The following is a 128,789-nucleotide window of genomic DNA, read 5'->3' as shown; positions in this document are numbered from 1 at the left end:
CTGAAGAAAGATGTATAGATACACAAATAGCTCCGTGGGGAGAAAAGGCAGGTACCCACGAGCTGTGTATGCCAGAAAGAGGAGACAGCCCAAACCCACAGCTGCAGGCTGAAGCCAGACTAATTGAAATGAGAAAATAGGCATTAATTTTTTAAAGAATGAAGTTGATTAGCTGCTGGAACAAATTACTGAGGAAAATGAAAGTCTTCCCATGTGATAGTGTTTTCTATTCAAGATAAGATGCCTTTCGCCAAGCTGGCTTCAGCCAAGCACATGTTCCTGTGCTCAGAAGAGCAAGGACGGGGTGAAATGTGGTGGTCTCTGCTCTGAGAAGGTGAAGAGCTGACTTTGTGGCCCCACTTTGATTTTAGGAAATGAATTGAAAGCTGTGCTGTTGGCATGGATTTCTAAATCTCCCCTGGATGGTGCTCCTAATTTCAGTTTGTGCTGCTACTACAAACCATAAATCCACACAAGCAAACCTTCTGAATGTTTGGACCTTAGCAGCAGCCCAGAGAGAGCAGAGAGGGTTCAGCTCATGTTGTCTCTGCTGGTCAGTCACAAAACCCTGACCTATATTTGGGCAGCACTGTAGAACTATCAGCAGCTACTTTGATGTTGGTCCTAAAGCAATTGCAGCCACACCTGTCTCGCCTTCAGACTGTGTTGTGCACAAGGAGGAGAATTAGGGAATGCCCACAGAGAAAAAGTGAGAATCTAATCTCATGTTGCTGCTTCTATGGAAATAAGTACAAAATTTCCTGGGAGGAGCAGGCTCAAAATCAAAGGGTGAAATCTCCTACACGTTAATGGTGATGGAAGGGAGGAGAAACGGGACTGACAGGTTTGCACAGGAGATTGAGAGTTCCCATCCTGGGAGGTACTGGGAGGATGCAGCACTGACCTGTCTGGGCTCAGGTTCTTTCCCTTTGCCAGCTGAAGTTCTGGTGGTGTGGTTCTGGTAGAGGGTCTGAGGCAGGAGAGAGGAGTTATTAAAGCAGGATTTCACCTTGAGCTGGGGAGTCTGAGGGACCTCATCTGACAAGACTACAGGAGGTTTTTGCTTCCTCACTAAAATCAGTTGATTTGGCTCCAACCAGAGGATGTGGAAGGGGGATGAAATGTTCCTTGTCTCCTCCACTGATACCATGAAAAAGCAGTGCATTGTGCTGGTGCTGAGGAAGGCCCCTCCTTTGCCCAGCTGCTGCCCTGCATTGGGTGGTGCTGTCCCCATCGTGTGCTGGGACATGCCCTGTGATGATGCCTCCTGCTCCATCCATCACCCTTCCCCAAAAACCCCTACGGACAAACCCCCTGGAGGCGTGGATGAGCAGCAATGAGTGTGGTACTCCTGGATTTCCATGATTCCCTTCAGAAACCCGAGGGATTGGCAGCAGTGAAGTAGCAGGATTTTGAGAGACAGGACCACTTAAAGACTCAAAGCACGATTTATTGTTTTTCTTCTACAGTCTCACGAAGGAGCAAGTGCATCCTCACCTTATTCTCTGAATATTCATGGTCAGTGGTCACAAGACTACAGGTTACAGGGTCTTTTAAAAGTTATTTAGCCAGTTAACTTCTGGCACAAAAGAATGTTTCTGCTTTCACACCAATAACTAATTACTTTGTTTTATACATGTTTGCTGCAGCGTGGACTTTTTTAACCAATTATATAATGACACACAAAACTACTTGTTATACCTTAAACTTCTTATTACCTTTATAAATACTTCTATATCTTACTTTTAAAACCTTAAAACTTCTCACAACTTAACCTACTGTCTTTCTATTTAAACTCACATTCTTACCTATGATTCTAAGTCTGGAAACTCTCTCCAAGGTATCTGGTCAAACTCTGTGTCCATGTCTATATCTAAACTTGAGTTTACAAGATCTTGAGAGCTTTCTGTGTTTGGGATTCCCACAGTGAAGGACAGCTTCCTCCCCTCTGCAGGAGGTGGCAGGAGAGAGGCAGAGAGCAGCAGGCACCTTCTGGTAGGTGATGGAGTGGGGGCATCAGTGTCCCTAAGGCAGAGCCAGACCAGCAAAATTGTCCCTCTCTGCTGTGTCCTGGCACAGTCCAGGCTCTGTTGGCAGCTCAGGGAGGAGCTTTAATGAAAACAAATGTTTGGCTGGTATTACTGTAGTGCCACAGACTTCAAGGAGCAAACAGAGAGAGCCCAGCCCCTCTTTGATTAGTGAGTGCAATCTGCTGCCACAGCTGATGCTGGAGGAGAAGATAAGAGACAGAAAAAGAGAACAGCTCTGGAGTGAAGATGAAAACTCTGGGCAGAAGATCTGTGGGAGGATGAAAGGGAGCCATTTATTTGCAAATAAGTTGCTAGATCAGGCTTCATGTGCATCTGGGCAGCTTCTAATACTATGGGCTTATTCAGGGCTGAGAGTTTTGACTGGAGTTGGAGGCTCTTGATACATCAGCCCACACGTGGAGGCACCAGCTGGTCCAAATCTGTCTTGTGCCAATCTAAAGGCTCTTCTTTAGGGGTCTTCTGCACTTTTTACCATTGATTTTGTGTCTCTCTACAGGAAATCAGTGTGGCTGCTCCATGATTCATTCCCATGAGGAAGCCTGATTTCAGGTCTCCAGATGGTTGCAGAGGCAGAAGAGGGGGCAGATATGTATTTTTACAGCCAGGAGAATGCAACTTCAGTGTACAAATTTGGCCTGGCTTAGAAGATCTGGGGAATATACAGAATGATTATTTACTTATCTATTTTCACAATTGTGTTCCTTTCAGCTCCTGGTTAGGCTTTAAGAACACTGAGAAAGGAGGAGGCTGCTGCCTGAGCAATCCATCCCAGGATTTAAACTCAGCCTGGTATCTGGTCTGTGTGTTCCCTGGGATTCAGCAGAGTCCACTTATTGAGTCCAGCAGAAACAGCTTTTTGCTTCCTGGTTTCAGAGGAGGTGTTAAGTAGGACATGGATAAATTTGGGAATATTAGTAAGGGAAGAAGGGCAGCTATTTCTTTTGAAATAAATCTTTGATAATAGATCTTTGGGCATAGAACTGTGAAGAGCTGCCCTTTGTAGAGAGGTAGAGGCTGAGACATTTGCAGATTTGCAAGAAAGGAAACTTTCTGATTCCAATAAATCATTGGGCAGAAATGGATGTTTGGGAGCATTTCAAGTTTCTGTATAGGCAGCCCTGTCTGGCACTGAGTCCTGCAGCGTTTCAGCTCAGGGAGTGTCTTGCTGATGTCAACAGTTCAGGGCTGGGTCATGTCCTGCATTGGCATCTCAGTCTAGAGGAATTTGGGAACCGCTGTGTGACAGTGCAGGTGGAGAGGTTTTTGGTGGCACCCCAGTTTTAAGGCTTATCAGAGTTTTCCCTGAGTCTTCCCTGAGATGCAGAGACACCAAGTTTCACATGGTCAGTAATCTGAAACAGGCTCTCTGCACAGAAGGAGGGAGGTCTGTGACTGAGAGACAGAGTCCTGCAATGCTCTGTGTAATTAAAACACTGCAGTGAGATGAAACACGAGATGGAGAGCAGAGATAGTTGGAGGCACTGAGAAACAGAAGCGTTTTCAAGTATTTTGCTGCAGAGGTGACTGGAGAATTTGCCTGATTTTCCCCTTCCTGCCTTTTGCCAGGTGACTCGTGCTGGGCAGCTGTGTGGACACATCACTGACCCAGAAACCTCCGGGTGCCAGGACAGGAGTGGGCACTAAACTGAGCTGGGGCACGAGGCAGAGGAGAACCACAGGGCTGCAGAGCCTTGAGTCAGAGCTCATCTCTGTCTCGCTGGGCTGATGCATGGCTGTGATTTTTGGCTCAGGAACTGACCACAGCCCAGCTTGCTCTGGGCTGGGCGAGGATCCGCTTGCGCCTGGTGACGCTACAAAGGCGGCTAAAGGCCAAGTGCTGTCACTGGAAAACAACTGTGAATTAATACACAGGGTGTGATTAATGTGCTTTTTAAATGCATTCATGTCCTGTCGCACTGGCTGTGGCTCTTGTGTCACATTTGGTGTTCTCAGAACATTTATTAGCCTTACAGATCCCTTGATTATGGCTTTCTCTTTTATAATTAAGCCATGAAACTCAGCATGGTGCAGCTTATGCAGTATTAATTCATGGCTGGCGTATTCTGCCTGTGCCCTAGGATAAGGCTAAATGCTGGCAGCTGGATTGCTCTCTGCACAGTTGCTATTCTGAAATTTTTTAATATGATTATAAAAATCACATTCTGCCTGCATATGGGCAACTTGGGGCTCTGCAGTGCCACGAGCAGTGAGTGAAGCCTGACTTCCTCAAGAGCAGAATCTGTGCCCCTGGCAGCGCTGGGAGAAGGGGTTTCCTCCTGCCCCAGGTGCTGGCTGATGCTCTCCAGGTGGATGCTCTTAGCTCTGCTCCAGTGCAAATGCAGTCCCACGTGCTCCCCACTCCCTGCCCACCCTTCTTAGGACATGCCTGTGTAAATGTGAGTCTTGTAAATGAGTTCTGTTTCACTCCTTTTTGTCCTCCTTTTCTTCATGTGAGAGTTAAGTCAAATTCAGGATTTCCTGCGAGGCTGCAGCTCCACGGCCCCTTTCTGTCAGCAGCAGCTGCCGTGGATGTCTGAATAGTTTTCCTCCTGGCTGGTTGCTCCTGCCCTCAGAACAACAGTTTAACAGTTTGTCTGGCCATGTGGTGAGCTGAAAAGGGAACAAAAATAGCACAAAACATGTCTGTTTTATTTAATTTTTTTTATTTTCCCTCTCCTGGGAGCTAGTTGTAGGAGTGACTGTGCTGGAGGAATTGGAGCTCAGAGCTACTGGGAGGGAAATCACTGGAATGACACAGACTCTGTGCCCCAGCCACTGCTGGTCCAGAGGTGGCAGTTTGAATGCAGAATTCGTGAGGTCTTTGCTGGGCCACTCGCTGTTTGCTTTGGGTAAATCCAAGCAGCTTTGCAGCCGCCTCCTCTGAGGGTGAGCTGCAGCACAGGGTGATGGGCTCCAGCAGCTCTGCCCACAGGGCTCTGGTCTCCTGGGAGTCCTACCAAATATCAAATATGGGGACAAAGTGCCAGTTACTGGAGAGCAGTCCTGTCAGTGTCCCTCCTGTGCTCTTCACAGATTCCACAGTGGAATGGGTCTCACTCTGCTGTGTGTGTTAGTGACACACGTACCCACACTGCTCGGGTTATTGATTACTGCTCATCAAACCATTTCTGGAGAGACCTGACTGCTGATCATCTCAAAGCTTCTGTTTCAAAAAAAAACAGTGCCAAACCCTACGTGCAGGATGCAAAGCTGTAGTGCAGAAACTCTTTGAGCTCAGACGTTTCCATGGAGATGAATCTTTGATCTCGCTGAAATAAATAAAGGGCGGAGAAGATGCTCCCAAACTAGGGAGGAAGGCAAGGCTGATCCCTACGGGGCAGAAGCTCTCAACAGGAATTAGGGTGACAGGAGGCTTCTCTTTTTATCCCCTCCCAATGCCATGTCTGTGGTAGCAGGGAGGGTGAGCTCCAGCACACGCGGAGAACGTGCCTTTCACGCAGCCAGCCAGACACTGTGCACCTTGGAGTTGCCTGATTTAGTGCTGCTGGAGAGGCAGACCTTTGTCTGCGCTGCAATTTTCACCCTGTGCTGCAGGATTTGGAGAACAGAGACACAGGGGTTTAACACCAGTGCGAGGCACGCTTGTTTTTCTTGACCGTGGTGAAGCAATCTGAGCAATGAGAACTGCCAGGAAAAGTGCTCGGATAAAATATAGAGGGGGGAAAATAAATCACATTTTACTCTGGTGTAATGTGCAAACTAGAAGTGTTTACTGTGCTGACATGGAGACAGCAACCCAAGGCAGCAGTCGAGTTGGCTTTATCCACACGGGTGAGCTTTGACCGCAACTCGTGCGTTCCTCGAGCTGTCGGCAGGATCTGTTACTGCTGGCACTGGAAATTGAGGCTGCCGTGGATGGAGCAGAAGAGAATTCATTAGGGAAGGGTATAATTAGCAGAGTAGTCTGTGGGAGCTGCTGCTTGGTTGGCTGTGGCTGGGAGCTCGGGCAGGAGCGGGGCTGGAGCGGCCGGAGCCACGCTCGGCTCCCCCGGCCACGAGTGCGGCCTTCTCGCTCCGCTGGGCACCCGGCTGGTGGCTTGTCCTGGTCACTTCAGATCTGCTCACAGGACAGTGATGGATCTGTCCCTTTGTCTCAGCTGCCAGCACAACCCCAAACAGGTTTTACTGTGGCGTGTACGAGCATGCAGGGTGAGCAAACTGCTGCGTACAGCTGGTGCAGCACTGGTTCTCCTCCTTCTTTTCCTAAATAATCTTCCTCACTGCACTGAGCTGCCACTTGTGCTAATTAGGGTCTCTGCTCTGCTCTAGGGGTTTTCACCCAGGCTAAATGGTGCTTAAATACCTTGCTCCCAGCACTGCTTTCCCTGGAGCAAGTGACGCCTTTGTGCCTTGCTGGATCTCAGGCTCCTGAACGACTCAACAGTCATTTCATGTAATTTTAAATGTATAGTTTAAATACTTTATTTATGAGGATAAATGTTGTTTACAGGTGTGAAATCTTACTGGTTTTTTTTCCAAATAGTGCAGAAAGCTTCAGTGTTGAACAAAGCCCACAGGTTCCCTTTAGAAGCCGACAAGTGGGGTTTTGTGTTGATTTTGTTGTTATTTCACACGATCCTCACTGAAAATACTGTCATTGCTCTCTGTTTCCAGAAATGGGCCATTTAACTGAGAAAACCATATTGTCTTATGCACTGCTTCACTGTGAAGAAAATATGTTGAAAGACCATGCAATATTAAAGGTATTTTGAATCAAATTCACTTCAGCTTGTTTCAGTGGAAGATTTAGCCTTGTTTTCACAGGGCTCTTTATCAGAACCTAGAGCACAAAATACTCTGTTGGGTCAAAGTTAAGGTTACTAGACAGTAATGAAAACAGCATTTTTACCCACAGTTACATGGACAAGGCAGGATTGCTGTGCAGCCACAGCTGTTTGTCACAGGGCTGTGATGGATGTTGTCACTTAGCAACCGCTGCCATTTGTGTTTTAACTGCAGCTTTTTTGTTGTTGGCACGTAATGAGAGTTGTAATGATGAGATCAGTCCTATCGAGGGTGTTTGTTATCGAGAGTGATGGGCTTTAGGACTCACCTGTGCCCAGCCTACAAGGGCTAAATTGGAAGATTTCATGTGTGATGGCTAATGCAGCTTAATAAAGGTTTGTTCAGGAGCTGGCTTGGCTGGGCCAAGTCATGCTTCAAGATGTACAGCCTGCATTCACCATCTGCCAGGCCTGGCTCTCCAGCTTCTTCATCCTCCCAGCCCTGCTCAGAAGCTGGTTTGAGGCCAAAGCTCTGAGTGCAGAAAGGAGGGACCAGCCTGGGCAAGCCTGGATGTCTCTGTCCACAGCAGCACCAGATCCCTGCTCCCTCCTGCTGACCCAGCCTGAGAGCTCAGGGAGTATGGGGGCAGTGGGGACTGGAAATGTGAGGAGTGGAAGATAATGAGATGGGAGAACTGAGGATTGAAGGTTTCTGTCTCCTGAGGGTGATTCCCACCTGCATTGACAATGAGGGAAAAGGGTCAAACCTATGGGAGTTCAAGCTCTGACCCTCTACAGGGACTGGTTAAGGTCGTGTTTTAACACCTGGTCTGATCTGATCTGACCAAGAAATGTGTCTCAAAGACCTGGGTGCACCCCCTGTGCCAGACATTGGGCTCCTGCCTGGCATGGAGGTTACCAACCAAGCAACCAGGGAATAACTTGGTTTGGATGGGTTTGTTTTGGAGGCAAAGATGCTAAAGGTATCTTTGCAGCCCTGTTATATGTTCATTATTATGTAAATAAACACTTCCAGCTGGTGTGCTCTGAGCAGAGAGTGAGTATTGGTACCACGGGTAGAAACACTGTTTAATTTCATTTTGCTTTAACTGAAGCTGTTGTGTAATTGCACCTGTACCTCTGCAGGGACCCTTGGTGAGGGCTGCTCATCCCCCTTCCATCACGGGGATTTAGGAGAGCCCCCAGGCTGTGTTTCCTTACAGTTGCACATCCTCAGCTCTGCTCTGCCTTGTCCACATGAACACATTGCTCCTTCAAATCCCATTTCTCTGTGTGCTGGCCCCAAGGTTAAAGGCAGGACCTGTCCTGCCTCTGGAGCAGCACGGCTGACACAGGCCTGGCCCTGCTGAAGTGGGGCTTTATTTCTCAGCAGAAGACAAAACCCACTGCTCGGAGGGGAAATGACACAGACCACAGAGCTGCTGCTACTGGTAAGTTTTTCCACTGGAAATTGCTGAGATCTTCTGCAGTGAAGCTGTTTGATGAGTTCCTCTCTAATGCACACCGTTTTTTAGAAGCCTTGATGAATATGTATTGAAAGGTAGAGCAAATTTTATCAGAGGAGGATAGAAGGAATTGCATAGGTGTGCACAAATTCATCTGTAATCACAGATCACGTATATCTAAGCTGAAGCAACAGCCCTAGACATTTATGACCCATTTTTGACTAAGTTGTGCAATTAGTGTAATTAGGCAAAGAATATTCTTTGTATTGTAAATGTCTAGTGTATTAAACCAGAAAATTAACAGCCATTTCTTTGGCAGCTTTCATAAAGCCATTGCTAGTGTAGGGCTGAGCCAAAGATGCTTATTCTCTCTAGTGTCTGAGTTGGAGCAGTTAAAGGATAAATCCTTTCTTCAGAGCTTTGTTGAAATGTGTTGAAAGCAACTCTAGGAATTTCCCACCTGTGTACAGATCAGACAGCACAACATTGCTCCTGTGCAGATAAAGAGCTGAAATAAGCTTTGAAATTTTCTTCTGTCACAGCACCAGCCACCAGAGATGCAATTCTTTTTTTAAGCTGTGATTTTTTTTCTCAATACCACCTGTATTTCTCCTGCTGGCTATTCACAGCCTACTTAAAAACCAAGGACAGTCCTGAGCCTGGTATCCTCTTGCATTGAGGCCCATGTCTGGGCACAGCCTCTGCCAGCATCAGCTCTGTGGGTGTTGGAAAAGCTCTCAGTGGTGCCTGCCTCCTGCAGGAATTGAACACAGCTACAGCTCTGACGGGATGAACCCTGGAGTTTCCAGAGAAATCCATCCCAAAATGTCCATAAGAGCAGGTCAGGCAACCAGGTCAGCTGGAAGATAGAGCAGTATCTTCTTCTTCCTCCTCTATGCTGTGTGCCAGAGTGAGCTGGTGGTAGTTTCTGGAGGGACAACTGTTGCTGTGCTGTGATTAAATAACAATGGCACTTGCTGAAGTGAACGCTCAGGATGCACCTGGGGGCAGCCAGAGCTGCTCAGGGCTGTCTCCTTGGGAGCCAAGCCTCCTCCCCAGGTGAAGAGTGACCACAGCTCCTTGGCAAGACTGCACAGAGTGCAATTCTTAACCCAGCAGGAAGCTCTGCGGCTAGGATAAGGATCTTGTGGAAGTGCAAAAAAAAGCCTCGGTAGGTAAGAAGTGGGTTTAAAGTAAGTTGTGAGTGTAACCAAGTAGGGTAGGGCTTGTATGAGTCCTCAAGTGTGTGCAGATGGGCATCCTAGAGAGAATATCCCGGCATGAGGGAAGATCCACATCAGTAGCTGTTTTGGTGTGTGTTCATAAACTTGGTAGCTAAATTTCCAGCTCAAAAATCCCACCCCATTGTTTTCTGTAGAAAGAATTGTGTTTTTAGTTTGCTTTCATGTCCCTTAATCTCTCTAGCCTTGGGCACTTGTTCCACACACTGCCCAGATGTCCATGACCCTTCCTGTTTCTCCCAGCTATCAGGTGCAGGATGGCAGTGCCAGCACCTTGGTGTCTGTGGGACTCCACTGTCACTGCAGCAGCAGAGAAAACAAAAGGCAGAGCAGGGAGCTCAGACAGGACAGAGATACAGAGTCAGCACTGTGACAGAGTTGCTGGAGACCTGTTTCTAATGAAAGAGGAAACAAGTTCTTAATACCCCTTCTAAAGATAAGGAGCCCCCCCCAAGCTTGTTGTACATTTGGTTTTTAGTGTACAAGTGTATAAGCATGATTTTGGACTGCAATTAGGCAAATGCTACAAACATAATGTCACCCTCACCCCAGCTGATTAAAAAGAAAAAAGAGCTCCATGAAAAATTAATAGGTCTGGGAGTTGAGAGACCTTGGTAATAAGCAGTGAATTTTTCTTCTGTAACAACTCACTTTTTCAATTTGCTGATATCTGAATAACTCCTTGGAGTCTCCTAAAGTGCACAGCTCTGAAATGACAAGAATTCCAGTGTTGAACAGGAGGGAGGGGTTCACCCAACAACCTGCTGCCTCCTCTCCTGGAGCACAGCTGAGCTACTGTCAACACAGAATGCTGCTTTTGGAACCGTAGTGCCTTCACTGGACAGGACTGCTGGAACTCCACAAACACCCCACACTTCTTTAAAAGCACATCCCTGCTCTCTCACTAACCCTTTCCATTTCTGAGATGAACACACTGGCAGGAAAAGGCCTGAATTTTACTATCTTCTGTCTTTTGCCAGGTGCAGACCCATCTCAGGTAGAATTGTGTGTCAGAAGCAGAGCTATTCTCTCCTAAAAACAGCTGCTGGTACAAAACCCAAGGGCTCTGTCACACACAAAGCTGTGCACAGAGCAATAGGCAAGAGTGCTCTTTCCTCAAAAGGCACAGAGCAAACCTTCAGCCTCAGCAGCAAGAGATCCAAACTACATCTCAGTCCATTGTACTGCTGCAGGGAGCAGATTGCACAAGTCCTTTCACCGCTTTGGATGCGCCAGCCTCCACTGCCCCAAAATCAGCGTCATGTTCTGCCTCTCCACAGGCTGCAGGAGGACACAGGATGCTCAGAAACTCCTCAGTGCTGGAAAAGAGCCCACCATGGTTTGAACTACTGCTAAAGATACTGTTTGGTTTGGGGTTTTTTCTAGGCTGCAGAAAGCTTCTTATCACATGGCAAGACACTGGAGCAAGCTGCAAACTGCACCCTTCCCCAGGTTTTTTAAAAAAACAGCAATTTTTTCTCAAAAAATCATGTTGCCATTCACACTATGTCTACTGGTTTCTAATTGTTACCAAAGCTAATCACAGATCAAACTTATCTTGAAAAAGCTTTAAGTGTAAGTTTCTCTCAAAAGTTAGAAACTATCTGAGTACTTCAGGAATGGAAAATAGGAGCACTTGAAAAAAAATATCAGAAAATGGACTTGCTTCTGGCTTCAATTAAAACCAAAGTCAGCATGTTGGTGTCACTGCTGAGATCAAACAAGTCTGTGATCTATAGGAGAAAATTTGTAATGCTAAGGATGATCAGCTTTTGACTCCTTAAATGCCACCTTCTGCTCTAGACCTCAAAATGCACAAGGGAAGCTGAGAGCTCCATTTTTAGAATAAATACAGAAAGGTCAAGACAAGTGTCCCTTAAAACCAGCCTCCATCAGTTTTAGCTACTCTGGCTCTAAAAGGAGCCTGCAACAGCTTGTTTTCAGTCACTCCTTTGTTTTTTTTAAATGCTTCCTTATGTAGGCATGGTCTGGTGCTTTCTTAAAAAATTTTTAAAAAACCAACAAATGCCATTCTCAATGTTTTTTACTTTGAAAAAGAAACAACAGTTTATTGGAAATGACACTTTTTAACAAAAAAAAAAATTCACCAGTATTAAAGCAAAGGTTTTCTAACCCATTTAACAGCTAACAAAACCATCCTTCTCCTCCAGAAGAAAACTGCTTAAGCACAGCTCCCTCAGAGCAAAACCTGTTCAGTAACAGTCAACTTCATTATCCTCTATGGTCCTTACAGCAGCAAGGATGTCCTGTAAGAGGGACTGAGGGCTTTCCTCCACATGGTCACTACTTTTATTTAGCTCATCATGCAGCTCCAGTAAGTCAATTGCACCCAGAGCTAACATCATGCTCTCTGGATCTTGGAAATCCACCCCATCACCACCATCCGTGGGGAAGTTCTGAGCCAGAGAACCCTGTCTTAGTGTCCTCTGTAACCAGGCAATGCCACATCCTGCAGGTGAATCTTCAATCTCTTGTGGATTCTCCAAAGTACTCATGGGGTAGAAATGACCTCTCAAGCCAACCAGCACATCACAGGCTCTCTGCCCCACGGGTTTGTCACAGTCACACAAAGATCCAAACAAAAACCCAAACAGCTTTGCTCGACAGAACACCTGCAGCAGCTCGTTCTGAGGGGTGGAACTTGTGACTGCAGAGGAGACAGGAGCATAGGGACACTGGGACAGCTGGCAAATGGTCTGACTACAGAAAACTTCAACCAGCTCCAAACCACCAAGTCTGACTTCCCAGTCTAGGTCATGCTCCACAGTCTGGATGACTCTAGAGACAAACTGTTCTGTATCTTCCAGCTGACCTGTGCAGCCTTCTCTCAGCCACTTGGTGAACATGCTGATCACAGCCCTTCGAGGAAAACCCTCTGAGTCTGTTGACAAGATTTCCTGAAGCTTTGCTACAATGCCCTAGATGCAAAAAGACAAAGCACAGTGAGGGGAGGAACGCGGAAAGAAGAACAGCAGAGGTGAAAAATCTTGTCATTACTGGTTGTGCAATCTGCCTGCATGAACAGGTAACTTGTGAATAAAGTTATAAACAGTACAGCAGTAAACTGATGGGTAATTCTGCCCATGCAGAAAAGGTTTTCCTACCTCTTTGTTATATTGATTGCCTATGGCAGGTGACTCTGGAGCAAAGCAAGTAACGAGGGCCAGGTGTCCCACCGCAGTCACGGCACTCGCTCGCACATAGCTCTCCGGGTCCTCCAGCAGGTTTTCTGTGAGCCTCAGCACCTCTGAGGACAGGAGACACTGCCTGAACTCCTTCTGGTCTGTGAACAAGACAGCAATACAAAGAAGTGGGACTTTATTTCCTCTGAGCATGAAGCTGTTTCCAATGCAAAGAGTCCTTTGCCTCATACAAGGATGGCCACTGCCTGCAGGGACAGCTGCCAGGGAGAGGAGCTGCTGCAGGGACCAGGAACATCTCTGTGTCAGGCTCCCCCTCTCCCAGCAGCTTTTAGTCAAGCCCTGACACTGGAACCTGGAAAATGTCACTTAGAGTTGTTTTAGCAGCAAGAAAGAACTTTCTGTGGGCAAACGAGGACATGGTTCCAGCCTCATCAAATTCATGCCTTTGCTTCAAGGAGGAAAAAATACTCCTCCTTTCCTGTTGTCAAGCATATGACAGAGAAAACAAAGTAACTGCAGCACTGAGAGGGGCTGCAGGTAAACTGCTAATGCAGCTGAGCATGCTGGATGCTTCCTTTGTGACCTAGGGACAACAGCAGTTGACAACATTCCCCTCCCAACATTGCAGAGCTACCTTAAGAAAATTAGCATTGCCTCAGTGCTACCTGCTGCCATGCCTGAGCTATCAGTAAAGTAGAAAATCAGTAATTATTCCCAAGCATATAAAGCAGGTCTAGGCTTTTAGCCTCTTAAAGCCCAGCCCCCAGCCTGCTGAAAGAAACCAGACTCGAGTGCAGAGCAAACTAAGAACCAGAAAGTATTATCTGCCATTAAGCACTGTCACCTGCCTTGACAGACATGTCTCAACACCCCTCAGTTTAACTCACCAAAACTGCCATTAAGGCAGGCACAGCAATCTGAGTTCAACAGAAAAAGCAGGGTAAGTTTATTAACATTTTTGTCAGATTTTTATCATGATCAGAGTAAAAATTTTGACACTTCTTTCTTTTCTCAGCCCTCCAGTTACAGGTCAAAAGATGCTTCACCAGCCTGACTGACTTTCAGCATTAAAAGAAATACTCCTCAAATCTGTACTGGTAAATCTTTGCACCTACCTCTCAAGCACTTAACCATGGCAGTGAGGAATTCCAGGGAAGAATCTCTTACTTCCCAGCAAGGACTGCACAAACGTTTCTGGAGCACCACAAACACATCTGTAAAAGGCAAGTGACAAACCTGAACAGACATGAAATGCAACAAGCCTTACTGAAGCACTCAATGTACAACCTCTACATCATTTCATCTGATACAATCCCTTTTGCTGCTGCTGTGTGCTTCTCCCAGAGTTCTGCAAAGCACTCTTTGGGCAGCTAAACTTGAATTCAACATAACTGTGAACAAGTGAATCCAGTGCTTTGAGCAGGAAAGGCAGGCAGGAGCAGATTTCATGTGTGCCACTAGCTGCTGTTTGTTCCAGCTGGAACAGCTTCATTACCTTCCAAAATCTTCTCAGTTTGTTGCCACTGACTGTTGGAGCAGGACAGTTCCTGCAAGTGCACCAACCACTTGGATGTAGCTTGAAAGGTTTTCTTTAGAACCTGAAGCAATGTAAAGCAGATTGACTTTACTACAGGAGGAGGCAGTGTTGCCTTTATGCCTTTAAAGGTAAAATTCATTTTAGCCTCAAACTTACAGAGAAATTCTCAGAGTAAACAAATGCATATGCCTCCTTACTAAGAAGCCAGCCACAAATAAATGGTGCTTAAATATAATTTCTAACAAACACCTAGAAAATCCCTGTGTTCAGTTTAGTATTATGAAGTTCTAGTACCTCCAGCTTTGTATTTTCAGCTGCCATCAGAGTCATTCAAACAAATGAAAGCAAAAAAACCAAATCCCCCTCATAAAAAGAATTCAATACTTCATGACCACGTCAAGTTGGGCATGTCAGTGCTACTCTTAGACATGATGGCTCCATTCTTCTGAGGAAGTCTCAATGTACTGGTGAGTTACTCACTCATTACAATTTTAGCTGTTTTCTGCAAGCCACCCAGGACAAGTGTTCTACATATTCTAACACAAAGTGTGTTAAGAAAAAAGTGCAGTCAAACCCTTTCTCAGAATTATACCCCACTAGGGCAAGCTAATAGACTTGGATCTCTCCCTAGTTCTATACTCACGGTAGGGCTGGTGTTTGGACTCTGCAGATATGCCAGAAGGACATCAAACAGACTTCCTATGAGCGTGTCACAGTCTGAAACAGAGAAAACAAACCCAAAGGACCGATACTGAGAGATGGAGCAGCCAAATCCCTGATGAAATACAGAAAGGCACAGAATTGTACAACTGTTTTGGATAAGAAAGCAAAGATTAACTCACCTTTTTTCTCTGAGAGTGCTGCAAGGACATCAAGAGCTGACTTCTGCACTCTGAAGCAATTGATCAAATTCCGGCTTATTTTGCTTCCTAGAGGAGAAGTTGGGCTCAGGAAGCCATTGCAGAATTGCAATATTGTCATGAGAGAGCGCAGCAAAGACACACAGGGTAAATCCACTCTTAAATGTTTCTAATGGGTGAGAAAGAAAAGAGTTTCCAGCAACAGTCTCAAGTACAGAGCAGTTTTAAGTCAGAAGGCAGCAAAAATTGCAAATTCTAGTGAGTTCTTCAGGTACCACAGTGTCAATAACTGCAAATAAATTATCTTCCTCTCTTCCAAGAACTATTGCACAGATAGAAGGAGACTCTTCACATTGCTTGGGAAAGCAGTTCAATTTGTGTTTCTTCTCAGGATCAATAACTGCAATACAAGTAAGGTATGCTAACAAAGCTCATCAAGACAAATTTAAAACTTAAGCCCAGTCCCTCTTTAAGAGTCTCAGTATCCCTCTGTTTTCCTATTTAGAGCCTGCTGTGCTAAATTTCCTTTAACTATGGAAACCCTCACTGCCAACTCCTCTCCACATTGTTATGCTCTACTGCAAAAGTTTGCAACCATCTTAATGCTGTCTTTCAAGGACCAGTCTGATTCCCAGGCTGTTTTTTTCTCTCTCTGAATGTTACCAGAGACAGCAGCTTCTCCAGGTGAGCCAGGGTCTGACACAAGAGACCAGCACAAGATGCCTTGGAGGACAGAAGACTTTCAACAGTGACAGGATCACTGACAGACTCATCCAGCAAACCTAGAGGACCAAAGAAGGGAAGAGCTCAAGTCATCAATGAATAGAAAAGGCTGTGAATACCAAGATATTCTGGCAATGTAGTATGAATATCCCTTCAAATGCAACTGGCAGTAGGATTTACCACAAACACTGCTACTGTCATTGACTCCTCCTACTATTTTTCCTCCAATTTGGTCTGCACTAGGCACTTAAAATACTGGCAAGAACACTGGCCTCTAACTTTTCTGTCACAACTGTACCTGCACATTCCAGAGGCTGGGAGGCTGCTCTCAAAATACAGTCCATTGGCTGAAGCAGAACAGTCAGTGCCTGAATTCTGACATCTTGTGGGCTTCAAGGAGGAAACAGCAGTTACCAACACAAGTACACTTCAATTCCTTCCCAAATACCTGCTCCCTAATGCTGAGCAGGACAATGCTTTTCATGCAGGCTTTTAAACAAGCCAGCAATGACAGAGCAACAAGAACAGTAGGGGACCTTCAGATAGCAGAAGAGAACCTTTTTCTAAGGTCCCCTTGCTAACTGAAAGCAGAGGATAAATTGCTCTGGAATTTAGAAGTTGCTTTATCAAGTTAAGCAACTAGAGAGTGAGATCCTGTGTAAGGAGGCTGGGAGAGAGGCATATCTTGTCAACAAAAGAGTGTCCTATCTTAGAATATGAGTGTTACTTAGCCTGTAAATCAGTATCTGTGTGCGCTGTATCCATCTGATGATTTCCTGCTGCTTTTTCACTATCTAAAGGGGAATCATGGAGCAGAAACACCTGCATAGTGCAGAAATTTCATTGCAGTAAGTCCTACCATTTGCAGAGCTTCAAAAGTCCCACTGCCAGAGGACCTGCTTGTACTGGGGTTAAGTGTTCCAGAGCAGAAGTTACTAATGCCCAAAAGCTGCCTTCAGTGCCACAAAACACAGGGGACCTGAGAAGACAGAAGTGTAAGTGTAACCTATTCCATGGTGGCAAACAGATCTATGTCAGCACAGGCTCCAAGGTGCCAGAAGATCTTTACCGTGCCACATTAAGCAAAAGATCCGATAGCACAGGCTGTGCTTGAACAGTCTCTTCCAGCAGAAAGGATTCTATTTGCTTTGCTATGTCTAACCAAAGGACTTCAGTCCATGAAGCATAACAACTGCCAAAACAACTGCCAAACAAACTGCTCAACAGTTTCAGGGACTGCTCAATGTGAGAGGCAGAGCTGGACTGAAGTGACTCTTCTATGTGCTTGACAATCATCTGGGCACACGCTGGCCACTCACAGTCCTTTGTACTGAGAGCTTTCGATGTTTCAGACTCCAGGGAGAAGGTGAACATGTGCACCAGGAGCTGGCTGGCAGCTGAAGCCACAAACAGGCTGGGATCACCTTGCAGAGTGAAGATCACATCCATGCCTCCTGTGGGAAAACAAAACAAGTCACTGGAGGAACAACCAACCATTTATGACTCTAATTCAGGTACCACACAGCGTTAAATGGTGATGGTGGGATTTCCTTACACTTTATTTTGTAATCTCTACTCAAAGTCAGCCAGTCCTTAGGAACAAGCAAATGGAAGAAGAAGATAAAATTGTTTTCAGATCCTCAGGGGTTTAATAACTCAGGATCAGATTTCAATATAACATCAGTAACATTAAGAGAGTTGACAGCACACTCAATGTGTATTTATGGACAGAGCCTGTACCATCTCTGGCCATAACCACTAGGAAAAACCTGAACAGCAGTATCAGTACCACTTTCCCATCACATGGACAGCAGTTTGTGCTGCTCTTTAATACCAATACAGTCTTTTAGACCCCTCTGTACATGGGATCTAAAGTTGGTGTTAACAGCACAATTTACATACTTCCATAACAACAACAGGATTGCAAATTTGTGCAAGCACAAAGATATGAATGAGCCTCTGCTTAGTTTTTCTGCACTAAAATCATGCTGAAATGTGCCCTTTAGTAGCAGTTATAAATAGGAATACAGATAGCTCTTAATTTTGTAAGGGTAATTTTGTAAGATTCTTTCCTCTCTTAAAAGAGCACCACCTTCAGTGTTTGGAGAAAAAAAACAAACGCATAACTAACTTAACAAAGGTTAACTTAATGTTCAGCTAATTTAACCAACATCTTTCAACGACTTTGGTGTTCTGACAAATGGCTTATTTTAATCTTAAATAAACAAACACTCCCATCTTGCTCATTTGACATGTGAGCAACAGCCTGGAATGGCAGGGACACAGCAGATGTGGGGGGATGGCAGCCCCAGCAGCACTCACCCGTGGAGCAGAGGAAGTGCAGGGCAGGTTGGTGGTGCAGCATGCTGTGCACACCCTTCAGCCAGGCGCTGCGCACCGACGCGTCCTCCCACGCCGCGCCGCCCCGCGGCCCCTCCTGGCCAAAGAGCCTCCCCAGCAGCTTCTCTTGCTGAGGCAGGGCAGAACACAGAGAAAACACTGAGCAAAAGGGCTGCTCTGTCCAAGTCAAGAGTACCAATACTCTAGTGAAACCTCCTCTTGCTAGAAGTTTCATTAAAATGGGCAATTTTCAGAATCTCATGCTTAAACGCAACATATGGATAAACTGGACTGTTCAAAACCAAAACTGCTTTGTTTTCATGTGCTAAGGGACAACTTATGTGTATCAGTTCCACCAGACTGCTTTATACACCTGTACACATCTCTTCCCCAAAGGAAGCCTTTTGGGTTTTGTACTAACATGTATCCTGTTGCAGAAAGCAAGGCTTTAAAAAGCTCCCTCTATTTTGCAGGGAATCAAAAATTTCCTGTCACCCTTCTATGGAGGGAAAATGGCAGTTGTTAGTGCAGTTTAAATCTACAGGATGTGTCCTGGGACACACTACTGTGTAGTGACTGCTGTGAAGTAGTGTTACCCCATACATTCTTTTAAACTAAAAATGGGAAGCACCACACATCAGCATTCACAGTCCTGCTGCGGTGAGACAGCTGCGAGAAGCAGCTTTACATGGGAATTGAACAGGAACGCTGATTGTAGGCCTCTGTTGTCATATCACTTCTGCTGAGTTGTTCCATGCCAGCCATAAATTTACTAAGCAGAACATGCACGCTTTCAGGGGTCATGCATACAGGAGGAGGCAGACACACAGCAGCAGGTACCTGGGTGGCCGACTCACCTGCAGGTGCTGGAAGCGGCTCTCGGAAGAGGCGAGGATCCCGGCTAGCTGCAGGGTGAAGGCCAGGATGCTGGGGCTGGGATCTGCCAGGGCCAGCATGGAGCTGATGAGCTCTGTCAGACACGGGTTATCCTGCACCAGCTCCACAGTCGCATCTGCCCAGGAGAGACCAGAAAACAGCAGGTCACTGCCAGGACTCTCCTGTCTCATTAAAGTGGCCCCCTGAAACTGAGGGAAGCCCTGCCAACTGTTAGAACTGATGAATTCGGGTTCACCCACAGCATTTTCAGGTGTCACAGCACCTCGGATAGTTGTGGAGACACGCAAATTCCACCTGGACCTGTTCCCGTCTAGGGGACCCTGCATTGGCAGGATGCTGGATGATCTCCAGAGGTCCCTTCCAACCCGAACTATTCTGGGATTCCGTGATGGACCTCCGCTCCCCTCGGACCAGCCCCCGGCACTCACCGAACCACGTCAGGCTGCGGAACCAGTCCAGCAGCTTCTCCAGGCAGGTGTCGTCGAGGCCGGGCTGCCGCGGGTCGGCCAGGGCGGCGCAGACACCGGGCAGCAGCACGGCGCACTCGCGGGTCATGGCGAAGCGGCGGCGGGCCCGGGCCACGAACCGGGATTGGGGGTCGCACATGGCCGGGGACACCGGGCCCGGCACCGACACCGGCACGGACCCCGGGCCGGCACGGCCGCACGGCGAGTGTCGCAAAGGGGGCGTGGCCTGTGGCAGCAGGGGCGTGGTCACCGCGCGGTCAAGGGGCGTGACCCGGGCGCTCCCGGGACAGGCGGTGGGCGCGGGACGCCGCCCGTGGTGCACGGGGTGGGGTCGCGCCCTGCCCGGGGTTGTCCGAGCGCTCTCGGGCAGAAGCTCTTGGCCTGGCAGTGGAGCGGAGCCCTCGCAGGAGCCGCTCCGCCGCCCGCTGGGGTTTCGCTCGCTGCGGGGCCGCTTGGTGTCACCCGCGCTCCGCGGCCAGGCCTAGCGCCCCCCTTGGCACCGCGGCTCTGCGCATGCGCCACTACCCCGGGGCGCTGGGGGGCGCTGGCACTGCGCGACGATTGCCATGGTTACCGCGACCCGGAAGTGCCGCTGGTAGCCATGGCCGCCCCCAGCCCTGAGCCGGCAGCCACGGCCCGAGGGGGCCCTCGCGGCCCCGCCGCCCCGTGAGGCCTTCCCGCCACTCTCCCACCATGGCCCGGGGGGCCGGCGAGGCGGCCGCGGAGGGGGAGCTGGTAAGGAGTGAGCGGCGGGGAGGAGGAGAAGGCCCCGGGTGTAGGCCTGTTTCGGCCCGGGCTCGGCTCAGGAAACGCTCCCGCAAGGTCGGAGCAAAACCGCGGAGCGCCCCCGGGCTTGCCAGGCCGGCGAGACGACGGCTCGGGTGGGGAGTGGGATGGCTTCTGCCGTCTGCAGCCCGCGGGACCCCGGGCTCTGCCTGTGTCTCCTTCACTGCCCCGCAGCACGGCACACAAGCGACGAACTCTCAAGCTGCGCTAAGGAAGGTTTAGGTTGGACCTTAGGAAGAATTTCTTCACAGAGAGGATGATTAGATATTGGAATGGGCTGCCCAGGGAAGTGGTGGATTTGCTGTCCCTGGAGGTGCTTAAAGGAAGCCTGGACATGGCACTCAGTGCCCTGGTCTGGTTGGTAAGGTGATATTGGTTCATAGGTTGGATTCCATGATCTTTTCCAACCTAATAATTCTGTGATTCTGTGTTGGTGTTTGTTTCCCACCCTGTCAGCAGCCAGATGGAGGTTTTGAGCCCCTTTGGGAGCCCCCATGTTCTGTTGTTGCCTGCTGTAGGTGGCTCAGGTTGGGGCTGTTTTGTAGGAGCAAAGGGGCTGTGAAGGTTACCAAGCAATAGTGGTGGGGCTGTTATTGCACGTTTGTATCTTGGTGAATGTTCTCATATTACCATTTATCAAGTCTGAGCACCCTCCACATTCTCTGATTCCAAATATGATAGCTGCAGTTAGGGAGAGAGATATTTCAGAATGAGGCGCCTTAAAATAACAAAATTAATCAGTGTGCTGCAAGGAGCATTGCCTCAGGAAATGAAAAACTCTATGGCCTGGTGTGTGAGGACACATCCCTGCTCGCTCTCAGCCAGCATGGCAGGCTCTTTAACCTGCTCTGTTGTCAATCCTTGCTCCTGTTCTTCCAGGGTTTCAAAAAACACTTCATCCTTTGCATCTTACAGGTACAGATCAGTCTCTTTGTGTCCAAAGATTGGTGCTGAGTGCCACAGAGTGAGCAGTAAGTGGGAAAGGTCTTTCTGTGAGGGCAGCATCCGCATAATTTGAAAGCTAAGTGGAAATTTTCCTTCAGCTGTGGATGTGCCTGCATTTGAGAGGGAGGGAAGCTTGTCTTCCTTGCGTTTGAGGATTTTTCCCTGGGCCTGAGCTCTTCTTCATTTCAATATGGAAACTGAGCTTTCCCATAGCATAGCAGGGGTAGGACAGGTGAGTGAGGAAGAGCTGAGTGAGTTGCAGCTTAGATGGTGGAGAAATTCATGCAAAGCCAGCTGAAGGTTCAGCTGGTGTAATGCTGTGCACTGCAGTGCCAAATCTCTGTGACTCAAGTGCAAAGTGTCCCTGCTCATGGCACAGAAATTGAAACTGGATGATCTTTAAGGTCCCTTCCAACCCAAAGCATTCTATGATGGTTCATTTCTGAAGTGACTTTCACAATATCCCGAAACTATTTGTACTAGAGCAACTGATGCTGGCTTTTGCAGCAAGAGCCCCACCATCTTTCAGTGACTTTAGTGTTTTTGAAAAATGGCTCATTTTTATCTTGAACAGTTTACATTTTAGCAATGCAGTGGAAGAGAAACAGAGGTCACAGTGCTTGCTGTTTGAATTTATTGTGCTCCAACTTTGTTGAAGTGTAGAAGTTTTCTGGATGTGTATTACAAGCAGGTGGTCAATAGCAAATGTCCTGTCTGTGTTTCCCAGGGAGATGACAGCCTGTCTGTGATAACCTGCGAGTCAGACACAGCAATGGTGAGTTTTGATTAATGCTCCAGAAAGCATCTGCATGCCTGCTGCATCTGTGTGGTGCTTCCTGCTCACCAAGCACCCCTCAGAGAGGAGAGTGAACAGTTGTGCTGCAATGGGCTTGAATCACAAACCTCTGATTTCTGATGTAATTCTGGCTTCCAGATTCTCAGCACTGGGGCTGCAAATGATGTTTGGCTTTATTTTGCTGTTCTATCAAGCTGTGGGCTTATGTAATCCTTTTAGAGAGTTTTAATAGAATTGAATAACTCCTTTAGCTAAAGGGTTCTACAGATCAGCCTCTGATCATCTTGAATTTGCTGCCACTCATATTTAATATTGATGGGAAAGGTCTTATGTTCTGAGCAAGAATTGATAATTTATCTGTATAATCAGACTTCAGTTGGCACAACCTTGATCCTGGTGACCATTACTGTGTCCAAATCTATGTATGCTTGATGCTACTATTTTTCTTTTCTATAGAAAATGTTTTGTCTTATTAGAACAAAAGATCTTCATAGAAAATGGAGATTGAAGGCAGTTTTGAGATTATATGATAAAGTCTTAAGAGTTGCGTATTTTCAATACATAAAAAAACCTATTTCTCTTTCAGAAGTTAAAGAAAAAGATTCTTCACAAGCCTCCAAAATCACCAAGTAAGTGTTCCAAAACTTCTTATTCTGCAATTGCAAAACCAGATATGTTTGTGGGATACAGGAACTGGGAGCTTTACTTGAGAAAACGTCTTGTTATTCTCTTCAGAATTATTCACTGCTGTGTGCAGAGCACATCTATTTGAGGTCTGTTCTGTAACCTGTGAAATGCAACTTAGACTAAAATATTGACATTAATGGATTGGTTGAATTCTGGACTCTCCAGCACAGATGACTTTTTTCTCATGTTATGCCTTCTGATGGCAAGCATTTTGAATTTTTTGTTCTTATCTTTTTGGAGAAATGCTGATACTTGTTGTGCAGAGAGACTGTAGAATTAGTGGAGCTCTCTACCATCCAGTCATAGATATCTGTGTAGATTTAGTCATTCTCTGTTTTATTTGTTGTGATGGGTTGGGTTTTTTTTTCACAGTACAATGTTGTTATTTTTAATATTAGATCTGCAGCTTTAATATTGTTTGTCCCTTTTTTCTGGGGTTTATGTTTTTTGCTATACTCTTCCATTTACATCCCTTCATAGGCTTCTAGTGAATGTTTCAAAGAAGGCTTTATCCCCCAGTGTCATTAATAACAACATTTGGATGTGCAGGTATTATAGGGATGCCTATCCAAACTGTACACATAAATATTTCCACGTGTGTTGAGTTATACTGCTGTCACTCTGCGTTTTTCTAAGCCTCTTCATTTTTTGGAATTGTATTTTTTTCTTTCTAGTGGAGTTTTTTGAGTTTTGGAGGATTTCTTTATGTGACTGTCCCATTACTCCATATAAGCCAGTATGGAATATGCTGTTAAATTCTATTTTTACAAGTAATAGGATTGAGTCTGGAAACTTTGAAGGACAAGACAAGAATTTTAGTGATCTTGAGCTTTTGAAGGCAACAGTGAGATATTTTCTTTTGCTATAGAGTCTCCCTACAGCTCAAGCACACAACTGTATCCTAAAAAAGCTGCAGCTTGGCGATCTCTGCAGGGAACGGGCAGTGCTTGTTTTGAGAATGCAGCTGTTAAAAACCCAAGGCAGATGTGGCTGGGATCTCTGAAACAAGGTATTAGTATAGAAATGTTGTTTGCATTTATGGATGAAATTCATTGTTGTGGATAGCTTAACATATAAACTATTAAAAATAGATTTGTATTTGATTAAAGGTTACATAGGAATTAATTTCACTGTAATTTATTTGGGTGGTTGGAATTATCTGATCTTGAGCATTGGCATTTATAGAGGGAATAATTAGCAGCATCTGGAGCTTTCCATGTTGCATTTGCTCAGAATAACTCCACAAATTTAATTCAAAATTACCCCTGATTTTTGTATTTTTGTTCCATTTCTCTTGGCAGGAATGAGCCGTGCTCTGGAATCAGATGTTGACACAGGGCATATGCGAGTTAACATTTCCAGTAGCACTCCAGAATATTTGAAGGAAGCTCTAGGAATGAAGAAGCCAAAACATTCTCGTTCTTCCAGTAATGGTAAACTCTGTAATGGTGTGGTAGATAAAAGTAAATGATCTTTTTTCTCCTCTAAAAACACACACTGCTTAAGATCTTAGCTTCAGTAAAGCAAGAGCCATTTTAGTTTGCTAAAATGTATATGTCAAAATATGATCCATGAGATACTTTTTGAGATTCCTAAATTGGTTAAGGCAGGGATTTCCAATTTTTTTGAGCAATGAATCACCATTAGCTTTCAGAACTTTTGCAAATTGCCTTGCATTTGCAGCTGAAAACATTGCAAATATAATATGGTTCAATGGGACAGCTGTAGACAATTTATTGTGACTTCAAAACATAGTTTAGGAGCCATTGATAGAAACCATCTGCTTGCATGAAATTCTATGTAATTGACTCCTTTTACTTCTTCTCTAGAAAGTGTTTTATCATGTGGTTGTGACATTAAAATCAAATGAGTTTTATGAGAAGAGCAAACATTCGAAGTTTTATTCTACTTTTCTAAAAGGAGAACTGTAAACTTTAAAATTCCACTTCCATTTAAAGTGACACCTATACTTTTACTGGTGATACACAGTTTCTGGCAGCTTTACAAGGTGATATATTTGTGCATAAATAAAAAGCATAAATAAAAAAATGTATTCTAGACATATTTTAGAAACCTTTTGTAAATTATGGATTTATTGGGATGAGAAGACTGCAGTATTCTGTGAAGTTTGTATTATTCTTGAGATGGATACTTTAATATAACACCAGAGAAGAGAAGTAATTAGGAAAAAATTGGCTGCAAAATCTGGCATAAGTTTCATACAGTAATGCTTCCACTTCACCTCCGTTTCTAAAATTAATTTCCTTGCTGATTTTTCTTCTTCTAGGAAAGAAAAAAAACCTAGTTTCCACTTTGGTGCTGATCTAGATATTTCTCTTTAACTGCAAGGTTTCTGGTTGGTTAAAAATACCTCTTTTGGATCTACTTATTTTACATACCCCTTTCTGTAGGCTATATTCCTGGAACTCCTGACTACAAAGAGAAAGAAGATATGTATGATGAAATTATAGAACTGAAAAAGGTACAGTTTCTCTGATACTTACAGAAAAAGTCATGGCATTGCTCCATCCTGTACATATCCTGGCCTTAATGATCCAGAATACTTTGGTTTCTACAACTTGGAACATCCACCACATTTTTTGCATTTGTAATGTAGGGCTAAACTAAAACTTGTGTCTGTCTAATACAATTTCACTGTGGTGATATGGTTAGGGTGGGTTTCCTGTAGAGGTTAGTGCAGTGTATGAAGGGTGTGGACTGGGCTTGTTGAGTTCTGGCGTTACCTATAGACAAATACCTTGGCTGTGGTTGATCATTTGTGTAATTTGTCTTTCTGTTAGACCTTTTCCTTTTATCTTCCCTCTGTCTCCTCTCTAAGTTGTCCTGTCCTGGTGGCTTCCCTGGTCCAGTGTGATGTTTTTGTCTTTTGTTGGTTTTTCCTCTTTTTCCATAATTGGATTGGTGTTGACATCAAAATGTGTTTGCATGTGAAAAGTCTGCATTTTCCTATTTCTGAAATGTGCTTAAGATTCTTCTCCCCTCTCTTAGACAATACAAGCTCAGAAGAATGAGGGAGACCGAATGAAAACGAAGCTCCGTCGACTGGAAGAGGAGAACAATAGAAAGGATAAACAGATTGAACAACTGCTGGATCCTTCCAGGGTGGGTATTTCTTGAGGAGATAAAAGTAGGGCAAAAGAGTAGGAGTTTGTAGTGTGGTGACTCCTAGGAGTGACGGGCTGCAATATGAGAGGTGGTGTGAAGGGATATCTGATCTGTCATCTCAGATCAGCAGGCCAGCTCAGTTCAAAGGAAGTTGATGCCATGCAGTGCAGATAAGCTCTTTTAGCACAAATACCTTTAATTTCTGAAGGTAAAATAAAAACGCTGTCTCATTAGGGGCCACTTTCTGAGTATTTTGCCTGAGAGTAGAAGGGGGTTAACCTCTTGCAGGTTCATGCAGTCCTGAGACCCGACCAGGAGGCAGAAGAGCAGCCTTGTCAGGCCCTGATGAGAAGTGTTTGAGGTTATAGTCAGACTTGAATCTTACTGAATTTCTTGTGGCTGTCACTGTGTGACCTACATCTTGGGAGAAACATGCTAATACAAAGCTGTGTGCATAGGGAGTTCAGAATTTCAGCTGTTGGACTGTGGAGTTGAGCAGGTTGGAAAATTCTGTGGAAAGAGCCAGCAGTAGAATAAAGCAGCAGAGTTTGTCACTTGCTTTTTCTGTGTTACTTTGCTGGGCTCTGAGCTGGCATGAGCTTTGTCTGAGAAGAAGATTGATAATGGATGGGTAAGAGTGTCTTCATCACTTCCTGCTTTCATTTGTCCTTTTTCCTCTTACTAAGGTGAAACACTGCTAAAAAATAAAATAAGGTCAGAACGAATGATCAGTTAGGGAATCACATAACCTTTGTCTGTTAGAAGGTAAGGAGTCAGTAACAAAGATCTAGAATTAACATTATTTTGGGGAGCTTTCTTTGTCATTGTCTTGACTCTATTTAGAGGGTATTCTCCCTATCATTTGCTGCTTTGACATTGGCCAGGTAATGAGCAATGTTGGTTTTATTTTATGGTTGTGTATCCATATTCTTAAGCTCATTATGAAATCAGGCATCTGATTTTGTCAGTGTTCCCTTTTTCACAGGGTAGCAGATGTGTATGATTTACTAAGTACTGAAATATGTAGAAATAAGTGTATCTGATTAGGTACAATTTATAAAGACAGGACAGACAGGAATAGACCTGTGAAGAGACAGATTATTCAAGGACTCACGAGCTCTTTGTTCTTTCTGTAGGTGGTTACTGGATTAAAGCAGAAGATTGTCAAGCTCGAAGAGCAGTGCAAAGAGAAAGACAACACTATTAAGTATGACTCTGAGGGGGCAGCGGGGGTAGAGGCTTGTACTGGGTGAGCTAATAAAGAGAATTAGAAATCCATGTTATTTTTCATTTGTGTTCTATTCCTTAAGACATTTTCATAAACTCCTAAGAATGTATTGGCAATTATGAGCCAAAAAATTATGAACCACCAGATTGCAGTGTCTTCACTGATCTGACCGAATTATTTTTTGTGTCATTCTATTTTCAGTGAATTCCAGTCAGACGTGAAGACCAATAATTTGGAAGAAGTGAGGTTAGCCATGGAAACCTACTATGAAGAGGTATGTCTGGCAGGTCCTTCAGTGTGCATGCAGGACAGGAAACTGGTCAGCTGTTGAGTCAAAGCCTAAATGGAATGTTTAAGATAAGTTTCTTATAACTTAACAACACCTGTCATTGGTAGCAGGTTTTCATAGTTATTCTCATAGCTCCAGCTGAACATCCTGAAAAAATCTTCAATAAGTTGAATGTGTTAATGAAAAAGGGCAAATAAAGAACCCACTGTACATCCATAAATGTAATGTTGAGATGGAAGCAAATTTAACAGTAGCCTGATTGTCAGTGATGGCATCATTAGCTCTGCCACTACCCAAAGAGTCTTGTTCTGATTTTCACCTAATGAAATGTGTTGCTGTGGAAGCTGTCATTGCTAATGCTCCTTAATGGAATCTGTATTTCACAGGTTCATCGCCTCCAGCTCCTCCTGGCCAAGTCTGAGACTATGAGGAAAAAGTATGTTTAATTCTTCTGATGCAAATGTTTGCATGCATGTGTTTGATACATCACTTGTGTCCTACTTTAACTGATGGAAAACTACTACATGGGAACAGTTTTTGTCATTTAGATTGCTGGATTTGCCTTTTGGTACTGCTTTGGTTTGCTTCACCGCCTTAAAATATGTCTTAGTCATATTTTTTTTTGCTTGTAGATAGATCATTTTGTGCATGTGGAAAAATACCAGAGCTATTTAAAAAGTACATGATAGCGCTGAAAATTTATCTCTGTTGCATCTTCCCTCATAATCACACCTATTCTGGCATCACTGGTAATTGAAACAAACTCCCTGGATGTTTGGCATTTCACACTTGAGTCAGTTCTGCAGCTTGCTCTAGAGTGTGTGCTGCAAAGAAAATGTTCTTGGAGTAAACATTATTTTTCTTTGGTACAGAGACACAGACTAGTAAATTGTGTCAGAGAAGCTTGTAGGAGTGCTTGTCACTGGTGTGCAAGTGTGGGCATGGTGGTGAAGGTGAACAGTTTACAGAGGCAAAAAAGTCAAAGCACAAAGACAGAAGATAAAGCCCCACTAAGAGAGCAAATCAAAAGCATCACTGCAAGTGAGTTTTATTTAAGCTGAGAGAAGGGTAAGAGTGTCTTGTAGGATAGTAAAATTTGTTACCACACCACTTCAAAATATACTTACCTCCTAGTGTTAAGTACAGACAACTGTCTTGAGTGTAATTATTTAGATCAATAGAAACATGTGATAACTCCGTAGGGTCATTATTTATACTGCTTGTGTTCCCTAATTCACTGTCGCTCACAGATTGAAAACTGCAATTTGTTTTATCACTTTTTTAAAAAAAAATAAATATTTTGGCTCAGGGCTGCAGTGACCAGCCTCTCAAGGCTCTAAACCATCACACCTAATTTATTTACAGGTAAAAACGAGTCATCAGGTCTCTTCCTTGTCCTCATTTATTCATAGCTTCAAAAAGTGGTGGTCAGGGCAGTTTCTCTCCATTATGTGACTGTCAGTCTCTGCTGGAGAGGCTGAGCACTGAAATAATAAATCATGTTGAAGGTCAGGACTCTGGCATATTGAAAGAGTTGTTTGAGAGTATTTCTTTCATGATCCTTGTCTCCATTAGTTCTGGCTGAAGTGAATGGCATTTGGCTTCTCTTTTTCAGTGTTAATAGTGAAGTATGGTTATTTATATGTGAAGCTGTAGTATCCAGTTGTAGCTGGAAACTAATTTTTCAAGCCCTCAAAATGGACTGAAATAGATTTTTTAATTTAGATTTAGATGGGCCTAAAATAATGTCACTGAGTGGTATTGTTATGGTTTGTATCATCCCTGTCACTACCCCATTTTGATGGTGTGTTGTGTTTTGGTTTTTACTCTTTTTTTCCCCCTGCTGCCTGGGACAGCTGTGTGAATAGTCATCCATGACATCTGGACAGCCTTATTTGTTTGTTTTTTCTTTATTGCCTTTTAATTTCTAAAAAGGAGGTCAGCTAAAAATTCAGCCTTTCACTGTGATATCCTAACTGTAGGCTGTCTCCCCTTTTACATTGTAATTATTCCAGTGGTTGGGATATAAGATTCCTTCACAAACTCTTCTGTGGCTGTCACTGGCAGTGGCATTTGTGCAAAACTAAGTCCATCAGTTACTTCAGGGCTTTATTTCCAGAAGTAAGTTTTTAAGAGTTTTCTCATAGCCATAAAAAAAATATTTTGTCTCACTAAAAATCTGTTTTGTGAACAAACATTGCAACATCTAGAAGCTCAGATTTTTTCCCTCACTTTATTAGAAAAAAGCTAAAAATCCCTGTAGTATATTTAAAGTAATTTTAACACATAACAGGCTTTCCCATTTCTGATGCCTTTCATTTCTATATTAGTTGTATTCTTCAAATCTGTATCAAATCTCTCTGGGGTTTATAGACACAAGGATAGCTTCTTTTACGGTAGAGCACTATTCCCAGTTACCTGAAAATACACTTGGGTGTTGGATTTCTTTGAGAGTTATTCCATCTCTGTCTATCCCTCTCTCTCTGCCCCCAGTCTCAATATTTGTGAGTGAACCAAAGCCATCCAGAACCTGCAGGTTGGCTTTCTGTGCTTTTTTTTTTTCTTTTTTGAGGAGTCTCACAGTTGGCTGAAGTGTTTTTTAAATCAGACCTTCACAGAGTGCTGTTGAAGCATTATAAGGTTGGTTAACAAAACAAACAGAAAATAAGATAAGCAACATTCATACAAGTGCCCTTGTTTGTGCATAGATGGAACAGAGTGGGGGAGGAAGTATTAAATGCATTTTCTGTGTTTCAAAGTATCTTTTTTCTTTGATGCAAATTAAAACAGATGTGGAAGTGTTGAGCGAGATGATCTTTGTGTGCTTTTTCAGAAGAGAACAGGTAACTCCCCAAATAAAAAGAAACAAGAAATGTTATTATGGAGAAACTGAGGCTGTCAGCTCAACCATCTGACTGAAATAGTGAAGCTGCTCCACTGTTCTTAATGTTGCTTCTTTGTTCTCTGCTTTTAAGTTAACTTTCTGGTTTTGACCCCTTTTCCAAGTACAGAGGGCAGAGACACCCAAAAACGACTAAAGTCACTGAATGCTGCTGTGCTGAGGTTGTCCAGGAACGTCAAGGAATTGCAGGCTGAGAATCAGAGGCTGAAGGAAGATCTGGATCATGTGCTGAGCAGTTCCCCTCCTCCCAGTAAAACAAAAAGTACGTGCTAGAAAATCAGTGAACGTGCGGCAAGGGATTTGGGTGCATCTGAAAGATGTGTGACAGGGACCCTACCAAGGCAGAAATAAGGGAGTTATTACAAAGGTGATTCAGGAGTGGCAAAGTTGGAATGAGAGCATTTCAGGAGTCTCTGATTTCTCCAGTCAGCTGTGTGTTTCCTCTATTATTGTCCCTGGGAATTCTAAACTGTAATTGGTAGAGGGAACTTTTTCAGCAGCTGAGAACTGGTGAATGTGAGTGGCTTATATTGATTTTGGAGCTAATTGGTTTAGAAGTCAGATATTTTAAGCCCGTTCTCATTTTTTCATTGGTAGATATTTAAAGTTGGCATTCAGAAATCTTTAAATGGTCTTTTAATATAGCCAGAAGTTTTAAAAAGCAAGAACAATGTTGCCCCATGGATGTAGTTACGTGTTTAAATCTTTGTTATTGTATTTAGATTATAGCGAGTGGAGCAGACAGAGGCTGGTGAGGAGGATTTCGGATCTAGAAAAAGTAAGTGGTCATAGTTAAGTAGGTTTCTTACCTGTGTGGGAATAGAAAATGCAGAACCACTGCCTTGTGCTCTTGGCATGTTGTCCTTCAATGTCAGCCTTGTGCATTCTGCCTCATACACATAACCTGCTGCCTGTAGCATGAACCCTCCCTTCCTGTTTTCTTTTATCACACTTGTTAGATATACATGCATGTTTTAAAGCTGGTCTTTTCTCATGGCCTAAATAAGGTAATTTCATGCTAAATTTAATTTTCTTTTTTTCTTTTTGTGCGTGTTTGCCATGTAAATTTGCCCTGCTTAGAAAGTGTGTGCCATGGAGAGCAGCAGGGTGTCCTCAGCTGATAGTGAGGCATCACAAGTGCTTGCTGTGTCATCTTCACCTTCTGTGGACCTGGATCATCCAGCATCCCAACCTTTAGACCATGGTGAGGAATGCTGTCGCCTCCAAAGGCTGGTGAAGAAACTGAAGAGTGATAGGAAGGCACTTCAGAACCTCCTGCTCAGTAAAGAGTAAGTGTGACTCTTATCTGGAATGTTCTTTTGAAAGTGTGAATTATTTCATCATTTCTGATCTGTTATGAAATGATGTCATAAGGACTTCACATTTTCAGCTAGAAAATTAATTTTGAGAATCCCTTCAGTTTTTATTTGAAAAGCTTCTTTCTAATCCTACTTGCTTCATAAAATTACATTGCAGAAAAAAAGCCAAAGGATGGAAAATGAGAATTTCTGCTTGTTTCTAGCACATTTTTCAAGGCTTATTTTTCTGCCAACCACACTGAAAACCCTTTGAAGGGTTATATGTTTATGCAGGACTTCTTGCTCATATTGTGCTGTAAAAATTTGTGTGGGTTTTTTTTTTTTTCCAACATGGTTTGTCCTGATCTCCCACTTTCTCCATTTAAACCTGCCTTCTGCCCTCTGTGGCCTCTGCTCTCCCCAGAAGTGATTGATTTGCAGTTTGTATTTCCTGGACTGTTTGGTGTGTCAGGGCCTTGGGGCAGGTTAATCTGAGCACTGGGAGCAGGGACATGCCCACAGGGAGGTGTGTTGGTGACACTGCCTCCTGTGTCACCTCTCAACAAAAATGCACAGGGAGAGCATGTGAGGAGGCCTTTTGCTCCTCAGCAAAGGGTGCTTGCACTTTGTTTTGTATAAAAGGAAAAATGAAACATTTAGTTACTTTATGAATTTGAGAAAACCCAACTGATTTAGAAGTTTAAAGAAAAAAATAACTACTTTGTGGGAGTATGAATGTCTTAGGTATCACTTTGATTTCCTTGTACCTTTGTAGATTAGATATCAAGCAGTTACTGCAGGCTAAGGCTGAAGTAGAGCTGGAGCTGCAGAAGTGGCAGAATAAGATAGAACAAAAGAGTACAGAAGAGCAAACTTTAAGGTAAAGCATTTTGTATTAATAGATCCTCTCAGAACCCCTCAAAAAAAATCTCCTAAAGTATAATTCTCTTTTGAAGTGGCTCAAATTCTATAGGAGTTCATCTGAACTGCAAGATGCTGGGGATTCTTTTAAGCAGAAATGTTTGGAGGGATGGAGTAAGTTACTAGGGGGAAGAGTTCTATAGGGTGCTTTTAGAGGAAGTGGAAGACTAAGGAGTATAGATCTTACAAAAATAAGATCTAAATTGTGATAAAACTTATAAGATAAATGGAAAAAGCTTTTATGTTGGGCTCAGACATTTTTTGTCTAGGAAAACATTGCACTCTCTTTACCTTAGCCTGTGTTTCTAGACCATTGCCTCTGTGTTATTCCAGTTACTCCTTGTATTCTGTACAACTGTGAATGATAATCCTGTGCAAGGGAGGCACAAAAAGTGATTCCAATATTGTTCTGTGAGAAAGGACTTTGTCTGACAAATATAAAAACGTTGCAGATCTAAATACATTATTAATAGTATCAAGGCTATCACAGTAACCTTGGGACTTTCTTAGTTTTACCATAAGGCTGTGCTATCACAGATTGAGAGTTGATGTTATGTGTCTGTTACTATGAGAACAGGTATCATCCTGAGCAGTTTCCCTCTTTTTTTACCCAAAGCAACCAAGTGCTATGAAATAGGTTCAGTATTTTCAAAGCAGAGTCAACAGAAAATTTCTGTAATCTATGAATGTCTTTGCTTTTCCAACCATAGTGAGGAAATCCAGAACCTGACACAGAAAGTAGGGAAACTGGAGTTAAAAATGGAGGAAGAGAAAAGACAAATGGCAGAAGATACAGTGGAAAAGCTTAATAAGGTACAGCCACATTTTTTGTTTGTGTTTTTCATTTTTCCTTGTGCCTGATACAGATTTCAAATGGAGCTGGTAGTCTGAAGAGCTTCTAGTTGTGTTTTTTCAGAGATGCATTAAATCTTGTCTTAGAGATAATGATGGTTAACTCCCACTATTTGTTAGAAATAAGTTATTTCAACAATTAGCAATTAACACGGCAACTTGAGGAGTTTTTGGAAGCTGTTCTGTTAGTGATCCTCTGCATTGCTTTTTCTCTTGTTCAGTGTTGCAAAAGCCTTAAACTCTTAAGTATCTGGGGCTTTTCCCAATGCTTAAATAAAAACTTTGTGGTTACTTTTGTCTTCTTACAGCATCTGAGGCCATTGCCTAATTTCAGTCTGATTTTTTAGAGGAAGGGAGGTTTTGTAGGAATTGACAGCTAGATAAAGAATGGATGCAAAGGTAGATGTGCTCACTGGCAGACTGACAAAAGATAAAAATCCCTTTTCAGTGGAATTTTCCTTTTTCAGTGTTTTTTTTCTGCTTTCCAGGTGGTCACTTAGAGCCCAAGAGGTGTCCAGTCAGAAAATATTTGCTTGCTTTTCTGTTAGGATGGAAGTGAGGTTCTTTTCCATGGAAAGATTTACAGGATGTAGAGCACTAATCATCATGGAAATTGAGAGGGTTTTAATTCTGCTGCTGGTGGAATATAATATTTGAGTCAAGAATTAAGGAAGATGTCAATACAATGAAATAAGTGAACTTCACTTCCATGTGAAGTTTTTCTAGAGTTGAGGTATTCATAAACTCTTCTTTCTGGCTTTTCTCATACCTAATAAATATATTCATGCATCTGTTAATCCTGGACAGTCTTAAATGTGGTTCTGTAATCAGTTGGGGGTTTTGTGAAATATGTCTGAGCTGGATATCTTTACAATCTTATTTCTCTCTTCCAAATGTGGAAATTGGCCAGTAGAAATGGATGGGCACTGACAGAGCTGCTTTCAGAGGCAGTGTGGCCATGTTAATCTCCTTTCACTAAATACTACTTGGAAATTATTACTGGAGATTTTGATTTGCACTTAAAAATAAATAGACCCTGAAATACACATAGTAAAGAATACTAATAAAAATGTCCAGTGACTTAAGAGGGTTCTGGTTTCTGATATACTGTGCCATTCTGTAGATTCTTTTCTGTGTGTTAGAGGCTCATGGATGCTGGAGGATGTTTTGAATACCAAATAACTGGAGTCTTTAAAAACAGCCAACAAACAGCTCCTTTTTCCCTCTGCAGACTATATATATTCTTGGCCAGTAACCATCCATTTATTGAAATGTTCCCATTATTTGTAATTATCACTAAGTTCCTACCAATTTCTCATTTTAATAGTAGGTTGTCATTTTTAATATGACATGATCCATTTGCTAAACTTAAGCCTGGAGCTCGGCAGTTTTAGGTTATAAATAAATCCTTTTCACAGAATCAAGAGGTTTTTTCAGAGTATAAAATCTCTTGTTCCTCTGGTTAAAAATTTACACCAACAAATTAAATTAGTCTTTTAAAACTTGCAGTTAACTTTTGTTTGGCATGTGAGGTATGACAATTAAAGTGGGATAATTAGGGATCAGAAGGATCAAGTGGTGAGAGGTGGAATATGCAACCACACCTTGGGAGAAATTACTGGAACAAAATCTTGTTTTATTCTCGGTTTCTTCCTTTTTCCTCTAATTAATTTCATTAAGATAGAAGAGTAGATTTATGCCAACTTACACAAGCTTGGTGTCATACAATGGCCAGCTCTCAGTAAGCTTAAAGAGATGATTATAGGGCCACAGTTTCCAGGATGAGACATTAAGAGACCTCCCTGGTTAATTAATACTTGTCTTTCCTGGAGAACTGCAAAATCAGATAACCTGAGTTTTGTTCTCAGTCTGTTGATAACATGCAGATAATTTCTGAGCAACAAAGCAGTGGGTTAGCAGTGCCTTAGCAATGCACAGAAAAACAGGAGTGTGTGCAAATGGAAACTTTTCCATTCCCATGCCCTGCTGAGGGCTGCAAAGGGGCAGGGATGTGTTTCACTCTTAAGAGTCATCTCCATGATGAGTTTGAGCACAAGCAGGGTTCAAAACTAAGAGTTTCATCTTGAACTTCCTTCTGCCCTGCAGGCAGGATGAGCTCTGGTGCTGATTTTCCTGAGTCATTTGTAATCTGTTCCCTCACAGCTCTGTCTTTACTGTTCTAACTTAGAGATTCTCCTTTGCAGGCTCCACCACTCTGCACGGTCACAAGCAAAGAAAATCACAAGAAAGAACAAGCAGCCAAAATTATCCAGAGATACTGGAAGATGTACAGAACCAAGGTGAGATTCTCCTATCAGGGAACAGCAAGGACATCCCCCTCTGAATCTTAACTCTTGTTTTAGCATCTATCCACATATCTGGAAAGATTATGTTATTTGAGTTTGGCAGGGGTTGGGACAGGTGTTTTCTGTGTCTATTAATTATTGGGAAAATTTGACAAATCTTTATTAGCTAAAACTTGTATATATGTTGGCATTAACATGGGCATTTTTCATTTCAGAAAGAAGAAATTGCTCTGGATGAGGTGAGTGCATTTATGACACCCAACAAAACACTACAACAGATTTCAATTGTATCAAAGGGCAAACAACCAACACAACATTTGTTCTTCAGGCCGCCTATAATCTTCCTTCTGACATCCTGATTTTGTTTCACGTATTTTGTCAGTGGTCTCAAATTTTTGGTCTCAAATTTTCCATAGTTGGCACCTTCTGCAAGGTGAGAGCTTCTGAAAATTCTGAACAAAGTCAGATACCAACAGACAGGAATTTTTTTCTGAAAGAGATAATTCTAATCCTGATTTAATTTTCATTATGATGAATCTTCAGAAAGACTTGAAATAGGATTTGGAGCTTTTGCTAAGGCAAAATGTTTGTGAGAATTATGAAGATAGAGACAAATCTGTCACATAAAGTCGCTTCTTAATGAATGTTTTGCAAACAGGTTGTAATTAAACTTTTTTTTTCAAGTAGCACAGTGTAGCATCTTATATTTGTTTCTTCCAGAATGCTAAAAATTCCACTTTCAGAAATTAGAACTAATTCTAACCACGTGACACAAACAAGCTGTTCTAAATGCTTTTTGTTGATTAAAGCCCAGTAAAATCCCTGAGGGGAGTGGAAGGCCTTGCATTCAGTGTAATCACCGCAAGGTCTGCCAGGCTTGGCTTGGTTTCTGATTGTAGCAGAGCATCTCAGAACCCTCTGGGTAGCCAGAATCTCATGTGGAAATGGGAGCATGGTGCTGTGTTGGTGAAATACAGGCTGGTGCTGGCAACTAGAACTTCACTGCATGTGATAGGATCAGTCCTGACCACCTCCCAGATGGAATTTAACCCCCAGAGCTTACCCTGGAGGTGTAATGTCTGTGGGTTATCTTTCAGAGGAGCTAATGGCCACTTCTCTCCATGCCAGGCAGCTGTTCTGCTCCAGGCAGCCTTCAGAGGACATTTATCTCGACAGAAAGTGCTGCTGGATATCGAGGTGCCTGATGCAAAGTCTCCCACCAAGGTAATTGTGGGGGCAGATGGGTACCCCAGCATCACCCTGTGTTTATCTTGCAGTGTAAAGGACTTTATTTCCAGGCTTAACTTGTTGAATCACCTAGTAATTGTTTTAATGTGGTGGTTGGCAACATCACTGTAACTCTAGAAAGATACTGAGCTCATTCCCTGGCTTCCCTTCCTACTTTCTGTAGTTCACACTTTCTCTTAGAAGTGAAGCTGTAACTTCTTAGCCTTGTGGTCTGTAAGACTGTAACTAAATTCCCCTGATTCTCCCATCAGATAACACAGCCTTTAACTCTTTAATTTGGAGTGGTGTTCAAAGCTTTACCTGCTCTCAAGGGTTCACTACTCAATCACTGAAGTAATAGATAAACTTTTTTCACCGAAGTTCAGCAATAAGAATCTGGAAAACATCTTTTATTGGATTTAAAAGTAAAGGAGCCTTGGTGAGGCATGCTTAGCCCAAGACTTGGTGTCCTCTATCCTGTCCAGTTTGCTCCAGATTATTTAGTTCTGAATATGAAAAAATTTCCCTACCAATTAAACATTCAGTTTCTGTAAATCATTTGCCAGGTTATATAAATATCCTTTGGACCTTTAGCAGGCTATAGTTATTTTGTAATTCTCCATCCAAGTTGTCCCTCTGATTGCACTTTCCATGCTCGTTGATTCTGATAAACTGGCCCAGTGTAGGAGGAATGAATACTTGGCTTGATAGAAGAAGATAAATCCATTATGAAGGTTGTCTTACCTCCTTAAACTTCAAAAGGTTTCCTTCCTGGAAAATAAATGAACTTTCCTTGCAGGTGTGTGCTCTTTCATTAATTGAATGCTGATACTTCAAAGCTTATATGATGATCAGATTTGCATTTCCTGCTGATTTACTCTTACAGAATCTTAAAAACTGCAGCCCAAAAGATGGGGATGTTTGTTCTACTGCCAGTTTCACAATCAAGAGTGAGATTGTGAAAGGTTCTGTCAAGCTTCTGTGCAATCTGTAAAAGGTCAGTTTTCTTTAATCTGATTGCTTTGCAGAACTCCTGCCTGTCTTCCATGTCAGACTGCTTGAGCTTTTCTTCTGATTGCAAGGAGAGAGATGAGATTGTGACATTCATCCAGTCCATTTTCAGGGCTCATTTAGCACGTACAGGACTTCTTCAGGAGAGGTAAGCAAGGAGTAGATACTTATGCAACATGCAATAGCAAAATCATTTTTATTATGGGAGAGGAGTATTTTTTAAATAGAATTTTAGTGTGGCTTTCCTGGCAGAGAAGGAGAACAAGGCCATTGTTACAAAAAAGACTAGGGAGAGCTTGTTCTTGAGAAGATTAAAAAGATGTGCAACTAAGAGGAGCTTTGTGGAAGGAGGAGTTTTCCCATATCCTGCTGCATGTTCTCTTCCATAGCAGTGAGTAAAAGTAAAGTGAAATAATTACTCTTTGGAACAGAAAAGTTACTGTTGTTATCACACAGATTGCTGATACATTTGCTTAATGTGTGAATCTGAAGCCCTGACATGTGCAGGTGAAGGGTTATGTGGAGGAAGAGGAGGGAAAAGCTAGAATGCCATCAAGTCACTTAGCTCAGGCAGGGTGCAGGGATTTGATTGCTGCTTAGGTTTATGGTGACTTTATGGTGAAAAATACTTCCTTTCTCTCCAGGGTTTAGTGCTCTGAAAGTTTTTAATGTTGGCTGCCGTGGTTACAAGGAGAGTTACATGGCTGTCGCCTCTGTTTAGTGTCTGGGTTCACTTCTGCAGGTGATAAAGCAGCAACACAAGAAACTTTCCAGCCCAGCCTGTGAAAGAGAGACTGCAAACACTGTTCTGTGCCTCATGCTCTGAGTGTGTCTCTTTGCAGGCCCTCTGTGCCCAGTGCTCCCAGTGGGAAAGCAGATCCTGCAGTTTACATCACAGAGAAGAAACCAGGCTCAGCAGCTCTCCAGAGACCTTCAGTCCTCACATCTCCTCTCCCTGGTAATCTCCCTCCCCTATGTTCAAAAGTCTGGGTGTTTTGAGTGGGTGCATGCACAGTTTTATAGAGAACATCTGCATGTGCACACACATGTGCATCCTTGTACTCCTTATTTGGTGACATGTTGCTTCTACTGGCACGAGCAGTTCCCTACATAAAAAAATAAAAGCTCTGACAGTCTCAGCACCAGCTTCTTCACAGTGCTTTGTCTGTTTGTCCCAGCTGGGGTTTGGAAGGTCTCTGGTGTAAGTTGTAATTATTGAGGGAACATGGTGTTCCTCTGTATTGCCTCTCTGCTTCCTTTTCAGCCCTGTAGCTGGAATATGGTACTTCCCATCACTTTTTAGGCCCTTAGCCATAGACAAGCTGAGAGCATTTCCACCACCCTGACTTAGTTTCTGCACAAGACAGGCAGACAGACATCTGCTAAAAAGAGCCATCCTAGGCAGCCATATGCATTTAGTCACCTTTTTTTCAGCAGTCTTCAGTTGCTGCAGTAAGGGGAAAAATGAAGTCCTGGATAACCTTGCCAGCAAGTACTACTGTAATACAAACTGAGAAAATCTGTCTCTTTTGTGGCTCTTGTGCCATGTGGTTTTCTTCTTGGATTCTTTACTGCTGTTTGTGAGAAGATGGAGTTAAAGGCAGAGAGGCTTTTAGGAGGATATTGGAAGTACTGAGTAAGAAAAAACAATGCTGCAGATAAGACAGCCTTGGACATGCAGCTTCAGAGGAGTTAAATTGAAAAGGGCTGGTTCTGTCCAGAGTGGGATATTTTAGGCTTTTATGGACCAGTTGGGGAAAAAAGGAGCAACTTTGAGTGTGACCTGAGAAACACTGACTCGTTTTTTCTGTCAATGAAAAGCTGCCAGTCCCTGCAGGCTTGCTCAGAGACAGAGAATGCTGTAAGCAGTGAGGCTGTTTCTCTAAGATAGGAGGTGGGGAGTAAGCCAGACTTGCAGGGCTTGTGAAAACAGAGGTAACACTCAAGTGGAAGAAAATATGTTTAAGAAACTCCACTGTGTTCCATATTCAGAGGCACATTCTACTTTGTGAAGGAGTAGGTAGTACTTGCTTCTGAAGGTGTTTGAGTTTTGAGTGACTTTAATTATGTCTGGTGATAGTATCCAGAAAAAAAATAGTGCTGCAGCACCCTGTTTTGCCTGAGCTCTACTGCAGTAGTCATTGGTGTGCTCACTTTAAAGCCAGGGTAAATCAGTTGTGAATTTCTACTCAAAGAGAAAAGAACCCCTTAAATGCTTAGCCCTTCTAAGACCCAAAGAGGAGTGTAAGATGAGGCAAGCCCAGTAAACACAGTCATATGAATACCAGCAGAGCACAGTCATTGTCTAGCTATGAAGTCTCCTAAGCTGAGTTTTATTGCAGATTATGATGACAAGTTGATGAGTGAAAAAGTTCTGGAGTAGTTTATACTGGAAGAGAGAGAAAGTTTCAAAGTATGGTTTCCTTTCTTCCTTGCAGTCCTTTCCTGGTGAATATCAAAAAGGAGTGATTGGGAGCAGACCAGGTTTTGTTTGGTGCTGATTTTACGAATGTGAGAGATGTTTTCAAATTCTGGGATGAGGACAGAATGTATCCAGGTGGAGGCACACTGGGGATGTGCTTCTGTAACTGCACAGCTGCCCAAAAGACTGTCTGGCACTGAGCTCTCTGAAGTATTAGGTCCTGGTGCATGGGAGTGTTTAGCCAAAATCTCCCAAAAATGAATTGGGAAAAACCTCCTAACGGAAGGAGAGCATCCTGGTGTAAATGCAACCCCTCAGTGATTGGTCTGGGTTTTTTTTTGCTATGTGGATTTATGTAGCTTAAACTAAAATTAGAGTTAACTACACATCCACCTCTGCCATTCTGAGCTCATGACTGATAGAAAAATCCACTGGCAAAATTGGGGTTTAATGGTAAATTGGGATTTCAGTGGTCATCCTGCAGCTTGGGAAGGATGTGAGACAAGGAGCTTTTTGAGCAGCTAAGTGATTTAAAAGCAATCAAATTCTTACAGCTTTAAATCATTCAGCTGTTGAACAAGTTCTTCCTTCATTTGTCCCAAGTCCAAACTGGCACTTCATGACCTCTAGGTCTTAAAATGATCTTAAGCTTTCAGTCAATATCTGTATTGCAATAAATCATTTTTATTCACTACCCTTTTGGCATTATTTTTCAGAACAATGGGGAAGATGAGAATGTGTTTTAAAAAAACTTATACATCTGCTAGAATGAATATATATATATATATTTGGAATATATATAATCCTGGTGTAGCAGTGCAGACTTATAATTCATTGTTTACATCTGGTTAGATGTTTCTGTATTTTCTAGGGGAAAAAAAAAGCATTTTAAAAGAGTGTATTATTCAAAGCTGCTTTGCTTGTCCTCAGGAGCTGGAGATTTTATAAAGCCATTTCTGCTGTTTCCCATGAAATGAAGCAGATATTAACGATTCAGCCTGTGAAACTTGGTGTTATGTTTTGTTTTGTTCTGTCAGGGGAGTGACAGGAAGGAAGAATATGTTCTGTTCATGCACAGCAATCTTGATTAAGGGCAATGTTTCTCTTTGCATATTACTGACCACTCTGGCTGCAACTGTTAACTTCATTTCAAGCTTTTTTGGAATCATAATGAATTTACATACAACCCTTAACTCTTATCAGTGCTTACCCTTCACAAGCACCAAGATAAAGTTGATCTCAAACTGAAAATGAGGACAAGAAAATCTTATATGTCAAGAGCAGGATATAATCAAGGGTGATTTGGATAATATTAAGCTATTTCATGTATATGTTTATTCTTAGAGTTGCGTCTTCCGGTTATCATGCCTGGTTTTGGCAGTTCCCTTTGCTCCTCCACATCACCAGTGGTACTGTCTCATAAATCTCCCTGAAAGACTCTGACATTATTTGTTGACTGGCACAGAGAAGATTTTCACTTTACTGGAAAATCTTCTGTTTTCTTGCTTCTGTAGGCTGAAATCAGTGTCATGTAATGTAATGCATCCCCCTTGCCATTCACAGGCTCTGTCTGTCACTCTTCTTCTCTTCCTGGGCCAGTTGTGGTCCCTTTTCTTTATTCCATGTTCCATTTTCTGTGTATGCCTGCTCTTCCATACCAGGATTTTTTTTTTTCCTGTGTCAGGAATCTCTTATTTCACTACAAGACCCATGGCAGGTCTATTCTCCCTGGATAATATTCTCTGTGTGCCCTCCAGTTCAGGTCAAAACCTCAGACTGTGGCTTCTTGCCTGTTTCCTCTTTCTACCACAGGTTGTCTTGATTTGTTTTCTTCTCTGGGAGAGTCTATTCAGAGAACTTATGTTTGAAACTGAAAAATAAGTGGAGCTAAGGGAAGAATATTGTGCTAGAAGGTATTAATAGCTGAGGGGAGGATATTGTGCTGGAAGGTATTAATAGCAGTCATCATTTCCTACATCTCTTGCACAGGGGTTATGAGCTGCTGGTTCTGCTCTTCTGTGTCAGGGACTTTGTACATACTCATTTCATGCCTCTGATTCTCCAGGGTTTACTGGTATCATCAGGAATATCTGTTCACAGCCTGAACACTTCTTCAAACATTGGAATGATTGAGATGCATAAAAACATATCCAGAAAAATAGCCAAGAAACAAAATAAAAAATAAAGGGAAAAACCCAGTGGTGTGGTCACTATTTTTTGTTATTACAGTAGAACAGCATGCAAACACTACTGTGGGTGTTGTACATGTATAAGGGTTAAAGACAGTGACTGAGAGCTTCCAGGTTTTTTTGCATCTATTTGCTTTTGATCCATCTATATCTGGGTCAAGGTCTCATTGTGACCTCTGCATAGTTGAAGCTTGGGCCAATTTTTCCTTTTCTGGCCATTTAATAAATATTTGTTTTTGTCCTTCAATGGCTTCAGCATCAAATGGCTTTTCTTGGTGTGTGTAACCCCTTGCAAGGATTTAAAGGCAATAAAAGAGCTCGTGCATGGTCAGTGTGCCAGCTCAACCCTTGCTGTGCACTCTGGCTCATTAAAGAGGAACAGAAACAGCTCCATGCACAGAAAGATCAGAGTCATCCATTACTGGGTGACTCCAGGGAGGCCTGGAAACAGAATGGCTCAGAGAACACCACACTGCCACAAGGGTTTGTTTTGGTCAGTGTTGTTTGTCGATGACTTTGTTTGCTGGAATCATTTCAGGCAGGTCCTGCTCTGCTCCCTGTGCGCCCCTGGATGAGGCTCTCTCCGACGACTCCGACGACGTTGTTGTTGTTGTCCCTCCCTTGCTGCAGGTGAAGAAAAGCCACACCCACTTCTAAGGTTTGGTAACAGGTTCTGGCGATCTTGAATTATTTGGTTCACCAACAAAATTATTTGTACCGAGATCAAGCATATCAAAGATAGGAAAATGGGGAATATCAGCCCCTTTTTAATGACAGTTCACTTGATTTCAGCCACAAAGGAGTAATTCTTTGATATGTTGTCTCTGCAGACTTTATGTCTAAAAGCCACTGACTGACTGTTAACCTTACCTTCCTGCTATGCTAGGAGTTTGGATTTAAAAACTCAACCAAAACATTTTGATGTTTTGCTTCACAATGAGGATTACAAATTCAGTTACCAAATTTATATGAAAGCAATAAAGCCTTAAGATACTTAATGTCAAACAAAGTTTTGTTTCAGGTCAACTAAAATAATTTGTTTCATCAGAAGGTGGTAAATGACATAACTCTAGTTTTCAGCCTGTGTATGCAAAGGAGTACAACTGGTATTTGTTTTCTGTTCTTCGCTATTTAAAATTTTTCCTGTATCATATTTTAATATCTTTTTTGTTTATTTTTATATTGGACATTTACAGTCTATGCAGACCTTGTAAAGGCTTTTAGAAAGCCATTTCTTTGTCATAGGGCTATTCTAGGCCCACTATATCAGCTGGGTTTTCTTATTTATTGACCTTTTCCATGTGTGTGTATGATATGTGTAGTATGTTGAAATGTCTGATGACATAATCAGCTTTTGGGATTTGTCAGGGCAGGTGTGTAATAGCAGGAGTGTGCTGTGGAGGGATACCCTTGTGAGTGCTTTTTCTGCTTAAAAAGTCACAGATTATGTGTCTTTTGCAGGGTCAACTCTTAATTTAAGTGTAAAAATACTTGACATAGGAGATAGAGCTGTCTGGAATGTTCACCTGACTACATTGCTCATACCTAATCTGGGCAATTTGGTTTGGGAGCAGAACTGGTAGGTTGGATTATAACAGAAATTAGGACTGCATCCAGAAAAAGCACCCACAATATAATTATTCATGGAAAGACCAAAGGGTTCATGGGCTGTTGAGGATTTAATCAGGGGGGTCTTTCCAGATCTTCTCTGCAGGCTGTACTTTTTGACTAGATAGTTCCTACTGTTGCACCAATATCCTTCAAAGACATTGAAATGTGTATGATTTTTTTTTAAGGTGAACTAGATAAATCATGATACTTATTGGAAGGGGAAATTAATTTTACAAGCACGTGGTGAAGGTTTTCTGGAAACACTAATGGTTTCTTTGTCATCAAAGCATAATAAAGTCTCCTGTAAACAGAAAGCACACTCTTAAATATAAGATTTTTATCACCTTTTCTAAATTAAAAATCAGTCACCACTGTTTCTCAGAATACCAATAAGTCAGGGCTGTCTCAGTTTTGTGATTTCAATGAAGCACTATCTGAGGCTTATCATAGTTTGTGCCAGTACTTGCAGCCAAGGAAGAAACTGGATGGCTGCAGCACAATGCAGCTGATTTCATTTAATCCCATCGGTGGAAATGCTGCCTGTGCTATTTCCAAAGGCAGTTTTGGGAGCTCTCCATACCCAAAGCAGTCTGAAGAATGTCATTTGCACTCCCACTGGGTAAATTTTTCCTGCTGGTGCTTTGGTCACATGACTGTCATCTGAAGGAAGGATAAAAAAATATACATAAAAGAAAAGGGATAGAATCCTTCTGGTAGAAGATGAGATCTGTTTTCTTCTTTTTCTGGAAGTCATGTTAAGAAGAAGGGTCATTTAGCTAAATGGAAGCAGTGTTGTACTGAGTTGTTGTGTATAATATTTCAGGTCTGTAACTGTGACTCTGTCATGGATCTCTCCAGAGAGTAACCAGAGATGAGGTCTTGACACATTAAAGGGAGAGTGTGTAACATGTCAGGACCAAGGCTGATACCAAATACCAGCCTGGCTGTCATCCTATAGGGAAATACTGGGGCAGCAAATGCAATGAAGAAAGCATTCTTTTACTTTACTGTGCTGTAATGAGCAATATGACAGTATTAGGAAGTTGATACAGAGCAGAAGGGCTTGTGTTTGAGCTGAGCATGTGACCAGCATCAGCACTGTCAATAGACAAGTTCTGGGATAAATGGGAGATAGGACCTTGGGATGACCCAGACACAGGCAGAAACCTGGGCGGAAAGGAGCAAGCGTTTTCTGGGGTGAATTCAAATGTGTCTAAAACTTCCTAGATTTGGGGGTGCTATCTCCCAGCTATCAAAAATCTGATACTAACCTTGACATGGCTTTCAAACTCCTACTTTGGAAGTTAATTATGTGTTCAGTACACATCAGAAGTTTGATGTGGTACAGTAGGAAGAGAAACCTGCACAGTATTAGCCTTTTGTGTTGTTCTATTGTACACTGTGATGGAATGTGTTGGAGGGAGTAGAGATTGACACTAGGTGTGGTTCTGTGGTTATCTGTCTGAATGCCAGCACCCATAAATCTGGGAAGAAGTGTGGCACAAAGAGGGGAGAAAAAGTTAATTTTTGAATAAATGGCATTTTTCCTCAACAGGGAGCTGAGGACAGTAAAAATCAGTGTGGCTCAAACCTGCCAAGATAGGCCAAATACACACACACTGTTTCTAAAAAACACCACTAAAGAAAGTCCTGGAAACCTTGTGGGTCAAGTTCTTGAATTAAAATTAAACTCCCCTGTATCCTCTGTAAACTAAAAGCACACTTTCAATTCTGTCAATATGGAATAATGTTTCTGACTTAAAACCTTCTGCAGTTTGCAGCAGTGTTAGTTAGAGATTGTGTGTGAGTGCACAGATCTGACTTTAATGGGACGTTATCTCTCTTGATCTCTTTTTGCCCTTAAGTGCCTTTGCCTGTAAATCTTTACTGAGGCATCAAGACCTGAAAACTGTATTGTTTCCTGCATAGCTCTAAAAATAATCCCTGCACAGGCAACTTCTAATGTAGTCAAAATGGAAAAGGATTAATCTTGGCATATGAGAGCACCATTAATTTTTATGATCTTTTTAATATTTAGAACTGTGCAAGCATTTTATATAATTTATTTTGGGAACTTTGAAAAGCTAAACAATTGCAATGTATTTTCTTTGAACTGTTGAATTTTGAAATAAAGTTTATAACCGAATGTTGATGTGTTTGTTGTGCTACTGCTGTATTTTCATTGCCCCTCTGGCCTCTGTTGTTCTCTTTTCACAACTGGGCTGACCTTTTATCCCTGATTTCCTGCATGGACAGTAACAAGATAACTGAAACATGTAGGGTGTGAAATTTCTTCTTTCTTCTAGTGCAGGTTCAAGGTTGTCCCATCAGGAATGAGCAGTGCTCCTGACCAAAGCCTGGAGGAATTGAAAGATCTGATGGGTTTTTTCTCTTAAAAACTGGTCTGGCAGCAGCTGAGGGACAGCAGGAGAGGAGAGTTCAACAGTTGACTGACAGTGTATCCCCTCACCTGGGTTATTGTTGCTGTTTGTGATGCTCTGGAAGGAGCTAGGACATGTGCATTCCTTTCCAGGTGAACTGAAAAAGCCTTTAAGGACTCCCTAAAGGAGCCTTATGCTGGTTTATGGAAATAGAAGACCCTGTTCATTGCTGTGAAATCATGGGAATCCTGCAATCATCCTCCTGTCAAGCAGAGTCCTTGGTGTAGGACTACAACAGTTACAAGAGGACAAGATGAGACAATCTTTGTTGGATGATTATGTTAATGAAATTTCACCTTTTTTTATTATTTCCTCTCAGCTCTGGCATATTCTCTGGATTTCTTACAAGAAACTTCAGTTTTAAATCTTAAACACCAGAGGTAATCCATGAGGCATGAATGGAAAAATTTGGTATTATTTCTTGGAGCAGACTAGTCTTGAATTCAGTTGAAAGCAATTAAACATTCACACTTAGTTATATTAAGCCATAATTTGTCTGCAGCTGAAGTTGGAATGCCCTTGACTCTTGCAAGCTTTGCAGCACCTCTCTGTGGTAGGTTTGTCAGCTAATGAATTGATTTCCTCATACAAACTTTTTAAGGGGAGAAAAAAAGTTTAATTCAATGGGTGTCATTAAGACCTGCAAAGAACAAAATTTCCATGTTAGACTCCAGGTTTTTAGGGAAGGATTTTCAGACATGGTTGGTGGTCAGGTGCTGCATCAGTTCCTCTGATGTTTCCTTCTGTTTGCTGAAGTGCTGCTCTGCTGGTGGAGGCAGTGCTGACATTCCCTTCCCAATGCCCAATGGTTTTGGTGTGTGTTTGGCACATTGCTTACACGTGGTGTTCAGTAACCACTCTTGCTGTGCTCAAGGAATAGCCTTAAACAGCAAGTATTTTATATAATAAAATTTATAAAATATTTTTTATTACACAGTGAATGTTGCTATGTTCTCAGGAATTACACCCTGGTGTAGTACCCTGATGAAGTTGCACCCTGTTCCCCTTTGTCCCACCCTGCTGGGCTCTCCCAATTACCCCTTTCAAACCCGAGGATTTGGACTCCCCCTGCTCTCCAGGACAGTGGTTGTGTTGTCCCCCTCCCCAGAGCTGTGTCTGAGCCAATGTCCCAGCTCAAGGTGTTGCTCAGGCTGTCCCAGCTCCCCTCTCTTTGGGAGGGTTTTGCCTCACAGACATTGCTCTGGGTACCACATAAGCCCCTTTAGGGCTTCTATTGCTGTAAACAGAGTTGTCATAAAACCTTGGTGATCAAAATGGTCTGGGAAGAAGCAGGAGGGACATCATGTCCATTGTCAAGGGCTGTTTTACCTCCCTGATTATCAGCCAGACAATCTTACACCAGATCTCATTGCTCTCCTCTCCTCAGCCCATCAGCTCTGCAGAGCTGGGCCTCTGCCCCAGCAATGTAACACAGTTTGAAAGCCTTTGCTGTAATATGACTTTAGGGATGAAATACTGTAAAATCTGTCACTTGGTTACAGGGCTGCTGTAACAAAAGGATGTGATTGAATGGCCTTTAGGTATATGCATGGAAAATTAGAAGAGCTTTTAAGAAATGGGGTTGACCATGAGTGTCTGCAGTACAGGTTACAACGTCCTGCACAAACATTGCTTTTCATTGCCATTATCAAGCTGGAATCCTTATTTGGAACTTAGACAAATTATGGCAGAACCTTCTATTTATCTAACCTGGAAATTTTTCCTGAACAGGCTCTATATAATCTACTCAGAGAATTGGCAGTTTTCTTCCCTCTCTCGGCAGATATTTAATAGCCATGTATTGCATTTCCATGCTAGTAAACCTTCATTATTATACAAAATGTACCAGAATGTTATGAAGAAATACCTTAAATAATTAAATAGAAACAAAGAGTGACAAAACAAATGAGCAAAGTGCAATTTGAGCTGCGTTATTCTTTCCTTTTTATGTTCACTTATTTGCTAATTTGCCGAACTTACTGGACTGCAGTGGGTCTTGCCGTGATTAGAGAGAGTTTGCCAAGTTCCTTTGTAATTGTTTCTTTGCAATTAACTAAATAATAGAATGTTCTCTGTGTGGCTCTCTGGGGAAAAGAGCGGGCAGGTGCTTTTGCAATAGGATTTCCACATTTTCCACCCATTTCCCTAGAACTCAGTTTAAAAAGACCAGTAAAACATGAGAGTATTGCCTTAGGACTGGAAATGAGAGAATTAACCCTCTATTATTATTTCTTTCAGTTGGCTGAAAGCTTTTTTTGCTGGCCCTGATAGTGGCTATTCTTTGTGTAAACATGAAAGTCTCTGGCAAGATGTCAGAGGAAAGTCATGAAAACCCAAATGTATGTTCCTGCCTGCAGATACCTCCACTCAGGGAAAGTCTTTCAAGCTTGGAGGAGAAGGCAGCTGGGAAGATCCTTGGCAACGTGGCCTTGCTAGGAGAGCGGAGGCTGGAGATGGAGCTGTCATGGAGGGGGCTGGAGAGCAGCCCTGGCTTTGTTATTTCCTTTGAGCAGAAAATTACAGAGGAAGCCCTGGGAGGAGAGGAAGGGTAATTTTAATGGAGGCACAGTTTAGCTCAGCGGGAAGAGGCACGGCTGGATGTAAGGGCAGGGTTTATGGGGTGGCAGAGTCAGAGGTGTGGCCCCACAGCCGAGGCACGGTTGTCTCGCTGACCTCCCCCTGACCACCCGTAATTTAGTCCCTGTCTCAGGAGGGCAACTCATCCATCTGCTGGCACTTGGGGTGCAAACTTGCTTTCTTCTTCTTCTTCTTTTTTTTTTTTTTTTTTTTTAATTTGTATTGTTGGCTAAAACCTTTTGGAGCACATATTAGGTTTGACAGTCGGGGGAAGACTCTTTGCTCCACAATATATTAAAAGCTGAATTATTTAATTTCATAGTGAATCAGAAAAGCCAGGGGTTGGAGATTGCTGTTTTAAAATGTGTTCTCATTGCCTGTACCACTTCAGCAGTAGGGATGTCTGGAATCAGAAGCATGTGAAGAGTGAAAAATGCTACATTTCTCAGAGGGCTTCTGCAGACTGCCCTGTGGTCTCAAGAGGATGGAGGACAGCACTGGCTGCCTTGTTTTGGAGGTTTAAACTAGTCTTTTTATCTTTGCTGTCTTTAATGTGGAATGTTTCTCATCTGCCTGTTTTGTCCAGTGATTCTTTAGCAAAGCCACTGTCAGAGCAAGTTAGCAAACACTACTACAGCTCTTTGGGTTACTTTTCAGCAGGATTACCAGTGAACAAGCTGACACTTGCAGTTTGCTTTGCTTGACTGTAGAACTGCTTTCCATGCAAGGGTGATTTACTGTTAGATTTTATTCCTGGGATGTCACAACAGCATCTCATTTGTTCATTTGGCTTCAGAAAACAGCGCGTACCTAACTGTGTGGGAAGGAAAAAAAGTCTGCTATAATCTAAACATGAGAGCCTTGATAACTCTTGTCATGTAATCAAGAGTTACCTGAACAGGATCAAATGAGAGATGCTAGACATCCAAGAATCGCAGATATTTCTTTGTGATGTGGTACAACAGGCTAAAATGCCATGAAAAGTATGGCTAGTGCTGGATCCTGTGGTTTGTCTCTTATTCCTTGTTTGCTGAATCCATTCTGCTCTTCATTTTCCTGTATCATTATAAATAATTGTGGGGGAGAAATGAAAACTGTTGATGCCTCTGTTTCTCTGTAATCCCCAATCCTTATTTTGCTCTAATTTAATCCAGTTGTCTGGGCAGCAGGAGGCTGAGGGGAGGCATGCACACCAGCACTGCTGAGCTGCTCCCTTTCCCACCCACCCCGGGCCCCGTGCAGCGCCTCAAACACCCACCCCCATGGAACAGCATCCAGCTTTTCCTGTCATTTATTCCAAAACGTTCTGTGCAGTTTGATTTACATCAGTCCCATCAGACAAGATCTCAGTGTGGCATCCTGGCTGCATCTTCTGTCCCCTGTCCCTCACATGCTGACAGAGGTGCTTGGACTTGCAGCCTGCTGGGGGTTTTGTGTCCATCCAGAGACCTGTGGCTGCAGTTACATCTGCAGGACAGATTCCAGCCTTGAGCATTTTAGCTCCAAATGGCATAAACTCTGTGTCAGAAGGGGCTTACGCAGAGATCTCTTGCTCCCAGTCAGGTCTCTCTGCTCCTTGTCTTTGGGTTGTTAGAACTGGAGGTGAAATGTGTTAGATCATCAGCCCTTGAAATAATTCCTTCTTCATCCTTGCTGGCACTGTGAAAAAAAATGAAAATAATAAGGAAGAAAACAAAATTGGCTGATGTCCAGCTGTCCTCCTGCAGAAAAAGAAACCCTTTTCTTGGAGACAGCTGGAGGGAGTTGAGGTCTTATATCTTGTACCCTTGTATATCTTGTACTTGTGCACACAGCGCGTGGCTCTGAGCCCTCTGACGTGAATCTTAATGCTATTTGTGAGTGATAAGATTTCTTTTTAGCTGTGTTGATAATGCCCATATGAAAATCCCATCCTAGTCAAAAGCTGTTGAAGTTGATGTTGTACTTCAGAACATAAGCAGAAATATGTTTATTTGCTTCTAAGGAGTTCAATGGCCCATTTTAGCGTTTTTGCTCTCCTTATTTATGAAATGCATCAGTCAGGACAACATAAAGCATGAAATCCTGGCTGCATTTGGGAAAAGCAATAAAATCGTACTTGGAAAGAGGTGTCTCCATAATGTCTACTGATCTGCCACCCTTTAGGAGAATAAAACAGTTGGTGTTACCCTTTTTTTCCCCAGTGGGATACACAGTACTCCAATACTTTCTAAGTTTTCACGGGCCATCACAGTTTCTAATTCTAAACAGATGAGAGTTTCTCAAGCCTTCAAGACCTGGAAATCATTTGCCTGATGTCTGTTAGGGGACTGGATGGTCCTTTTTTCCATTTCCAACTCCCAATTATATTGAGTGGTATTTAAAAGACAATGCTTTGAGCAATCAGCAATGGGTGAGGTGTGCTGCAGCGAGGCTGGGATGGGGACACGGGGATGGAGAGACTGAAGGTCTGGGAGATGGTCTGAATAGACAGGCCAAGTTTAGGAGCTCCTCCATTAATGCTGGGCCACACTGCATACTTACAGCAAGAATTAAATTATTCATTCTATTCCTTTTAAAAGAAAGCAGCATTTTTTTTTATACATTTCAGTTGCAACAGGAGCAGTACAATATTTGTAATACAGTGAATGAATTTGGGATTGCTGCCACTTATCATTATCTTTTCTATTTCACCTCACTATCCTAGCATTATCCAGAATATTAATGTACTTACTTGTTTCTGACATGATCCCCTGAGAAGGTATACTCATCTTTTTTACCTTTTACCTAAAAATATTTTCTGTTCTGTTTAGAAAGAAATGAAAAGCCTTTCCCATTGGGTCAGAGTCTGATCCTTGGGAAAGTGGTGTGTGAGTGGCTCTGAGGAAAGCTCACTGCACGCACAGCTCTGTGGTGTTATGCAGTTAGATTGCTGAAATATTCAGGTGTTTAATTCATGGCTCTCATTTTTGATGTCATCAAAACAAGCTGAGAGTTGTAGGTCCCTTCAAGGTGATGGAGCAACACACTGGCTTAGGGTCAGGGTTTGGATGAGGCCAGACCTTTGCCTGCAGGGAGAAGGGTGGAAGCTGAACCAAAGCACTGCATATCCGTGTGGAACAGATGGAGGGCAGACTTGGAAACCACACAAGAGGCTCATCCATTTCTTTAAACACCTGGATACCTCTGGAAATTTCCCCTCGGGTTTTGGGCAAACCAAGCCAGGCTCAGGCAGTCAGTGCTAGGGATGAAGTGCATCAGCTGGTGTGAAGGCATTGCTGTCATCAGTGGCACTAGGGGCTGGAACGTGCAGGGTCTGTTTGGGGTTACTTTGGAGGGAGAAGCGCTGGTGTGAGGGGTGGGGATGTGGTTTGGTGCTGGGTGTGGACACCCACCCTCTGCCACACGTGGCCCTGTGCCCAGTACCACAGAGTCACAGAGTCATTGAGGTTGGGAAAGACGTCCAAGATCGCCAAGTCCAACCATCATCCTGCCACCATGACCACATTCGTTATTAAACCATGTCCTCAAGTGCCATATCCACACGTTTCCTGAAGTATTCTGAGAGACTCCAAGACTTTGTTCAAGTTATTATTTTATTTTATTAATTTTCCCCTCGTGCTGTCATACAATAAGGAGAAGTGTCTCATTGTTCACCTGCGCTCCCGTTGCTGCCGCTGCCATCTGTGTGCCCAGCCAAGGGAGTGCCGGATAACATTCTGCCTCTATCAACTGTGGATTCAGGAAGGGCGAACCTGCTGCCTCTGGATCTTATGATGGGCGTTGAGACGGACTCGACAGGAACTACCAATAAGTGACTTTACGCCCGCCTTTACCGCTCGCTGTGGCACAAATCGCTTTTACCGCGCCGCGTTTTAGGCTAAATCCAAACCGCGCCTTCCTCCGTTGGAAGCGCAGCGCCGAGCGACATTCACGGCGACGGGAAATTTGTGGGGAAACAAACGCAGCGCCGCTGTTGTGGCGGGGGCTCGGCAGCGAGCGCCGATCCCGGGGGAGCCGCGCGGGGCCGGGCCGGGGCGGGGCGGCGGCGGCGGCGCCAATGGGAGCGGGCGGGCGGCGCCGGGCGCGGGCGGCGGAGCCTCTCGGCGAACAAAGAGGGAGCGGGAGCGGGCGGAGGGACGGCGAGCGGGCGGGGGGGACACCCGGCCATGCGGGGCCGGCGGCCGCGGCGCGGGTGAGGCGGGCGGCGCTCCATGGCCGGCGGCTCGGGGTGAGGCAGGCGTGGGCATGGCGGGCGTGAGCTACTCCCCGCCCTGGTGGGTGAGCCTGCTGCCCCGCCTGCCGCACCTCAGCCTGCGCTGGGAGCTCACCGCCGCCGACTTCCGACCGCACGACGCCGAGTACCAGCAGGTGGGTCTGCCCGGGGCTGCGGGATGCGCTCCGCCGGCGGCGCGGGGCAGCGGGGGCTCGGCCCGCCTGGAGGGAGGAGGAGGAGGAGGAGGAGGAGGAAGAGGAGGAGAAGGGGGCGTGCGGCCCCCGCTGGGGCTCCCCCGGGGGGTGGCCGTGGGTGCCGTGTCCCCCTGCTCCAGGGACAGGTGCCCCCGCAGGGCCGGGGCAGGCGGGGTGTGGGTCACCACCCCCGGCGGGATGGGCAGCAACCCCGAGCTGCCCCCAGCCTGCCCGGAACCCCAGTTCTTCTTGGGAGAAGGTGAAATTATAGACTGATAAAATCAAGGAGGTTGGAAAAGCCCTCCAAGATCAGTGAGCTCGACCTTCGACCGAGTACCACCGTGCCCGCTGCCCCACCTGGCCAAGTGAGCCCTGGAACGGGGCAGGACGGCCCTGCTGGGTGCCCCGGTGCCCCGGCCGGCTCCCGGCCTGCTGCCCCCGGCCTGCCCGCAGCCCAGCACCGGCTGTGCCCGTCCTGTGCAGGCTCCGCTCACCATCCCCAGCGATGCCGCCAGCCCCGCAGCGAGGCCAGCAGTGCCTTTCCAAAAGCAGCTGCCCTCCTGCTGGAAAACAGATGACTTAATGCACGAGAGTGGCGTTAGCATCAAGTGCACAGGAGGATGCTCACAGAATACTTGTGTGCAGCTTTTTTTTTTTTTTTTTTAATGCTGCTTAGCCTGTATCCTGTGCTTGGTTGGCTAGGCATGTAATTAAAATGATTGTGGAGTGAATCTGTGTGCTCCAACATCTGTGTTCTCTGCTGTCATCTTGGAACAGAGCTGCAGTGACTCTGCTGCCTCGTTTTGCCACGGTCTCTGGTTTTGAAAACACCATTTTGCTTTTCTGAACCTACTTGCAGTGTCCTATATGCACAGCCTGCTATCATGCACACAGGCACGAAGGCTAAAGCATCTAAGCAGTTCTTGTTTGTCCTAGGAGTAGAAGGTATTAGAAATACTTTAGGAAGCAGTGTGTTTTAGCTTTTTGTTCTAAACAGATGAGCAGATCTGAGGACTGAAGCTAGAGGAAAATGTAAGAGATGTATTTAAAGAGTCGTTGGTAGATAAAAGAAACATCTTTATACCAGTAAATCAAAGGGACTTTTGAGCTAACTTTGCATTTTGAAGCTTCAATTTGTTAATTTGTTTTAGTTCCCTTGGCTTAGCAGAGTTCAAGATGGCCACATGCAGATGTAATGCTGCACAGCAGCTGAACTGTATTTCCATGACCTCAGAGAGTAGCTGCCTTTAAAACAAGGGATATGTGATCCTGGAGATCAGAAGTTAAGAGTTCATCGAAAGATCTTCTTGGGAGTGTGTTATCGTGAAATAAGCACTTGGTGACCTTTTGAATAGACAGCAGATGTACCAGTTTTCACTTAAAATGCTTAAAAGCATTCCTAGCAATAATCTGGGGTTGTGTTTGTTTGTCAGGTAATTTTTCTACAGTAATCATATTCCCACTTAGAGCCTTCTGCTGTTCTCCTCCTGTGTAGCTGCCTCCCCTCCCTTGATGACATTAAGGACTTCTTGCACAGCAGTCCATGGCCTTTTAAGTCTTAACATCAGCTCGCAAGAAAACATCTTATCAAATCCAAACTCAAATGTCCGGATTGCTGAGGTGCCTGTCATCAAGAGAATGATTTGAGCAGCAGCAGCTTTGCTGGTTTTGGTGTTGGTGAGGGGTAGCAAGCAGGCTCCAGCACTGCAGCCTGTGCTATCAGTGCCGTGGTTATATAACCACGCTGCTGTGGCTCTGCAAGTTGACTCTGGAGTTCATAGGCACATAGATTAATTCTAATGCAGTGAAACAGGGAAACTTAATCCAGGACTGGGAACTGTAATGCTAAATGCTCTCTTGTGCTTTAAACACTTCTGAAGGCCTTTTGGTTTGAATTCTAGATTTTTTTAGGAATTTGGACCTCTTGCTCTGTTTGCAGCCTGTGCTGGCATTGTCTTCCCTTATCTTTAGGAGCCTTTCATATTTAACAGGTGAGATCTTATACATCCTCAAAATTAGGAAGTTCATTTTTTAATTTTAACATTGGCTTATTTTTCTTTACTGAGTCTCACTAGCACAAATTGTATATATTTTTGTTTTCTATTCCATTAGTAGTTGATACTCTGATTCCTAAGTGTAAACTGTTAAACTACACAGTGCATTTGATTTCCCCAGGGGCTGAGGAGAGGTCAATGGGAGGATGCTAGATGAAGTTTATGGGGACAGGTAAGGGCAGGGTGTCCCCAGGTGCACTAAGGAAGGATTACCTTTGCTAAACTATGTGACTCCAATTCATCAGGTAGCTGGACTGTTGTCAGAAATAGCCATACAGCTGGGCTCAGTGCCCTGTTCCATTCTGATGTGTTTTGAGGAAGGAAGCAATGTACCCTTTCTGATTCTTCACTGTTTCTCTAGAAAAGATTTCCCAACCCATGACCACGGGAAAGCAGCACTTTCCTTATAAAACCCTTTTCTTTAGTAACCTTTTAGTAAATACCCACCTGTTTCTTGTACTCAATGCCGGGCTTTGAAATTGTGCATCAACTGAGCATTCCACTGCAGCCAGAAGTGGAATGCAGTGGCTTGGGTTTACATGTTGTCCTGTCACTTGTTGCAGTGCCACGTGCTGCTGCAGGTGAGGAGGCTGCTGCCTGAAGAGGCTTTGCACCTCTGCCTAGTGAGGATTAGTGTAATGCCAAGCCGCTATTCCCCTGGAGCAGCAGCCGAGGATTGTGCCCTGAAACCTCTCTGAAGGCAGCAGATAAGCATGCCCTGCCAGTCTTTGAAGTCTAGGTCTTCGTTAAGTCTTCTGGGACCCTGGGTGATGGGGAATGTCTAGCAGGATGTAGATCCAATGGCTGTTTCTGCTGTTCTGTCCCAGGCAGTCCCTTGGCCAGAGCAGCAGAGGCGCCCGCTGTGCTCTGGGCTGTCTCAAGGCAGCTGCAGCCATTGTGTACCAACCTACCAGGGCTTCCTCCTTTTGTCTGAGAGCATGAGAAATGTTTGTGGCAGTCCTGCTGCCAAGGGCTGAGATCAGTGCAGCTGCAGGTTTTGGCTGCACACCTTCTTCACCTGAGTTGGGCTCTAAAACACTCTCTTGGTATTACTTTACTCTTTATCTTCTTGCACAGCGTATCTTGTTGCATTAGGTTAGACCAATGTGTGTGAGTGTGGAGGAGCAGGACAGATGCTGCTCCTCTGGACTAGACTGCTTAAAAATGTATGTGTATCCTGATGTCCTTCAGATGCTCTGCTTCTGCCACAACAAGCAGTACAACCAGTTGTTTTCTTTTTCTGGGGGAATTGAGGTGAATCTTCATGTAGAATGAGCTGGTGTTGTGATCCTTCTTCTGCATGGGTTTGGCATTCTGGTGAGCCCTATCAGAACTGCCTTCGTGTGCTGCTTGCAGGTCTGGCTTCATAGTCCTCCCTACAGAGGATCTTATCAGACCGGTTCTTTTCCTAATCCTCCCATGAATCATTTGGGTTGAAAATATCTTGATATGAACAGCTTTGTTCTGGCTGTATTCTCATCTGAGTCATACTGCAGTGCTCTGCAAAGCCTTTTCATTGTGTAGTGAGTCACAAATTCTAGAGTGAAGGGAATGTAAAAACGGAGCAGAGCTCCTGTTCCTTCTGACAGCATCATGCCAATACCAGTTCATGTCTCCCTGCCTTTTGCTGCTGATCAAATCATGATGATCTTACCAGTACTGTCCATTAACTTTCCAGTTCAGTTGATTGGCCCAGTGAGATGGTCCTGAGACTGCTGCTGTCACTAGTTTAATTTATTTAGCAATATAAGTACTCCTACTTGTGAATGACTTAGCTGCATGGCATTGAATTCACTTTCTCAGAGTAGAGTTGGTTAAGAGCCTTGAGGGTGGTGTGGAGGTCATGGGCTGGAAAGAAATAGAAAAGTTGAATAGCTTTGTAATACAGCACAACAACAGGTAATGGATATCTGCTCCAGTCAGGGTGTCTGGATCCTGACAGAAAAGGAGACACAGCACTTTAGCTCTGGAGTCTGACTGTGGGCTGAGAAGTGCACTGTGAACAGCAAAGGAAAAAAGAGGCTGTAAAAGCTAAGCCATGGAGCACTTTGGAGTTTCTGCTTTTTCTTCCTTGCTGGAAACTGGTGATGTTGACAGAAACCTGTGTAAATGCATAGGTTATGTGTGAGTCAGGCTAGAATAAAGAAAAATTCTCCAGCACCTTTGAAACTCTTCCCTGGCACCGCTTCGTGCCTTCTTGGTACGAGTCAGAGCTGCAGATGCATGGTTAGTAGGTGTAATGGCAGCTGTTTGTGCTTTGGAAGATGACTGATGATTGATTCACACCAATTAAGATGCAGAATCGTGCTGAAGGAAGCAGTGATAAGAGCAGGGACATGCTCTAGTCCTTGGCTTTGGGATGCTTTCTTCAGTGTTGTCACCCAGGAGTTTCCTATCGTACATCTGTCAGTGCTTTCGTGTCGTAATGTTCTTTTTCTCCCTCTGTACGTGTGCTGAGAAGGGATCCAGCAGGGAAAGGTGCTGTGTAAGCCCAATGATCCTTCCCTTTCTTTGGCTTGCACGCTCTAATCCAAGGCATGTGTGTTTGAACCCATAGCCAAAGGTTCAGCAAGGAATTAATTCTGTCAGGTACTTTCTGGCTCTGTGAGACTGTTTCCCTACACATAACAGCTAATGTCGTCTTTGGAAGTATTTCTTGGCTGGAGAAACATGATGGAGCCCAAACTGCCAAAAAACTTGGATTACAGAGATTGTTTTAGAACTTCCTCTACTGTACTGGCATCTTATTTCAATTTTGAAACCAAGAGTCTTTCTGTAAATTGGAAACATGTGTATAAGTCAAGTTGGATGACGTGTTTTTGTCTAGTTGGCTCAAAGTCAGAGGGTAATGTGCCTTTCTTAAAGGGGTTGGACTGAAGGTTTCTTTCTTTCTTTCAAGAGCAGATGGACCTCTTCCAAGGTCTGATCAGCTATTCTGCTGTAGCACCAGTTTGCTCATATTTCCAGAAAGGTTAAGTGACTCCTGTTAGTAGAATCCAATGTTTTCTGATGAAATTGAGGTTGTTTTTATTTTTTTTAGGAACTGCTGGTAAATTCCCTCCTCCCTTTACTCATCAGTGTCGGCTGCATGAGTAACCATGCAGTAATGCCTCCTATCAGCAAGCCAGTGCTGTGCTCTGACTCTTCTGTCTTTGATCTGGAAGAGCCTTTACTGAGGAGCTGCACCACAATGAATAACCAAAAATGTAGAACCAAGGCAATTTTTGCTGGCTGATTTTTTACCAAAGGCAGACATAAAATGTTTTTTGTTGACCGTTCATCCAGTCATGCAGCAGCATATGGTATGCAGAGAGGAAAAAGGTCCACCTTTGCCAGCTTTCTGTTTGCAGCCTTGCTTTGTTTGCTGACCCATGCTGTGCTGCCACGTTTTCAGATGGTCTCCTGAGAACTGACAGTTTCTGGAAACGCTGGCTGTAGATTACCTTACTCTAGTAAAAAAAAAGGAACTGTTCTAAATGTAGGGTTTTAGCTGAGTACAAGGTGTCTTGGAGAAATATGAAACACCTTGTGGTGCATGGAGGAAAGGAGATGCAGGTGAGTGTGCAAAGATGCAAACCATGCTCGCTTCCTCTGGGTAGGATCCTAAAAGTATTAATCCTGGACAGAGAGGATGCTGGTGCCCAGCCTGGTGAGCTTCCCAGTCTAAAGACACATTTATAGAGCATGTGGTGCCCTGAAGGAACCATCCTGGTCTCAGCTGGAAGGGTAGAACCAGAGTTTAAAACATGTCTGGTTGTGGTGGCCAGCCACTGGCACCCTGGTGCTTCTGCCCTTACACAACATTTGTCTTCCTGAGAATGCTCCATTTTTATCCACACAAGTGTAACACCATGTGACTCCTGCTCTGCAAAACCTGATCTCTAGCAGTCTGGAGAAAGGGGTAAACAAATTCAGTTCAGTCTTACTGTGTCTTGTCTCTTTTTCTCCTCGTGGCTTTTTGAGCAGAGGAACATCTGTGCTCTCCAGGTTAACAAAGTGCCTTTGTTTAAATTTTGATCCAATAAAGCAAGCAGTGCTTAAAGCAGATGTTGCTCTGGATTTTTAGTGCTCTTTATTTTTTGTTATTAGGGAAAGTGAGAAATTCTCACCCAGAAGAACATATCCCATTAGGCATGACTGGAGATTAAGGGTAGGAAGTCAGGTGCTTTCTCTGACTTAATCCCAAGGCTCTGAATGTGGATTAAGGGGCTGTGCCACAAGTCTTCTTGATCTCTTACTTGCATTTTGGGATGATATTTATTTTGGAACCTGTAAACAAAAACCTGTCCATTGAGTATGAAGGAAGTTCTGGGCCTGTGTCTCATCAGGTTTCTTGGCATGTGTCTTCAGAGCAGTCAGTCAGAAGAGCAGGCACTCTCCAATCCCTTGGAATGTCTGTCTTTTTTTCTGTTCTTTCTGTTTCGTTCAATTTGGTTTTTTTTCCTCTCCTTTTTCTTCGAGGACAAGCCTAATTTTATCCCTCTTCTCCTGCTCCTCCTCCAGCACTTGCTGATGGAAAGGGTGAAGTGCAGAGTCGATGATTGATAAGACTGTGCTGTGGCAGAGCTTGCAGGCTCACCCTGGTGTGCCCCTTCCAGGAGATGCTCCTGTACCTGTGAGGATGGGTGTGCTGAACATGATGGCCAAAGCTCCTCCTGAAGTCATTCTTTCACAGTCTTTGATGTCAAGTGAATTTGCTTGGGTGGCTGCAAGCAAGCAGTGAGTAAGGTGGTGCTCACTCTTAATTCTCTTAGGGTGGAGGGGAGTCAGCACCTTGTTTGAATTAACCTCTTGGTGACTGTCAGTTCTCTTCTTGTCTCTGTTTTAACTTTCAGTAGTAACTTTTCCACCAGTTATAGTGAGATTTCCCATTCCCCTTGAGTGAGTAGGAGAACTTGGCTTGTTTTCAGCTGAATGTGATTCCCATAGCTGGGGGAAGGGATGTGATGTCTGGGAATTTATTTGCTCTGAGATTCAGATGAGACCTGAGTAACTTTGGAATATATCAGGATTACCTGCTGTACTAAACCTCAATTCCTACTTTTAAGACGTGAGAAAGACTCATAATACTCAGGGGCTTGTTGATGTATGCTGAGGAAATAATAATAATAATAACAGTAACAACAACAGCAATAATAATAATAATTTAAAAAAAATAATATCCAAGCCCAGTAACTTTACTTCTCTCTTGGCAAGGCTGTCTGCACTTTCTGGGTATGTCATCCTACCAGTTTTTTGTTTTAGCCAATGACAATGATTAACAAGACAGATGAGCTAAAATCAAGGAGGATCAAGCTCAGGCAAGACTTCTAGGCCTGGGGATGCTTTCATATGACAGTCTGAAAAAATAAAAAAGTAATCACTGTTAGAAAGCCTCTCCTCCCCTTCAAGGGGTGGCTGATGTAGTGTTGCAGTGGTGAAAAACTAGGAATTGGTTTACATTTTTTCTCAAACCAGAAATGATTTTTGCTGCATGGCAAAAGGGTCTCCAGGTATCTAATGAACAGAGGCTTTGGGCAGAGCCATGCTGATGCTATTTTATTTTATTTTTTTTCTGTATTAGATAAACAAGGAAAGAGCAAAACACAGAGCACTTTCATGTTGCAAAAGCTTTCATTTCAAACTTCTTTTTTTCTTTTTTTTTTCTATTTTTTTTTGCGTAATGAGCCACTTATAGTTTTGGAGTCTGATCTTGTAATTGTGAGCTTTAGGGTTTGGTAAGCTGCAAATGTGCACGTTTTTGCAAAGTAGTCATTTGTGTGCTAAGGCTGCAAGGCTATTCTCTTGAATAAAAGAAAAGAAAAAAGAAAAGTAGGTTAGCGTGCAATCCATGGCCACAGCAGTCGGTGAAACTCAGTCACGATACTTGTGCTGTTCCCTTCTCCAAGCACTGGGATATGAGGGGAACATTTGCAATAATGTGTGCTTTCACATGCTGATCAGGTTGCTTGCTTCAGCAGATGTAATGTGTGCCAGCCCTCTTTGAAGTTATTATTTTAACAAATGAGCTTTGGGTTTTTGGTCAATGGTGAGAGCAGCATTGAAACCATCCAGGGAAAGAGCTGACACTCCCCTTCACCTTCACTTAAACTGGAGCTGCACCCTCAGATTGCAATTTCCTCAGTCACTACTAAATGCTTTTTTGGGCTGATACAGCTCAGAACGGTGCCACACGTGCATATGCATGAAAGCCCTTTGTAGTGTGAAATTAGGGATGAAAGATATTGCTAATCAGCCCTAACAATGCAGGATTTATTCCTGGACGGGGAAAAGAGAATGTGGGGAATGGATGTTTCACAAATGTATAACACATTCGGACGTGTTGTTATGCCAGTGTTGGTGTCTGTGCACGGACGCCCTTTTCAGGCTGTAAAACGCTGCTGTTCATGCAGGGAATTTAAACAAGCCTTCTATTCAACGCCGAAATTCAAAATAACGCCAAAATCCAAATGGAGGCACTTCAGTTGCATAATAGTGTCTGTTACAAGGAGGCCTTGGTGCAGTAGATGATGTAATGCTCCTTAAGATAAGGCCCAAGCTGGGGTTGGGGAAAAAGGGTGTCAGTGACAGAGCCATTAAAAGTATTGCTAATGGTATCAAAGCTATCCAGAGGGTGTTAATTAGCACGCCTGAATAATTCCAAAGTTGATTGTGTTACAACTGTACAGGTGGAAAAACTGCTCGGTGCTACCTGTTTTCTCTGATTATAATCGCTTTTTCCCTGGGGTGAGCTTGCTTGAAGTTCAACAGTGTGCTCAGGTTCCTGTAGCTGATAAACTGGTAATTTTGACACTTGCTTTAGGAGCTAGGAATGCCTCAGTCTGCCAAAGAGATGCTTTCTGCTGCTTGCTGGAGCTGTAATGCTCCTCACTGGGGCTGTGCCTGTAGCTGATACTGTTCCGAGGCTTCCGGCAGGTTGTTACTTTATTTCCTCCTTAAGCTGGTGGTTAATACATACTTATTTTCTTTAGTTTAGGAATAGTCTTTGTTGCATCCTCGCTGCAAGCGCCTCCAGTGTGTTGTTGTGTGGTCAGGGGGGTGACACAGGGTCGCTGCCTTACCTATGGCCCTCCCCATCCCTTCCTCCCTGGTTTTACAGTATTCACTCCAGGAAATGCTGAGAAAGTCGGGAGTAATGGAATTCATGAAATTCAAGCTGTGCTTCAATGAAAACGTGTTTTCAATTTCTGCCTCCTTGGGAGCCTGAGACTGAACTGTAATTGTAAATTGCTGGTGGGGGCTGGGGCCGGGATGAATGGAAGTGCCGGAGTCAGCGCTCTGCGGAGCCTCTCGCAGCTCTCGGCATCCAAAGGCTGCTGTGCGCTTTGTGGCAGCTTCAGGAAGCGTTTTTGTATTCAGCTGTCCAGAAAGCCCAGGCGTTTTCCTGCTGGGTTTGATCTGGCTGTCGGGGTCTGAATGACAGTGACACGTTGGAGAGGAACGGGATGGGGGAAGCATCAGCCGAGGGTGGTTTGTCCCCCCTCTCTGCTCCTGATCCTGCTCACGGTGTCCTTTGAGTGTCCTGCAGCCGATTAAGGGTGAGAATTATAATGGTGACTCAAAAGCCTTTGGTAAAACTCATTAATTCATTCCTCCTTTAATTAGACGCCCAGCCATGGGCTTGTAATTATCAGAGCCCAGGAACGTTTGCAGCTGTAATAAGCTGTGCTGCATCAATTGCAGAAATCGTGGATTTTTGGCAAATGCAGATACGGTGGACTCTTCTCAGGTCTGGTTTTTGGTGAGGAACATGCAAGGGCACAGAAATGAGAGCAGCAGCTGAGTGTTTGTTGTGACTGACCTCTGGCTGAATCTTTCCTCGTGGTGCTGAACTGACAGGAAAGGGTGGAGTTGTCCTGCTTATAAATATTTTTTTTCCTTGGGAGGTGTAATAATGTAACTTTCAAAGAGAGAAAAGAGTAAATGGAATCTAATGAAAATATTGTCTTAATATGGAGTATTGTATTAAACCTTTAGCACCTGAGGGAATTACACTTTTGGATTAAGTGTAACAAGAACAGTTGCAGACATTGCACACAGCGCCCATTTTGCTTTTTGGAAGTTAGGGGATAGCTGGGTGAATGAAAAGTACCAGGTACTTTTTTGAGTCTTCGGGGGAAGAAAATGAGTAGTGAACTTCTATTATTTTGTAATCTCTTCTCGCTTCTGAAATGGGAAGCAAGGTAATTTTCAGAACTAATTTGTGCAGCTGACCCCCAGCAACAGATGACTGGGGTGTTCTGAGAGAAGCTGGTGCTGCCTCTGGTACCTTTGAAATGCTCATGGGCTTTTTTCTTTTGCGGAAGAAGAACTAGAGGGGAAGGCTGGAAGGATTTGTTATTTCTACCCTATTGCATCTCTGCTTGTAGTTCTGATCCTTGCAAGTGCCGTGGTAGACCCTGATAATGTGATCTCCTTTTAGCATTGGACTGACAGGCTGTCAAGTGCAAGCAATCCAGAGAAAGGTACAGACCTAGGAAAAGGCTAGGCATGGAGATAGCTGCTGCCACTGGGCTTAGACAGAGATAACTGAAGGGATAGGTTTCCTTTTTAATATTTTTTTCCTTAGAATTTTTACCTTGAGTGAGGTTAGAATGAACACTTTGGGCTTGAAAAAATGGCAGCTATTGCACAAGAGTAGATCAGAGGTACTGCTAGGCAATGGCAAATATTAATGTTCATGTTCCCTTAAGAGGGAAATTGGAGTTTCAGTTGGAGTAGGTGGCAGGAAAAAATGGATCAGCTGTGTTTTGGGTCTTTTTCTGTCTGGATTTAGTGGAAAGCACAGATAGTACATCCAGTGAGGATGGAATGATTTATCTGACACTTCTATAGCTAAACAGAAGTCTTTACTTCTGATGAGGGTGCTATTTTAAAACCACTGTACAGCACTTCTTGTGTGCCTTTTTGTATTACAATATGCGTCTTCTGTTTGTCCTTCCCATCCCCTCCCCACACAGTCTGAGTTATTGTTGGTTTATGAGACTAAGTAATGCCTGGATCTCAGGTAGGACTGGGCTTCATCCCTGGCCTCTGAGGTCCAATGTGCTGGGTCTGCTGGCCTTTGCTTATTTCTGTATATATTTAAAATTCCTACAGGTTAGACGACAAACATTGGATCAACCTGAGCAGACAAAATAGCTGGAGCAGCAAATTTACCAGGTTGAAATTGCCTTTCAGTCTCATAAGTACAACTTGGTAAATATCCTGCTGAGGTTCTTGGCTGGTCTTGGAGACCATGTTCTGGGGCAGGTTTTGTACTCTAGCAGTGAACTTCTTGATCACTGCAGAGGTTGGTCTTTTTCCTGAGCTTTTTCAGCCTGACCTACTGCAAACTGAAAATCTCTTCAAACACAAGCTCTTCGGCATTTTAAATGCTCCAATATTAAATGGCAAACTGAAGATGATGAATATGAAATAGGTCAGGTGCTGTTGACAGAATTCTCTGTGTGGACAGGCGGTGCTCTGGGAGGTGCTTCCAAGGTCCCTGCGTTAGCAGGCGGCTCTTGGAGAAGCCGTGTGAATGATCATGGATGCTGGGAGCGTTCTGCTGAGGTGTAAATAACAAGGTTGGACAGTTTACGCTGGCTCTGCTGTTTTTATTAGTGCAGCTTAGCTTTCGCCTCGGGTGATGTGGAGGTTATGGGAGAAGGAGGAGGGGACAAGCTGTGAACCTGCCTCCTCTCCCAGCAGAGGATGATGAGAAGGTATGGGGATCTGGTTACCCTAATCCCCCCTTGGCATGTTAATTCTCCTTGCCTCTGTGCTTGTATCTCATGTCTGAAATTCTTACTGAGGCTGGGTCACGTGTGTCTCACTGCAGTGCCCTTTCAACCTTTTTTGTGTGGACTTCGTTGCAGCTATTAAAATTCAGTTGCCTGCTACAGTATTTCATCGCTGTTAATTTTTTTCTCAAGAAAATGTTGCTCTGAGACGTGGCTGCTCCTCTTATTCCTGTCCCAAATACATTTACTAGCTATTTGCTAGATGTGACATCTTCTGCCTGTGGTGGACCTGCCTCTTAATGTCCTCTGCAGATCCAAGTTAATTTTTGTGGATAGATCTGAATCACCTTCTGCTGATGGGGGAGATGTACCTCTTGGACCACAACAGTGACAAATACCACTGGTGAAATGTAGTTCTGCAGGTGTAACCCATGGGCTGGACTCTGATCACTGACTTAATTGTTAGGTTGGTTTACATGTGCTGGCTCCAGCAAGGGTGGTCTTGATTATGTGATGCAATAAATTAAACACAAGGTTCCTAAGAAAGAACCAGTTTCCAGGACAGGCTTTGAAAGCTCATCAATGTTCAAGTTCAAACCAGGCGTGTCTGTTTTCTCTCTGCCAAAGTGAAATTTGCTGCTTTGCCAGATGTAGTGAATGTTGATCTTCCTTTCTAACATCTGTGCCTTCAGCTGGGATTCACCAGCAGTTTAGTTCTTTACTTCCTACTCACAAACACATCTATCAGCATTTCTTTGATACTAAAACTAGTCCTACAAGGCTGTCATCCTTGAGGATGTGATCAAGTAGGCTTTTATCCTTGAGTTTGTGTTCAACTAGCCTTTGACATGCTGCTGCCTTCCAACAAGTCACTGGTCATGTCTCCTGGGAAAATAGAGATCCTGAGCATTTTCTGTGTAGCTGCACTCAGACCTTGGTCAGTGCATGGTCATGGCCTTGTGCTATGAATATGGTTAAACAGGGCTGAGAGCTTCTGGAAACTGCTGTTGTCCTCAGCTTTATTCTCAGTGAGGAATGTTGTTTTCCTGTTAAGAGCAGGACACATGTGAAACGGAACCGTGTCGCTGTTCTAACGCTGCAGTAAGGAGTATCCTGTAATGAACAGCTCGATGCTAACTGGAGGTTGTATATTCTTTTTGTAGTCAAAGCATTAACTATACTGGGATAAAAATCTTGTTCTTGGTACACCTGTGGTTTGGCTCTTTGTGTTCCAGGACAGTATTGATGGAGATGGGTGAGCTGATGGCTGGAGGAGGAGTTTGTGCTTGAACCATCACTTGGGGGAACGGTGCTGGCCACTGTGTGTGGCCATCAATGCTGCACTTGGGGTGCTGGTTCTTACACAGTCCTGGCTGTAAAGATCTAAAGCTCTTCCAGTGCTGCTGAGTGGGGTCTCAGTAGGTAGGGAAGCATCTCGTGTGATTCCCAGCTGCTCACAGAACAGGGTCTTTAGGCTGTTTACACTGCAGTCTTTGCTGTCATGCATTTACCATCCAGGCAGCAGCCAGATAAACCCCCAAGCTTGTGCCCCTGGTAAAAAGGCTTCCAAGTGGGGCTATGCATTCCAGGCACGTTCTGGCTCAATCTGAGTTAGTCATGCGTCTCACCAAGCGTGTCAGATCTGAGACGATCTGTCTCTCTTGCCTCTGCTCTCTAAATCTGTGCTCTGTAAAAGACAGTAATCAACAAAAGGGCAGTTGGAGTTGTGGAGCCTGGTTACATGATCTTGCCACTTCTTTCACCCTGATCTTCAGAGACAGTGTTTTGAGTGGAGAAGTATTTTCAGGAGCCTGGGAAAGTGGCAGGGACTGCACTATTCAGCTGTAGGGCACTGTCTCAAATTAAATAGTGGCAGCTAGTGACAGGAAAATGAAAAATATCTCATTTTTTAGGAGAAAACCAAATGAAAACTTGATGCCATGCTATTCCCTCATGATCATATTCTGTGTCTGGAAGCTACTGCTAAAGCTACTAGTCATTACATGTGGGGCTGCACTATCATGTCTTTAAGTGTATGCAAAAACCTGTTCATGTGCCTTCCCTTACATGTTTTCCACCTGAGGGCATAATCTAGTGACAATACAATCACTTCCATAGCAACCAGCGTGTCATAAACAGGATTATGGCACCTAGACAGGATGGAGGCACAAGGAATTCAGAAAGGAAGTGCCCCCTGTGTGAATATCCTGCTTTGCTCCATGTTAATGGGGGTAAATAGTGACGTGTGTGTGGCATCCAGGGGCTGTGTCACCAGGGAACAGGGGAGGAGGAAGGGCACGTGTATGGTGTGTCCTTAAACTAATGTGACAAAGCCTTAAGAAGGTGAATCTGTGTGGTTGGCAAGGCAAAGCCCACGGAGAGCCTGTTATGATCTCAAGGTGGAAGTGCACCAGGCTGCATTGTCCCAGCTAATGAGATTTAACCCCTGAAGGCACCAGGAACACGTTCCAGCCATCTCTTGCCTTCCTTCTTTCCACTTCCCAATCATGGACACTCTTATCCTCCAGTCTGTAGAGGGTAAGGTTTGCCTGCTATAAAGTACTGCATTTTCCCCCACTAATGCTGTCTGCAGAGTTAAATTAAAATACTTTCTCAAAACACATTCAAGCTTGCGCTCTCTTTTAGTATAAACTTGAGCTGTTTTATTGTCAGAGATGATGGGAAGAACCAGCAAAACCAAAAGCTTCTGTCTTTAGCTCCTCCTGCAGAGAAGACAAACAGTGTCATGTAATGTTCTTCTGCAGACCCATAAAGGAAAGAGAGCTACTTTACTTGCACACAGTTACTGCCAGTGGTATTGTAGCTGGTTTTATGCTGCGTAGATTTAAGTGAGAACAGTTACTGAGTGCTTTGTAAGAATGTTTGAGCAGCTGCTCTGCTCTACTTTGTTCTGCAGTTTATGCACCACTTGCTTTCATTCAATAAAAGGCAGCACGAAAACACGGGAGTTATTGCAGATATTTGGTCTGTGGCTTCAGGGTATCTTATCATGGGGCTGGTCAAAACTTCTTTCTAGTGAATTGCTCTTGCTCTTCACAGCGTTTGGGTGATGTAACTCAATTGCTTCAGTCAGTCAAAAGTACTGCTTGGCTCACTCCCAAGAGCTTTAACACCTGCTAAAAGGGTGAAGAATTCTGGGCAACTGCTGCCAGCCCTTAAGAGCTGTGAAAAGTCTCTTGTCAAAGATCCAGCTTTCTGCCCAGGTTGGGAGTCAAGATAATGTTCCCCACTAATTTAATGGGCATGGTCTAACCCTCTCTTGTTTCCCGAAATACTTTTTGTAGTGATGGTGTTTTTAGAGAGCTGAGTTTGTGGAAAGGGATCCTGATGACTAATGGTGACACAAAATTGCTGAGGAGGACACGACTCTTCTTTTTATTGTATTTTTACTGCTGGTCCTGCAATCAGTGAGGTCTGACAGCCCCACCTGATTAGAGAATAAGCTTCAGTAAGAGATACTGTGAGTCCTACACTGGGGCAAGTAGGGATTTTTGTTCCTGATTAGGAGGATGCTCGCCCAAAAGACATTAACAAATGAGGATTAAAATACCTGGCTATTAAGAATAGAAAGAAAATATCCCTGTAGGGAAGGGTGGATCTCAAGCCTGAGATATTTCAAGTGCAAGTTGAATGTATGGTGCGGCCTGGCTTAAAAATATATATAAAACTACTCATGCAAAGTGATACACCTGGTTTCCCTTTGTGGCAGCCTTTATGGGAGAGTTCATACATAGCCTGGGGCTTTTCTGCTTCACACACTGGTGAATCCCACTTTGGCATAGTGTTCCAAACAGGCAAATTGCTGATCTGCACGTGTAATGAGGTATTTGGTACTTCAGAAAAGCTGTTTGCAAATGCAAAGTTAGCCATGAATCTAACTGTAGGTATTAGCACTGAAGGTTGTTATAAAGCCAAGGAATGGCATTCACTGGTCAAGATAAGGTGGCTGAAAGTCCATCCACCTGCAGCAGTGAACTGCAAGACCCTGAAATAAAAGTAAACACAGCAAGCAAATAGCAAATAAGTAACTAAGCACCAGTTCCTGGTGTAGATTTGATGAAAATATGTTCCAGGAACCACAGCAGCAAGAAAAGGTGATATAATGTGTTTCTGCATTTGTTGTTCTGGAGCCTCTCACTAAGAATGATGATCTGGCACTAACAACTGTTTTTAAGGAGCCTAATTTAAAGTTTGTGTAAGTACTCCCTGCAGGACTGATAAATGCTGATTGTGTTGTTGTTAGTGGAAGTGGCCAACCTTGGTGATGTTGCAAACATACAAAAGTCATTTTAAGGCACCACAAGGTGTGTGTAGAATGATAGGCCAGAAGTCAGAGCAGCCACAGGGATGGTTCATAGCAGGAATGAACCTGCTGTCAGTGGCTGTGGCCTGGATGTTGTATGGGAAGCTGGATTAAATAATCCTTCCTGAGAATTTTCAGGCCAGGGCTCTCTCCTGACTCTGTATTGTTTCAAAGGGCTGCAGCAGATGAGTGCAGAGTAGTAAGTGGAGGAGGCAGCTGGCTGTTGTCCATTGGATTTCTTCTTCCTTTGCTCCCTCCTCGTACTTCCAGTTTGAATGCTGTGGGCTGTGTTTCTAACCTGAGATGTGAGGTTTAAAACAGCAGACTGAAGAGTCTGTGCTCCTGGGCTTTCATTCTGAAAGGCACTGTAACCCAACATCTGCCAGTCAGCAGTTGTGAACATATTAGGGAAAGAAAAAGGGCCTGGTTTGTGGGTTAGAAGTGCAAGTCCCTCCCAGTGCCAAGTGAGGATCTGGTCAGCAGAAGCCCTGGTGCAGGTTCTGGTGAATCCTGCTCTGGTGGCTGTCCTTTTGCAGGTGCCCTGTCGGGGCTGTGGCCACAGCAGCTCTTCTGAAGCCTTTTCCTTGAGGTTTCTTGGGTGGTTGTGCAACACCTTGGGCTTGGCCTGTCAAGCTCTTCTGCTGTAGCACTTCTGTCTTGTTATGATTCTTCATGGCTAGAAACTATTGGTTATTAATCCAAAGGTAGCATTAAAATACAGAAAGACACAATAGGTGCAGTAATCTCAGCATACCTAGGGAGAGACAAGAGAAAAAGGAGTTGGTGGGATGAAGAGCTCAGGATTACACTGTGAGGCGGAACTGTCAGCCAGTCTGGGACGTGAAAGAAAATGTACTTCTTCCTTCTACTTCCTTATAGTTTTGGCCTCAGTGGGTAGTGTTGTGGCCACTCTGAAAGAAGGCTTCAGTGTGTTCAAGGTTTTCAAGGTCAAAGGCCCAGGACTGCTGGCTGAGGCTGTCTTTTGGTGGGAGGATGTGTGATGCTTTCAGAATGCAGAACTGCACTTGTGAGATGAATTGTTTTTTACTGGGTGGAGAAGTGGGGGAAGTCCCATTATCAACAGCAAGTGTCCAAAGTGGCTTAAATTTCCCAATGAAATACAGTGCAAAGGGTAAGTTTATCACAAGTACAGAAATCAAACTGTGGTCAGTGCCGTCTATAGAAGGCACAACTTTTGCTTTTAGCTTGTGGGGCTCACTTTTTTCCTAGACAAAAGCTGGTGTTCAGTGCACCTCATGACATTATGTAATGGTCCTCACAGCACAGCATTGCCAGCTGGAGGCATGTCAGGATGAAGGCTTTCCTCTCTGGTGTGACAGGAGCAGGGGAGCTGCTTGCTGTGCTAACACTGGTACTCCAGGCCAGGCTGGAGCAGCAATCCCAGGTAATGAAACCTGCTCAGTGGCTGTGTCCGAGTGACACACACTGCAGGGGGCTGGGCTGCATTTATTTACAAGGTGTGGGTCTGTGAAGCTTCCACAGGGCATGTGGACTTTGCATTTTTGCCTCTCAAATTGACCCAGGCAGTGTTCTGCTGAGAGGTAGAAGCTCTGCAGTAATTTCTTCCCCAGATGTAGCTGCTATGAAAACAAATGTTGAAGGACTATTTTCTCACAATGATCCTCTATCAAGGGCGCTTCAGCGTTCACAAGTTACAGGATTAGCATAACAAGGGTGGCTTGAAGCAATGCTGATAAGAGCAGAGCGTTTCCTGCTAGAATTATGATCGAGCAACTTATAATTCTGCTGTCTTGCACTTTTTTCAATCCTGGACTTAAAAGGAAAGCTTTGGCTGCCTGAAGTGTCACCACTTCCTCTTCTGCATCTGTAAAGTGCAGAGGATTTGGTGCTGGCCAAGTCTGCAGTGCACAGGCTGGGGCTGGTGCTAGAAGAGGTCACTCTTCTGGGAACTGTGGAGCATCGCAAAAATATTTCCTCCCTTGTGCTGTGTTTGGAAAGGCTGTGTTTTTTTCAAATAACCCAGATAAACTGTGTGTTCTCAAGTCCTGTGTGGTTTGAGTGTTTTGTTGTTGCTGGCGGTTTTTTGTTTAGATTCTTTTTGCAACATGCAGGTGCTTAGATATACTCAAAGTGCCCAGGAGAAAACTTAGTGTTGTCACTTTTCTTACAAGTTAGACTAGAGTTTTGAAGTTCTTTTTAAAACCCCCAAACAATCAAACCCAAACATCTTTATGTTATAGAAATCCATGCAAACAAATTGACTTTAGGTTTGCCTGTGTGTACACTGAAACCCCAGGAAATGCCATAGTTGTGTGGAGCCCAGACTTTGCTGCAAGGTTTGTACTTGTAATCTGAATCTTTGAAAAATGGGTCTGTTTTTCTAGAATTGCAAATCTCTTTTTTAAACATTATGGGGAGGGAGATTCTGACCAGCACTTTCTGGCATTGTCTGTAACTGTATGCTCAAAGTCTCCTTTACTTTTTAATGACATTGAAGGCTTTTTTTGGTCCTGATTTCCCATGGAATGGCAGTGCTTTATCAGTGCTGCAGTGCCAAGACTTGTGTGTGTTGGTGAAACTGCATCCAGCACCCATTTGGAATAAATAAATTTATATTGCGTGGTGAACAAGATAAAGAAATTGATATACTGTATTCTAACATACTGAGCACGATTTAAAATTAGATTTGGGCTGTGAATATGGATGTTTGTCTTTGATGGGCACCTACAGGCAGGACCTCAGCAGAGAAATAGTGCAGAATTGTGGTTTCAACACTGAGTCTTTGTGTAAATGACACCTAAATCTGAGGTGCTGCATGGGGAATTCTAACAGTGATGTGACTGAATAAAATTTGCAGCTTTAGACCTTTTAATCACACCTGTGTGAAGTGGAAGTTTGTGGTTCCTGAGCTCATGGTGCAGGAGGGTGGCTGGAATGTTTTGCAGTCTGGTGCTGCTCAGTGGCTGAATCAAGGAGCTGCCCAGGCTGGAAACAGGTTTTCACACCAGCTCAGAGGCAGGTCTGGTTCCAGTTATAGTGTAACTAGGCCTGGTATGCACAGGAGCAGCCCTGCTAGCCAGGGGCCAGGGTGTTTGAACAGCTGTCCTGTGAACCAGGCTGAACATTTGATCCAGGAATGAAACACTGGATATTCATGGCAGATGAATTGTTATAACCCTGGCCTGGCATAAACCTGGCATAGAAACAAAGCCCCTGTGCCTCCATAGTGCTTCAGCACCAGGAGTTGGGTGGAAGGTATGGGACACGACAGCCTTTGTGTCTAATCTCCCTTTAGGAATATCTTAGAGTGCTCAATGAAGAAGCAGAAATCAGGAACCAATTAAAAGGTTTCTGGTTGACTTCTGTCTTCATAAGGTTTCCTAAACCATCATGGAATAAACCACACTTCTGGTTTTGGCTTATAGATGAGCTGTTCCCTGCCCTTTATGGCTTCTTTCTGGTTTGGAGTTGGAAATGCTGAGAGTAAATAGAACAACCCACTGCACTGCTGGTGAAAGGGTCTGTAATAGCATTTCATTTCTGGTTAATTTGTGACCTGCAGAATTGGAGCTGAGCAGGGAATATTCCTCTTAAAGTGCTAACATCAACCCATCCTTTTCAGAGCTTATTCTTTATTTCTCTCTGCCCTTAAGACCACGCTCTCCATCACTTTAACAGTCTTGAGCAGTTCTTGTTGCCACGTGAGCAGGTGATCAACTTTCCTTTCTCCAGCAGTGGATTATGTGTGATGTGGTGCTCTCCTCGGTGGTGTGTGTGCATGTGCTCCTCACCAATGTGCATGAAAGCTCTGGCTGTGACCTGTGAAACGGGATGTGGCTGTTCTGTGTGACAGGGTGAGGTGAGGGTGTAGTTCCTCTCACAGCTGGACAAGCAGTGCCACAGATGGCTCCTCACCAGAGCCCTGGAGCTCAGCTGGTGTCTGAAACGTGGCTCCAGTCTCCAGGAAGGTGGGGACCTTCCCTGCAAGCTCCCCTCTTGCAAGTCCATCTGCATTTTGAAGCCCTCTTCAGAGTTGTACCTCTTTAGAAGAGTAATGAGGTTGGAAGTGAGATTTGGGGCTGTGTGACTGCGTTCAGGCCCATCCATTTGTCAGGGAAATGGTTTTCCAGTGCTGCATTCTGAGAGGAAATGTCAAGCCTGATAAATAGGCTCAAGCTTCCTTACTTCTTCATTTTCCCTAGAGCTTAGTTTCTAGAAAGACATATTGTTATGTAAAATATTGGGTAGTCACCAGGGAGGAACCTGGATTGGAGACAGGGCAGAAATATTTTAATTTTGAAGCTGGCTGGATAAACGTTTAAATGAACAAACACTTTCTTTTATTTTATAGGGACTTTTAAAAAAAGAAAGGAAGGGAACCAAGATTGATACATTGAAGTGTCTGGGAGGGAACATCCTTTCAGATGTTTGGTGTGTTGGAGATAAAGGCAGCCTCCCTTTAATCAGTGCCCTTTTTTCCAAGTGCTTTTTTAATGCAGTGCAGCCAGTGAGTCTGGGTTTCTGAGTTTCTTATTTCTGGGCACTGGCTGAAATAGCTCTTCCTGCTGGAATCAAAATCGGAAATGACCTGAGCTACACATGCTGAACAAGAGGAAGAAGGGGAGTGGCTTGCTGGCTGGAAACTTGGTAGTTCTGTTTATCTGTTCAGTAGCTGAGAAATAATTACTTTTCAAGTGTTCAGAATTTGGCTAGTGGGACCATTCATTGTCTTGTTATCCATGGAAGTATGATGATGGGAAAAAGTGGTGTTCTCCTCTTGAGATTTTAGTTATGATAAAGTTTGTGACTAATATTGTTATGAAAGCGCTTTTTTCATCAGCACCACTTTCATAGAGAGAGGTGCCTTGAATCTGCATCAGATCCATTGGTCTGAATAAGGGCTTTTATGTGCTTGGTGAACAGAAGGAAGGCAGTCAGGTGACAGCCACACGTGGGATATGGCTGGACATTGCTTTAACCCTGCTCACATTGGTTTGCAGTGTCACACTGGTCATGTATGGGATTTAAAGTTAACTGTAGAACCAAGAACCACTTGAATAATTTTTTTCTTGCAATGTCAGCATGCATTCAAAAGAGTTAAGAGTTTTATTTTCAAGATCGTAAGTTATGTTCATGCTTTTGAATCTTTTAGTCTGGATTGAATAATTATAAAAGGGCTGCTTCTCTCATTTAATTTTTGTGGGAGTAAATTTTTCCTAGTACCTCTTTGGTAGGGAGTTGCCAAAGGACCTAAATCTTGACTATGGCTTAAATTTTGTTTTTTCAGTTGAGGGGAAAAGGAAGAGGGTGTCTCCAGAGGGCAGACTGAAGTGACCAGCATGTCTTAAATGTGAATGATGAGGTCTTCCTTAATGCTTTGCCCTGGGAGTCTGAGTGCTTTTACATTTGCTTTGGAATGGTCAGTATCTCCAGACTGGCAGTAATTCTCAGGGATGGTGATGTTTTCCAGAGGAAGAAACTTTAGCTGAAGAACAATTATAATGTTGAAGTTTTGTGAATAGCTGTTCTTTCCTCTACCTGAGAGAGCCACTTTTGTGCCTGGAGAAATCACTGAGGAATTGAGCAAAAAAGACTGAAGACTAAACCTAGCTCGTCTAGAGATCAAATGCTCCACTATTAAAAATAGTTCGGGGAGATAAAATGATCTTTGGTGCCTACAGCAATGAACTACGTGAAATAATCCTGCTCAAGTCCTGGGACATCGGAGGCTTACTTTGAGCTGACCTCCCGTTAAAGGACTTGAAACGACAGCCCTTGCAATGCAGCTTGTCCAACTTGATTAGATTTTATCTGGAGCTTGATTGAATTTGTGAACAAGATTATGAAAAGCAACATGACTGTCAGTGAGGTGAACAATGGTCTTTGAGGGGAAATTCTCTGGTATCCCAGAGGGTTGTGCTTTTAAGTTCAGTTATGAATATTAGAATTCCTTGATTAAGTTGGTTGCAGGTTTTAATAAGGTGTTCTTGCTGCTGCACATCCATTTAACACAAAGCTTGTGTGGTGTTTGCTTCCATCTTGAGCATCCTGAAAGGGAAGGGTCTTCTTCCCATCTTAGCTGTTTCCAAACTGGTCTTGGAGACCCTGGGACTGTATTATTTTAGGGAAAGCTTTGACCATTAAGCACAGCAGCAGGAATAGCCTTGCTTGTTAGAGTGGAGCTGTGTCTGCTGTGCCTCGCTGCTCCAGCAGGTCAGATGGGAGATGATGACCTCTGGATAGTTCACCTAAACAACACATCTTGGTACTTGTGTAGTGGATATCAAAGTCAGGCTCACTTGAGGACATGGGGGTTTGCGGCCTTCTTTTGTAAGAAGAGAAGAAAACAGAGGAAAACCTGGATATCTTCCCTCTGTGGATGGGGTAAATGAGAGGTTTTGGTAGCAGCTGTGCTACTGTTTCCTTTTCCTGGCTGTTCGAGTAAGGGTGGCATTGTCTGCAGCTCAGAGACCCCACTGTGATGTGGTGAGTGATTGCTTGAGCCCAGGGAGAGCCACACTACCCATCACAGGCTCAATTGTCACAACTTTTCATGGCAGCTTTCTTGTTTTTCCTCTGTTGCTAGATGTTCAGCTGAGAAGAGGAATAAAAAGTCTGACACCTTCATATGTAGCAGCGGCTGTTAATGAGGAAAGTAATGCTTTGTCAAAACTGGGGAGATCTCACTTATTTAAAACTATGCTTTTTACCTCTTCTTTTTCTTGTTGAAGTAGAAGTAAGTTGATTCAGAAATAACAGTAATTTATAAGCTTGAGAGCTGTGCCCATACAAATGATTACAGACCTTTTTGGATACTGCCAAATAATAAAGAAATCTAATATTTAGCTGTCTGCTTGTCAAATGTCTTTACAAGTAGTTTTGCTCAAAGCAACCAGCAGCAGATGTGACAGATTTTCAAACAAATTTGTGGGCTTAGTCCCTAAAAACTTTTAAATTGTGTTAGTACTTAGTAGGGTGGCAGGATCTACTCTTCTCTGACAAGAAAGTGTATGAAGGTTCTGTATTTCTTGGAGCTTTTCCCTGTTTGAGACAACCATAGCAGCAATGGGTGTGTGTTTGTTTGCGTGCAGGAAATCTGTGGGTTTTGTCTTTAAGATATTAAATCTGCTCTTTGTTCTATCCCCAACAGAGCTGGCAGCATGGATTGCTTCAGGGCCTCCAGTTTCAGTGCAGAGTTGGGTCGTCAGGAGCCAAGCTTATCTATTTGACTTCATGCTAGTGCTTCTCATCTGCCTGGCTGCTGTTTGATCAGCTGAGGGGAAGGCAATTTAGGGCAGGCAGTGACACAAAACACAGTTGTTTCTGCAGTGGTTTGGCTTTTGGTTTATAAATAGTGGGAAGCAGGTAGGTGTTCCTGGCTGCATAAACAGTTGCTGTAAGTACAGCTGTGTAATGGCAAAAAAGGGGAGGTGCTGCTGCTTTTCCCTCCCCAAGTCACTGAGTGGGGCAAGCTCAGGGTGAGCACTGTGGGACTTCACTGTCTGAGAAGATGCACCTGATCAATAGTGACTGCTCAGAAGATGAGCTTCTCCTGCACAGACTGGGAAATAGGGCAGAGGAGTTCATTCTTTTCTTAGCTCTAAGTGCTCCTGGAAGATAATGACTTGGGGTCTGGGCGGAGAGAATTCGAGACATTTCCTGTGCTAGAGCCTGCAAATCATTGCACTTGAGTTCTGTGTCTTAGATTAATTTTTGCTTGGATCTGTTGGGGATTTGGTTTAGGTTGTTGTGCAAGAGGCAAGCTGTAACAGGCTCTCCTGCTGTGAGCTGTGGTGCTCAGGCACCAGAGCTAGCTTTGCTCCTCCACATCCCTAGCAGGCTTCCTGCTCTGTGGCTGTGGTGGTGGTGAGCCCAACAGCTGCATCAGCTGGTTTCCCACATGAAGCCAGTTTCTGTTCTCTCTCCTGCTTGTTCTTTGAGAATTCTGATCTTCCATTGTAAACTTTGGTGTGGTCTGGAACCCTCTTTCATAGGGAAGCTGGGACTGGGTAGCTTTCTCTGGAGAGACCACTTCCTCCCTCACTTTCCTAAATTAACAGAGTGAAACACCTACAGAAGCAGCACTTGTGCTGTGCAGTGCTGCCTTTGAGGAGTATTGATCCCTTTTGGGTGTCAGCACTTCTCTGAGCTGTGTAAGGCACAAGCACAGCTGCACATCTTACCCCGTCCCCTCCACCCCCTCCTTATTTCTGCAGTTCTGCCTTCCCTTGTCAAGGGAAGCTGTGACGAAGTTGTGGATGAAGATAGAGCATGTGATTATCCTATATTCTTGTTGTGACAACTTGGTGTGGCTGCTCATCTGTTTAACCAAGGTCCTGCCTCCTTTGGCTGTCTCCCTGACTGACCTCGGATCGGGACATGGATCGATGCTGGGGTGAGCTGGGCAGGATGAGCGGGATGCAGGGTGCTGGCCGGGCTCTGGGGATGTGGAGGAGGGCTTGAGCAGGGAGCTCTCATGTGAGCTGGCAGCCTCCTACCTCCTGAGCTGGTTGCTGTGCAGCTCTGGAAGGCAGCAGCCAATGGGACTCAGGAGCATCTGTGCAGTTGGGCTCACCCAATAACTCCTGAGGTGCCTTGTTTTCAGTCTGAAACATCTAACTTCTCTATTGGTGCTTTCCCCCTCTCCCTGCCTTTCCTCTTCTCTCCCCTCAGCTGTCTCATGGTATTGGTTGGAGGAGGAACATGCCCGCTGTTGGGTCTCTGGCTGTGCTGGCTGTGTGTTCCTCACACCCCCAGAGTGGGGGAAATCTGTCACCTCTTGGTGACTGCATCAGGTGGAGTGGTTGTACGGCTGGAGGCAAACCCAAGCTCTGAAGGCTCGTGCTTTGCCCTGTAAGCAAGCTGAAAGTAGCCCAAAAATGAGGTCATCAGCTATTTCACACGCATGGACTCTCCTCCAGCTGTGTGCCAGCATAAATGCTGTGAATCTGCCTCGTGGGCTGGTGGAGGTCCCAGAGCAGGAGAGGTGCTGATGAGCTGGAGCATGTGCAGGGGGAGGCCACTGAGATGCTGAAGGGAGGCTGGGAAACTTGGGACCCTTCAGCCTGGAGAGGAGAAATGACAGATCCATGAGCAGCCTTTGGGTAACTGAAGGAGGGACTTGGGGAAGATGGTTCCAGGCTCTTCTCAGCAAAAGGACAGGCTGACAACAGCCTCAGGCTGGAATGGGAAATGGAACATGGGTGGAACTTATGAGCATTTTTCTTTATAGTGCTGGAGCAGGGGCTGAGGGAAGCTCTGGGAAATTGTGTGTTAGAGACACAAAATTGTCCAGGCAAGACTGAGCAACCCCAGCTATTAAATTAGCCCTACTTTAAGCAGCAGGTTGCACTACAGTGACCTCCAGAGGTCTTTTCCAGCCTATTGTTTTCTACTATTGTATGGAATGTGTGGAATTGAGGTTTGTCTCTGAAATTTCAGTAACATGTTGTCACAGCAGCAGTGACATGTTGACATAGTGGAGTGAATGCTATAAAGCTGGAGCTTTAAATGTGGACGTTTAACATTTATGGGAATTAACCTTTCAGGACTCTGTGTTGCCTTTTTTTGAAGGGAAAGGAGATGAAATAACCATGAATGCTGCTTTCCCCCTTCTCTGTGGGGTGCTGAGTTAAGGCTGAATGCTGCTTTGTTTTCCCAGGTACCCCCTCCTGCCATGGGAGTGTGATCTCTGTTTTAAAAGTATGCCTCACATTCACATATTGTCCATACAGTCCTTTCAGAAGAGTCAAGGCTAATTTTAAAGGCACAATCATGCTTATTTTCCCTTTAATAAGGTCTAGTGGTGTGCTAGTGGGTTAGAGTCTAACTGTAGTGAAAAGCTGATCACCAGCCATCTCCACCCTCTGGGATCCCAGGAGGTTACTGGAACAGCACACTGCCCCAGTTTCTCTTGCTGATGAGTGTGATGATTGCATTTTATAGTTTTGTTTGGTATTTTAAGCATGACTCTTGATAAGCTAGTTTGATAGCTGGCTGTTATGTCTGGGACCAGCATTTGACAGATGACTTCACAGGGGGAAAGCAACTTAAGTAGCTTAATAGGATTTAGCTCTGTCTACACCGTCCTGCCAGAGCATGTTATAAACCACTTTAGTGGGATTCCTTCTTTAAATATAGCCATGACATAAGTGCAGGCAGAACCTCTAAGAGAACTCTGGGAACTTTCCTGAAAAATCAATCTCTGTGGTTCAGAAGAATTGCTGAATGAATGAATATTAGTGCAGGAATTCGAGGAATCCCACCAGCACTGATCTCATGAGCAGGATAAAAGGATCTCTTAAGGCAGGCTGTGTGTGTATTAAATTACCTATAAAATGCATTGATTTCTAGTGGATATGATGTGTATCTCATGGGAAAGCAAAGCAACTAATGAAAAATCCTATTAGGACACAGTGGGGCAAACACCTCCTCCTTTGAACTGATGTAACCTCTATTACAGCCAAATAGCCCTGTGTCCTACATATTCCCAAACTTGGTGGTAAAGGAAGCTAAAAGTGAGGTGTGTTTGTCTTTAAATAGTTGATATAAACCAAGTACTTAAAATTTCTTTTAGGCCTAAACTGCTTTCAGCTTTGCAGGCAAACCCTAAGAGAGTTAAACAGCTTTGAAACAGTTGAAAGGAGACAGATTCCCCTCTTCCCCCAGCCCCGTGGGGAAATGAGGAAACTGCAAGAAGAGCTGCTCAGAGACAGAGCCATAGAGTGAGATTGATGCCCTGTGAATATGTGTTGGGGCATCAGATTTGCCTTGTATTTGCCAGGGTTTTAATCTCTCACTGCATCTGCTATTAGCTGTGCCCCTGTTCCCTCAGGAATGGCATTCAGGAGGTGAGTTTAAAATCAGGATGATGCTGGGGAGCAGACCAGAGGGGTGAGGCAGTGACCACTCACCAGAACTGAGTGAGGGGGAGCTGCTGGCAGGAGCATCTGCAGCTCTGCACTGCTGCTGGGAAAAACTGCAAAGAAAACTCCCTATTCAGATTGCATTTCCCTTCAGGGCAGCAGCCTGAGGAGGCCCTAATCCCTTCTCACATTTGGCCAGGAGCCTGCAGGAGGCCTTTCTTAGCTCCCTAGCCTCCCTTGCACAGGCTCAGGAGAAGTGGTTAATGACGCTCCCAGTGTTGTCAGTGGTGCAGAAACACAGGCTCCAGCTGTGACTGTGGTGGGTCTTGGCTAGCTTGGATAGTTTTTTTTTTTTATCTGCTTCCTCTGTTAGTCCCTCTATGGTATTTTTTTTCATGGGTTTGAAGGTTCTCAATTGTGAATATTGGTAGTCTTTGTCCCTGAGGGGTTTTTTTGAGAGCTTTTTTTTTCTTCTTTAAAGAAAGAAAAGGAAAAAAGGCAACTCGACCCCAAAATAAAACTAAAGAAGAGTTGATATCGAAATGTTTCCTGCACATGAAGGAGTCTCTTTTGTGGGAAAGAAAGGTACAGCTTTAAGTTGAAGGAAGAGATTTCCTGCCTTTCTTTCCCGTTTTTTTTTTAATTATTTCTTTGTTTGAACTCTGACTGTAGTAGCCTCGAATAGTAGTTTGGAGTGAATTTATGGTGAGAAGTATGGCACCTGTTTTTCTGTGGCAGTTAAATGGCACGTTGGCATTGTTTGTGCAGGGAGGTCAGTGCAGGTCTGCAGTCAACAGATGGGTCAGAGGTCTCTGTTCTCCCTTCCCCAACTTACAGAAGCTGTCTCTACGGGGTACTGCCCCTTCCCAGCTCTTCACGGCCTCTCCACACGACCGACATGCTGCATTGAAGCTGACTTCAAATACAAATTATTTTAAGGAAGATGTCATGTGGGCTGCTGGCTGTAGCACAGTGGGCTGTGACTTTCTGAAGATGTAGGGCAGTGTGCCTTTCATTTTGCTCTTTGTCCCCTCCCAGAGGTCAGTCCTCGGGGCAGCCAGACCAGAGTGTTTTGCTAATGTAATCAGGAGTGCTGTTTCTCTCACCCTGTAGCAGGCTTATGGTGCATTATGAACTGCACTAAGTTCTTGCTGTGTAAACAGACTTTTGACCTGCTTCACTTGTGTAGACAAATGCCAGTGAAGCTGGATAGGGTAAATATTATGGAAACTCAGTGCTCTCTTGTTTTCCTGTTGGTTATTTTCATGTTGTTCCAAAACTTCTCTCTCATTATTCTGAAGATTGACTTCAGGTTGCAAGCTGAGCACAAACTGGATGTGGATCTCTCTGTCAATGACACCTCAGTACACTAAAATGACCCATTGCCATCACTTGACACATAAATGCAGAAGCCCAATTATTGCTGCTTACCTTCCTGTCCATTTAGTGCTAATAAAAGCAGTTTATGAAACCATTTGCAGTGGATTTGTAGTCTTGGCTAGAAAGTACATATTTTCCTTCTAATTAATTTTATTTTTTTTTTTAAATTCAGGCTCCTTCAAATGCCAAAGTGTGTGCTAGAGCTTCTCACTTAGACATTTTCCTAATAGCTGCAGTTTAGAAAAAGACAGCTTCATTGTGCTAATGATATGGAACAAGTTGTATGTATTTAAAAAAAAAAAAGCAGCATTAGGTTGCCTTTCAAGTCTAACGTTAGTAACAATTTGATGTTAAGAGTTTCCATTCCAGTTTGGATTCTCTCTCTGTTATCTGTATAACTTTTGTGGTTCAGTGCAGCAAATGTTATGCTCAAGTTTATAGCGTGCAGCTGTAGATGCTCAGTGCCAAAACTCTCAAGACATAAATGGGTTTAAAATGGTGCCTGAAGACAAACCAGCAAGTTCAGAATAATGCAAAGTTATGGCAGAAGGGAGCAGAACCACGTTATCTACAGCAGTCATGCTCATGGAAACACTGCCATTCCTGCTGATGGGATGGGCTAACCCTGTTGATGGGTTGGGGAAAGTTTCCACAACTGCGACAAGTATTTGTTTTCTGTTCCACTTTGGGGTGGCTCTGCTCACTTCCATGCTCTTTCCTCTCTCTCCCCAGTGCCTTGTTTATCCACTCCCCAACAGAAATGGCAAAATACTGGTGACTAATGTCAGCAGCTTGCAGTGGCCTCCCTGCCAGGACATCAGAGCTGAGGATTGGGCTCAGTGTCTTCAAACTCTGTAGGGGCCGATCAGTTCAGATTTGGTTGTCTGGTTTAAGAAGAGATGATTAAAGAGATCAAGAAGTTGCTGTGAGCCTAAATACTGCATTTAATCTGAACTGGTGCCACATCTCCTGGAAAGGACAGGGTTTGGGTTCTGCAGAAGAGTGGGAGACTTGTAGATGATGCATGTAGTTACCTCTACTGGAAAATTCTTAAAGCTCAGAGGGGCAGGATGAGCACTTGGGTTTGACACCCAAATCTAATAAGGAACAGCAATAAGATGAAGAGCAGCTAACGTGGAGTAAAGCACAGACTCTGTACAGCTGGGGTCTTGGAATAAAATCCTTGAGGCTTCTGTCTGTGCCAGATCATGAATGGCCACCATAGATTTAAAAAAAGCAGTGTCCCAGCACTTGGCTTGATAGAGTGTAAGGACAGGCACTTAGGAGAGATCATGTTTTTCCCCTCTAAATGAAGTGTATTGTCTCTGAGAGTGCACATTGTAGGAGGGGGAAGGGAAAAAAGGATGGAAATTGGATTAAATCACTGGGCTTTAGGCCTAAGCATTTCCTGCTTTTTTTTTCCTTTTTTATTTTTTAAAAACACACCAGTTCTGCCTCACTCACGTGCTGGGATCTGCAACTGTGCTCAGGTCCCTGCCTGCAGGCAGTGCCACGTCTTTCTTTCCTTCAGGGAGTTCCAGGCCTGCAGGAGCATAGCTGAGCTCCTGCTGGAGGGCTGGGGATGGGGAATTGTCTTGGCATGGGAATTTATACAGCACTTGAGCACGAGCCAGGTAATAGAGGCAGTGCTTGCTTAGCCCTGAGTTGTAGGAGCATTAAATTCATACTTCCCTTATAGCATGGGGTTTCTTTCCATTATCCAGTTTGCAGGAAGATTACCTTGCGAGGAGCCTGTGTTTTAAGGCATTAATGGATGGTACAGTTTCCTAACCAAGGAAATCAGGTGGCTTCTAAAAGACCTCGAGCAGAGGAGCTGCTGTTGGGTGGGAATGTGTGGGCTAATCTGCTGTGGGAAAGGAATGTCTGTGGAATTGTGTGGATCTGCCATGGGTGAGCTGGGCAAGCTGAGTGTGGATGTGAGTGGTGCAGGATACCTGCCAAATTCCTCCAGCCACCCTCTTGGTGCCCTTCACCTCAATACCCCAAATAATTACCTGATTCTTGCCTTTTAACAAAATTAACTAATGGCTGTCACTTTGTCCAGCTGGGAATACCAGGAAGAAATAACCTTCCAAAGCTTGAAGGTCTGTTCCCTGAGGATTCCTTACACATTTTGCTGGTCTGGGATTTGGGGCAAAGATCTGCATGAACACTGATGCATCTGTGGTGGTGAGGTTTTTTAGAGTCCTACAAGGGAATTTGCAGAATCCCCAGAAAGGAAATCCGCCTTTTCAGCGAGAATGCTCATTTGACAAGCTGCCAGTTCTGAGCTAAGCCTCATTTAATAAAGATTTAGTCTGTGGGGACCTGTCAGTGGAAACTGAGTTTGGTGAGAGTGTCTCATTCTTTTCATCACTGTAGTGCACAGAGGCTTTCAGCCAGCACTATGGAGAAACTAGGGATAAGAACATCCAATTTAGAGGACCCCCTTACCTCTGGGAATGTTTCCTTACTGTGTAAGATGGAGATTGCTGAGTTGGTAACAACTAAGGGAATAAATGGATTGTTATTTGACTTCAACCCAATAGGACTCCAGTGTTCACTGCTGATTAGCACAGCTCAGATCTGCATTCATGGGCAGGAAAAAATATCCAACCCAATCGTGAAGCAAATCCTTTCTACTCTGTTCTTTCCCTCTCTCTGTGCTGTGTGATATGAGTTGCTCTGATGAATTTTAGCACCTGCCCCCGTGCAACCTGTGGAAGCTGAGGTATGCAGAAATACCTGAACTATGTATTATCCAACCACACTCTGAAAACCCTAGCAGTGTTTATATTGAGTTGGTTGCTGCAATAAACCAACCAAGTTGTGTCTTTTTGGCCTCTACACTGCTGGTTTCTGTGAATTGGACCAAATATAAAAGCAGAGCTGAAAGTCTTTAATTATGAAATAAGGGGTCACAATGTTAGTATGGGAGGAAATGATGATGAATCTTGAATCAACCCTGCCTTGTTCTTAGTTGTTGCTCACACTTGAGAAATTAATCTGAACTAACGGGAGGAATAAATTCAAAACAGATTAGTTAAACCACTTTAGATGCACTAAAGTGAATTAAACTACACTGAATTAAGGCCATTCTAGTTAAACTACATTAAAACCCTGTGTGAACACTCATTTGTAATTAAAGTGGCTTTAGTTCACAGCTCTAATACCAATTAACTATATAATGCCCATGCCTATGTAGAGAGCTTTGCAGTGCTGGGGAAACTGGCCTGCTCATTTAACCAACTTGGTAAATGGAACTGAGCAATGGAGTCATGCTAAGACAGGTTTCAGCTGCAGATCTGTTTTTATTCTAATGTGTCTGCTGTATTGTCTTAAGGTGTTTAAAAAAAAAAAAAGCAAAACAGAAAAAAGAAGCATGACACAATCCTTGGCATTTCCTGCTTTCCAGAAAGGAAAGGCAATAGCCAAAAAAATCTAAAGGCAAAGTGGTGGCCTATATTGCTTGCTCCAGTGTGGACTTGCCCTAAATATATCTGTAATCTCCTGCCCTCCCTTAGCAGTGTGCTTTCTCTGGGAGGTGTCTGTAGAAGGGGATGAGATGGTAGAACCTGTTCTCTGTTTCCATGGTGCTCTTCCCTGTTGCAGAGGGATCCCTCATGGAAGAGAATTCATCTCAGTACCGTGGGAAAAGCCTCTTGCACAGCACATTTCCTGCCCAGATTTGCTCCGGCACAGAGCTGAGCACAGTAATTGGCCTGGGAAGGTCTGTCCCCTGCGATAGGGATGCTTTAGTGCTGACATCAGCAGTGCTTTCCACATCCTCCCCCGTTGGCCATGTTCCCTACCCCTCTGCAGGGGCTGTGGGATGAGTGACATCCTGAGATACTCAAGTATCTCAGCAAACACCTCGTACAGCATTTTCTGAGTACTGAAAATCAAGTCTCTGAACAACACAGCGTGTTCAGAACAAGTTGATGAGGAGGTCAGAGTGTTCCTCATGTTGCCAGCATTGAGAAAATAAAAATAAAAATAAAAAAAAATCAGTTAGCTTCTCATCTGTGAGTATATCAGCTTTTTAGAGAGATGTCCTGAAGTCTGGAAGGAAGAAAAAAAACAGTGTAGGAAGTAGTGTAGGCATGACAGTATCCCACAGCAGTTTCTTTCCTTGCTAAGATGACTTCCGTCCTTCATGGAATAAATAGAGATGAGTGCTCCTTTGGCAGCAGCCCAGGTTGCTTCATTTGTTCTTCTGGGTGAACGTTTTTCTCTTCCCACACTCCTTTAACCTCTTCTCTCTGTTTTATTATCACTATCTCAAGTCACTGCGTGGAAATACAGAAAGAAAACTAGCTGCAGATTCAATGGAAAGCTTTCTTTTGGCAAAAGCTAAGGTAAACCATTCTCAATCTGGCAATGATTAGGACAGCTGTGTTCTTGAGGTGCTCAAAAGCTGCTGCTCTTTTATTCTGTGGGGTGAAATGATGAAGTTTTAAGATTAAATACCTTTAAAATCATTGGTGGAAAATTAAAAATGAAACTGCACTGCTTCTCAGGAACCTCCTAAAGGCTTCAGCTTTGCTCTCAAGTTTCTTAAGGAGCTTTGGTAGACTTTCCAACCAGCAGTAAAATAGCAATCATCTATTCCATGTGAAGAGCTTCTCACTATTCTGTGCTGCCGTTACTGCAGTTAAGGTTTAAATATGGTAATTGGAAGCTGGATAAATTGAGATTGGTAAAATTTGTACCTGATAAACACCTAGATTGTTTTGAGCCCTTGTGTATTCAGAATTAACTTCTTAAACCTATTCTGCTGCCAGGACATTTTGTGCCAAATAATCTTCATGGCAGAGGGAACAAGGTGGTGTGAAGAAGAGTCACTAAGCCAACAGTTTACAGAAAAGTAAAGTGATGAGCAAACAACATTTAATGCAGTGGTAAATCTTGACATTTAACATGAATACAGCCCAGAGTTTACCTCCTGCACTGTGGTGCCTTGTGGCTTTATTTAGGCTTTCCCCCTTTCTGAGGAAATAAATACAACTTCTATATCCCTTTTCTTCTGTTCTTATGTATTCTTATGTTCTTATGTGTTCTCTTTTCTTTGTGACTTCACCTGTTGGATGGGATTAAATATACCTCCCTTAAGTGCAGTTTCAGCAGCTAAAATCAGCCTCCCAAGACCAGATCATTCCATAGATATATTTGGATATCTGACAATGTGGATCACCCTTTGGAATTTGCAAGCTGAAAATGGCTGTTTCATACAGAGACTTTTCACCCAGCAGACGTGGGTGTACCTTGGTTGATTTGACCACCAGTAACATAAGGCAGGGTTTTGGAGAGTGGGGATTGAGCAAACTGAAGGTTGATCTGCATGTGAGTCCTTAGGAATGATATCACCACCACACCTCGTGGAAGAGCTGACCAGCCCCTGGGTAGCTTTGTGGGGGATGTTTTTGTTGTGCTCTGTGTTTCTCCTTTCTCTACATGAGGCTCTAGATGTTTTCTGCCCTGTTTTTTGGCTTCATACTCCCATGGAGGTGGCAAGTGCCACAAATCCTGGCAACCACACTGGAGCTGGGAGAGCTGTTAACGTTGCAGCACCATCCCTGCACAACTGTGAGTGCTTTCAGGTTCCATGGTGCCTCTCCAAGCTAGCAGTGCTCCTGTGGTTACTTCCCTGTGTGCAGCTTTTATTTGGAAAGTGCTTCCTGGCACGAGTAGCCTCGTCTCCTGCCAGTCTGGTGGGTCCCACTTGGATTTACTCTCATTTTCAGGGACTGCTCTGTCTCCACTTCTGCTATTACTGTCAGTGCGCTGGTAAAATGCTGTTCCTCCAAGTTGTCTCCATTTTCCTGTAAGGGCAGTTCATGCATCATTTGCTCTAAAGGTTCTGATAGCTCAGCAAATGTTCTAAGACAAATTGATGCTCTTTTGTGGCAAAAGGCCTACTGCATAATTTTACATTTACTTGGGATAATGTGGCCTTGGATAACTGAGTCCCAGATTTACTGTTGCAGGATAGAGTGTCTAAGGGTTTATCCAGCCACAACCTCCCTTTTTAAATACCGTCATTTAATCCTGACAAGCAGGCAGAGGAATATCTTTGGTTGTGACCAGGCTTTCACTGCCAGCCAGTCCCTGGGTCCTAAACTGACTCATCAGTCAGAAAGATTAATAACTGCTCTGCTGGATGATTTCACTTGCCATGGCACATATCCATTAATGGAAAACAAATATTCTCTGGAAAATGAAATGCAGATTGTGGTATAATGGACAGCCAAGTCCTTTTGGCCAGATGCAAATTTAGAGCATGTATTAAGTGTCCCTTCAAAGCAAGGACTTCAGGTTGCTTGCTGGTTGGCAGTCTAATATCCATTTTTCATTTTTTTTTAGTATTTCCTTTTATTTCCTTTCAATGGGGGCAGTTCCCCTACATCTGGAGCTGCAGTGTGGATTTTTTGCTGATAAAAGAGTTGCTGGGAGGATGTTTTCAGCTGAGTTTGTCTTTCCAGCAGTAATGCCTTTTAGCATGTGCAGGAGTGTTGAGGGTGTGAAGAAAGAAGTGCAGGCGAGCGGGGCAGGAAAGCTCTGCCTGACATGTTTAAAAAATAAAGAATATCCCCGAGGAGCTTTGGTATGCCAAATGTGTTAGTTAAATTAGCATGGAGTGCTCGTTCGTGGCAGGGCTTCAGAAGTGGGGGAACGCGGGGCTCCGAGCACAGCTTCCCTCTCGGAGGCCCCTTTCTGCTCAGGAGCTCCAGCAGCGCTCACACCATCTGGAGAAAGCATGGGAAAGGGGGATTGGGCTTTTTCCCTTCCACCCCCACTCCTCGCTGGTAGAGATCCCAGAGTTCACTTTGCACAGCAGGGCTGAGTTTCTGCTCTTTAGTTTGGGAAGACAGCACCTGTGAGCTGCCCCCATCCCAGCTCGCTCGATGCGCTTCGGGAGGGTTTCCAGAGGCTGGGACAGCCAAGAGCAAGGGGCTGCGTGGAGTATCCATGGTGCAGCACTTGGGTTTAACTGGTGTGCACCTCCTTACGTGTGGCTGACGTTTCTTGGCTGGGAAGGAGCTTGAGTGGCTTTTCTGCCAGGATAATCACCCAGCAGGGAGTACCTATGGAGCAGAGCAGGGGAAAGAAAAGCCTACAAGGAGCGAGTTCCTACCAGACCCTGTTAGAAACAGTCACCACTTGTGAAAGGTCTTGACTTTAATCTCAGCATTCTTTGTTGTATTCCTTTTGATCAGAAGGAAGTTATTGTTTCAATCAGGAGGAAGCACATAAATGTTCTTTAAGGAATTTCTGCATGGGGAGGAAAAGAGATACTGGTTTGAAAACCCAAGCCTTTGTTCTAGGTTAGCTGATACAGATCTTTATCTGCATTCCCAATACTGGGGCACCAGCAAGTGACTTGGACTCTTTCCAGATATTTAAATAACTTCTAGTAAGTTGGCATTTGTCACCACTAACAAGAATTTATCAAAAAAAAACCCTTATGGATAAAATTGCATCCTTTTGCTTGATTCATGCTGCTGGGAAAATGTGGCTAGATATGGTGTTGGAAGGGATTAATTTTTTAAAATTTTTATTTTATTTAAAATTGGTTTGCATTTTTGGATTTTAAGCAGGATGTTTCGAATAAAAATAAATTGGAAGGGAGTTAAACACTTACAACTTCCCTTTCCTCCCAGGAACATGACTAGAAATAGGTCTAATTCACACTAACTCAGCTTGTGACTGCTTCAAGGGTGTCTGTAGCATCCACGTTTGTTGTACCTATATATGTGGATGGTATATGGAGGGGTTTAGCATTTATTCTAGGTTTACCTTGAGCAGAAGCATTGCATGGAGATTGATTTTTAAAAAAATTAATCTCATGCATGTATAATAAATTCCACCCCCTCTCAAACCCACTCATGCACTTGGATTTCTAATGAATAAGCCTGCGTATTTATTCATGAAGATTAAAAAACTGTACAGATAGAGGCAGCTGGCTGAACTAGTTTTTTTATTATTATTTTTGTTCTCTAAATCTGCTGACCTATGATCAGTAGTAAAGAGAAAACCCTCCGATTAACTTAGGCTGTTTGCAGACTGGGACAGACAAAATGGCTCAGCTGTTTACTGCTGAGATTCAAAATGTGGTTTCACTGAGTGGGATGGAGAGAGGGAGACCAAAAAAGTCACCTCTTTATATTTTAAAAAAGTGCCAAAGCCACAAAATGACTTGTTTTCGAGGTATGCCTTGCAGAGCCCTCACACATCCCAGGCTGGGCTCCCCTGCCGTGGCCAGATGTGACATCCGTGTCTGTTCCTGCAGGCCCTGCTGCTGTTGGGGGGCATCGCTCTCTCCTGCCTGGCTCTGGACCTGCTCTTCCTCCTGTTCTACTCCTTCTGGCTGTGCTGCCGCCACCGCAAGAGCGAGGAGCACCTCAATGCTGACTGCTGCTGCACGGCCTGGTGCGTCATCATCGCCACCCTCGTCTGCAGGTACGGCCCCGCACCAGGGACCAGCCCCGTCCTTCGGTGTGTCCTGGCTCACATCCTCCCACGTGCTCCCAAATGCTCTGCCTCTGCTCCGTGGATACTGGCAATAATCCCTCTTTCCATTTGGTGGATGTATGTTTTTAAACGTCTCTAATAGATTTCCTTCCTTTCTGGCGCTGCCTGGTGGTTTGAGCAATGTGAAAAGGAATAGTTAATGCCCTGCTCTTTGATACTTTTCAAGTGATAAATCAAGGACCCTCTGTCCTTGGGAGCTTATCACTTAAACAGGATGGATACAGCTGAAATATTTATCAGGTCTAAACGCGGATTTCTCAGAACCTGGTGTCCAAAAAGAATCACTATGTGTGGGAGAGTAGATTAGGAAGAGTCACAGATTATTCTTTTGGGTTTGGAAGGATTGGTGCAGGGAATGTTCAGATTTTGTAGCCTGCTGCATTTTATCTGCACTAATGTGCCATCTCCAAGGGCTGCTAGTAATGGTGCCAGGGTCAGCAGTGTTTCCTGTTATGACTGATAGAAGCTTTTGGAGGTGGGGTGGAAAGAGGAATTGCTGAAAACCAAGAAAAAAATCAGTAATTAGTGGAGAGCAGCTGCAGCAGAATTTAGAATGAGATAATTTCCTAGAAAGTGAATGTTGGGGCATCTGAAGGCAGGGATATGTTTGCAGATATGGAAGGAAGGAGCCTCTAATCTTGTTTCGACTTGGGCAGAATGAGTCCTCTGGATGTGTGCCCTATATTGAACACTTTCCAATTTGCATTTCTTTCCAATTCCAAGCACCATCTATTCTTGCCCAAGACTCCAGGTTGGTCTCAGCTGCCCCTCTGTGGGTCTGGCAGGTCTGGGAGCAGTCCCCTAGTCGGAGAGGAGGGAGCTGTGAGACGATTGCATTTGGCAGTGCCTTGGGGTTTGCTTTTTGCATTAGCCTGCTGATGGGTGGTGGGTGTGCTGTGTGATCCCTCTGCAGGTGAGGTGTTCCTTGAAGGCTCAGCTGCTCAGGAGCCAGACTGTGCTGCTGATGCATTTGTGTGTTTGCTCTTTCGAGGCACTCACTTAAGAGAACAGCAAAGCCTTGAAGTGTTGGAACGAGCAGAGCAGAGCAGACATTCTGTGGTGAGTTCAGCAGCTGGGGGTGGATTTGCCAGTAGAAGCAGGGGCTGAGGAGGCGACCTTGTGTACCAGCCAGTATTGCTGTGTTTTCAGGGAGCTTTTCCACGCTTTGCTGACTGCAAATAAGTGCCTGGGGTGGAAAGGCAAACCACAGAAAAACTTGTAAAGAAGAAATCTCAGCCTCATTCACCTTTTAGTGATCTTAAGGGCTTCAGCTGCATCCATTCCCATCCACTGAGAGAGCTGTGGTCCTAACCCTTTCTTACAGAAGCTCTGGCTGGTGCTATTTATAGTTGTGCTGCTCCTACAGGCCCTTGTTAGCTATTGTTATGCAGCAAATGTGACCCAGGCAGCTGCTGCCCTGTGGTAGTTATGTTTGTTTTTGATTGTAGAAAGGGTGAGAAGGAGGTATTCTGCACTTCTCCAGAGCATGTGTGAGATAATTTGAAACTGGAAGTGCAGCATATAAATTCTGGTAAACTTGATGTGACTGTCAAACCCACAAGCTGGAAAGCCGCTAAGGCTTCCTCGAAATCCGAACCACTGGTGTATCCTTGAATCCTTGGTGTACAGTTTGTTTCTGCAAGTATTAAATGCAGAACCATGAAACTAAGGTTAATAACATAAGGTTCTATCTGAACCTACAGCGACATTGGATGATCATTTTTCTTGACTTTTTTTAATTAGTTGTTTAAGCTCCTCTCGGAAATCAGCATGCTTGAGCAAGAGCAGGTCGGTACCATCATGGTGAGGAAGGTGCTGTCCAAGAGCTGCTGCTCTCCTGCAGGGATGAGGTTGGTTTTCTGCCTCTCTGCAGCAGCTGAATGCCACAGTGCCCTCAAAGCAGTTTCTCTTGGCACTCTGCTCAGTCTGTCCTGGGAATGCAGATACAGCTCCCGACAAGCCGACTCCAACTATTGGTATCTACCTGGGACTTCCTGCTAGCACTGCTTAAAGATCAGCCCACTGGATATATCCTGTCCCAGCTGTGTGTCACATGTACCAGAAGAGCCAGACCAGCTGTCCTACTGGGCTGTAAGGCTGTTCTGACCCTCAGCCTGACAGCAGCCTGACTGTGCCTGTTTTGTGGCTCTGTTTGGGTGCTGAAGCAGCGAGAGGTTCCAACCTGCAGCAGGTCTGGTCTGTCTGAGTGCTTGGAAGGGGGACTACTGTGTTCCTAGCTGAGAACTGGTTAACTGTGCTTAAGTCCAGCTGTGCCTAGAACATGCTTCTCTAGGCTCCCTCAGTCCCAGGGGGCTGTTTGTGCTGGGAGTGCTGCTGTGTGCTCCATCGCTCTTTCCTAATGACTCACACCAGGGAGAGTGCTGAGCCAGCACAGCCATAACTGGTTAACAGGGGCTCTCCAACAAAATGTCTCTAATGAATCTTCCCAGTTGCTCTAGCCACAAAGCTGCAGGAATGCTTAGCCTAGATTTTTCCATTAATGCTTCAGTTCTAGTCCTTACCGATTTTGATTGGTTTCTGTGTATGAGGAGTTGTCCTATAAACCATCTCACCCACTGCTTAGGTGACCCTAATTCTCCCAGAGGGGACCTCAGCTCTGAAGGTGGGGAGAAAGCTTTGTGAAGAGGGTATCAGAAAGAAATGGGTGCAAATAAATGGTAAAAACTTGTTTTATCAAGTGCCAGTAATAGCACTTTCCCCTGGTGCGAAAGTGCAAGGTGGTAATTAGACAGACAAATTAACATTCCTCCTGAGAACTTGAAGTCTAAAAAGGGCTCTTCTTATGAAGTTCCTGTAATTAAAGATGACTTGGTGTAGTTAGATTATTCATTTCTAAGGATGTGATGTGAATGGCTAGTGCTCATCTTTCCAGACTGGTGTCTGGGTACCCAGAGGGTCACAGTGTGTGTGTGGGTATTACAGCAGCAGGATCTCATCACTAGAAAGCACATATATCCTCTCTATGTCAGACCAATGCTCTGATGTTCATCATGTGTAAATGCAGCAAACATTTTTTTGTTGTTTTTTTGCAGGTCATGTTGCAAGCAAATTCAATTACACTTGATTGGTATTTCTGGTTCTTTACCCAGGTGTCCAGAGTACATGTGATTCACACAAACAACAGGAAAGCTGCTCTCCAGGCTTGGATTTCTTGAATCTTGCTGAAAAGTGGTACTGAAGTGTGTGTACCACCTGCAGGAGTTTAGATCACACTGATGTATCTGTAGGAAAAGACAGAAATCCTGGTGTGCCCCTCTCCCATCTCACTGGTGCTACTCTTTGAAGAGCTTGTAGAGTTCTGAGTCCCTGGTGTGTGTCTGTGGGACTGCACTGGTGGTGGCAGCTTTAAGCTCAAAGTGCAATGTTTTCTTGACTTAAATAAGTGGGTTTCTTAAAACTTACCACAACTATTGAGTAGCCAAGTAGCTTTTTTAAGTGCAGAGCTGAATAGCAGGAGCAACTTTTTAGATGGCCTTTAAGGCTGTGATAGACTGATTTTAAAAGATTTTATTCAAAAATATGAATGAGAGGGAAAGCAGAGGAGTGATGGTGGTAGTGAAAGTGACAGGAGACGACAGAGGTAGGTTTAGGAGGAGGAATTGAGGATGGGACAGTATGGACTTGGGAGGAGAGGGGGATGTGTGCACTCAAAGGGGAGTGCAACAGAAGCAAGACTGGCAGAAGTAGACATGACTTTCCTATAGAAGCATTGAAAATGTGTTGGTGTATCCACCACAGGGTGCTAGGGTGGAAGAGAGCTGTGTCATTCAGGAATGCTGTTCTTGTATCCAGGCTGTGTGACAGAAATACATCCCCTGGGTGATGATTTTGTCATCCTGTCATACTGGGAGATGGGTCTGCTGTATCTTAGGCTGCTGTGCCTTCCGGGGTTCGTGCAAGAAGCCTTGTGATTTATTGTGACCTCAAGGACTTATGCTGTTGGGTTAAGATCGAGTTGATCTATTTTTATTTTAAAAGAATGCTCTTAAATAGAAGGAGCCCCTCTGTTTCCCTTTAATCATATAAAAGGTAGTTAAAAACTAGTGTAAATCCTTAAATCTGCTTTAAACAATAGCAACTCATATCAGTGTGTGTGGGCAGGGATTTGAAGGAACTGTTGGATTTAGATGAAGCCAAATGCAAATAAAGCTAAGCAGCAGCAGTTCCCCCCACCTGCCCTTCAGCTCTGCCCCCTCCCCAGGCACAGCTGGCCCCAGCCAGGGCTTGTGGGGTGGGTTCCTTCCTTCTCTGCCCTGATAGAAAGGGGAAGAGTCACAAAACTGCATGGCTTGCTCCTAGGGGAAGGACTAGCTGTGTAAGTGGCCTTTGCTAGCACAGGGTGTGAATGGCAGAGCTGGCTTTTGCAGGGCAGAAATGGAATAATTAACACTTTATGTGTAATTTGTAGGGAATGTGTGAGTCTCATGTCTAGAGGAGTTTATTACTTGGATTAAATGGCTTTTATCCCAATTGTTGTGCTGTGGTGTTCTCTTTGAGGAGTAGTGACTGTGCCTGGAGGTTCAGGGCAGTGGGGGCTGTGGTTTGTACTGGGCAGGATGGGAAGCCTATGGAAAACTGCCAGGGTTCTGCCTCCAACAGGGCAACGAGTTTAAAGTCACTTGTTTGTAGTGCCAGCACTTCATGGCTGGTACCTGTGAGTGAGCTGCCTCATCTGTGCAGCATCCCCAAGGACAAGGTGTCTGCTGCTACTTCAGAGCACTGTTTCTGAGTCTTTCCCACCAAAACTGTGCTGCTGTGCTGGGAATACTGAGAGCCAGGCAGGAGATTTTGGGCACTTACCAAGTCCTTGCTGAAAGAATAGGCTTCTAGTAGCTGTAAACAGGCTGAATAGAAATGGCTCTCTAATTAAAGGGGTCAGGTCTGCCTATTCAGTGTCCAGAATGTTCTGGAATTTATTTGGTGCCTATGGTAGAAACAACTGTTAAACGTTTTCTGCAGCTCAGGGGGCTGAAAGGGTCTGTGAGAATTTCTTTGCTGTGATAAGACAAGGAGAAATTCAAGCCATGGTTTTGCACTTTCTATGATGGGGTGCTGAGTTGCCTTATCCTGGGCATAGCTCTGCATCTGTAATCTCTCTGCTTCAGGAGGAGGGGGTAGTGTGTCTTTTTTATTCCTTCCACCCCCGTGCACCCCAGGCATGTGTTATCAAGCTCTGATAATAGCTGCAACGAGGGAGGAATGCAGAGGGCTTTTCTCTCTTTAGTTATCAGCATAATTTGCATTAGGAAATTGTTTGAGGAATGGTGTTCTTGAAGAAAGAGGCCCATTTATTTTATTAATGCTAAATATTTAGTTACATAGCTGCTGCCTCTCTTTCTGTTTATGAAGGCTGCCTCTTGTCCCTAGAAGACTCCTCAGCTGAGTTTTTTATGGGCCAAGCTCTCTATAATTTATGGAGGTTCAATTGCTGGAAAAAGCATGAGGCTGACACAGATTTTCCTAGTGGATCTGCTTCCAGATCATGATCTTTGCCTCTGTTTCTTGTCATGTACCAGGAGAAATGTGACCAGGTGAACTACATTGTTCTGCTTACTCTTTTGAAGCAGAGTCCAGGAAAGGAGGAATGGATGTGTCTTCTTGCAGGAGAGGAGCAAGAGCAGGAGCAGTAGGCAGAGTTGTTGTGAAGGAACTAAGTGTTTCATCCAGAATAAGTTTAGGTTTACAACAGGATCATCACCACCACCTTCCTTTGCACTGCCACAAACACAACCTTGGTGTCTTGAGAACCTTCCTAGAAAAGTGGGTGCTCTCAAGCTAAATATAACATGGGAACGGAAAAACTGTGTCTTGGTAAGGTTTGTCTGCCCTGAGTTTAGTTGTGTGATCCCTTCACAAGTTCTTTCCTCCTCTGTTATTAGGAAATACAGGCTTGGGAAGAGGAACTGTGAGTTCCTGCAGTGATCTCTTAGTAGAAGAGGTATTGCTGACTTGCATGAGATAATCCTCTGGTTGCAACTCATTTACAGGATCTTCCTCCTTTAAGTGAGGCTTAAGCTAATATGGTTTACTTCATAATTGGGGCAGACTGATGTGTGGACAATTGTAGAAAATCAGCTGATAGGTGGTAATTTGCAAAGCGGCTGGAGTTGAATTGTGTCTGCAAGCTTGAAATTTGCTTGCTTTAAAAATAAATAAGCCTTTTGTCCCAGTAAGTTATTAAGCCTCCCTTCCCAGTACTCTAAATCAGTGTGACACAAACGTTTCTAATGGGAAGATAAATCAAGATAATGTTCATAGATATCTCACAGGACAGAGAAGAGGGCATGGAAAATGTATCTGGAGGAACCACCACGGGCAAGCAGTCAAAGCCAGCTCTCTGTGTCCTGCTTTTAAAAAATATAACAAAATCTGTATTTCATGTCCAGAGCAGGCACGTGTCTCCTAGCACAGCAATGGCAGCTCTCGCAGGAGCCACTGCAGAGCTGCCTGGATGGATTTCTGTTTGTCCATGGCCAGACCCAAGCTCCCAAACAGCTCTCTAATAACAGATTTTCATAATTTTACCCTAAATGAAATACTCTTCTTGTGTTCTGCTCTTTGCCACGTGGATGCTGTGTGGAGAACTGTGAATGTTTGCAGGTGTAAACTGAGGAGCAGCGTTCTTTGGGAGTCACGCCTTCCCTTTTTGTGGAAGGCGCTGGTGTGACTCCCCAGTGCACTGTGGCCACCAGCCCCGTGTTACACACTTGCCTTTTAGCTTTACCTCTGCCCTTTGTTGCTTTTCTTCCTCCTCAGTGCTGGAATTGCTGTGGGCTTCTACGGGAATGGGGAGACCAGCGACGGCATCCACCGGCTGACGTACTCGCTGCGCCACGCCAACCGCACCGTGGCCGGCGTCCAGGACCGGGTGAGCACCCCCAAAACGGGGCCTGTGGCAATGAGCAGCCTCACTCAGCACCTCTCCTCCTGAATCCGGCTGTGCCTGTGCCTCTTCCTGTTTTCTCTTCATATCTGGGCTTGGAGATGTGCTAAAATTTCCATTAGTGGCGGGGTGATTTCTTCCGCTCTTCTAAAAATAACGAAGCGACACAGCTTGTTAAGTGAAGTCTTCTCTTTGCTAGGTTTAAAAACAGCTTGTGATCAGCTCTCTCTTCCACACCCGGAAGAGGAGGCAGGCCAAAGCAGACAAATCTTAGTAAAATGTAGCATTTTGGTACCATTGCCTGTTCCTGTGCAGTCTCTAATTTCATGGTATTGTACTGCAACCCTGAGAGCTACAAAATGTGTGCATGTGGTGAGGCTCAGCTGAGGTGCCATCACTGCACTACTTGCAAACAATCTCCCTTGTAGATGCTTTTAAGTTGCTTTTGAGGGGTAAGCAGTCTGAGTCTCTTAAGACAGAGGACTGGTAATCTGGAAGCTGTCCATGACTTGCTAATAAGAATGAATTCCCCTTAACTTCCTTGGTTTCCTGTACTTTAATTTTTTTTTAAAATTTGTTTATCCCCCTTTTTCTTTCCCATACTATAGGTACTGGACACTGCAGTGGCCCTGAACCAAACAGTGGAACCAAATTTGCTTGTCCTAGAGGAGATGTTCAAGAAGCAGACAGACTACCTGCATATTGTCCAGAAACTGCAAAGTCTCTTGGATGATCTGGTCAGGCAAACAACTGAGATCCCCTTTTGGAAGAATGATGAGCTGTCTCTGGAGGAGCTGGCAATCCAGATTGACCTCTATGACTGGTACAGGTGTGTAGCTGTAGTGTAGTGGTTGTAGCATCTGCTTTGGCCTGTTTTGCAAAAATTATGTGCATGTCCTGGGTGGCTGAGCCAAAGGCTCTGTACATTGCTGCAGGTGCTCTTGGCCCACAGAGCTGATTTGTTTCTTACAGCAGGACTGTGTCCAGTTTAAATCAAAATGCACAGCTTTTTTTTCTTAAGTGTCTTTATTGCCAACTGATGAGAAATTTATTCTCAACATACAAAATCTGCAGTTTGTGTTCTAGCACTGGGGAAAAAAACAGCCCCAGATACAGCTTCTGCTCAGTCCTAATAAGTGCATAAAGAACACATTAAATAAAGTAGAAAATTACACTAGTTCTGGAAGTTAATACCACAGCCCAACATTCCTTTTTATTAAACATATTAAATAAGGTTGCATCAGTTGTATTCCACAAAAGAAAATCTCTAGCCAAACATGTGGAATAAATAACTGAAGCATTTCCTAACAAATATCTACGAAGTTCAAGAAGCTGCAATGCCTTTTCTTCCTTTGGTGATGACCAGTGCATAGAACATCACACTAGCAGTCTCATTTCTCAACAGCTGTTTGCACTGAGCACGTTGTGTGGGGCTTTTACCTGCCTCAACTTCCATTCCTACAAGTACCCAGAGCTCTCTGGAGGTGGTTTTGGAGAAGAGAAGGACTGTGTTTTCCCAGAAATCACAACAGTTTTTTTTATCTGTGCTTTTTACACGGCAGTTTTCCTTTGCAGACCGTGTTTTTGTTTGCTGCAGGTGGCTGGGATACCTGGGCCTGCTCCTCTTTAATGTCCTGATATGTTTGCTGGTGCTCTTTGGGCTCATTAGAAACTCCAGGGCCATTCTTATGGGGTAAGTCTTGACCTGGGGACAAGGCATAAGGGAAGTCAGCTGAATGCAAGTGCCTGCTAGTGGGAACTTTTACCTGTTGATATCAGGGACATCTGAAACTGAACATCTTACATTTGCCTCTGAGTACAGAGACATTGTAGGGTGTAGCTCTGTGGAAATAGTTAGGGCTTCATACAAGAGATGTTCCCAGGGAGGTTCTTGAGCTATAAAATGCAATGCTGTTGGTGTTCACTGCCTTCTCATCAAAGGTGAGGAGCTCACCCAGGCTGTCTGCTTTCCACAGGCTGGCATTGGAATCCTCCATTTGCTGGGAGATAATAATGTGAACATCCTTCCTTAAAATTACAGGCTTTAAAAATCTCCCCTTAATTCTCTGCAGTTGGGAAGGCGTTTGTTAATTGATGATAAGCACTGCACATGTCTACACAACCTGCAGCATTGCCTTGTGTGCCACTATCTGCTCTTGTTACCTGGGGCTGTCACACCTGAGGAAACATTAAACTGAGAACAAGCAATGGTTTGCACTGTTATGAGAAGGAGTCTTGTTGCCATGGTACTGCAATGTTAATGCATGTCTGTTTCTCAAAAGCACTGAAAATGCCCCATTACAGGAAAAAAACTCCTCCTCTTCCTATCTCTTGGCTTGGCATATTTGGCAAAGGTCCTGGTATCATAAACACAATGACAGTTTGATAACTGACATGGCCAAGGATCTATCCTGGTTCGTGGTGATGCCATTAATAATTGGAATGTGTATCCAGATTGATTATTTACCAGATGATTTCATACCTGGCAGGTTGTACAGACACAAGTCCAAGTGTATGCACAGATGGCAAACCCAGGGTTTAAATTAGAATCTCGTTCCCTGTTAGCCAGAAGTTCATATTGAGGCATTCCCTAAAGGGAGCACATGGCATAAAGAAACAAGTGTATCACAGCCAGGCAAGATGGTGAAATGCCAGTTTTAGATCTTTTAGCCAAGCAATCAGTTACTGACCCAGTCATCTTCATTTAAAGTAAAACAACAAATGTGTCTTATTGATTAACATGCTCAGCTGGAGGCACCAAGCTGTGTTGTCCTTATGTCATAAACCCACAGAACCTTGCTGATCCATGGCTGATAATTTTTGCATCCATTTGGAAAAGGCATAATAAAGTCTTTAGTGTCTTGTTTCAGAGTGCAGCACAGATGTCAGTCTGGTGAAACTCCCTTCCTTCTGCAAGATGAGGCATAGATCCTTTCACAGAATAGGATTTGTCTGGAATTAAAATAAGTTAGTAAACTGAGGGATAGGTTTGTTTTTTTAAATGGAGACCCACAGGTTTATTTTTTAAAAGCTCTGGTATTCAGTGAGACAAATGTAGCAAGCAGAAAAAAGATATGTCCCTTCCTCACAGAGATGGTTGTACTAGGTTTGAATAAAGAATGTCTTGGTTATGAACAGGTTTTTGTGTTGTTCAGGGTGTGGGTGGGAAGGGATCTACTTATGTTTCAAAGCTTGAGGGAAAAAGCATCCCTAAGAGAGCAAGCCAGTGTCTCTTTACTTTGAAGATAGAAACAGATAAAATGAAACTGCTTATTAGTCTGCAGCCCTGTACCTGAGAGAGTTGAGGAGCATTATAGCCTAAATATCTCTACCACTCATTCTGACAGCAAGGGTGAGGAGCTAATGTGCTGGCTGGGAAGTGCAAAGCCTTTTCCATGAGTGTGTGCTCCTGAATGTCACTGAGAGCGCTGCTCTGTCATCTCTCTGCCTTGTGTCTGCTTGACAGCAGACGGGTCCCACTCTTTCTGTCAGTAATGAGGTCCAGCTCAGTCAGAACAGGACTTGAAATCTGTGCAGAGGTGGGCTCATGTGGCAGTGCTAGGCACCTGAACTGTAGTTCCAAGCTATTTCCCTGCAGGTGACTGTCTCTCTCCTGGTGCTGTATGGGATGCTTGGGTGCTGTTCAGGTGCACCAGCTTGGAACCAAGGTGTCCTAACAGGGGCTGTGTTCCCTCCCACCATCTGTAGCCATATAATGCTTACACCCAAAAACCTCATTTATTATAGACACGGGAGAGATTTCTCCAGTTTTGGATCAGTATGGTTTTGTGGAGTTTTCTTTATTCTGCATATTTTTCTTTGGGTATCTTTGGACCTGGAAAATGAGGTCCAGAATGGGAACAGTGAAAGTGATGGGACTGTAGTCAACCTCCTGCCAATCTTCCTCCCTTACAGCCACCTCTGTCTTTGTGCCTTTGGTTTCCCTGCTAGAAGCAGGATAATACTTTGCTTCCCTACTTCTCTCTTCCCCTGTAGTTCTAGGGCAGGTAATGCAGTAACCGACAGCTGGATATGAACTTCTCTGGTTGCTGCTGTCCATGACATCTAAAACAGGATTGTTTATCTGAACATACAGTCAGTGCTTGATAATTTCTTGGGTTTGGTAATTGCTTTGGACTCCAAATAATACATCTTGTGAAAGGAATGGCTTGAAATCAGAGCTGCTACATCTGCCATCTGTCTGTCTCCCACAGGGTGTGCTTGCTTGGGGTGTTTGCCCTGATTGTCAGCTGGGGATCCCTGGGCCTGGAGCTGGCTGTCGCTGTGGTAAGTGGCTCGCATCCAAATCTCATCCACCCTTTGCTGCAGGTTTAGCAGACACCAGATCAATGTTGTGCTGGGCCTGTTTTACAGCATGTCCTGTATTCTGATTATAGAGATCTAAGTAACTGTCCTAGCAGCTTCCATCTAGGAAAAGTCCAGAGCTGCTCCTTCTCCGTGGTGTGGTAGCTCGTGCTCCAGCACTGCTGTGGTTGTGTAAAGCAGTGCTGCTGGGGGTGGTGATGAGAGACTTCAGCATCTGAAACAGCCCTAAAATAGAGAGTTCCCTGATGTTAACCTGGCTCAACTGCTCTTTGATGCTGGTGTGCTTTGATATTCCTTTTGCCTTTTGTCTTCCATCTATCCAGGGCTCCAGTGACTTCTGTATCAACCCTGATGCTTATGTCTCCAAAGTGGTTGAAGAGAATGCAGTTCTCAGTGCTGGTGAGTGCTGGGACTGGCTTTGGCACGGAGTTCTGCAGCTCCAGCTGTCACACAGGAGCAGTGACTGAGAATTTTAGGCTGTGTTTGAAATGGAGGAACTGGCATACAGTGGGAAACAAAATTTGTGGAGCTCTGGAAAAACAGCACTCTGGTCAGAAGTGTGCATGTGTGCATCAGAACCACCTGCAGAACCTTTCTCCTGCCTTGACCCTTAGGTGGAAATAGCTGATAAAATGGAATAACAGAAGTCCCTGGATTATTGGATTATTTTGCTTTAAATATAGCACTCTTGAGTCTTGTTCTCCTCCCTAAGTGACAGAAGTGTGGCAGTAGCAGTGTGAAGTTTGAGTTGTCATTTTTAAGACTTGCTCTTGGGTCTGTATTCCTGAATCTAGCATACCTATTTTTATATCTGTTATCAACAGTTTATATATAATTTTTTCTCTTAATGGTGGCTGTAAATAGTAGCCTCTTTGAAGGGTGAATGGAAGCTGCCACAAAGAAGTATGAATTTCCCTTTCCATCATAAATGCAGTATTTTGACTGCTTTGTGTAGTCTTTTCCACTTAAAGCATGTGCCTGCATTGCAGTGGCTTCCAGCTGAAGCACTGATATATTTGGGTTTTGTTGCTCCAAATTTAGACTGAAGTGGTTGGTGAGGTGAAGGGTGCCTCCAATTTGAACCTCAGTGGGGCAAAGATGGCATTCAGAACCATAATTTTTTTTAACAAAAAGGTGATTGGGTGCCTACCAGCAGAGATACAATAATGCTGGAAAGGAAAAGTATTTTTAGGACTGAGTTTGCTTATTAGTTTACTGAGTTAACTTTTTTCCCCCTGCCTTCTCTCCCCCAATAGTTCCTTTATGTAGCTCAGTGTTTAGCCTGAAATCCTGAAAATTTAGTAAAACAGAAGCAGGCAATGACATTGATTTGTAAAAGGAGTGACTTGTATTTTTTTGGTTCTGATTTGGTGGAACCAGGGAACTTTTCCTGTGTGCAGAAGGTCTGTGCTTAGCCAAATGCTGTCTTACACTGTGCAACTGGTAGGAAATTAGGTATGTAGCCATGGCTGAGGATGCAGGGATTGGAAACAATAAAAAACATGAATGTCTGGAGGCAGAATGTGGTATAAAATAATATGTACAGGTTAATATTGCAACCCTACATCTTATTTTTGGAGTCCCTTATTTATTGGTTTTGTGGGAAGGAGTTGATAGTGCTAGGCAGCTCTCTTGGCAACAAAGAAATGTAGTGAGGGAAGAGAATGAGTGTTTAGCATAAGATGAAAATCCTCTCTTGGCTGTGAAGGTGACAAAGATGCAGCTTCAGGTGCCTAGCTGGGTCCCTGAGTCTTCAAGGAGGCGAGTGGGTCAGCGAGGCCAAGGGGAAATACGTGATGCTACTGCCAGCTGTGTGCTGTGATAATTTGGTAACCCAGATTAGCTCTGGAGCGTGTTTGGTAACAATTAGATTGACCCTGGGAAACTAAAGAAAGGCCCCTTTGTGCTGCTTCTCCATTTCAGTTGTCCTGGTCTGCTGGGCTCCTGTGGTTTTCCATTGATCAGTCTCGTTCATTTGGAGGCTAACAGGGAGTGCAGGGCTGACATTCCATCCCTCCTCCTGCATTCCCCAGCAGGGACAGTTGGCTCCCCCAGGGCAAACAGGCTCTGCTCCTGCAGCACCACCACATAGCAGTTGTTAAAGCTCCAGAAATAACAGGGAATGGCTCTAAGGGAAGCACTGAGGAGGAGGAGGAGGAGCAGGTGCTGCCCCAGGCCTGGGTTGGAAGGATCACCCCTCCATGGGCACTGAGTGTGTCAGCTCCTGCTGCCACGCACCCTGGAGCATTGGTGAGCACCTTCTCCCTTCTCCAGAAGGAAAGCTGTCCAACTTCTGAGCCTGCCATTGCACCAGGTAGCTGGTTGGGAGATGATTGAATCTTCTGTCTTCCCATGTAGGTTTTCATTGTTGTGTCATTGTTTATGATCAGGAAGTTATGGAAATGGTTCTTGGTCCCCAGTGTTGAGATCTTCCCATGCATCTGAGCAGGAAGAAAAATGATGACATGAGGACTGTATGTGTCAATTAGACTTTAATCCAAATAAAACCTCTTTAAAAGTCTGGAATAAGTGTTAGTGTCCCTTGGCTGCACATTGTAGCAGCTGCTTTGTGATCAGCTGAGCCATATGTGTGAGAGTGATGAGCTCCAGGAGGCAGGGACAGTCAGCTGGGAGCCAGCATCGATGCTGTCCTCTCAGAGGAAGAGGCCCTGTTTGAAAGCCCCTGGTTCTAGTGCTTTATGCTCTCTGGGTTGCTGGCTCTACTTTTTGGATGATGTTCTGCAACTTTAACAGCAGCATAGACACACTAAAAGAGAGTGTGAGTGGCTGGAGGGGCTCAGCTAGATCATGGAAGAGGAATCCATGGGGAGTTATCACCGATGCAGGAATCACATTTGCTGTGAGAATCACTTCAGCTAAAGTTGGGCTGAGAGCTATCTGCTTCTGGCCAGTGCTGGGGTCTGCCCTGCTGGGCTGGGTGCTGCCATCTAATTTTAAGGATATAAGAAACAACAAGCAATCCTAAGAAGCTTGGTAGTGCTGGGTCCATTTTTCTCTTTAATCACTATTTTTGATTGTTGTTGTTACATACAATGTATTGTAAGGTTCTCTATGCTCTGACATTCAGGCTGGGATTGAGTCATCATTATTTGCAATGTGTGTTTGCTTGTGGTGGTTGTAGTTTTCACAGAAAAATAACTTGAGTTGAATACTAGGCAACTAGTATGTTAGTATTCTTGTTTATGTATTAACTGCTGTTTTCAAATTTAAATGGAATTAATGGAGCTGAGAATAATCTGATTAAGTGCATTATTACTGTCATGTTTTTAGCTGAAGAAGAGATGTTCTTGTTTCATAGATAAAATGTGCTGCATTAAAAAAATGATGGGGGAGAAAAGGGAGGCAAAGAACTTTAATGCAGATTTCTGAGAGAGGGAAATACTTAAATAATTTTGCAGAAGAGGCTGATGTATGTGCCTACCTCACCCTGTATTCATTACAGGGATAAAGCCAATGGAATTGAACAGTGCCTGTATAATCAGCTCCTGCTGCTAGTAAAAAGACTTGGTGCAGCCAAGATGTTTATTTTCAAAGCAGGAGGCCATCTTCTAGTCCCATTCTTTTTCACTGATATTATGTTATTATCAGATGACTTGTTGCATAAAATTAAATAAAAAGGCACAATCTGTCTAAACAACAGGAAGAGCTTTCTCCAAATTCTCTTAGCAGAAATCTGTGTGGTGAACAGCCACTCTCTTCATCCGAGAGAGCTGTGAACCTCAGGGGATGGATAATGGAGCCTTTTAGCTGTGGTCCAGCCGAGCTGCTCAGGCTGGATGCTGAGGCTGAGCTGCTCAGGTATGAGCAGGAAGGGTTCTTGTCGTGCCCAGCCTCCCACTGATGGAGTCTTGTCCTAAAAACCCAGAGCTGAACCAGCCAAAGGACTGACACCATCACCACCTCTGTTTCCTCTCTAAAGTAAGACCAGGACAAAACCTCAGGTGGGGCAGTGCTGTCTGCACAGTTATTACCTGAGCTCAGAGCACACTGCAGGAAAAAGTTTGCCCAAAGAAGTGCTCTTGAGGGTCCTGCTGAGCTGATGATGGCATTGAGAAGCTGTTTTCCTGCCTGCTGTTGTTTGACTCCTGATTAGCAGAAAGCTTTGAGTGGAGGTTAAATGGGACAGTTACAAGCTCTTTGCTTTTACCAATACAAGAATAGGATGTATCAGAGAAACTAAATATTATGCAGATACCTCCCTTTGCTGTCAGACCAGTGCCTTGAGGAAACAAAACTCCTGGTGGAGAACATTACCTGGGCAAGAAACTGCAGCCAAAAGAGCTGCCTTCCTTTGACACCACAGGTGCTTTCTCTGATGATTGAACCCAGAGAGACAGCCTCATCTGGGTGTATAGGCAAAATGAGCACTGCTAAGAGAATGTTCAATTAGAGATGAAGAAGAGCTGGGAAAAGCTGTTCTAGGTGTGAGGGGTTTTTTTTGGAACTAGGATAATTTTTTCTCATTGCTCTCTACAGACCTCATTGCCTTTTGGCAGGTGCATAATACCATTTTTGCATTTTGGCTGGGCTTTGAAGTGAGTAGTAGGTCTCCATGGTTGCAGAAGCAGTAAGTAGTTCGAGCAGCTGAAGCTGTCTTTAGTAGGAAGCTCTACTTTCCTTTCCAGGAAAAACAGACTTTGCAAAAATAAAGCATTTTAGGTAGCTCCCTTCCTTGCCTTCTGCTCCTACAATGCCCGTGCACCAAGAGTGAGTCAGGAGGATTGCTGCTAGCAACAGCAGGCATGGGCAGCTGCAGATGTGACCCTGCCTAACCCTTCTGCTATGAACTAGATTGCCTAAAGGCCAGCTTCAAAAATCAGATCAACCTTTAGGAATTTTCCTTGAGAGGAAAATGCACCAGAAAGATAATTATAGTAAGAAATTGCCTGGAGCTGTTAGCAAAGTGCAAAGGATGGATTAGTGTAGCTGTTTTCTGGTCAGAAATATGAGATTTGGTGATGTGCAGGATAACCTCCACCAGATTTAAAAGAGGTGAAGGTGCCTCCTGCTCCTTCCTCTCTTCCTGATGGCATGGGGGCAGGGGACATGGTCCTCCTAATTTCCAGGCTTTGCAGTACAGGATGACCTGAAGGCAGCAGCTTCACTGCCTGTTGTAGCCGTAGATTCAGAGCACCACAGCTCGGGTTCAGTGCAGGGGAAAGCTGCTCCTGATGGCTGTGCCATTTTGGGAAGCATGTTTTATGTAGAGTGTCACAGTTGTCAGCAGCAAACCAGTGCTACCACAGTGAATCCTTGCTGATCCTGCCTTCCAGGGTGAAGCAAGGCAAGCACTTATTTCACTGTACTGCTTTTTGCTTCACTTGTAACCAGCAACCTTTATCCTGAGCTTACAAGCTGCAAACTATGATATCAGGAGCTCTCATCTCTAATCTGCCCACCAGGGACGATCCAGAAGACCCTTAAGAAACATTTCTAGAGCTCTGCATTAGCAGTGTGTCATGCAACTTATTGCACTTAAAAAGGTGATGTAAGCTTGGGAGCTTCACAGAAACTTTTAGTGGTTTGTTGGTTTAAAATAAATAGGTGACAAGATCACCAAGCTCCTTTGGGTCACCATGTGTGATGCTGTGGGCTGCTGTTGCTGTTCTCTCAGTGCAGGTGTGTTTTAATCCGTTTTCACACAGCCATTGTGTGTGATTTATGAGCCGGGGAGGAGCAGCCCTCTCCTTGGCTCAGTACTCGTGGACAGTCACTTCTGTGGCCTGCCCAAAGTGAGGCACAGAGCAGTTCTTGCTGCCCTCCTGTCTGCCCAGAATTTGCTAATTGCTGTTCAGAGGCTTGGCTGGGGAGATGTAAGTCGTCCCAGAGAAAGAATCGGTGGGAGGGAGATGGAGCAGCTGGCAGGAGCTGCCCCAGAGTAGGCTAATGAATTATAAATAACAGCTGTCAGGTTGCATTGCCAGCACACAGGGGCTGACAAGGCTGTGCTGTAGCACTCGGTCTCCAGCGTGCTGCCTTGCCGAAAGGTGCATTCAATATTTATGGGAAGTATGGCAGAGTCAGGATACAGACAGGTCTGCTTCCTTCAGGGCTCTGCTTGCTTCTGGTTGTGCCTTTTACTGAATTCTGAGTTGGGACTCATCAGAATAGCTGTGCAGCCTGGAATGTGCATTACTGAAAGTCACAGACAGGAGATTAAAAAGAATGGAGGAAAAGATGCTGGTGGAGGGGGGAAAGCAGAGGGTTTGTGTGTTTTAAGGCTTTTGTAGTCTTTACCACACCAACATCACTCTTTATTTTGCTGAGCTGGCATGCTCATATTTATCTGAAGAGGAACTGTAAATGTTTGAGGAATAATCTATAGGTATTTGGATGATCAAGTCTTTCAGAGCTTCCTTCTTTGATAACATTACTGAGGATGGCAGGGGAAAGCCTGGTGTTTGTAATTTGTGTGTGCTGGCAGTTGATGTAGTGTTGTAGAGGGCTCATGAGGGCACCAGGCTGGTTTGAATGAAGAGGAACACAGCTGTGTCTTCAAGCCTGGAAACAAATGATGTTGTTAGTAGAGCACAGTAACAGTCTTAGCTGGAAGTTTATGTCTTCACTGTACTGTAGTTGAACTTGTCTTAGGTTTACGTGATGGATAGTGCCAACTTCTGAATAAAACTTCCTCTGTGTTCATCTAACTTTCAGTGGAGCAGACCCATACTGCAAAGCCAGATGAATCTGGCCTGACTTTCTTCTTTTGTGTCTTGACAGAGACTCTCCGTTATTACATGACCTGTAGTGCTGGGTACCCCAACCCTTTCCAGCAGGTGAGTGCAAGCACCCTTACCCCTTCCAGCCCTGGGTCTCCTCACCCTGCAGGGTGCAGGTTAAGTGCTCCTGGTGCCAGCAGCACTTCAGGGAGTGTTTGGTGTTTGCTTTAGGGAGTGCTCTGGCTGTTGGAAAAGCTTTGGCAGCTACTTCCCAGCTGTGCAGGAGATGCCACTGTGATTTAGTGAGAAGTTTTTTCCAACTTCACCACTACCTGTGCAGCTTCAGGTCCAGGACACCCCCTTAGAAGGGCCTGTGTGTAATGTGGTGAGAGCCATGGCTTTGTTGGTGGTACCTCTGTTTACAAGGCACTTGTCTAAAGAGCAGCAATGTGGAGACACAGCACAATTAATGCCAGCTTGGGAAACCCTGTAACTCCTGTTCTGAATCTCTTCTTGAAGGTTCTTTTTGGTTAAACAGTGGTTACGCTCCACTCCCAAAATGCAGTCACTTCTGTGGGTGAAGGAGTGTTTTTCACAGATGCCTCTTGCAAACCTTTGAACATCTAAGGGATTTATCTTGATGTATAAATGTGAGTCACTATTCTTTTGTGTGGGGGCAGAAGAACAGCACCTGGGCCCATTCCAAACTTTGTCGTATGCATCAGAGGCCAGAACAGGCCCACACCACCCACCATTTGGCAGACACCAGCTGCTTCACTGTTTATATTTAGGATTTTTTTTTAAATCTTGTCTTCCTCTGTTTTAAAGGGTGGGGTAAGGAACACTTCAGGCTGTGGTGTGATGCACCTCTGCCATCTGTTGCATTTCTGGTTGCTCTGTGTACTCCCTGACATGCTATTGCATGTGGAATTCTCATGGTGCTTTAAAGGGTGAAGGCTGCACCCTAATGCAAACAACTTCTACTGTTAACATTATGTCTTTTTCATCCATCTGATTTAGTAGAAAAATCCAGCTGTGTTCTGTGGTGAGAACTTGAGTGCTTTTTGTCTTTTCTTTCTCCTTCCCTTTTGTCCTAGAGCCAGCCCCAGCTGTGTGTACATTTTTGTGTATGTATTTTGCTCTTTGTTTATGGGTTTGTGTTTTTTGGTTTTTTTTTTTCCCTTTTGGTTCTTCCATTCTCCTCTTCTCTCTGTCTGTACTTCTTCCAGTTTGCTAAAAGTCAAACTTAACCCTATTGCAGCTGCACTCATGTCAGCTGGGACATCTTTAACTAGTACCATTCATACAGATGATGCTTCAGTATTTGGGAAATAGGATTTCAGTCTTTTCCCAGGAGATGTTGGTCCATGTGGCCTGAACTGCTGAAACATTGCATGTTTTGTGTTGAGCAGAAGCTGTCAGGAAGTCACAAGGCTTTGGTAGAAATGCAGGATGATGTGTCGGAGCTCATGAGGTCAGCGAGCAAAGAGCACCCCACCTCCAAGGTAACTCTCCTCAAGTTTGCTCTCCCTGTTCTTTGTGGCTTCCCTCAATTTTATACAGAACCCAGGATCAGCTCCTGCTAAGCATTCCCTTGCACTAATCACTTGTTGTTTGCAGGAGTATCTTACTCGGATCCAGGAGGTTTTGAATTCAACAGAGATCAACTTGCAGCAGCTGACAGCTTTAGTAGACTGTCGGAGTCTGCATTTGGTGAGTTCTTGGTAACTGGGCTTGAGCTAAGAAAGAACAAAGGGGGTGTAGAGCCTGTATTAGTTTGGAGCTCCAAATCTCTGGTGGAAGTTTACAACAGCTTTTTACTTATTGGTTCTAGCAGAAAGGGGAATGAGATTTTGGATCAAGTTAGCTTTGAGTTTAAAGCTCAACACAGGAGGCTAGGTAACGTCTTCATACATCTACAAACTGCAGCCATAGAGGCCTTCAGGTTTGGGTTTTTTGTGCATAGCAAATAACTTTTATTATATTTTTTTTTGTTATAATTTTTTCCATGCTCCACTTTGCCATGGAGTGCAGTGCCTTAGAGCAGTGTAGCATGGCCTTGCTGTTGTCCTCAGTGCCTTTCTAAAGGCAGAGACAGACAGTTCATGCTTCTGTTCTTGGGCATGGGACATTGTGAGGGAGTTGAAAGGCTTAATGAAAAATATTATATCTTCAGTTGGGTGGATAAGTTTGTCTTGGCTGTTTATTTTTGCTCCTCTTAAAGTCTTATTGTGGGAGGTTGGAAATATTTCTGTGTCTAAATCCAAGCTGGTCTTTTTGAGGGGAAACAAGGGTTAGATAATTTATAAAAAACACTTGAGTCCCTGAAATTAAAATAGAAATATTCTCTCATATATATATAATATATAAATATATATATAAATATATAAATAATATAAATTATTTAATATATAAATATATAAAATATAATATTAAATATATAAAATATATTTATTTATATTTCTAATAAAGCAAAGGGAATGCAGTGTCTCTAAGAGTGTATTCTAGAGAAGGGTTTTTGAGTTAGAGCTCAATGTTTACTCTGTGGTGATCGAGAAACTCTGCTTCTTTCCCTCTGCAGGATTACATCCAGGCTCTGACAGGCTTCTGCTATGATGGAGTGGAAGGCCTCATCTACCTGGTTCTCTTCTCCTTTGTCACAGCCCTCATGTTCAGTTCCATTGTCTGCAGCGTGCCACACACTTGGCAGCAAAAGAGGTACAGAGAGGGTTTAGATCCTGTAGCACTGTAGAGCTCTTTCCCAGTGAAGACTGGCTGCTGGATTTGTGCCCATGAGCATATGGAGCTCATTCCCACATGATCCCAGGAGTGTGAGGGGTGAGGCTTTATAAGCACAGGTCTAACAGGAAAAAAAAAAAAAGGTTTTGTTTTGCTCTGGCTATGGTTGATACTAACATCTGAATCTTATTGCACTGCAATACTCTGTGTGCAGAGTATTCAGTACACTGTAGGACTGTGAGTCAAGTCAGATGAGTGATTATAGCTGTAATATAGAGGTAATGCTTGAACTATTGCTCTCTCTGTAAAATTCTTATTCTCTTACATTGTCTTGAGGCATTTATTCTGCGATGGGGAAAAGAACTGGAATAAGAAGCAGTTTACACTTGCCTTTGTAGCTTTGCTCATGCTGAGGTGACTGACTTGCAGAGATAATGGAAAGCAGGAACTGTTTTGTTGTCAGCAGCATGGGCAGGTGAGATGCAAATTGGAGCTGGTATTGGTGATGATAACCAGATTAATCAGTAAGTCTTTAGCAAGCCCTCACTTCACTGACTGGCTGCTGCACCACAGGCATTTAGTTAAAATGGCATTGAGTTTTCTCCTCTTGCAGAAGAGCAATAGACTGCAGCAAATTCTCTTCTGTGGTCTTGATTTTTGTGGTAAAATAGAAGGCCCTGAACAACAGCAGGAAGCCAGAGCCTGCAGTGCCCACAGAGAAGTGGCGTTAGGAAGTGTCAGAACAGCCCCTGAGAAAATGTCTGGTTCCTCACCTCATCCAGAGGCAGCTGCAGAGACCTTACCACAAAGAGCCCGGCCTGTGGGAAGGAGAAAGGTTTCCCCAGTGGCATCCCTTGTGCAGCCTTCCCTGTGGGCTGCCCTGCCAACCCCAGCAGGCCCAGGCTGCTGCTGCCAACTGAAGGCTGCCCTCCTGCATTCCCTGGAGCACATTTCTCCCCCAGCCTCCCTCTGGCAAGGGGAGGATGTCGTAGTTTATGGCCTGCAAGAGAGGGTGCAGGCTGCAGTTCCTCGATCTTCAGTGCCACCGTGTGGTGCAGAAGCTGCAGGTGATGTTTGGATGTTTCTAGTAATGCCTGTGCTGTGCAGAACCTTTCACTAGCTTTAAGCACAGATGAAATATATTTCAGACCATGGTTCTCCACCCCCTAATTAGGGAGATGAAATAGCGATGTGTATTATGTAGGAGGGGCAAGAGGATATTATGGGAGGGAACCAGCCAGCAAACAGTTCTGCTCTCTATTGATTTAAAATCCTGACATTTTTGAGAAGGTAAAGGATTTAGAATTTAAATTTTGCAGCTTAGGCTCTGTAAAGACTTCTGTGATTTTGCTGGAAGCTGAAGCAGACCCTTTGCAACCAGAAGAGAAGTCTACAGAGGCTTATCCTTAAGAGTTCTTTGGATGAGTCTACAAGGAAGGACACAAATTGTAGTTTTGAAGGATGTTTCTATGGGGTGCATGGCACTACATCCCCATTGCCCCTCTTTTTTGTTGTTTGTGGGGTTTTTTAGCGCTGTATATGTTGGGATGTGTATCCATCCTTTGGTTGTGCATCTGGGCAGTTGCAGACAGGCGCTGTGTGCCAAGCCCTGAGAGAAGCCTGTAGGGAGGCTGGAGGGGATCACGCAGTGTGCACCTCCAGATGGGATCTGTGGGAGGTCTGAGTCACTGTGGTGTGGGCTGTGTTTCACACTGCCACCCTGAGGCATCCCAAACGGGTACAAACGTGGAGGTGTGGAAGATGACTGGGAGGTTCCTCGGATTACCACGGTTTCCTGCAAACCCCACATGAAGGGGTCACTGTAGGGTTCTAGGAGGAACTTTTTCTCCTTCTTGCAGAGGCTCAGATGATGATGGGGAAGAAGAATCAGCTGCCCAAGGGAGTAGACAGACACACGATAATCTGTACAGAGTGCACATGCCCAGCCTGTATAGCTGTGGCAGTAGTTATGGCAGTGAGACCAGCATCCCAGCAGCAGCACACACAGTCAGCAATGCTCCCGTCACGGAGTACATGTGAGTATCCCCACAAGAAGCTTCTCCACATTGCTTCCTTCTTGTTTCTGTTGGCTCCAGTGCTGAAAGGCACTTCTGATCAAGTGGTAAAAAGCAGTGAAGGATTTGCTTTTCTGATTGGCGTCTAATGGGAAAAGGGAATAGCTTGAAAGTGCTGCTCTAGAAAGAGTTTTGTTAGACAGCATGCTCCAAAATATGAACAGCTTTGTGCTCCAGGACTCAGGAAAACATCTGAAAAAAAAAAAGTAGGAAAGTATTGTCTGGGCTTCTTATTACACAGTGATTCTGATCACCAGAAGACTTAATTCTTCAGACAGAGCAGTCTTGCCAGAAGCCTCCAAAAAAGACTGAGAGCCAAGAAAAAAACCTGTGGGCTCTCTCTTTCTACAGTATTTGCAGTCAGCTCTGACATCTGTTGGAGCTTGGAACTACCTAGTCGAGGTGGGATCTTCAGAGCTTTCTCTAGAAGTGCCTAACCCTGATTTCATTTGGACTGTCACCAGGGCCCATCTTTTTTTGGGCTGCCACATCATTTCGTTTATCCCCTTAGACGCTGTCCTCATTTTATCTCCATTTCTGCCACTTGGCAGTTCTGATGCTGCAGGGAGGCAGATTTTCACAAGGACCTATTTTTAAATCACTTGATGTGATTCATTGTGGGCCCTTCTGAGTAAGAATGTAAAAATAGTGCTCAATCTGAGGAAAATTATTATAGTTTTATGCCCTTGTCAGAAAAAGGGGATCCACCTGGCCTGTAAGAAAAGCTTTGAAGGAGACTGACCTGATACAGTAGTTTTGGGGGTGAGGATGCCCTGTCCTGTGTCCCCAACAGAGACCCTCCCCAGGGTGCCCCGTTACCATGTGTGTCTTCCTTTCCTAGGAGCCAGAATGCAAATTTCCAGAACCCCCGTTGCGAGAATACCCCGCTCATTGGCCGGGAGTCCCCACCTCCCTCAGTAAGTCTCTCTTTACTGCTCTTCTCTGCTTCAGCAACTTTGGGGAATACACATTTGCCACTCCTGTGTACTCCCAAGGGAGCTGACTGTGCAGCCAAACACAGGATCTGGCCCATAAATGGCAGCAGCTTGAATAAACAAGCTGTGTCTCACCTGCCATGGAGAATAAAACCCTTCTGTGCTACTTTGGGCATTGCACATGGAAAGACTAAAACTCAATCAATTAACACTGGTAATCCTATGGGCCCAGTCCTGCCACCACTGAAGTGCATGAGTATCTTGATGGGTGACTTCAGCAGGATGATTCACTTGCATGCAGTGTACTTGCTATCTGTGCCAGTGGTTCCTCAAGTTTAAAAAGAAACTTGTTCAAACTGTAAATTCAGAGTTATTGCTGAACCTCTCTCCTTAATCTGCCCTCAAGAGATGGTAGGATGAAACCTGTATTATTTTTTTGTTGAGATTTTTTTTTTTAAATCTTTCTTTCACAACTGTTTTACTTTCTTTGGAATCTATTTTTGTATTTAATTTCCTATGGAGGAAAAAAAAGAAACTTTCATGGAAGGTTTTGGTATTTGGAGTGGCCTGATAGCCATTTCTGTATGCTGGATAAAACATGGGCTTGTCTTCGTGTCTGGGTAAGAACTAAATGAATCTTACCCTCCCTTGCTGGACCCTGTCAGCCTGATTTACAGCAGAACCTGGAGAACATGCCATCCCAGTGCTCACTAAGCCAGTAGTGTGATTACAGAGGATGAGTGGTAAAATGCCTGATGACCAGCCAGTCTTCAGGTATAGGTAAAGAAAATACACTCTGTGGTGCCTGGTTCAAACTGAGGGGGAGGGGAGGAAGAGGAGGTTGGCGGATGAAGGAGTAGGAATTGTGGTGGAAATGAGGGCATCACATTCATGGTTTCACTTCAAGAGGACCAGTTCATCTTGCTGTAGAGGAAGTGGAAATGTGCAGAGTCGATCCTTGTCTCTGTCCTTGGCCAGACCTCTTCCACCCTTCCCAAAGAGGTTTCCTGACCCCCGGTGCTCTGGTCGCGAGCTCTGGTCGCATTGTGCGGTCTTAGCAGAACCCCTGATGTGCTGCACTGCTGGTGTTCCCTGGGGCAGAAGGGCACGTGTTCCTTCAGTGTCCTGCTTCCCCTTGCCCTACAGCTCTTCTGCTTCAGAGAAAGCACATTCCCTTCCACGGGGCTGGAGTGAGGCAAGGAGTTCCCTGGTTCTTCTGTTGGTGTTAATACCCTGAGTGGGAATCTGAGTCCTGGTGCCTGAGGCTGGGGTTTGGGAGTAGATAAAGGTTTTTTTCTTCTGAGTAGCTTGAGTTGGCAGCCATCAGTGTGGGCTATGGGGAGGTGCAGGGGCTGGGGAGGATGAGGGAGCAGCACTGCACCCATAGAAAAGGGAGTTTCTCCCCAGATGAGAGAAGGAGCCAGGCTATAGAGTAAATGTGTTTCCTGGAGGGATGTAGTAGACAGGCAGTGGAGAGAAGAAAAATGCTGTCTATTCTCATATTGACAGGCAACAGGGAAAGGCTTTTCTGGGGTTTTTGTATTTGCAGCTCTCTGTAGCAGGTGGCTGAGACTGTACTGAGGCAGAAGAAATGGTAACTTTTCATAGCAAGTTGTCTGTGGGAGGAGAGAGATGAAAAGGGAGTACCAATGCACACATCCCTGCCTCTTTTTGGGAGGGAGGAGAGGGAGATAAGCATCCAAGTAGGTTATGTCCAGTGTGTAGACAGAGCTGACCTGTTCCATTTAGCTTTCTGTGAACAGATGGTGAAAACTAAGATGTGATGATCCTGCTGCATTGTTTGTCCGTTACTTTTCCTGGCTTTTTGTTCGTTTGTTTTGTGTTTTTCCTTCTCTCATTCCTTCTGTTTTCTCCTTCTTGCCACAGGGATATTCCCTTAGGGCGGTAGAACCCACCTTGTCGCTGACACACACCACGGTTTCACTTGCTTGCACTGTGTTTTTCATGCACGTTGAGGCTGCACTCTCTTTTTCTCTCTCTTTCTTGCGTCATCACAGTTGTATTTGGCTGCCATGGACAGTAGCAGCCATATGAGCTGGCAGCTTAAGCCCTCGGACAGTGCACGGACATACTGGTAACAGCGCCCGCAAATGGAACAGGTACTGCAAAAAAGGTCCTTCTTGCTCAACCCCTTCTCCACTCCCAACCACTCCCTTCATCCCTGCACTGTTTATCCCAGGCCAGTGCCTTTTATTTCTTCACATTCCTCCCCTCTGCACCTCCCACCCCATTCCCTCCTGCCAAGGGTTAAAATGAAAATCCGTTTTGGCTCTGGTGCAGACTCGAGGAGCAGTATCGACCTTCTAGAGGCTTCTGGTGCACGTTGTGAGGGTTACAGGTGCCCTTGCCTCACAAAAGCTACCTCACAGCAGCTTCAGCTTGGATTCCACACTTCAGAGCAGCTTGAACACCAAGTGCTGAGTGCTGCTCAAACGTAGAAATAACTTTGCACTTCAAAAGCAGCATTAGAAGCTCTCCCATCACAAGAAGCCATTCTCTACAAGACAACCAATCTAGCAGCACTTCAGTCAGGAATGGTTGTCTTAATTCAGCTTTTGGCTCTCCTTGAGCCCTGCTGCTGTCCTGCTTGTCCTTAGTAGTCATAACACCCAAGCCATCAATATCAACCTGCCACAAACTTTCAGCTCATTTGTAGGATTTTTAATTTTAAACTGTCCTGAAGAGTTACTTAATTGCCTGTCAGATCTGTGTGCAGCTTTTCCTTTTGTCCTTACGTTTAAGGTCAGAAAGGAGCAAGGTTTTTAAAGAAAGCTTCCCTAAGGGTCCAGATATAATCACTAAGATCTATTTCATTCTGTTTCAAAACCTTTTACTGTTTTGTTTGTTCTGTGTGTGTCTGAATCATCCCATCCATGTCACAGACCGTGAGCAGGGCCCTCCTAGAACCATTTCACTGTCTGAATTCCTCATGGGCTGTAGTTGTTGGTGTTCTCCAAGACAGCCAATGTTTCCTCCCTCACGACAAAGCCACATGCCCACAGAAAGAGGAGGTGGTCTGCATTTTTGGGGGTTATTAGCTTGGTTAAACACAAGATGTGATTAGGGCTACCAGACAACTCAGGTGGTGTGAAGGACAGCGCTCCTCCAAGGGAACTGCAGCCACGCAGTGACAGGAAGGTGTTGCTTCCACTGGGAACAGGGAGCCCGTTGCTTTTGGCTCACGCAGTCATGTCTTGCATTCTCTTCCCAGAAATACATGTCCATAAAGCTGCTGCTGTTCCTTCTTCTCTGCTTCTTCTGCACTCTTCTCAGCCTTGCACTGGATTCCTTTCTGTTCTGTTGGTGCTTGGTCTGCATCCCCGCTGCCCCTCGCTGCCTGCCTGCCTGCCTGGGACTGCTGGGAAGGGTCTGGATCGGGTGTCTTGATGCCTCTGCCGTGGTGCATGAATGCAAACAGCCTTGTCTGGAAGCATGGTGCCAGCACCCTTGAAAGGCTCACAGCTTTCTCCAGTCTTAAGCCTTGCTAAGACTGCTGTTGGGCCTCAGCTTGTGGTGGGTTTTCTGCTTTGTTGTTCCTGTAGGTGGTACTGTAGATGGTTAGATGGATCTGTTCCATGAAATAAAATATTGGTGAGGGTGGGGAAATTCTAGGGCCTTCATTCTAGACTTGAAATCCCTGGGCTGGAACATGACCTGATCTCAGTCTGCCCTGTCTTCTGTTTATCTATGGTCCCACCCAAGCTTAATATGGCTCTCTGAAGGGCTATGGAAAAGGCACTGCATTCTTTCCAAGGCTTTAAAAACAAAAAAAAAACCAACAGAAGTTCTGTTCTTTTGACTTGAAAGACTTAAGTCCCTTTGAATTCAGAGCCCACTGGCTGGAATTAGCTGTTTCCCTGCATCTTGTACCTCCCATACATAATAACACCAAACCCTCAATGTTTACTGTGCTCCAGCTGTTTGAGATCAACCTTTCAGAACTTGAATCCAGAAGCTTTGGTCTTTATTGGATTACCTGAACAGCTCTAGCAGGAAATCAAAGTCAGGGTAGCTCAAGAGAAATTCATGTGGGTTTTTAACCACAAATAGTAAATGGTTTGTACTCAGTCATGGCTTCATATGGTAAGTGATCTCTCAGCATAGCTTAGTTAGCTGTGAAGTACTCATGGATTTCACAGGAGTCAGTAAAATTTATGGCTTCTAAAATGAACTGATTATTCCCTTAAATTATTTTTTTTGCAACCAAGGATTCCTTTGTACCCAGGCTATGTGTGTTAAGTGCCTAGCTAGTATGTGCTGGCAAACCACACCTAAGAAAGTTTATACCCTCAACAAGGCTGAATGTGAAGGAGAGGCTTTTAATTTCTTTAGAGAAATACAAAAATAAACCTGTGTGCAATCAGCTGTGTTTGTTGGAGCTGGCTGGTAAGTGACTGAGAGGCACTGTGTCGAATAGCACAGGAGACCAGCAGCAATGGTAACAAGAACTCTTTCAGGTGCCCTCTTTGGGGAAGCTGACAGTGAGGTGGAGCTATGGGGTGAAGCTTGACCTCTGTGCTGTTTTTGAAAGGGTAAATGAGGGTGTATAGGCACATGGGTACTGGAAGAATGACTGAATTGTCTGTGTTGTTTAACCTTCTATGAAAGCTCCTCTTTAAAGGAAACTAAATGCAACTGTGGACCTGACAGCTGTGGGCCTCAGAGTGGAGTCCAAGACCTCCTTGGTCTGAATTGTGCTCGGGCTTTCTGTCTTTAGAATCACTTTTTAAAGGAGTTAAAGACGTAAGATATTTTTAAAAGCAACTGAAGACTTAATTATTTTAACTCTGAGTAATATAGTTTGGTTTCATATCCCAAGTGGCAAGTGTCTGCTGATACATCTTCATCTGCTGGCCTGTCCAGATGTTGGGACCTGTGTGTGTTCCACAGCATCTTTCCTCTGCTTCCCAGCAGAGGATGCAGAGAAGGACTTGGAGGAAGGACTGCAGCATGTGGAGAAAGCACTTGTACCTGGAGGGTGATGCTGGGATGAGATCCAGAGCATGCTGATAGATGTGCTGGTGAGAGTGAACAGTGAAGTGTTGGCTCTCTACTGCCAGGTTTCAGTCATATTTATCATGGTCATTAAAAATACACTTAACAGAAAGAGTAACTGGTTCAGTTGAATGGGGAAGAGGTACAAAGGTGCAAAAATCCTGAGTTAAGGAGAGAACATCAGCCCTAACTCTGACTACTCTGAGTCTTGATTTGTTCCTTGTGATGGATTTGCAGGTAGGTTTGAATGTAAAATGCTCTCTGCTTGACTCTCCAGATCTTATGTTCCTGGTTACTTTCAGTGACACTTAAACAACTGTGGGGTCTTTTCTTTTTGGAGGAAGGAGGGAATTCTTTTCAACTTCTCCTGCCATGATAGATGTACTTTGTACATCTTTGAAATGAATTCATCAAGTGGTCCTCTTGATTTCAATGCTTTAAAGAAAATTTATGTTGCATGTTGTGTGCTGAACCTATGTGACTTGTCCAGAAAGATGCACAATAACCTTCCATTATCTGAGATTTATTGTTTTTCCCTAAATGCTTCTTACAAAGCTGGAACCTGGAAAAGTTCTCTGTTCATACTCATCTCCTACCACATGTCACTACAGAGAATGCAAATGGAAAATGAGCACTCAATTGCATTTTTCCTTCTAAGGCCCTCTTCTTAGCATGAGGCTTGGCTGTTAACTTGAGCATTGCACTACCTGAAATGTGCCCTACTTACTCTGTGAGGAAGTTCTTTGACTTCTAAACCTCTCTGAGCCTGCTGGGTTATCCTCCTATGTATTAATAATGCCCTAAACTTTATTTCTGAAACAGTAATCACATTTAATAAACTGTATAGATTATTGCCCTTAAAGTAGCTCAGCTTGCTATTTTCTATCTTTTGCCCTCTCACTGACAAAAAATACATCTTAGAAAGAACAGATGTACCCTTTGTCTCCTAAATATAGATGCCATTTCTGGGCCAGAGTTTTATATTAAGATCCATGTGCTGAAAAAAGTTTTCCAATTATGCAAGACACTAAAAGCTGAGTGTGCAAATAAGCCACAGGTGTCTTCATCTTGTGCTGATGGGATCAGCTCTGCCGGAGGAGCAGTTTCTCTCTTCTATTGTGCAGAGGTTCAGCCCAGGTCAGTCTTTGAAGGAAAACTGATAAAATACTGTTAATTCTCTGAAAACCCCCATGGACAGCTGAGCTTTTGAGAGCCTAAAGATGTCTCATAATGTTCTTCCCCAGTGGGCAAGATAAATCATACCTCCTGTTGTGGAGCTGCCTTTCAGTTGTCTCTTTGCCAGCTTAACTGGCTATTTTATGTGGTTCGGTTTAAGAGGTGATAAAAAGTCAGTATGCTGAAGAGCGCTCCTGGGAAGGAAGCTGTGGATATTATAGAATTATTCAGGCTCCAGAGGGTATAAAAAGAGGAATGAAATGTCTGTCCTCATTGCTTGGTTGTTAATATTGTGGTAGCAGAACCCAGAAGACATCCAACACATTGGCGTAAAGAGGCAAAGTTCTGTTCTTACTGCTGGCCGTTATTCACGTGTTTTTCAGCTCATTTTTCAAAGCTGAATGACACATGTTACCTCAGTAGCTTCTGGGAGCTGTTTTGGATTACCTTGCTTAGAATAAAAAAGAGAGTAAGAGCAGCACCACCACCTCCAAATCGAACTAACCTTCATCTCTCTGACTTGCTCTTCTTACCCCCACGCTGGAGTCTCATCTGCTGCTGCACAGTGCACAGCTTGGATCCCAAACCACCCACCTGATAACTTGTTAGTATCATCCTGTTTGATGGCAGCCTGTTCCCAGCCTGATAGGGTCTGCTCTTTCTTGGGCATAAATCATTTTGTTATTCCTCACGTTCCTTTCAAGCTGCCCATCCCTGGCACGTGCAATCTTCTGATGCCCTCATTGCTATAAAATGCAATGTGAAGTTGCAGGGAGCACCTATTTTCTTTTCAACCTCCTTTTCTGGCATGGTTGAAAGCAGGAACATGACTAAGACAGGATGAAAGTGTGGGGTGGGTTTTTACATCTGCATCATTCCCATTTCCCTCTCTTCTCCCAAGCAACATATGTCATGTTCTGACTTAGTGACTATTGGATTTCCTTCTCTAGAGAGCTTGGGTAAGTCACCAGCACATCTGCACTGACCTGGCCAGCACTCCTGCAGCAGCCTGGCAGAATGTTACTCAGAGTGAACTTTGCAATGACTTGTGAAACTTTCCTCATAAGACTGAGTCAGCAGCTGTAAATACACACCATGAGTTATGCTGAGAAGCGGTAGAAATCTGTGGTTCCGTCGTGCCGTTAGTCATTCTGACTTAACTTTCTGTTTGTTTGTTTTGTTTTTTTTTGTCTTGTCTTTTCTTTCTCCAGTACACCTCCAGCATGAGAGCCAAATACCTCGCCACCAACCAACCTCGTCCAGATGCTGGCAGTGTGCATTAAAACGAAAAAGTGAAAGCAAAAAACAAAACAAAAACAAAAAACAAAACCCACACGTGCAGTCAGACTAAACAATGTGCCAACTGCTGTGCCCCTGTGCTGTCCTCGTAGAACAATCCTGCTGTTCTGCCCAAAATCTAGTGCAGCTCCTTCTGTTTCTCCAGTCCAGACCACCCTTCCAACCTGGTACCTGCCCACTGAGTGGAAGCTCCTTTTGAATTTAAGCCTTCAGCTTGTAGTACCTGATGTGATGAGAACAAATGTGTGCAGGCCAGCAGCTGACAGCACCCAGGCAGGAAACTGGGCCCCCCAGCCCACGGGGCAGCTTACCAGAGTAACCTGTGAGAAACAGGTGGTGAATAGCTTCTGCCCCCTTCTTCCCCCCTTCTGTTCCAAGAGGGACTTGGTGAAGGATGGTGGTAGATCTTCTTCACTTGTGCAGTGGGACCAGCAGCCTTTCAGACACTGAAGAATCAGGGCTAGGGTGCCTGTGGCTGGTGTGCAATGAGGGAATGCTGAGGGAATGCACAGTGCAGCGTCTCACTGGGAATCCTCTGGTGCACTGCCCTGGGTGAGGGAGGAGGGAACTTTCCTCGTGGTGTCACTGCATATCCACTGGAATTGGTTCTAGAAGAACAAACCATTTCACTACCCTGGTTAACTTTTTTTTTTTTTTTTTGAAGTCCATTAAGAAAATGCCTTTTTCTTTCCCTCTATATCTGTCATGTGAATTCTTGAGGAGGAGCAGGGGGGCCCAGCACCAGTCAGTTACCCTGTCCACTGCTCTGGACCTGACCTCTCTGCTCCATCAGGGAAGCCCAGGTATTTGCAGATGGCATTCTGGGTGCTGCCTTTCCTAGGCTGACACAGATCAAACGAGCCAGCCACTCACTCGGTGCCAAATTTTTCCAGGGAAAGACTTAAAAGACTTTATGGAGAGGTATTTTTGCACTAAAGAGTTTTGGCTCTCTGATTCTAGATCTTACGGGACAGTCAGCTTGCAAAAGCAAGAGAAACTGGAAGCACCAATGGATTTATAACAAATGCAAGCCCTCCCCGCAGGAATGATCTGTGAACTCTACTGGACTTTCTTTCTTTCCTTTTTTTATAAATCATAATCTACAGCACAGGGTTGCTGAAATGGCATTGAAGGAGGTTTTTGGAGCCTCAGTCCTAACAAACTCATAAGATTGTCAGTGTATCTTCTGCATTCTAGAATCCGAAAGCTTCAACAACATTGTGACCGTCGGAACGGATTTATATTTTATTCTGTTTTGTTTAGTTTTCAAAGGCATATTGCTAACCACTATCTGACCATACTAATGCACATGTAAGGCATTTTCTAGACGTGAGACAGAACAAGGCTTGCAAAGGGGCAGCTGGGTGCCTGCAGAGGGCAACATCCTTCATTGGTGCTGTACTTCCCACTGAAGAGCAGTGCTCCAAAGGGCACTGACAGCTTCTTCTTGCTGGAAGAGGAGACTGCCTCTTGGGAGGTACTGTCAACTACTGCCCTTTCAGTAGGGTTACTCTGATGTTCCTTTTTGTCTATTTACCTCTTAGTAGGGGCATCTTAGCAGAGCTGCTGCGCATTATATTAAATAACTGGCAGAGGAAATTGAGTGGGAAACATCTCTCAGACTGGAGTGGAGCCATTGGCAGAGGCAGTTCATTGTCACCTCAGTTGATGTTCAGACTCGGTGTCTGTTTACCCCACGTTGGCTGTTTGGGGCACAGAATTACCAACCTGCCTTTACTCAAGTCAGTTGCCTTCTTGCAGTGAGGTGGGAACTGCTCCTGGCAGGCAGCTAAAGAGGGATCTGCTGGGAAATGGTACCAGCTCTGTGGCAGAGCAAGCTTTGAGACTCCTCTTAAAATAGAAACCACTACTAAACTGCAAGGCCAGCTGTTACCATTCAGAGGAGTGAGAGACAGGGAGGAGTCATCACCATACAGACAGGAAGAGAAGGGTTTGGAATAAACTTCACGCTTCGCCATAAATCTCTGGAAGCAGGATCTTCTTGCTCAGGACTGAGTATGCCCTTTCAGACATGTTGGATGGGCTTCACACTGAAACATACCTCTGTTTTATCAAATAACATGGGCAGGGAAACTTGGTCACAGGTGGTATGGAGGGACTCGCGTGCCCCAGGGTTTCCATCCTGTCTTAGAGCCTGCCAGGAGATGTGGGTGTGCAGGGTGTGCTGTGGTGATCTTGCAGGGCCCCAAGCACCCAACTGCTCTCTGGGGGGAACCCCAACCTTTCCCTCACTTTGAAGAAAGAATCAAGAGCCATATAATCCTTATTAAGACTAAGTTGTTATGCCATCATCCCTCCTTGCGGGGATGTGCTCCGATTGCTACTCACATTATCAGTTTTAGGGGAGCTGCCCTGAAATCTGTGGCCCAATCCTACAGGTGGAAGGCAAGTGTTTTGGAGGCTGCGGGGAACCCTGTGAAAACAAGTAACTTCTTCATGCACAGAATGCACCCTGACTGCACTTTGGGCTGGGTCTGAATTGTCCCCGTGGCATTGTCTGTGCCACACAACAACGGGAGTGAGCCAGTGCCTCTGTCTGCAGCATCTAACGGAGCAGCCACCTTGACCTGCTTCCTTCCAAGGTCTGGCATTGCCACTTCCAACACCCAGAACAACTTCTGACAGTGTTTGGGGCTCACAGCAGGGCACAGCTGTGGAGATACGTGCTCTGTGACTTCAACATATAACTGGAAAGAATGTTATGGAGATAACGTTTTGCTCTCTGGAGGCCAGCACAACGTGACTGTGGTGTGAGCGGTGTACCTGTGTCCAGCCAGCACTTCCTTTACTTGACATGGATATTGCACTTTTGTAAAGCATCCTGGAACTCTGCTGCCCCGCTGCATGCTGTGCAGAGCGCTGGATAGGAAACACAGATAAATGGGTTTCTTTTGGTTTATTATTATTATTACTACTACTTTCTTTTTTTTTTTTCCTTTTTTATTTTACTGGAACCTTGAGCAACAGTGTGGCATTTCTGCAGGCTGGTCTGAATGGATCTGCTGAAGAACAGATGGCCTTTGCCTATTCTTATGGCTGCGACATAATCAGTCTCATCCATATGGTCACATTTTGTCTGAGGAGGGGACTTTGAAAAGCCAAGATCTCCCAGACTCTGTGCCTCCCTCTCGGGTGAACAGCAGGTGCTATCTGGCAAAGACTCATCTGTTCTGGATGGCATTCATGGTTGAGGGAGTCCAAACTCTTCAAGCTGCAGGAGGTAAAGCTGTAGAGACTCCTCTCTCTTCCATCGTGTCTCTCTGTTTTTAATGTGACAAAATGCCAAGGCCATATCTCTTGGTGTGTCCCAGCTGACCTTATCGGACATTTCTCGTGTTACTGGTTGCTAGAAAAAGGGTCCAGAAGTCAGGGGAGCTGAGATTGGCCTCTGGACACCTCACTGGCTGCAGAGTGGATGGCAGCTTGTCCGGTTGAAGGTGACTGCATCGGTGAAGACACTTCATGTTACTTTTTCAGAAGCACAAATGTGGTCATTGGCTTGTCTGGTTGGCTTGGTTTATTTCCACTGCATCATCATGTGTGAATGACACTTTCTTTTGGAACTGAGAACTCTTCCAAGCACACAAACATCTCCACAATGTGAAATGTAAATAGCATGTTGGACTCTTGTGTCCAGTGTTCAAGACTGCATTGTAATTGTAAAGGAAATCAAATCAAGACTTGGCTGTGAATTTCTTGTGCTGTCTTGGGAATTATAACTGTAGTGTTTGTATCCTGTATGTATTATTAAACTGAGTTCATTTTGTGTGCTGATAAAAGGGTTCAAGCTAAGATTTTTAGCGTGCATCCATGTATCCAAATGTGAAGGATGGAGTGCTCCCTTCCCCTCCTGTCCTTTTTAAGTTTTCTCCACTTGATAGGTGTTGATTTTCCGTGTACAGTCATCTCAGCCAAGACGCAAGGGATGTTCATTTGAGTGCTTTGAGGGGGACACAGTGCATGGGCTTTTGAGTGATCCTAAGTCAGGAATTCCATAGCAGTTCCCTGAAACTACATGAAAAGTTTGGCCTTTCTGAGAGTTAAAGCATTTCTCAGGGAACTGCTCAGCCATTGCTCACGAGAGCTTTGGTGCTGCAGGGTGGTGGGACAGGAGTGGGTGGGTGCCCCCAGAGCAAGGTCCAGGTACCTGCGGGAGCAAACCTGGGCTTCACTTCTGCTGCCCCCTTCTCTTCCTCTCAGCAGCCACTGAAATACCATTCTGAGCCCTTTGAAGAAGAGAGAAGTGTCTTGGCTTGTTGATCCCTGCCACCCTCCTGATTCCAGGGGAGATGGGGTGGATGGGTTTCCCCTTAGCTCGGGAGAGGAGCTGTGTTTGAAGCACTTCCTACCTGGGGTCCAAGGAGAAGCCAGGATCTTCCCCAGCTCAGTGTGTCAGTGCCACTCAGTGAACATCTCTGGGTGTGAGAGGAAAAGCCCTCTGGGGAGGTACTGAGGAGCAGATCTCATGCCTTGAGACAGAGACCTGGCAAGGCTTGGTCTGTACCTCCTTTCATCACAGCCTGCTTCCCTTTTCCAGAAATTGTGTGCATGCTATGGATGGCTTCCCTTGGCAGTCCAGGAGGCCCAGCAGAAGCGTGGGATGTTTTGGTAGCAGTTCCTAGATGGCTGACACGTGGTTTGTGCTTTCAGGGGGGTGTGGGATCTCTGCCAAGCCGTGATGGTGAGCGTGCTGCCCAGCTGGGAGACGAGGGATGGGTTACTGGTGGCCTGGAGCTCCCGGGTGCTCACCCAGCCCCTGTGGCTGCATGAACAAAGTGGAACATAAATTGATGTACAACCAGAAAGTTCAAAATACTCCTTTCCTAAAGAGGATAACTGTAGCATGAAGCTCTTAGGTGCTCTGCATATTTGATACCACATTGCTCCTCACTATGCAATTCCCAACTCCTTCCTTCCTGTTCCTCCTCTAATCTCACACCAAGACTTCTCCAGTGGCCTCTGCCCAGGAGGCTGCTGAAAGTCCCAGAAAAGCCTCATTTCTTCCATTGTTCTCTGCACTGGGTGCAGCTGCCCAGCCGTCACGTCGCGTGCCTCAGGTCCCTTGGTCACGGGAGGCCCCATGAGTTTTATTCACATCATTCAGAGGGAAGTTTATTTTCTTGGACACTGTGCACAGAAACCTAATGGTGAACATGTACCTGGCCTTTTTGTAACTTTTCTGTTTTGTTTGTTTTTTGGGTTTTTTTTCTTCTTAACCATAATGGTTGTATATCATACCACTTTATATACATATATAATATATAAATATATATAATTTTTTTTTAAACTTTGGACCTGCTAGTTTCTTTCAAGTGTTCCTGCACTTACCCAAAATGTTTTTAAATTGTGAGGATTAAAGAGGATTGAGCCCATTTTTGTATCTTTACTTTTAATTCTGTAGTTCTATTGATTGTAACGTAGCTATTTTTTACTGTAACTTTTTGGTTTGCAAATACTAAACAAAAAAACCTAAATGTAATTTCTGTGGTTTCTATTCAGCTTGGGTTTCATGTTTTAAAAATAAACGATTTAAAACCATTGTTCCTGGTTATTGATCTGTGCTTTCTCCCAGAGAGGGCGTGGGGCTGGGCTGGTGGCTGCTGTGGGGATGTCCTTGTACCTGGGGACAGAAGATGCTGGAGCAGCCATGGGAAACATCATCTTGGGAGATTCCTCCTGTGCCTGGTGTGTTTTAACCCCTGGAGCCCCCTCTGCTGCTTTGATTATTCCCCACTGGAGCAGCGGTAAACACGAGTGGTTCATTTCCACCAGCACAAGGACAAGAAGTGTGGAAAAACAGCCTGGGATGGTGCCCCACCAGCTGAGCCCTGCCAAAGGCATTCCTCCTTGAGAGGAGGAGATGAAACTCGGCTCACCTTGCCCAGTGCTGCCCCAGGGTATCGTGGGTTTGTTTTTAGTTCTGTTTGTGCAGCTCTCTGATCACGGGCCCACCACCACATCACTATCACGTAGTAAACTGAAACCTTTACCTTCCTCTCATTTTCCTGATCTGTTTTCTGCCTGGTCCTGCCAGTCAAAGGAGGCGTTGGGCTCCTGCCCCCATCCTGTGCTATTCTTGCCCTGACCTCAGCTCCCTTCCTAGGTGTGGGGATAAACAACAATTCAACTCTGTCTTTGTAAATGCTATGTATTTTTTTTTCAGTGCTGTGAGTATGGCTGAAGCCCACACCCTTGCTCTCAAGTGCTGCCCACTTGATTCTTGGTTCTGACGAGTTCAGAACCACAGAGGGCTCCTTGTTGTGACTTACCCCTCATGGCTGTGAATCTCAACAGGCACCAGTTTTCCTCCCTTCACTAATAATTGACAGATGCGTCTCCCCTCTCTTTTTTGATTCCCATCTAAAGGAGGAGCCCACTTTTTCCATCTTCATCCCTGACCTGAGATGATTAAACCTGCTCTCTAAAGCTCTAAAAGGGCTTGGAGTCAAGGGAATCTCATGGCGTGAAGGAAAATAAAGCCTAGGTCAGCGCCATCAGTGTAAATATTTTACCAGGTTTATGGACTCCACCAGGGATGGGAACGTGCAAAGGCCTGGTAACCTCTCCCAGTGTTCTCCAGCCACCCCCAGGAGCTGCAGCTTCTCTCACCCTCTGCACTGCTCCCAGTCCCAGCAGGAGCAGGGCAGAGCTCTCCTGAGCCTCTTCTCCTGGGCTTAGAAAAAACAGAGGGAAGGGTGAAGAATGTGTTTGAATAAACCTCTCCTTCAGATCAGCCTTCAGTAGTGGTCCCTTAGATCTCAGTCCTCCGAGATAAGGCAGGGAGGGGTGCCCCGGGGAGATGCTTTCAAACGTATTTGCTCTGTGGTGTGCTGAGCTGTGCTAACACGAGCGGTGCCTCCGGGAGCTCCTGTGGGTTGGTGGATGGAAAACCATCAGGCAGAGCTGGTGGCTGTGGGACACGGTTACTGACTGTGTGTCCCTGGCTGCTGTCACCTCTTGGGGTGGGAAATGGCCCACACCACAGGTCATGTTTTCTGCTGAACGTGGCACTGTGCAGGCAGCCCCTGCTGCTGATGCTGCAGCCTGGTCTGCCCAGCTCCTTCCATCGGGTGCATTTAAGAGCTGGATTTGTTGTCCTTTAGGAGGGCCCAGTGGAGTTTTGCACTCTCCGTGAGTCCAGGAAGGCAGCAGGCAGCTGAAATTGCAGCTCATCCTCTCTAACCCCTCCTGGAGCAGCCTCGTTCCTGAAGCATGACCCCATCTCCCCACCCCGCTCTGTGGTGCTTTCAGGAGGTCACATC

At 44.5% G+C, this 128,789-nt stretch overlaps 3 protein-coding genes across 7 annotated transcripts; 2 read left to right on the top strand and 1 right to left on the bottom strand.

Annotated features, from left to right (window-relative positions):
* Positions 1–11,543: 11,543 nt before the first annotated feature.
* Positions 11,544–19,748, bottom strand: BRAT1 (BRCA1 associated ATM activator 1). Its single transcript, XM_005523008.3, has 13 exons — positions 19,453–19,748; positions 18,985–19,139; positions 18,110–18,257; positions 16,857–17,241; positions 16,647–16,766; positions 16,086–16,177; positions 15,728–15,846; positions 15,047–15,233; positions 14,848–14,921; positions 14,163–14,265; positions 13,783–13,881; positions 12,629–12,807; positions 11,544–12,442 (listed from the first exon to the last, which is right to left on the bottom strand). Exons 1-13 carry the CDS (start codon positions 19,628–19,630, stop codon positions 11,717–11,719), a joined length of 2,565 nt encoding a protein of 854 aa, XP_005523065.2. The 5' UTR covers positions 19,631–19,748; the 3' UTR covers positions 11,544–11,716.
* Positions 19,749–20,063: 315 nt separating this feature from the next.
* Positions 20,064–46,227, top strand: IQCE (IQ motif containing E). Of its 3 annotated transcripts, none has more exons than XM_088063999.1 (21): positions 20,064–20,226; positions 21,950–21,997; positions 22,605–22,647; positions 23,574–23,714; positions 24,007–24,138; positions 25,117–25,187; positions 25,715–25,828; positions 26,968–27,038; positions 27,261–27,333; positions 27,735–27,784; positions 30,355–30,512; positions 30,973–31,028; positions 31,331–31,539; positions 32,324–32,428; positions 33,180–33,282; positions 35,526–35,621; positions 35,843–35,866; positions 36,756–36,851; positions 37,883–38,013; positions 38,708–38,823; positions 43,019–46,227. In XM_088063999.1, the coding sequence occupies exons 1-21, from the start codon at positions 20,185–20,187 to the stop codon at positions 43,108–43,110; spliced, it is 1,971 nt and encodes a 656-aa protein (XP_087920125.1). In that variant the 5' UTR covers positions 20,064–20,184; the 3' UTR covers positions 43,111–46,227. The 3 variants fall into 3 exon arrangements, with proteins under 3 accessions (XP_087920125.1, XP_014108267.2, XP_087920126.1); XM_014252792.2 differs by having other exon boundaries at positions 43,015–46,227; XM_088064000.1 differs by lacking the exon at positions 20,064–20,226 and adding an exon at positions 21,232–21,248 and having other exon boundaries at positions 43,015–46,227.
* A 7,016-nt stretch (positions 46,228–53,243) lies between these two features.
* TTYH3 (tweety family member 3) lies at positions 53,244–127,065 on the top strand. 3 transcript variants are annotated; one of them, XM_088063926.1, is made up of 15 exons: positions 53,244–53,455; positions 90,115–90,284; positions 97,134–97,245; positions 97,869–98,089; positions 98,858–98,953; positions 101,475–101,547; positions 101,910–101,985; positions 108,328–108,383; positions 109,679–109,771; positions 109,887–109,979; positions 110,848–110,984; positions 112,865–113,041; positions 113,922–113,997; positions 116,034–116,135; positions 121,419–127,065. In XM_088063926.1, the coding sequence occupies exons 1-14, from the start codon at positions 53,333–53,335 to the stop codon at positions 116,112–116,114; spliced, it is 1,584 nt and encodes a 527-aa protein (XP_087920052.1). In that variant the 5' UTR covers positions 53,244–53,332; the 3' UTR covers positions 116,115–116,135; positions 121,419–127,065. The 3 variants fall into 3 exon arrangements, with proteins under 3 accessions (XP_087920052.1, XP_087920053.1, XP_005523246.2); XM_088063927.1 differs by lacking the exon at positions 121,419–127,065 and adding an exon at positions 116,317–121,411; XM_005523189.3 differs by lacking the exon at positions 116,034–116,135.
* Positions 127,066–128,789: the final 1,724 nt, after the last annotated feature.

Source organism: Pseudopodoces humilis, chromosome 18 (genome assembly GCF_049639895.1).
Source record: "Pseudopodoces humilis isolate 2021_Gansu_Grassland_sample_001 chromosome 18, ASM4963989v1, whole genome shotgun sequence".
NCBI lineage: Eukaryota > Metazoa > Chordata > Aves > Passeriformes > Paridae > Pseudopodoces > Pseudopodoces humilis.
The sequence above is the reverse complement of the archived record's forward strand: the minus strand, read 5'-3'. Positions and strand labels throughout refer to the sequence as shown.

What these genes read in the sequence shown, in the direction of transcription:
- BRAT1 (XM_005523008.3), bottom strand. Translation starts at nt 19,630, where the DNA reads ATGTGCGACCCCCAATCCCGGTTCGTGGCCCGGGCCCGCCGCCGCTTC. An exon ending in GCACTTCCTCTGCTCCACGG is followed by an intron (nt 17,242 to 18,109) that starts GTGAGTGCTGCT and finishes GTTTTCCCACAG; the next exon opens with GAGGCATGGATGTGATCTTC. An exon ending in CTTTTGCTTAATGTGGCACG is followed by an intron (nt 16,767 to 16,856) that starts GTAAAGATCTTC and finishes CTGTCTTCTCAG; the next exon opens with GTCCCCTGTGTTTTGTGGCA.
- TTYH3 (XM_088063926.1), top strand. Translation starts at nt 53,333, where the DNA reads ATGGCGGGCGTGAGCTACTCCCCGCCCTGGTGGGTGAGCCTGCTGCCC. An exon ending in ATCGCCACCCTCGTCTGCAG is followed by an intron (nt 90,285 to 97,133) that starts GTACGGCCCCGC and finishes CTTCCTCCTCAG; the next exon opens with TGCTGGAATTGCTGTGGGCT. An exon ending in AAGAGCACCCCACCTCCAAG is followed by an intron (nt 109,772 to 109,886) that starts GTAACTCTCCTC and finishes TGTTGTTTGCAG; the next exon opens with GAGTATCTTACTCGGATCCA.
- IQCE (XM_014252792.2), top strand. Translation starts at nt 20,185, where the DNA reads ATGGCCCGGGGGGCCGGCGAGGCGGCCGCGGAGGGGGAGCTG. An exon ending in ACAGAAGAGCAAACTTTAAG is followed by an intron (nt 32,429 to 33,179) that starts GTAAAGCATTTT and finishes TTCCAACCATAG; the next exon opens with TGAGGAAATCCAGAACCTGA. An exon ending in CAGTGGAAAAGCTTAATAAG is followed by an intron (nt 33,283 to 35,525) that starts GTACAGCCACAT and finishes TCTCCTTTGCAG; the next exon opens with GCTCCACCACTCTGCACGGT.